The sequence below is a fragment of the Hoplias malabaricus genome, chromosome 11, assembly GCF_029633855.1.
Source record: "Hoplias malabaricus isolate fHopMal1 chromosome 11, fHopMal1.hap1, whole genome shotgun sequence".
NCBI classification, from domain to species: domain Eukaryota; kingdom Metazoa; phylum Chordata; class Actinopteri; order Characiformes; family Erythrinidae; genus Hoplias; species Hoplias malabaricus.
In genome coordinates, this window is record NC_089810.1 from 22007353 (window position 1) to 22118997 (window position 111645).

General features: G+C 38.4%; 2 protein-coding genes and 1 long non-coding RNA gene across 3 annotated transcripts; 2 read left to right on the top strand and 1 right to left on the bottom strand.

Moving 5' to 3' along the window:
* Positions 1-16278: 16278 nt before the first annotated feature.
* lrriq1 (leucine-rich repeats and IQ motif containing 1) lies at positions 16279-51779 on the top strand. The gene is made up of 27 exons (XM_066685714.1): positions 16279-16349; positions 17874-18000; positions 18179-18281; positions 18362-18462; positions 18717-18810; positions 19293-19510; positions 20070-20144; positions 20246-21925; positions 22879-23031; positions 23132-23282; positions 24181-24374; positions 25013-25140; positions 25341-25414; positions 25849-25942; positions 28870-29040; positions 32345-32746; positions 33519-33687; positions 34268-34387; positions 35878-35967; positions 37747-37871; positions 37983-38051; positions 38405-38493; positions 39540-39641; positions 45868-45997; positions 46225-46285; positions 46426-46546; positions 51080-51779. The coding sequence occupies exons 1-27, from the start codon at positions 16306-16308 to the stop codon at positions 51211-51213; spliced, it is 5019 nt and encodes a 1672-aa protein (XP_066541811.1). The 5' UTR covers positions 16279-16305; the 3' UTR covers positions 51214-51779.
* LOC136710082 (uncharacterized) lies at positions 24053-76381 on the bottom strand. Its single transcript, XR_010804565.1, has 3 exons — positions 76257-76381; positions 73966-74157; positions 24053-24350 (listed from the first exon to the last, which is right to left on the bottom strand). It is a non-coding gene; the product is annotated as an uncharacterized lncRNA (long non-coding RNA).
* alx1 (ALX homeobox 1) lies at positions 56032-63355 on the top strand. Its single transcript, XM_066685750.1, has 4 exons — positions 56032-56257; positions 58416-58657; positions 60969-61097; positions 62653-63355. The coding sequence occupies exons 1-4, from the start codon at positions 56032-56034 to the stop codon at positions 62989-62991; spliced, it is 936 nt and encodes a 311-aa protein (XP_066541847.1). The 3' UTR covers positions 62992-63355.
* Positions 76382-111645: the final 35264 nt, after the last annotated feature.

Below are 111645 nucleotides of genomic sequence, written 5' to 3' on the forward strand. Positions count from 1 at the left end.
TCTGGTCTCCTGATCAGGCAATTTGTTCTCATTGCCTCTGAAGCTACAGTAAAACACACTGAAAATATATTAAAATTAAACAATAAAAAAATTAACAGTATTGTATTGTCTCACAGCTGTTCTTTGTCTAATCACAGATAGTGCCATCTGTTGGAGCATGATGAACTGTGTAAGTACAGGTGACACCCCTTTGACTATATACATTTTTTATGTCAACATAATATTACATATAAAATGACTTAGGATGGTGAAAAGAAGTGGTTGTCCTTTTGTTTGTTTGTTTGTCTGTAGTCATGAATGCAACTGTTCTCGTCCTCTCATAGTCTGATGGCCAGCATGGTATGTTAGAATTAGAGTATGAGGGAAAAGAAACTTATTGTCTTTGGAGTCCTTAAATGATTGTAACCGCATATGAATTGTGACGCACTTTGATAATACTACCTTGTTTTCCATTCTCAAACCTCTTTCTATGGACAATAGTTAAAGGATAGTTCTGAGGCATGATGACGAACGCTCGGTCGGTCACAGATGGCAGGTTGTGTTCCGAACCTGCTCAATGATTAATGCTTTCCTCTGAACCTGACTCTGGTAATCTGAAGCTCCTCTGCTGTCACAGGTTTTACTGACCAGCTTTTAAGCACTAGTAGCTGCTCATACGTGGTTTATTTCATAATGAAACAAAGGTATGATATTCCCCAAATAATGAGAAAAAGGACTAAGTATCCATATCACTGAAAGAGTTATGGATTTTCTAGAGAAATAATTATCTTTATACTCCAATCTAAATCTCTTTATACTCCACCTCATGAAAAAAATCATAAGCAGCAGAAATAAAGTTTTGCTTTATTCTATTTTGCCCATGAAGCAGGATTCTGCTAGTTGCATTCCGATGAACTCTCTGTACATCTGCATATGTACTTCGATGAATTGTTGTACTGGCTCTGGTATTGGTCCAACGTGAATCACCTCCTTCTATATATAATGCCAAAATAGACTTGTGATTGGTCATTTGTGTGTCAGTCATATTCCTTTTCCTGCAGAAGTAGGTAGTTCTTGGTCACATTAAGTGGTGAAAAACACCAAGACTTTCCCTAGAGAATCTGGCAATGCGAAACTAGGTAACCGAAGATTCATGTAGTGCTTCTCCAGAGCATACTATTGTGTAGTGCTTTCCTGTAAAGATTATACAAGCTGTGTGCATAGTTGAACATCAATGTCAGCAACTGGTGCATCTTAAAATACCAGAAATCCTTCAGGGTGTGTGCAAAGTTTGGAAAATTGATTTAATCTGCTCTGAGATCTGAAAAAATACATACTTTTTTAGTCCTCTCTCCCAATCTCTCTATTTCTCCTTGTTTCCTATTATACTATACGTAATGTCATCTTCTATGTTATGCCCAAGAAAATAATGAGGTTACTGTGAAGATTTGTGAGTGGACAGCAGTAGTTATTCAGAAATCTTTGATTTTGGAAATGTTTGTCAATGAAAGGCTAATTTGCAATATGATGTTAAAGTTTCTTTTTGCAGGAAAACTGAATTGTCACTTCAGTCATGGGACCTACAGAATCCAAAACATTGTCCTTAAAGGATTCTCTAGAAGTGAACAAAATGTAAGAGAATAGTTTTTCTAAAGTTGTGTTTCTTTTTAATATAATAAAGCAATAACCGTAACTTTACAATACCAGATATACAGAAAACATTTATGATTTATACAAGTGACCCTGCATGAAAAAGTAGAGGGAATTATGGAATAAAATAAATACAGTTATATCATAATCAATATTAATTGAAAATATATAAGTAGCAGAAAAAGCTAAATTAGACACAGCAACCTAACATTCAAGGTTAAGTAATGCATAGATAACAAACCAAAACACAGATCAACTAAAATTTCCTTTCCTTCATTACTTAATATATTTTAATTAATTTTCATTCCAGTAGAAAGCTCTACCCCAGTTAATCAAGAATATCTTAACATGATCTCAAGTAACAGTTTCTTTGGAAATATCGCAGTTCCTCCCAAAACATGAATTGACAATCAGTGTGATGAGGTTATTTTTCAGTGTTACTAAGTTCACTTAGTGTTATAAATATTCTCAAAATGTGTGCATTTTTAATTGTTTCAAATACATATTTTTCTTTTGACTGCTACAAAATTCAGAATATATCTGTCATATGCATATAACAAAATCGGGAAATTCTGAATAGTTAATGTTTCAGTAGGTCTCAGTAGGTGGATTCCAGACCGACAAGAAAGTCACAGGAATTATTGAATTCAGCACACTGTTGGTTTGTTAGGAAAGTAGGTTAAAATCATGTCCAGAAACTAAAATGGTGTCTTCAAGTTGACTCTGTTCACAGAAAAGTACAGTTGTTCATGGAAACTGCTTATTTAAGGATATGTTCAAATGTCTCCCTCATTTGACTCTGGACCTTCAGCTCTGTGGAACTTGAGGAAAGTGAACCTGTAAGATATTTTATTAGACATGTTTGATCATCCTGATGAAGTTATTGGAATTTGTAATGCCATATGTAGAAGTCTGGTGAGAAAGGCAATGCTGAGGTTAAAAGTCACACTCGCTGCCTGAGAATATTATCAATTTGATCGTCCCTCAAAAGAGCTTAGTAATGCTTTCCAACTCAAGCTGGAACTGTGTTTTGCAAGAAGCTGCTAGCTTAATCCTTCTTTAGAGTTCATCCAAACAGGGTTTTTAGAGACATTCCTTCATTCTGAATATTCATTCCAATTTTTTTTTTATTCCATTAAACACTAACCATGGGTTTCAGAGACTGGATGTCAGTCATTAAGTGACAAACAAAAGGAATTCATGTTACAAAAAAATGCCTTATTTTTTGTATTATTTTATTGTATTGTTCGACTTGAAAAACAGAATAAGTTTGAAACTGTTTACGGTATTTGTTGTGGTGTGTTAATTTTGTTGTACTGTGGTTTGTCAGCCCTCTACCTCAAGAGAGTGTTGTTTTAAGTGTTGAGTGATTATTTTTTATGCTCTATTTATCCATCCATCCATCCATTATCTATAACTACTTATCCAGTTCAGAGTCATGGTGGGTCCAGAGCCTACCTGGAATCATTGGGCGCAAAGTGGGAATACACTCTGCAGGGGATGCCAGTCCTTCACAGGGCAACACACACACACACAGTACGCTCTTTATTTATTTAAGAAAAAAGCAGAATTGCACTGAAAGGAAGAAGATTCTTTATTTTTTATTGTTTTTCCTAATACAAATCTATATGAAAAAAGTAAGAAAGAAAGAAAGAACTATTTCTTTATGCTTTATCTGCCAAGTATTTGTTGAAGGATATTTTAGCTGTATCAGTGTACATTATCCTGCATGGAGCCAGACCTAGCAGCATAGTGACCTGTATTTCAGCCTGGAAGTTGAATGAAAATGATCAGCCTGAAGAGTGGTGACCATATAATGGCTACAGACCAGTAACAGAAAACCCTTGGCAGTGCAAACACAGAGACACTATCCAAACTTGAGCTCCATTTTGAGCCAAGCTGCCTTTGACGAGCCTAATCTGCAGAATAAATCTGCAGCCTCTGCCTGTCTGGTCCTTGTCTGGGTTCTGTGCTCTCAGACAAAAAGCTCTGGACACCTTGCCCATTGACAAAGGGGTGGACTCTACTCTCCCCTAATCAGAGTGGACAAGGCTTGCTGATGGAGCCTTTTTGAGCAATTGAACTTGGTGAATGCTTCTTACAGATTTGATAAAACATGGACAGTTGGTTTGACTTCAACAACAGACCTTAGCACAGAGAGTGTGCAGTCAAACAGAATACACCTATGGAGCATTTTTAATGATTATGTCATTGTTTTTAAAGATAACTTTCTTGACATTTGGGAAAACATGGGCCAAGATACAGTCAAACTTGTATTGCAGGTTTCTTTGTGTTTCAAAGATTAAATATTCGCTTATCCTCCTCATTCCAAACGTCCAGTATGCTGGACATTTTTTTTCTGGCTTTTTTAACTCGACAACAAGTTTTTCAACGTCCCACCCACTTTTACGGGTTTCTGCCCAACTACGGCTTTCTATTGGTTGGTCAAGTACGTTTAGTTTTTTTTGATTGGTTGTCGAAAATAGTCCTGGAAATGGCAGCACCTGAGAAAGACGCACCACGCCTTCGTGACCGAACAAAACGTAAGTTTTTCTTCATTATTCCACATTGATAACTGAAAAGTCTTTGTACATATGTTATTTTAGACATATTTAAATTTCGAGCGAAACATATATGTCCAGCTATATGGACATTTGGAATTAGTCTATGGAATGTTGCTGACTTTAACATTCTATGTATAGCGAGTACGTGCATCTAATGATCGATATTACATTATTGTTCATAGATTTCCTGGTATGCTTATCTTCTCATGTCTGTTTAGGCCTAACAGTAGAAGATGTTCTTCAGTTACTAGATGATAGTGACTGTAGTGTTGAGAGTAGTGAGGATGAATATACACAGGACAGGGAAAGTAATAGGGACTCCAGTGATTCTGAGGACATGCCAGATGAAAAGGAAGAGGTAACTTAAATAAAACTTAGCTTAATGTTAAAATAAAAGGCATTGTAATTTTAAATATTGTCCAATTTTGTTAATTGTAAGCATATTATGTCGTAGGGGGTATCAGCTCCACATTACCAAGCCTGGTCTAAAATGTTTTTATTTAACCTAAGACTGCACTTAAATCACGAGAAACAAATTTGTATGTACACTGTATATTTGTAATTGTAAATATTGTTTTTAAATTAAGGTGGTCATTATGAACTATTTTACAGAAAGATGAACAGTCTGGACAATCAAGGCACTTATTCAAGCATGCAGCATTCAAACCTTTTGATGTTCCAGCATATGTGGATCCACAGTACACACCTGATGCAGACAGAGAACACTGGACACCTCAGAAATACTTTCAACAGTACTTTGATGATGAATTTTGGGGTCTAGTTAGTGACCAAACTAACATACAAGCTTTGCAAAATGGTACACGGCTCAAAACATCACAGTCTGAAATCAGACAACTGGTTGGGTCACACATTGTAATGGGATGCTTGCGTTTACCGCGCATTAGATTGTGTTACAAACCAGTAGTACAAATTCCAGCCGTTACTCAGATCCCAAGGGACAGGGTCTACAAATTGAGAAACAATTTGCATTTTGTCAACAATTTGGATGTCTGTGTTGATGAGCAAAAAAACAACAGATTGTGGAAAGTTGCACCAATTATAAAGAAATTTAGAGAAACCTGCCTGAAGTTACCAAGGCCAAAAAAAGTTGCAATAGATGAGCAAATGATTCCCTTCTCTGGGGCCACAGCTCTTCGCCAATATGTCCCAGGCAAGCCAAACCCAGTTGGCTTGAAGAATTATATTCTAGCTTCACCCAGAGGATGTGTACTTGATTTTTTTATCTATCAAGGTGCAACAACCTGGCCCGATGCTAACCCAGATAAAACCATTGGCATAGGTGGCTCAGTTGTCATGAAACTTGTGGAAACTCTACCTGTGGGTACAGAGTTGTACTTTGACAGGTACTTCACAAGCATCCCACTGCTTGACAAGTTAAGAGAAAAAGGGCTGTTAGCAACAGGCACCATCATGACAAACAGATTACCAATACGACAACACCTGCCCGCTGACAGTAAACTGAAAAAGGAAGGCCGTGGTTCCTACTGTGAACTGGTAAGGCACAATGAAACGTTGTGTGTTGTAAAATGGATGGACAACAGGTCTGTTGTAATGACATCCACAATCCATGGATCACAACCAAACATGACAATTAGGCGCTACTCAAAAAAAGACAAATCCTACATAGATGTTAAAAGGCCACACATTGTTGGTGCATACAACCAAAATATGGGTGGAGTAGACCTCTGCGATCGAATGATTTCATTATACAGGATTAGCACTCGAACCAAGAAGTGGCCAGTGCGTGTATTTTTTCATTTTGTGGATTTGGCTCTTGTGAATTCATGGGTTGAATATGTTCAGGATTGTGAATACTTTGGCATTGCCAAAAAAGACACCTTAGATTTGTTGGATTTCCGTCTTTATGTTGGGGAATGTCTGGTGTTCAGTAGGGGTCAAAAGAGGAGGAGCACTGATGTGCTCACAGCTACTCTTCTGCCTCCTGTCCCCATGCACAATGCACGTCAGCCTGTGCCAAACTGGGATGTTAGACAGAGTGGGGCAGAGCATTTGCCAATGGTGGGTAAGGAAAGCACTAGCTTTCAAAGGTGCAGGAACCCTGGTTGCAAGAAAAAAATCACGCATGAAATGCTCCGAATGCAATGTTTTTCTGTGTATTCAAGCTGACCGAAACTGCTTTTATGGGTTTCACAAAATGTCCCGTTAAAGAAAGTGACAGAAAACAAGTTACAAAAACAAGTGTTACATGCTGACTGTTCTACTTTTAAATAATAAGTTATACATAATGTGTGTTTGCAAAGGAAATTCATGTGAGTTTTATGTGGATAATTCATTAGCTGCATTGTCATGTTGAATGTCTTTGTAGTGTTCAATAATTCTAAAAGGCTTTGGTGGAAGAAATGTTTGTATTCTAAAACAAATTGTGTAAATAGAAAGGGAAAGGCAAATGTGAGCAAAACTGACATGCTGAATATTTTAACCAAAGTTTTTAGTAATTCTATTTTTTATTAACAAATTTGAATGAAATAAATTTAGTACATACTACATGGATTATAAATCCAGGTAGGCTCTGGACCCCCCACGACCCTGAATTGGATAAGCGGTTACAGATAATGAAATGAAAAAGATACATGGATTATATGAAAATAATTTTTTAGAGAAATTAAAGAAAAAAATAGAAGCAAGATGCTTAATGTGTTGACTTGAATAGTGATAAATGAGGAACATTAATAAGATAATTCAGTTGTTTTAAACTAAAGGAAATGTACTGCAAAATGTTTATATGTACTTCCATATTAGTATGCAATTTTTACTGTAAAAATGTATTAAATGATTCCCCTAACACTTAACATAGAAAATACACTTGCTTTGGATACTGTGTTAGTAGTAATAAATATTTGAAATTTTCAAACTCATGCGGAGTCTATGCCCTTAATTCCAAATGTCCAGTATACTGGACACTGAATATCTTAAAGTCTCCATGCAATTAAAAAAAAAAAAATTGTACTGTGACTTTTTAAATGGCTGTAGTAAACATATTTCTTAGCAAAACATCATTTGTTTTTGACGTGTCCTCTCTCGGGACTGAGGAGGATATAAACAAATGTTTCATTAAAGATTTTGTGGCAGAGGGTTATCACAGTTATCAACAAAATGAAAACCTCACTACTGTACTCTTGCTTTAGAAACTAAGGTCAGAAGATTAGGCTGATGTAAGTTCAAGAGCATTTTGTGTAATAAAGGGGTTCTTCCAAAAAAAGTGTCACTTTCTGTTCTTGTTCTGTAGTCACACATTGCACAGGAAGTCATGCAAATGCATTCTGATGAAACATCCATTGTTACTTACATAATGAAAATGTAATCAGATTAATGAAATTTATTTTTATGAATATTCAAGGCATTTCATAATCTATCCCCTGACTATCTTACATACCTCCTTAAGTTTTACACTCGTTCCCGCTCTTTGTGACATTCCTCAGCAGGCCTTCTGCTAGAACCAGCCATTAATCTTAGCACAATGAGTGCCAGGGCCTTCTCCTATGTTGCACCCGAACACGGCAATCCACTCATAGTCATACATTGCATTCTATTACAGAGTTCAAAACTGCTCTTAAAACTCATCTTTTTAAACTGTCTTATTCAATTTAATATATTTATATATTTTGTTCTATGCTGTGTGTTTTGATCATTGGTTTGTTGTAGCTGAAATAACTTAGTTGTATGTTTTAATTATTGTTTCAGTTAATGTAAGGTGACCTTGACTGACATGAAAGGCACCAACAAATAAAATATAATAATAATAATAATAATAATAATAAAAATAATAATAATTATTATTATTATATTGTGAGACTCCATAATAAATGACATTTAATCATAATAGTACTTTCCCTGTACCTGAACTTCTTAGAGTAGATTTAATTAATAGTACTTTGAGTTGTTATTTTTTGAGTTATGTTTTGATTAATTCATTTACTGTATAATTTTCACTGAAAAAAACTTTCAGGGTAAAATTAAATAAACATATTTGCTTGTAAAATAATGTGTAAAATTCAGTTCAGAAGCCAATGAAAGTAGAGGGTGAGAGAGAGAGAGATTGTTCTGGGTTTACTCCCCTCAGCTCACAATATTTTCAGAGTTTACTCCTTCATCCCACAACCACCTCATGGTTTGCTCCCCTCAGCTTATAGTCATCTCAAAATTTACTCTCCTCAGCTCAGTGGCCTCAGTGTTTACTCCCTCAAAGTCACAGTTGCCTCAGAATTTCCTCCTCAGCTCACAAAATCACCTCAACGTTCACTCCTACAGATCACAATCACCTCAGAGTTTACTCCCTCAGCTCACAATTTCATCAGAATCTACAACTTGGTTGTATTCACAGCCCATTCTACACAAAGAGGAGAGCAATACTGGTCAAATACATATGGTAAAAAAGATGTTGATAAAAACAAAAAAAAAAAGTTACATTGTGTGCCATGATGAGCTAGATTAACTTAATTAGAAAACACAGATTTATGTTCCCAGAGGCTTTGAGCAGAGATTCACTGCTGTTTTTAGCCATGCCCCTAAAGCTCGGTGTCATCATGGAACATTATTTAAATTAAACAGAGATTATTTGGAAAAGACTTCTGACACTTCTGACAGGAACAGACAGAAATGTACAGATCCTGTTTCTGTTACTTTTTTTTTCCGCGGGTGTTACACTTTAAATCCACCTCTGTGAAGTGATTCTGAAATTGTTTTCCATTTGAATGCTTTAAGGTTTTTGAAAACCTCTTTTGAAAAACTCTTTTGATTAACAGGTTTCCCACTGATACAGTTTTTCTCCAGTGTGAATGCGCTGGTGTGTGTGAAGATGACTGAGTTTGGTAAAATTTTGCCCACACTTTGAACAGGAATATGTTTTTGTATTGTGTAAATGCTCTAGTGTTTTTTGAGAGTATGAATCCTATTAAAACATTTGCATACCCTGAGCAGTGAGGTGGTTTCTCTCATGTGTGAATATGCTGATGTTTATGGAGATTTACAAGCAGAGTAAAACTCTTTCCACACTCTGAACAGTAATGCGGTTTCTCAACTATGTCAATGCCCTAGTGTATTTGTAGATTACATAGTGAGATAAAACTCTTCGCACATTCTGAACAGAAATATATTTTCTCACCTGTGTGAATGTGTTTGTGTTTTGTGAGTGAACTCCAAATCTCAAAGCTCTTCCCAAAATGTAAACAGGATTATGGTTTCTTTCCCATGTGAAATGCGGTGTGTTTGGAAATGATTTTGTCTAGTAAAACTATGCCCACACTCTGAACAGGAATATATTTTATCTTCATGATTATATGAATGTGCTGGTAGTTTGTCAAAGAATAGTGATAACTACAACTTTTCTCACAATTTGAGCAGTCATACTTTTTACTTTTGTCTATAGTTTTCTGTCAGATTTATCAGTGTTGGGTGTAGCCAAGTATGAACCTGAGCTTTTGCAAGCTATATCCCTACGTTTAATCTCTCCTGATATAAACATAGTGATATATTCCTCTTGTGATTTTACTTGATGCATTTGTCATTGTAACATAGAACTTTCTTGATCAGTATGAGCCGATGAAGTTTTGCCAGGGGGTGTTTTTCTTTTGTGGAGGAGAAAAAGAAAGACATCATTCAATATCCACTTCAACACAATGGAAGTAAAGGTGTTATATTTGGTTGCAGATATGAGTTTGACTCTACACTTGGTACAGTCCCAGAGGCAAGATAATACTTCTTCCAGTTTAGGTTCACTTCAAAGATGATTTCTGAAACGTATCATGCAGCAGTATGTATCTTACAAACCTGGCCTAATGAATTTGGATGGTATCCACTCTTTAAGGAAGGTGCTGCTCTGGTTTCTTGCTGGTCTATTCATAACACACCTAGCTAAAATCTAAGAACCACATGGCTACTGAATTTTAAATACCACTAGCCTGCAGCAGAAATATATATTTTTAAGAATCAAGAATTGTATTGTCTTATACACAAAGAAACAGAGTACACAATGTGTTCTTTATAGTACAAAGAAACATCTGGAAGAAAACCGAACAGAAATGTGGAGAACACATCAGAAACCAATCACAATCACTGACCAAAAGCTTGTGAAGTTGGAGGGCTTGGAGTAAGGGCCATTGGGTGTAAAGTTTTGTCCATGATGATGTTTTGGACAACTATGGCGATCCTGGCAGATATCCTCAAATGGTGATAGGGCCATTCCTGAGATGGTCTGACCACACTCTGCAGTCTCTTGCAGTCCAGGTCTGGGTTTTTTCTAAACCACATTGTGATGAAGTTGGCAAGAATGCACTAATTGATTCATCTGTAGTTCCTGCAGTCACTGTTGTGCTTTCTTGACAGCTTCTGTTTTACATATTAATAAGCCAGGTCAGATAAAAACTGTGGGGTATTTATAGGTGTTCTCTCTCCACCTTTTTCTCTGTGTTATTTCAACATCTAAGGATTGGTTGTTGACCTGCCACCATAACACTAGTTTTGTCAACTTATGTTTGGACTGTGGGAGGGAATTGAAGGACCTGGAGGAAACCCAGACAGACACTGAGAGAACACACTAAACTCCTCACCCGGAGCTGGGCTTGAACCCACAACCTCAGGTCCCTGAGCTGTGTGACAACAACACTACCTGATGCCATTGTTAGCAGAGACTCTGCTTGTTGTGAAGACTAGGTACTGAGGCTGCAAACTTTTGCTGTTGTTACTGGAATTTACAAAAGTATGAACATTTGACCCAGTGCTCTTCTTAAGAGTAGCTCTGCACTTTTGCAAATTTTAATTGTGAAGACATCGATAAACTTGAGGCCCCAAACGTTCTCTGTTCTCAGAAAACAGGAAGACGTCCTGTCTGCAGACATGCACACATACGCTAATGTCTGAAGCGTATTCATTCATTTCTGTAACCACTTCATCCTGTTCAGTTTCGCTTTGGGTCCACAACCCACCCAGAATCATTATGTGCAAGGCAGGAACACACCTGTAGAGGCCAGCAGTCCATCGCACCCAGTCACTCAACCTTATAGACACATTTCACTTCGACAAACCTGCTTAGGTTTGTGGGACGAAAACAGGGCACCTGGAAGAAACCAATACAGACACAGGGAAATCAAAATCTCTCCCAGGCTTATGATTAAAGCTTTAATAAAAGACTTAACTGAAGTAAAATATTTCTGTACATTTTTGCCTTTAGTTTTCTAAAACAAAATCCTTCCACATTCCTGAATGGCACATGCAGTGGAGCTGTTCTGAAATATCTGCATTTGAGTTTGACCACTGCACCATGTCACACCGGGTTGAGGTTGTCCCCTTGTCAGAATTTTTCCATTTGACCTAAAAGGATGTAGTTGTAATTCTGGCTCTCTGTACATTTTAAAAAAGAAAAGAAAATTGGAATGAGGGGCCAGCCTCTGCTTTGTATTTGTTGCATCATGTGATTGAACAACAGGAGATCAGACCTGATTAATATTTAACACTAAATGAAGCCACACCTGCATGCAATCTTCACAGGCTGAGATTATCAGGCAAAGAGGGTGGAATATGCATAATTTACCGGAACACTTTAGATATTAGTCAGAAACACTGTGACACCTTCTATTCCTTTGAAATGCTTTTCACTAACATAAATGATCCCATCACAAATAAGAACACAATCTCATTAATTAATATATACAAACTGTCAAAGTCCTATACAGATATATTTTTTTAATACAAGAGACCAGACATTCCTTTTAGAAAAATTAGAGAGCATGGCTGGAATCTCATGAATAGCCCTATCATGGTTTAAATCCTTCATAAATGTAAATGACGTATCTTCTAATTATACAAAAGTGAGATATGGAATCATGCAAGTCTTTGTTTTAGGACCATTAATATTCACATTTAAGTTGCCACTCTGCAAAGTTATAATCAAACATGGCGTTAACTTTAATGTAGATGATACACAGCATTACATATTAGCTAGACATAATAACAAACCTAGATTAAAGGAACTTGAACACTGTGTAAAAGAAGTGAAATTCTGGATGCCACACATCTTTCTTCTTCTAAATAGTGACAAATTTGACGTCCTCCAGGTCCAAAAACTGCAAGAAGTAATATGTCAAACTTCATTAAAATCTTGCTGTTTTCCTGTTCTACCTTTATTATTTGCCTGTATTATTTGATCAATAATCTTCATAATTTTTATATTTTAAGGGGTATATCTATATACCCCTTGAAACTGAGATTTTTCAGGGGTAACACATGAAAGGCTATGAATGCCTTGTGAAAAACCAGCACAAATGATTCCCAAAATTTAACCATCTTAAAGTCCAACCAAAGTCATACAGGAGAAACGATTCAAACACGTTTCATCTAGGCATAAAATTAATTTGCTAGATAAGGTCTGCCCAGCTTAATGAATACTTCTGACACATATAAGTGCTTCAGAGTTTTGGAAAGTTTCATTTTGCCACACTTAACTAAAATATTTTGCTCACAAATGCTGGAAAATGCAGGTTGTCTGCAACCGCCTTAATGCTGTACACTGAGCCAAAGTTCTGAGTGAAGAGACTGCTGAGACATGAGCTGAATAGTTATACAGTTCTTTACAATATAAAAAAATAAATTAATATTTTTTTCCCCCACATTATTTTTTCTGCTGTGATTATTCATACTTTCTAATAGCTCAGCGTATCAATTAGCAATTAACAGCTTTGCAACTTTGTGGTTTATTAATGTGGCCCATCTCCGGGTGACTGTCTGTGAGGACTTCGGTGTGTTCTCCCTGTGTGCGTGTGGGTTACCTCCAGGTGCTCCAGTTTCCTCCCACGGTCCAAAAACACATGGGCTGTTTCTCAATGCAAAGTACGTCAACTTTGAACTGCTGTACTCAGTGATGGGCCAGACAATTTTTTATTGGGTTGGCCAGACTGAGACCTTTACCCACACAGGGATGGCAAAGAAAATTATACCTTATTTTTTCTGTGTGAAGTTGCTGTTGATCTAATAGTGTTTCTTGATCATTCACACATTTACTGATAAAGGTATTGAGGACAGAGCCACCATATTTTTACTCTGAGAACTACTTGTTTGAGGTGCGCTGTTAAATTGCGTCCATACAGAAATGGTTTTGCAAGAAAGTTGCCGGCAAAGCGGTGGCCACCCCCTGGCTCCGCCCCTGGTCGTACTTGGTAGTACAAACTTGGTGAGTTTAATGCTGTGGTAGTTATGTATTTGGAACACTGGTGTACTTGATGAGTGCCCATCTCTGTGAGGGTTGGGGCCAAATGCCTTATGGGATATCTGACTCTCTCAAGTCTACAGAAGTCACGTCCCAGTTCCCAGTACATCCTTGTTATTATGGGCGGAGGAAGAACACATCTGGGTATTTGAACTGTATTCTGGACTTTTAAATGGAACAGTACTTGGGCTGAGACTGATGACGTTTCACAAGAACACGAGGACACAAGTACAGACAAGAACACGTATTGAGAAACAGCTATGTTGGTAGGTGGATTGGTGACTCAAAAGTGTCCCTAGGTGTGAATGTGTGAGTGAATATGTGAGTGTGTGTTCTAGAGAGTGTTGTGATTGAGTCCAACACGTGACTGATGTAGACTAGTGCTGATGTAATTATTTAGCAATTGCCTCAGGTTGTCCGACAAGAACAGGAAGATGCCACTTTCCAAACCGTTGGGTTATTAACACACTCTCATATACATGCCACTCATATATTAGCTTGACCGCTTTGTGATTAAATCTAAACCCGTGGGTTCTATGAACAGAAATAAACAGGATTTACACAAGTTTCAAATCATTGCAATAAACAAATATGTGGAAACAATATTGTGCACATCACATACTAATGTAGTTCTGAATTAGAATCTAATTATGCTGTGCAAGGCATGAAACAGTCTGACATTAACACCAAATAGATTTTTAAACACTCTCTACAATAGCTTAACTGCTAATAGCTTAATATAGATTATCTGTATTAGTAAATTATTGAAATTAGAAATACAGAAGTAACTATTACAATTACTAGAGTGCTAATTTAACATGGCAGAGGCCAAAACAGATACTGTCTATTTAAGACTACATGTGCCTCTGTGTCACATTAATCACACAGAGGCTACCTCCTCTCTAACGGCGCACAAAGCACCATCCTGCAGCGACAGATGCACCGAGTGTCTAACAGACACTAAGCCGACACTCTTTCTCTTTCCAGTAACTAAAGCAGTGATTATTAATGCTAAACTGAGTAAACAACGTTAACTTAACACTTACAGTCTCATGAACGCACGGTAGAAAGTTTGCTGTATCTAAGAGTGCTGTGCTGATATCCTTTACTCCGCTGCGCTATCCCCAACTCCGTGCAGCAGCAGGTCCAGGTGGCGCCGTCACTAGGCAACCGACAGAGTGTTCTGATTGGTTCTCTAGCTGAGCACCGTCGGACCAGCAGCTCAGCACGTGAACAGTGCACATTATCCACGACCCACACAAGGGCTACGCAGCTGGGCACAAGTTAGAGTGACGCATTCTGAACAGTGTGTATCACCCTGCAAAGGACTGGCGTCCTCACCCAGGTGTGTTCCCACCTTGTGCCCAGTGATTCTGGGTAGGCTCCGGACCCACCACGACCCTGAACTGGATAAACAGTTACAGACAATAAATAAATGAAAGAATGATGCATTCAAAGAGTGTCTTAAGTGTCATTTGGTTACATGTTAAAAATCCTTTTAAGCACTGACTTTTGGTCAGTAAGGCATTGAAGCTGCTACCTTATGTATTCCACACAACTACAATCAGCTCTGACTTCTTCCTCTGTACTGTGGCATGTAACTTATTTAGGCCAACACAGGAGAGCCATCCACAGAGAGCCACAGCCATAGAGTCCCCCTGTACCCTGATCACACGTATGGCATACCAACATGGTCAAAACTGTAGAAAACTATTAGGTCAAATAAATTACATGTGTAGTCAGCAAAAAGTCACACACTATTCACTTGTCTGCCTTCTCACTCCTATGAAGTTGTGTGACATCCCATTCTATATCCATAGGGTTTAACGTGATGTTGGCCCACCCTTTGCAGCTATAACAGCTTTAACTCTTCTGTGAAAGCTCTCCACAGGTTTTGGAGTGTTTTTTTGGGAATATTTGACCATTCTTCCAGAAGCGCATTTGTGAGGACAAATGTTGGACGAGAAGGCAAGTTGGAACGGGAATGGGCCATCCCCAAATTATTCCCACAAAGTTGGGAGCATGAAATTGTCCAAAATCTCTTGGAATTCTGGAGCATTAAGAAGTCTTTTCACTGGAACTTAGAGGCCAAGCCCAACTCCTGAAAAAACAACCCCACACCATAATCCCCCCCCCCCCTCCGTCAAAATTTACACTTGGCACAATGCAGTCAAATACCGTTCCCCTGGCAACCGCCAAATCCAGACTCGTCCATCGGATTGCCAGAAGCGTGATTCGCCACTCCACAGAATACCACTGCTATAGAGTCCAACGGGGGTGTGCTACACAACACTGCATCCAATGATTTGCATTGCGCTTGATGTTGTGAAGCTTGGCTGCAACTGCTGCACAATCCATGAAGCTCTCTACGCACCGTTCTCGAGCTAATCTGAAAGCCACAAGACGTTTGGAGGTCTGTAATGATTGACTCTGCAAAAAGTTGGCGACCTCTGTGCACTACGCACCTCAACATCCTCTGAACTCACTTTGTTATTTTATGTGGCCGGTTCCTGTCATTCCCAGCCCCTTCCACGTTGTTATAAGACCACTGACAGTTGACTGTGGAATATTTAGTAGCGAGGAAATTTCAATACCTTAATTTCATACAAGTTTTGTCCACTTACAGTCAGTCAGAAAATTCATCCTTGAATATATCTACATATCAATAAGGGTTTGTAACAAAGTTTAGCGTATGGATACTCTCCTGCGTTGTAAAAGTGTCTATGTTTTATGCCGAATACAAGCAACTCGTCTGTCCCTCGCGCCTCCCTGTACTGCTGGTTTCTATAGCAACACCACAGCACAGAGACGCGCAGGGCAGCCTGACTCTTCAGCTCGCTACGGTACAATAAACACGAATAAATGGGGGAATAAATGTCTTCACTACAATTTTTACTACAGGCTCCACCCAGTGAAAGGTATTTTGTCAGATACGTTTATTTTTATTGTTCTTGTTTAAGTTAAATTGAAGCACAGTTGAGTTTTTGACAGGTCGTCGTTGTGTTGTTAGTCTCTGACCTCCACTAAACCCGCTGGTGTTTGCTATAACGTTTATAGGCTGAAACTCAAATGACTCCATCTCACGGCACTGTGACGTTACTAATTTACACTTTATACACTTTATTCTCTGCAACAAATAGTGCACTATATTTCGGATGGAGATATTATATACAGTAGTGGTGAAGACATTGCTTGTTACCTATAAACATTATGCCAAACATCAGCCAAAAATTTTAAAATTATCTTCCTGTTTCTACAGTCACTGTCCATTTGATCAGCTCTACTTTCTCTACAGCGGCACTTTGTAGTTTTACAATAAGTCACTCTTCACACATTTTTAGTTCCCTTTCACCATGTTCTTCAGGGTGGATCTCCACTGGTTGTGGGTCGTTCTAAACACTGCATGATATGTATTATAACCTATCATTTTTGATATATAAAATGTGCTGGTACAAGTGGATGCTGCTGGTGATTTTAGTCCATCAATAAAAAAATATCCAGCTGTAAACGTCCTATTGGCAGCATTCAATGTCCACCGATAAAGGACTAGAAGATTAGCACAAAATGTTTAAAACAGTGTTTAAATTAAACTGAATCAAAACTAATTTGTTTGTATAGTGCTTTTTACATCTAATGTTGTCACAAAGCAGCTTCACAGAATTCCAGTTAAGACAAAGTTTTGACATGAAATTTAAAAATGTAAAGAATGTAAACATCCCCCAGGTGAGCAAGCCAAGGAAAAACTTTGGAGGAACCAAGGTTCACAAGGGCGGACCTATCCTCCTCTGGTCAATCTATTGTTAATAATAGTTAGGAGTCTATGAAAACGTCAGTGTAGGGCGGGCAGCTCCAAGGCAATTGGTTGTGGCTTGAGTGTGGGCAGCTGGTCTGAAGCTTGGAGCAGGAGCTCGACAGTCATCCATCAGTGTCCAGCCGAGCAGGTGGGTAGTCGTTTACTAGGAAAAAGATCTGCTTCCTTTATCTATGGGGAGCATTAAGTACCAAAAGCTAAACTAAACAAAAGAGTTTTTAGCCTAGATTTGAAGATTGCAATTGTGTCTTGAGTCCGGAACATTTTCTGGAAGATCATTATAGAGTTGGGAGGCTTTATAAGAAAAAGCTCTTCCCCCAGCTGACGCCTTTTGAATTCTGGGACCTATTAAAAGTCCTGTACTCTGTGATCTGAGTAATCATGGAGGATCATCATAGGAAATAGTATCTTGAAGGTATTTAAGAGCAAGCCCATGTAGCACGTTATATGTTAATAACAGAATTTTGTCGATATGGAATTTATAACAGGTAGCCAATTAAATGATTATAGAACTGGACTGATATGTTCAAATTTTCTAGTTTTAGTGAGGACCCTGGCTGCAGCATTTTGAACTATTTGAAGTGTACTTATAATTCTGCATCCTGAAAGTAGTGCATTATAATTTTTTAAGGATGGACCCTGACGCCATAGAACAAGCTATTGATGAGGAGCTGAAAAATCTGAACCTTAATTACTCAGATGTGGATTCAGATGGTGAAACAGAAGCCGAGGAGGATTTTAGTTCTTCTGATGAAATGGTGTGTATCATTTGTCCTTTGAAACATGCTAAATGTGTATAAAGTTGGTTTTTAATATGTTTTTTATTAATAGTGTATTGTTTTATGTGCCTTCTATAATCATTTTTGAAATAGGCAATAATATTAGTTGTCCAGTCATTGTAACTGACAATGTTTTTTGCACTTTTCAAAAATGCAGCTGGAAAAGGACTTTCCTCAGTCAGTGCTCACTTACATTGAAGCTTCACAAAACAGAGTGAATGCATTTGAAAAGCTGATTCTTGAAGATCTTGAGGAAAAGGGTGAGACAGGATGAAAATTGTCACTTGTAATCTTTCATCAGCTGTTTATACAAGGTGCATATTCTCATTTATGTTTGCAGATACAGCATGTACTGAGCTGTCTCACCAAAGTGATTTAGACAGCCTTCTAAATGAACTTACCCATGACCCTGAGGAGGATCTCATGAAGCTGAAGGAAAAGGTCAGTCTATCCTCTTGTTAATGTGATGAGTCCATGATCAGGAAAGGACCAGTACATTTATTTAATGTCCTTGATGTGCCATCATAGAATGATGCCCAAATGAATCAGAGATACTCCTGATAATATTGTTTATATTAAATGTATTGAGGTTACTTTTAATAATGATGGTCAATAATTCAAACATTGTTTTAAAAGTTTTTAATGAGATAATGAGATATTTAGAAGTAAAATGTGTATATGTATACATTTCTCAGATCATTAGTGAAATTGAGGAGCATGTCACACACCCAAATGAAGCTGGTGAAAGTTCCTTGGAAGATACTAAGCCTACATCACATGTAGAGAATGGTTTGTTTGCATCCTGGAAAGCCAGTCAAACTCCACACGCTTGTAGTCACACATTCATTTCATGATTAGTTTAAAACTAGACAGTAATCTACCTCTTTGACCCAAATGTTTTTAAAAGCTAAAATCTTATGTATTCAGGGTTATTATTTACAAATCATAGGAAGTGTAACTCATTAATAACTTCTTTTGCATTGCCCTATGTCATATAGATGGTATCTGTATAACTGAAATCTGATCTGTATTTTTACACTTCTTAGATAAATTTAAAGAAAAAAATAATTTAGAAATGTATTTAAATTTATTTAAATGTAGATATATACCATCATGTCATTTTACATTCTACCACTAGATGACACCCTTATGAAAGATACAGTTTCTCTTAATGACAGGGAACATTTACGTTTTTGCATACAGATTTCACATTGACTTTTTACTTGCAACCTTTTATCACTATGTATCATGAAGATTAGTTTTGATTTCAGATGGTGAATGTGATGGATACAGAGAGTATGAAAGGCAGCTCATTTTTGCATGGAAAGAGCTTGAGGAGAGACTGAAGAAAGAAGACGAGCAGAGATTGGTACAGCAGGAGGCTGAGAGGGAGAACCATCTCAGCGCAAAGAGAGAGGAAGAGAAGAAAAAAAGGTTTAGACTTGAGGAATTTGAGAAGCAGCTGAGGACGTTAGAGAACATATGTCCTGTAAGTTTATCTGTAGCATACAATACATTCAGACACTTCTTTTTTTTAGACACTCCCAAAATAAGAGTCTGTAGTTAACAGAAAATTACACATAAACTTAAGTAATCTGCACGACTACCTTTTGCATTTATTACAGCTTTGAGGAGACTTTCTTTAAACTTCCAAACAAATCTTCAATTTGCAAAATTCAGCCTTTAAGCTAGTTGTGTTTTCTCATTCTCATAGTCCAAGTACTCCCAAATACCGAGGTCAGTACAGTAGAGTGGTAGGTCTGTTGTTCTGAAAACCCAATACACTTATTTGTTTGATTTACTAATGTCCTTTTTTGTCTATTTCCGTTCCTCTGTAATAGTTATTTTATTTTACTTGACATTTTTGAAATCCATTATTTTCATTTGAGTTCCTTTCCTAATGCAAGTCTAATATCTTGAGAAATACTTACTGAAATGTTGAAGAATTGAAAGAGTGATTTCTGAATTTTCTCTAAGAAATTGTTAGAAGGTGTTGCTTGCTGTTTAGTGCTGTTGAAAAGAATATCGTGACTTTTTTTTATCCATAGTGTGAGCATCTTGACGATCTGGTAGGAGACAACCACACAGAAGAAAGCCTTCAGGTTGAAGAGGCCAAACATAAAGTGAGTTAAGAAGGGAAAATTACATAATTACGTTTAGAATTTTCAGGTAAACTACCCGGATAAGTGTGAATATTCCACTTTCTTTGTGTGTGATATCTCAGGAGGAGATCAAGATATTAGAAGAGCAGCTGGAAAAGGAGAGGCATTTATATGAGGAGATGAAGCAGGAAGAAAAGAGGAGAATTGAGGAGCGGCGCTGTGGGGCAGCCACAAAGCTTCAAGCAGCTTTCAGAGGAGCACTTGTTCGCTTTTGGAGCAAGAATGAACTGATCAAGAGAAGAGAAGAGGAGAGAAAGAGACAGGAAGAAGAGAAAGAGAGGGAAAGAAGGAGAGAGAGGGAGGAAAGAATGAAGAGGGAATTGGAGGAGAAGAGAAAGAGAAAAGAAGAAAAGGAGCAGCGTCAGAAAGAGGAATTAGCGAAAAGAAAAGCTGAGTATGAGAGAGCCAAGGAACGAGAGCGCCATCGCCTGGAGATGGAGCGCAAGATAGAAGAACAAAGAAGACAAGAGGAAGAAGCAAAAAGGGAGGATGAGAGGAAAAAAAAAGAGGATGAGGAAAGGAGGAGAAGCATTGAGGAAGTGCAAATGGAAGAGGAAAAGAGAAGAGTACAGGAAGAGGAGAGGAAAAGCAAGGAGGAGGAGAAGAAAGAGAAAGCTCTTGCAAGCAAGCAAATTCAAAAACATGAGAGAAGAAGGGAGGATGAGAAAGTGAATAAAAGAAGTGAGGAGCAAGAGGGACCAATAGTGGAGGAGATCAGAAGGAGGGAGGAAGAAAGAAGGAAAAGTATGCATGAGGAAAGAGTGGATGAGGAAATAAGGGGAGAAGAAGGGGCGGAGAACAAGACAAATGAACCTGAAAGCAAGCAAACACATAGAGAAAAAAAGCAACTAGAGGAAAATGGCGGTAAAGCTGAGAGAAAGATTATAAAGAAAAATGAGATGGAGGAGAGGAAAATGAGGGAGGATGAAAGTAAAGGAATGGAAGAGGAAAGAAATGTGGAGAAAGTAGAAGAGAAGAGAAGGAAAAGCATGGAAAAGAAGATAGAGGGAGAGAAACAAAAAGGAGAAAGCAAGCAAAAGCAGGAAGGGGAAAGTAAAGAAACGGTACAAAAGGAGAGCAAAGGGAAAAAACAAACGATGAAACGAAACGAGGAAATGGATAAGCAGGAAATAGAGGACAGAAGTGTATTAAAGGAAGTTAAGGAAGATGTAATAGGACTGGGTGATCAGAGATGTTCTTCAAAGGCTGGAGATGCCGTGAAGTGTAGTGAAAGGATGAGGAATGTAGAGGAAAATGCAGAGCCTGATCCTGGCCCTCAGCCATGTCTTTCTCAGTCAAAAAAATCCCAAAATGGTATTCTATCCAGCGCTCAATCCTCTAGCAATAGTCAATATGCCATGTGTTTAACAGTTCCCACTGAAAGCAAAAGTTCCATAGTGACACCGGGTGTAGACAAAGCATGTCCTGAGTTTGAAGTGCATGGCAAGAAATCTGCAAAAGACACTGGAGAACACTCGCGTGAAACAATCAACTCAACTCAGAACTGTGCTGAAGATTCAGAAACTGCAGATTCCAGCTCCTCATGCCTACCGGACAGCACAGAGCAGAAGCGGCTGGCCTGGATTATGAGCTGCACACCCTGGTCTAAACTGTCCATGTTGAACAAGAGGAAGGGACCCACAGCTCCACCCAAGAAGAGGGGCATCAGAAGAACAGCTAACCTGCCACCTATACCCATGGATACTCTTCTCAAGACTGGGCCTTGGAGTGCTCTTAGACAGGTAGAGCTAAAAATACCAGTGACACGTGATATACTCTGGTTAAAATATATTGTCAGTTTCACTTTTCTAGTAATACTAGTCAGACTTTTCTGTGTTCTGTATTTACCAGCATTTCCTAGGGTAATAATTATAGATACTCTTAATTCTGAATAGCTTTATTTAGTTTGTAAAATAATTGCTGAGTTGCCTGTTTATAATTTGAAAGGTATATATTTAAATATGCACTTTACTTTTTCTTTGAGAAAAAAATTCTGGCCCTTACAAATCAAACATTTTACAAATCAAATTTTATTTATATAGCACCTTTCAGACAAATCAGATTTGTTTGATTTGAAGTTTCCCAAAAAAGGGTTAAAGCTAAACCCCCTCCACAAATTTCCCAGTAAAAGGAATTTGTTTAATATATTAAAAAGTTATGTAACAAGTCTATGTAATTCAATCTCATATAGTGAGTGATTGAAATGAACTATATTAACTGAGTATAAATTATTTAAATTAATATTTTCATACGACTTCATGATATTTAAAAAAGTGACATTGCTGTATATATAACGTGACCCTGAAATGGATTAAGGGGAAAAGATGATGAAAATGATATATGCATATATGATATACATACATACATACATACAGTGTATACATATGTATATATTAAACACACACAGGGACATTAGGGAGTTAAATACACTGTTTCCACTCATACTATCATTGTATTTCTATAATATTATTCAAGAATCAAGAATGATTGTGATTGGTGGTTGGCTGTTCATGCCAATCTTTACTACAGAGTTATGTACTGAAAAAAAAGAAATATGTGTCTCATTCTGTCTCAATTCTGTGATTTGAAAATACATTTTTTTTGCAGTATTGCCCTCATCGAGTGTTTACTGTGTTGGCCATTTTTGCAGATACTAGCAAATTTTAATGTGTTTTTTTATGATTCTAAAAACCAGGTAACCACAGTAAATCTGGAAGACTTACCTGGCTGCAGTCTCTCCACTCTGTCTGAATGCAGCAGTCTGCAGTCTTTGACTCTCAGGCGCTGTGGACTTCAAGCCCTGGAAGGACTTCAGCAGTGTGGTGACCTTAGGCATATTGATGTACAGGTATGTACTTTTTGTTTAGAAATGGCACTTAAATTTCTGGCCAAAAGTCTCATAATAACACAAGCTTTCACTGTCAAATGTCTTTACTCCTATTATCAAGGAAAACAGCATCACAATCATTGACCTTGGGAGTTTGGACAGACTTGAGGTCCTTCTCTTGGGTAGGAACCAGCTGACGAGCATTCATGGTCTGGACGGTGCTGTTAACCTGACTGTGCTTCAGCTGTCCTACAACTTCATCTCCCACCTCAGTGAGTGCGTTAAGACTTTTTGCCGTATATGCCATACCACAGTCTTTTGATTTTCCAGTTATTACTGTACATCATTTAAGATTCCCTCCACTGTTCAGTACAATGAAGGTTTATTTTAAAACTTGGTGATATTTTAAAGATCAGATTTGCGTGTTTTTTTTCTAAATATACTGTACAGCAACACTGAACTCGATAAGTAGTTACAGACAATGAATGAATGAATGAATGAAATATATGAAATATACTTTCATTCCAAATTTGATACCTGTAACATATTTCAGATATATTGGGACTGAATTGAGTTCACCATTGAGTTACATCACGTTTCCAGACACAGATTGATTTTGTGGTGAAAGCTAAATCTTTAACAATTCTTCAATCATACAAGTCTTCATTTGCACAATTTATGACAACCATATATTGCCCATAATTTATTTCTATGTTTATGACCTGAATTAGATGCATTTATCTATTTTAAGGTGCAGACTGTGTTCGTCTGTGAGTGATAATACTGCATCAAACTATATCTGTAGCTACATGACTTAGTTCAAAATTGATTTCTTCTTCGTGTCCACTAGAGGGAAGCAGTGTCCCACCATGGTCTTTTCTCTGTACCTGCTCCATCCCTGACAAACAATATGTATTCAAATATGAACCATTTACCTCAAATTTATTTGTGTATTAAACAGTCATGAATATATATTTAATAAAGAAGAGGTTAAATGTCCTTAAAGGGTATTTACTTTCTGTGGTTGTTATGAAACCTGCCCTTAGCCCAGTCTTGAGATTAAGTTACTCTTTGGCTGCTATTCGATTTTCTCTTGCTATCCTCTTGTGGTCTGCACACGGTTTCAACTCATTTCTGCAGCTTCATGTGACTGATGTTTGTTTCTGTCAGGTGGTTTGGGATCTCTGAAAAGACTTCAGCGACTGTCAGTTGATCACAATCAGTTGATCAGCACCAGAGGCCTCTGTGATGCATTCACTCTGTTGTATCTGGACTGTTCATATAACCACCTCAGCCATGTGGAAGGCCTTGAGCATTGTGTTCTTCTCAACACACTGGACCTGAGAGGAAACAGTCTGACTGAGGTAAACCATAAACAATCCTTGCTGAGGTAAGCCATACCAAAACAATGACACTGAGGCATGGCATACCCAAACAATGCAACCACATCATCACAAAAACCACAGAAAAAATTAGGACATTGAGGTCATTCTGAAGAATTTGTAGTACAGAGTAATGTCTAGTGACTTCTCATAATCATAAATTGCCAAGTGACTTGCGTAGGTTTGGTTTCAATATACTGTTTTGTGTCATTTCAATATTTACGTAATAAAATGAACAACCACATCAGTGTGGTCTCTTTTTATAAGTTTCTTCACTCGGTTTAGGACTTAAGGAACTTGATAGCATTCAGAATGCTAACAGCGCTGGCCACGAAGAAGACAGCCATGATGATGACAGGCATTGTTTACATCGCCCTCACATTAAGACTTGCTCATCCATTAGAGTCCTTTTATTATCTGCCGTCACTGTAATTATATTCCCACTGCCAGTCAGCCTAAGTGCACAGACGTGTGCTATTGAAGTCTCATATTTAGGGTGAGGCTTGTGTTCCCCAGCTCATGGGACGTTTTTAATGGCTGACTTGGGCAGGTTTGTATTTTGGCAGGTTGGTCATACAGTTACTTAGGTTGTGTTTATTTCCTTTTTGTCTGGGGCCTAGTCCCCGGTACTGAAGAACCATGTATTGCTGAGGGAGCTGTATCTGGATGATAATAGCATATCCTCCCTGCAAGGCCTGGACTCCTGCTGGCTGCCGCTGCTGCGCTGTCTCTCTGTGGCTCAAAACAGGTATGTGTCCTAATACTTAGGGACTGTATCATTTGTTGTTTTGTCTTATTGTACTGATTTTGTGAAATTGTGTAGAATTATGGAATAATGAATACTGATTTTTTTGCTGTTCAGTGCAGGTTTAATAGATACAGAGATACATTTACAGATGCATAGATCCAACGGATGAACTGAATATGCTGCATTTTCTTTTTCCTCAGTATTACTCAGCTTCCTTTGTTAGTGGACTTGCTTTCACTGGGGACACTCAACGTCAGTAAAAACTGTCTGTCAGGTAGGAAAACAACTGTGCAACTTATGGCTTCTTTGCTGGAAAAGAGGAGGAACTAGCCTTCTGTATGTGGTTTTCCAATTTGCTTGGTACGTTTTGAGGCTTAGGCCTTGACAAGTGTTTTAGACAAAAATAATTTGGATGGAAAATACACTGGATTATGGCCTTATCCATCTTCACCGCTTAAAAATGTGTAGTTTTTATTTTCTTAGATTAACAGGCATTATGTTGCTTTTCTCACATAAATGTACAATGATAAAACTGTGCAAGGAAATTGTTAATGAAATCACATTATCTGAGAGCAGTGTGGCTTTATTTCTAAAAGATTAGCATCAACTGTCTATGGATTACTTTTGTATCCATAACAGGATTAACTAACACTGTCCGTGCCGTGAGGGAGAATACTAACACTTTCTGCTGCTCTACATTCCTTCTAGACCTGAGCAACCTTTGTCTGAGTCTTCAGGGATGCAGTCGTCTCTTGGAGCTTAGCTTAAACGACAACCCTCTTCAATTGGATAACAACTGGAGGTAAGGTAGGACTTGTTTGCAGTCATCCAACAACAAATTCAGACTACAAACTCTCCAAGTCCTTATAACATATTCATTGCCAGACTGAGGTCAACTATATATATATATACTGTTGCTAAGGAGCTAGATCAGAGGGCTCTGCCTCCTTAATAAATGAGGAGATGCAGTACCTCCTGTTTTGATGGAAAGATTTGTCTTGGACTGGGCAAACACAGCCATGTGTGCATTCCAGCAAAAGCCACCAGCGTTTCATGCTTGTCCCAGAGTGTGATTCTAATGTGAATGGAGACATTGCTTGAGATGGATCAGGAGCAGAACGTTGAGTAAACATTCCATTTCAACACAGAGTTTCCGGGCTGAATCACTGGGCCGGGCAGAGTATCAGCGTCCGCTATTGGATTACCCAGTGACATCTGTCTGCACATGGACCTAAGTGCTTGTAATTCTGAAAATATTTACACAGAAAAGAACGTTTTTAAAGAAAATGTATTTTGGTCGTACAATGGCAGACATGTGGAGGGACATTTATTTTTAATTTCAATGAAGTACCGTGGTTGATGAGACTGGAGCATAATGATGGACAGCTGGTGCACTGGTAAAATCATCATCTCTCATTGAAATTATTGCAGAATATAATAGTCATATTAAAGCCTATTAGCATAAGTCAGTGAAGTTGTCTTATTCTATAGGCATACTATTTTGTTGTTTCACGCATTATTTCTTGAAACAAACAAAAGTATCTGTATTTTTGTTGACGTATGACATAGTTTATCTTGCCTTACGTTTTGTAATAAGAAATAAAAAATGTAATAGATGAGATCTTTTCACTGAGTAAATGTTTAATAAGTAAACACTAGAAAAATGTTCAATAATTTTATAAAAATATAAATATATATATGAATATATATGTTTATTATATCTAAAATATTTTCACACTGTTGTTCATTGAGGGTCTGATCATTTATGAACAAAATACTAAAACCACATTTGCATAGTTGAACTTTTTATTATTATTGAAATAGCTTGAAGTGTTTAAATTGACTGAAGGTTGGAATATGCATTTACTTTGATAAAATGCTTGTCTGTATTGTTGTAAATACAAGCAGTTTTAACAAGACAAGCAGTCTGACTTCACACTGACGTTACACTTCAGCCTGACTCTCAGTAATTTAAAGTAGGAATGCATTTAACAGTTTTGAACATTGATTTTCAGTCGTCTCAATAACTCAAGGCCACTGAACCACGCACTCCTGCTGTTCCACTATACACTTTTGTTTATTTTGAATCCTGCATGCAAGCTGTGCACTATCAAGGCGCTCAGATAAGAATACGAAGTGAGAAGTCTGTTGCGTCTCTACATCTGTTTTATTTGGTGGAGAAGCGGCTTGTGTGCACTGCTCAGTGTTGGGGTGAACTTTGTGTAACCCTCAGTGCCAACAATGGAATTAGACCCTGTGTTTTGCTCACTTTCCTCAGGCTCTTTCATCCTCAGCCAATGATAACAGCAGCTAAATTAAAGAACCAAAGGATATCTCGAAGAATTACGCTGAGCGGGAGTGGCTTGAGCCGGGAGAGTAGAGGGACTTTAGCTTGATAAATCTCTCTGCTGCATGAGCCCGTGTTTGCAGGGAAGTTTTCACTAAGTGATATATTGAGAGCCGCTTTTACAGTAGTGGTGGGAGCTGTGCGCATAAGCGCATCGCAGGCCAAGAAGAACAGCCACTCATCACATGATCATGCCAGTGAATGGTCTTCAATCCTGCTGGATTTAGTTCAGGCATCAAGTATATTAAATTGTGCTGATGCATCAAAGCTACATAACAAAGCATACCACAGCACATTTTTTATTTGCAAATGCAATTACAGCTTCTGAAATGGGCCATTTCATTGTGTTAAACATAAAATGAGCTCTATATTATTTGTACATTCACTGTTCTAGTATAGATTATCAAAGTATATTTATTTGATGTGATGTTATCCCAGGGAAGAATTAAAAGGTAAAAATCACCTGAAGTGCCACTGCTGCAAAAAGAACATCACTGGAAAGATGCTTAGAGGAGTACATTAACGACCATATGCTGAACTTAGTTTGCTGAAGCTATGCTGAATGATAAAGTAGTGGGAGAGTAGCTAGGTGTGATCTTCTGGATTCTGGTTATGGATGGCTGTGACACTGATGGAAATTAACTGGCACTATCCTGATGACTGGGCCAGTGCTAGAATTTGTAAAGTCGTATATGTTTGTGTTAGTCTGTTTGGAAAGAACTGTTCTTTGAGGAACTTTTACTAATATGTGTACTAATATTTTATGAGTAAATACTTTGTACCTACACAACATAGAGCTTTGTCCTACACATACACACACATATTGTCACTTGCCAAACCACTTTAGCCTGAAGCTGTATCATGTTGGGAAAGAAAGGAAAACAAACTTCACTTGAGTGGCAGCCACATCGCTGGACTGAGGCCAAGAGAGCCTTTTTCGCTTCTAATCCAAGCTGAGTGTCATCACACACTTTCCCAGGAGAAGCAGACTTTGACTAAAGCTCTTTCTCCTGCATGCAGACGGCATGTTGACTCTCCTGGGTCTGAAATGTCAAACTCATTAAATGTTTCATCTGCATTTTCTAACTGACTTCATCTGCTCAGTTTAAATATTCTCCAAGGCAAGCCCATAGAGAGAGTGGGGCAGGGAAGGAGCAAGAGACAGGGAGAGCGTGAGGAAGTGCGAGAATATATTCTGATGCAATCGTACTAGCTGTTCAGTCTAGATGCTTTTTATTTTTTCTAAGCTGTTAAGAGTTTCTGTAAATGAGCACTCTTATTTTGTAATTGTTTTAAATGTAATGAAGCACCACTCTGAAGCTTTTGCAGGGCTATTTGTTTGGATCAAGTGAATTAATCTCTGATCTCTGATTTTCTCCCAGGTCCTCTGTTCTGGCAACAAGACCAAGCTTGATTAAACTAAATGGTGACCCAACTGGAGCCACTGTAGAGCTTTCTGCGGGATCAACACAGCCATGGAGCTTCCGGGCCCTGTGCCAGGCACATCAAGATCAGCTGGACTTAGTACTGCAGAGGCATAGCATGGGGATCAGGTAGGTGACTGGAATGACTGACAAAATAATATTGATAGATATTTTTATTTAGTGGCAGTAATTCAGCACATTTTAAATTTCTATTTAAGTAGGTGAAAAACACTTTTATTCATTCATTGGTCCGGAGCAAACCCTGGAGAAGGCGCCATTCCTTCGCAGGGTGACACACACTCACACATATGGACACTTTGAGTCACCAATCCACCTACCAACATGTGTTTTTTGGACTGTGGGAGGATACCGGAGGACCCGGAGGAAACCCACGCGAACACTGGGAGAACACACCAAACTTCTCACAGACAGTCACCCGGAGCGGGACTTGAACCCACAACCTCCAGGTCCCTTGGTCTGTCTGACAGTGACACTACCTAATTTAGGCTTCATTCATTCATTCATTCATTATCTGTAACCGCTTATCCAATTCAGGGTTGCGGTGGGTCCAGAGCCTACCTGGAATCATTGGGCGCAAGGCGGGAATACAACCTGGAGGGGGCGCCAGCCCTTCACAGGGCAACACAGACACACACACACATTCATTCACACACTCACACCTATGGACACTTTTGAGTCGCCAATACACCTAACAACATGTGTTTTTTGGACTGTGGGAGGAAACCAGAGCACCCGGAGGAAACCCACGCGGACACTGGGAACACACACCAAACTTCTCACAGACAGTCACCCGGAGCGGGACTTGAACCCACAACCTCCAGGTCCCTTGGTCTGTCTGACTGTGACACTACCTAATTTAGGCTTCATTCAGCTAGGCTTTATTCAGATTACAGTTGCCGTCTGAGAAAAAATGACTCTCAAACCTTTTATATTCATTATAAAACATTATTATCAAACTGAGCTGCTCCGTGACATTCGAGGACTGAAACTCAGACACAGTGCATAATATGAGACATCACACAACGATGACTAAATTTACTGCAAACAAAACAAACAAACCAGTACACAGACTTATTTGAATGCAGAAGTGAAGGAGAAAGATGAGCACATCTGTTCATCATTTATAAACAACATGTTGCTATTTAGGTAAAGACAAGAATTTGTTTGTGTTAGTGCGAGTGCAAATCAAGCATTCCCGTATTGTTTTGGATGTACATGCCTCGGCAAACATGGTTCTCTTTTTTCAACACTAATCCTTCTCATACTGCCCACATACAGATAGGTCAGTGGTCACTGGCCAGTGTATATGACAGGGGGCTGGTTCCCTGTGCAAAGATATTCCTTGAAGGGCAAGAGACAGGGGCCAGTGTCCGTTATGGATCAGGCAGAGGTCTCTTATAGCTGGGAGCAATAACGATAGCCCTCTAACCCTTCCGCTATGCACAGTGCACAAAGCTTCTTTTGGGCCCCCATAGGGACTACCACAGCCTGCCCTGACCTGGTGTCAATCCCCAGCTCTGACGAAGGTGAAGAGCTCTCTGGCTGCGTGACTTAGCTGCACTGGGTTGATTAGCAGACACAAAGTTACCAGCTGAACTCCACAGGGGTTGGTATCACCAATTGATTCATCTTTTAGTCACTATTATCACATTTGTAACTGGAATTAGCTCAGTTTAAGTTAATTTCTTTTGCAGCAGTACCTCAATAATAAATGGAGAGCGCCTTCTGACTTGGCTATAGATTTTAGGAAGTTTTTTCAAGTGGTGAGGTCAGTGGTAATTTTAATTTGTCTTGGAATATACTGCTTATAGCATTGTGTTATATTCTGCAGGTCCAACCCAGACTTCAGATCATATCAATCTGACTCTAATTTGTAAAATGAGGGAATCATATTAGTCATTTTCTTATTTATTCTAGCACTCCCAACATTTCCAGGAAATTTGTTCTTTAAGATTTTTTTCTCTATGACACTAGGGTGCTTGAAGGAGAGAGAAAGTGTGTGTGTGTGTGTGTGGTGTGTGTGTGTGTGTGTGAGTGTGAGTGTGTGCATGTGTGTCTTCAGAGGCTTCTGACCCCTGTCTAAGGATTGGAATAGCTAGTGTCCTGTTTGGCTTGAGCTGGTTACAGAGGGTTAGAGTAGTGAAGATCTCAGAGGGCAAGATTAGGAGGGAGAGAAGCAGCCGTTGCTAATAGAATAATTAGCGTGAGATTGAGATGCCTTTGTGTACACTTAATCCCCAACATAAAAAGCCTCATTATGTGACAGTGTGACATTGCAGGCCTGGTGCAACTTCTTGAATCATAAAGCCAAAATGATGCCATTCTGTGTTTTATGTTAATTGCATAAAACACAAATTACAGGCAAAACTACATCAGAAATGCAAAATTATCATAAACAAAAAAGCCTCACAAAATATGTAATATGTCTTAACATATTTTGCTTATATGCCGTAATTGACAAAACTGCTTTTATCTCATTGTATTCAGTTTTTATTTTAAACCTTGAGGTATAATGAAATTAGTTTATGGCATTTCCTATGCTTCTTTCACATAAAGTAGCAGGTTAATTTACAATTGTAAATACTCAGTTTTCATGTAAATGTAAATAAAGAAAGTTATTAAAAGCAGCTATGGAAGTTAGCACTTTTTTATATTAGCGCCTTTTTTTATATTTTGGACTGTTCTTTATTCAACACATTCATTCATTCATTATCTGTAACCGCTAATGCAGTTCAGGGTCATGGTGGGTCTGTAGCCCACCCGGAAACACTGGCCGCAAGGCAGGGACACACCCTGGGGGTGTGTGTGGGGGGGGGGGGGGGGGGGGCGCCAAACACACACACACACACACTTAAGTAGCCAATCCACCTACCAATGCGTGTTTTTGGACGGTGGCAGGAAACCAGAGCACCCGGAGGAAGCCCGTGCAGACAACACACCAAACTCCTCAAAGTCACCCAGAGCGGGAATTGAACCCACAACTTCCAGGTCCCTGGAGCTGTGTGACTGCGACACTGCCTGCTGCACCACCATGCTGCCCTTTATTCAACACAGATATACATAAATATTTTTAATGAAGATTATGACAGATATAATTACATCAAATTTACAGTGACTCTTTCAGTAAAGATGCTTAGTCCTCAGTCCAGCCCCTGACAGCCTATACAGTAGGGGAGATAACTTGAGTATACTTAAATAACATTGAGAAAAATTCCTTTAATAACATACTGAAGCTTAGATAAATGTTTAAATATTTAAAGCAGATGCAGTACTGTAGCACTTCATATCGTGTTGTAGTTGTGGGTTCAATTGCTACCTTAGCTCACTTCTTTAAGGAGTTTAGTGTGTTCTCCCTGTGTCTACATTGGGTTCCTCTTTCTATGTGAATATATGTGTTTTGTGTATTACACAGCTTGGCTCCCTCAGTGCTGGATGCTCAGCTGCTGGCCTGTAAACATGATGCAGAGCTTTTCCGACTGGCTGAAGAGCAGCGCTATGCTCATGAGTATGGTGACAGCAGTGCCTCTGAGACAACCATCCAAAAACTTGCTACCTCCAGCTGCCTTGAGGGTGTATTTGATGGGTACCTCAAAAAGGATCAGAGCAACCAGCAACATCCAGCAGAACAGGAGATGCAGAGCCAACCAGGAGCACTTCCACCAGAGAATGTTCACAGAAGTCAGCCTGAGCCTCCAGCTGCTGACTTCTCAACTGGTTGTGCAGGTGGCTGCTTAAATCCACCTCAGCAATTCAGTGAAGAACAATCAAAGCAGAGCAGACGAACCACTGATGCATCCAGGATGGACTTAAAAACGTACGGATAACAGTAATTGTTTTCTCTTTGCTGTGTAGTTTTTAGAGTACTAAGTTGAATAATGATATTTATTTAAATTAAGTTTAAATAAAAAAGGACCATAAAGAAGCCATATATATATATGTGCCATTGTTTTCTACTGAAATGTCCAAGACTGAGAAAACTATAATCAATCATCCACAATTTAGCAGACTGCTAAAATTGTTACCATCAGAAAAAGAATTTGAAAGGCTTCACGGTGAAAGCATGCTTTGGATATAGAAACCAACAGATTTGTGGCCGTTCTTTCACAGTGAGTAGACAGCTTAAGAAAATGTGTCTGAAAGAACATGTAGCTGTCAAGAAGCTGGCGTTGATTAAATAAATTTTTAAAAAATATAAAGCAATAAATTTGCAGATCAAATGAAGGATTAACTAATCATATGACCACCTTTGAGACATCAACAATATTAATTATTCAGAATTAAACATTGTTGAAAATCTTTTCAAGGTTCAATGAAATTTTATTGTCATTGGCATCGAACAAAATTGTGTATTCAATTTTATTGAAAAACAAAAAAATTACATTAGAACCTAAAAAGTGCACAGGATGGTTTCTGACTGAAGTTTTTCAGCTATAGAACAAATAATCTGTTATGGTTTACACTCATTACACAAATTAATTATTCCTTTATCCACTAAATCTACATTATTCTTATATGACCTTGAACTGTACTCACCCAACTTTTTTTTTTTAAAACACTGATGAATATGTTTCTTTGCTATCATTCAGCATGGCAGCCATGGTCATCCAGAACTGCTGGCGGAAGCACAGACTGCGGAGACAAACTAGTCCATCCGTACCAGCAAAGACCAAGAGATGGAGTCCTCAAAGGAGAGAGTTATCTAATGAAAATAGCTCTCAGCCTCCTAACAGGAACAAGGCAGCCACTGTTATTCAAGTACGATTTACTTTTTGAGAAAAATGCAACTTTTATTGGACCAAAAAGAGTTGCTTTGGTTCACAAATGCATCTGGTCACAGCAATAAACCTCTTTCAATATTTTTTCATTCCTCCTTTTATGAGGGCAATAAAAAAATTAAATCATCTTCATTGCACTATTACTGCCACAGGCTTGTTTTGAGTAGGCAGACAATACGTTTGAAAACAGGCCATTCTTTTTACATACAATGTTTGAGAGAGATTTTCTCTCCCATACTTGATGTTGATGAGTCCCCAAGGCTTTGACAGAGAGAGAGAAAAAAAATAAGATGAATTGAATTCCAATGTTTCACAGAAGTTGGAGCACTTGAATTCTGATCTGTACTGTTGTGAAGTCCCCCCAACCCCCCATGGGGAATATGGAGATTTAAGGGCATCCTGGCCTTCCATTTGTCTTATAGTGACAAAGTCACAGAAAGTTCAAACAGCAGACCGCGAGGCAATTAAACAGAGGTTAACATGTTTTATCTTCCTAATGGGATAACACACAATATTTACATTTGTAAGTGATTCATAGTTTCATGTGTTTGCCCCCACAGGCAGTATGGAGGGGCTACACGTTACGGAAAAGACTGGCTCGTGCTCTTGCGCTCGTCCAGGTCTCTGAGGGGGACGAGGCCTTTGAGGAGGTGGACATGAACGAATTCGTTTTTGATGAGGTAGGAGCAGACACGTGGTGCTTACTCTAGCCCTGTCATTGTTGTAATTGCTACACTTGAAGGCTACACTGCTGTGCTGACAGCTAGCACACTCGCAGAATTAGCAGGGGTGAGAAGTTGTCACAAGTGAATATCTATAGACACAGTATAGCAATCAACGTGTGGGAACAAACTCCACTGCCTCACAGAAAATCACATCTCTGAGACTTGTCATTCAGAGTTTTCTGCCTGAATGCTTTTTGTTTCCTTCCAATTGATCAAAGTCATAGAACAGAATATCGGATATGTGGAGCAACATAACAAGTGTATATGTGAGTGTGTGTATATTTTATTCCAAAAGGACCTGGAATAAAATCTTTTTACACTGAGTTACATTGACATTTATGAAGTTTTACTTTTCTTCACCTGTAAAGATACTATTCTTGGTGATTTCAACCACAGCATTAAAGTTATTAACAGATGAAGTGAATAACATTATTTATTACGAAATCATAAAGGTTATCCGCCATTTTGAGGGTCAAATATGGTCATAATGTTTTCTCCAAACAACAGGTCCTGTAGATTGTTCAAGGTATGCAGTGATGACTAGAACTGGCCACGTGGTGATTGTCACTCAAGGCTGAGTGATGCGTGTGGGGATCGAAAACTAGCCTGTCTAGTCCGATCCCACAAAAGAGCTACTGTAACACAAGCTGTGATGCACCATGTGTTTTGACAAGTTTCTGTCAGAGCCAACATTAACTGTTATCAGCAAGCTTTCTGGGATCAGCACAAATGGACTAGCTTTTACTCCCTGTGCACATCAATGAGCTTTGTGCGTCAGAGTCCTGTTGCTGTTTCACTGGTTTGCTTTTCTTGAGCCAATTTTGGTAGGTACTATCTATCCACTACATGGGACACCCCCTTAAGACCTGCTGTTTTGAAGATGTTCTGAACAAAATATTATGACGGTTAGGCTTTTGTGAATGTTGCTCAGATGCTTACACTTTTCCTGATTCCAACATCTGAACTAAAAGAACTGACTGTTCACTTGCTGCTTAGTATATACTATTGTTATCAATGCTGAGAATATCACTGTTATTCCCTTTATATATCAGTGGTTTTAGTCTTATGGCTGATCAGTGTATATGATTTTGAAGTTATTTTTGAGCTTTTCTGAGTGTCTAATTCTGATAAAACCGAGGATAAAATAACTCTGATGTTTCAATTTAGTAAATGCAAATATAAACATCGTCGACTCCTCATTTCCTGTTTTGAAGTGAGTATGTCATAAAGGGCTCGAATGATTGTGTGCACTCAGAGAACACATGGATGTCAGTTCATTGCTTTTAGGCTAATGTGATTTGCCACTTACTTTGAAGCAAATAACCACAACAACAGGATGCACTTCATCAGCGGTACAAATCTTGAGATGTTGGCTAATTTTCAGAGGGACAAGTTTTTTTATTTCAGTTCTCTCAAGATGTGCATCTCTTCTGGGGGTTGAACAGGAGGCGATGGAGAGTGACTGGATAACTATGCATTCCAATGCCTCATCGTCCGTACTGCAGCCATATTCAGAACAGCTTCTGCTGCCAAAGGTAACAGGCAGGAAAACCCTCCCTCTGTCTGTGGGCCGGCCCAATCTGAGCTTTTCTGAGTGATTAATCATCAAATTTATTACCTCCAAAAACACAATTACTTTCTAGGTCGCAAACTTCCTTCGAATCAGCAGATGTCATTTTTCAAAGCAGGGCTTTTTTTAGAGGAAGCCTTGAGATAGACTGTCTCCATCACAGTAGCTAGGCCTTGATGCAGTGCAGCTGCTGAAACAGAGATGTAGTATATGCAAAGGACCTGTAATGCACAGATCAAAGATGGAGACGAATAAAATAGGTACACGAAGAAGGACTTTAACTGGGTGTTACGGTCAGATTTTATTGTTCTTCTCATTTTGAATTTAAAATATAATGCTGGAACCATGAGATATATTGAGCATTTGTTTTTATAGTGTAAAATTTGGGATTATATATATATATATATATATATATATATATATATATATATATATATATATATATATATTACAGACTTATAAAAGGATATTATACACAGTTGTCTACACTTGTTCAAGATGTAATCAATTAGCAAATATTGTTTAGACTGGAGATATTCTAAACATTTTTTTAAAGTTTAGAACTGTGAGGCGAATGTTGCTAACACACAAAAACATAACTGTCATTTAAATACAAAATGTTCTTTCTTTAAAAAATGTTCTTCAAAACTTATGGTTGCATAAACTAATCAGTGTTTTTATGCAGCCATTTCAGATAACATGGCTGATATTCACAAAGCAGCTGTACATTAAAGTACTGCCCTAGGCTCAAATTCTTTATGATGGTCATTGTGACAAAAACATAGCACTCTATACCTTGAGTTGGTTTGGGAATTTACAGAATTTTTATTTATTTTATTTTTTTAATAGTTAATAGTTTTTTAATAGTTTATGTCTATGCAGCTTTAATTTAGCATGTGGATGTGGGTTGAGTCTTTAGGTTATTTATATTCAGTGAAGATATATGCTATATGCGATTCTTGAGCTTTTGCAGTGTTAGCATTTTTACATCCAGTTCTAATCTAAATAATCAAAATCTGGACTTTTTCTTTCCTTTAACTGTGTCAGAAGGGCTGGGCACAGCCTTAGTCACTAGGGTTGGCTAGTGTGAATTTACAGATGTTGATGGTGATGTAGACAGCTGAAGTAATGCACATGAAACCGAAGGTACTGAGCACACATTAACAGTGCCAGTCGGCCTTGGTACAGGCTTAAGCCCCACTTATGTAGACCAGGTAGACCAGTGTGGGTTAATGGTTATTGAGGGAACACAGGCGTGGTTTGTGTAAGGTTGGGGATGCCGAGAGTCCACATGGAACTGGCGGCACTGTGCATGCATTATTGGTACCAGTGGGGCTTAGTATATCTTTAGTCACCAGAAAAGCTGATGTGGATCTACATTTAAGAGCATGATATGTCTGTAAACCTAGCTAGAAGTTGGGGTGGGTCTGGGAAACTAGACCTTACTGTTGAGCATTCCAGTGATGTTGTGGGCTATACTATTTATTTATTTAAGGTGCATATGATGATTACTGAGGAGAGCTAGCAATATTTTTTTTGTTACTGGTAGGAAAAGAGTGGGCTGGGTGATATATGCCCTAAGGATATAAGCCCTACTGGATTGGCATAGGATATTTTTTTTACATTTTATCCTGTCTATAGTTACGATTTCCTTATCAGCTATGTATAGGAGTATAGATCATTTTATGAATGAGCTTTTTTTTTTAAGGATCTGCATAATGTTTTTCTTTGTTGGGCTTTTTAGCCTCCTCTTCCTGTCTCTGAACCAAATGAGAATACACATGTGTTGCCATGGAAACTAAAACAGGCCTGGATTGGCAGCGAGATGGTTGTGCCATCAGAACACCTATCACCTGACCCCAACTCTAAGTAAGAACTGTACTGATACTGAATAGGTAGTATGATAGATTACATGTCTTCTAAATGCTGGTAATATTGAGAAGATATTGATTAAGTGAAGTGTGTGTTGTATTTTTATAGGATTCAGTCTCCACCATCAACAACAGCACCAGCTTTATCGGAAAGATCAGAGAAAATTCTTGAAGAATGGTATGGTTTTGGGTCACTCAGTTTTATACAAATGCAAAAATGTTAGAAATTAAAAAAAGACATTTGATTATGACAAATGCTGAGGACCTGGGCTGTGAAAATGCAGACTAACAGACTAGTGTACACTGGGAGAGAATGCAGTAATGCCATATTTGTAAGAATACTGTAAAAAAAACAAATCCAGTGATGTTTACTAAAATTAATCTTGGGGTATTCTAAATCCATTTAACAAAACCTAATGTGATGTTGTCATAATAAAACATATAACTCGTCAGTGTTTTTAAGTATCCACCATCAGAAAGAAGGACTGTTTTGTCCATCCAGTTAATCAGATGTTATTGCTGCCTTTTCAGGGGCCTCAGCAGCAGCTCCACTGCTCTCCTCATGCTAAAAAGGGCCCAGAAGATGAAGCCCAAGAAGCAGCACCAGAGAAGATTACAGGGTAAACCCAATATTAGTAATGTTTATGTTTCGGTCTTTTGTTAACATGGTTTTTATTTATTCATTACATCACTATAATGGACTTAATATCTCTCCAAACTGTTGTTTATGGAATGGAAATATTGCACAGTACTTATTCCAGTTTTCCTTTTTGCCAAGAGTTTAGAGCACAGTCATATAACTTTATACAGCATTTTCAGCCTTGCTATATTTTCATCCTTATGGAAATCTGTATTTGTGTGAACATGGAACTACAGGTTAGAAAGTATTAGAAGCACTGTATATGCCCATATTTAGCTGGACCCCCGCCCATGACAGCTCCATTGGGAATGCCTTCAGGGATCAGCTGGAGTGAGGAGGAGGAGGAGCACTGGCCTATACTAGGAAAGAAAAAAAAAACACTTAATAGAAAAAAGACCACTTCCCAAAACAGTGTCTGTCTCTAAGAGTTTGTTATTGTTTTTCTTCTACACGTCTCTGGCTAGCAGTCGTGCCACGCTAGCATGGAGCCTTTCCTCTTAGTGCAGCTTAATGCAAAGTAACAGCAAGCAGCTCCCCTCTGCTCTGCCTGTTCCACGTCATGTTCGATTCGCCTGAACTTAAGAGCACTCGCAGGAAGGGGCTATTTCATAGAGTGCTGTGTCCCAAGCTCCCCTCTGAGTGCCCAGGCCAGTTTTTATTACCGGGAGCTGTTGGATCGTCTCTGGTCTTAAGGTTACTTCATGGGACTATAAGCGTGAGAGTAACAGCAAAGACAGTAGTCGAGTCCTAGATCTTGGGCCTTGAAGCCTGGCCTAAGGCTGGCTTTGATCAGGGTCAGAAGAGCGTGACTCTTAATGCCACAAATCCAATCATGGGCTCATGAAATGAGGACCTATATGAAGCACACAAAAGCCCCTGCTGCTTCTGAAGCTACACAATGTCTTAATGGAAAGTGAAGGTGCGGTTTGTGTCCATGTATGTCTGTGCGTGTCAGGGCACAGGGCCATGCTGCATTTCATGTAAACTCACTTTGGCTGTGTTCCTCTTTATGTTCTGGTGCTGCAGACCAAGCGGTGCGTCTGGCCCTTTTCAACAACAACAGCAAGCAGCCTGTGCCTATAAAGTCCCCAAAACGATGCCAGCCTGAATGCAGGGGTCATGTTAAAGGTAGGACTGGAGCCTCAATTCTCAAGTGACATTGCTACTCCAAGATCATTGTCATGGAAAGCAATATCTTGCCATCTTTCCTATCATATCATTGTAATACATTCTGACACTGTCCCATTTTAACTTACTGACCTCTGCAAAAAGGAAATGTTAAAATGCATGTCTACACTATCCAAAGATAAATCTACCTGCATATGAATCCAAGCTTTTTGTTGGACGTACAAGCATGCACACAAATTCAGACCAGAATTCACATTGCTATGGGCTTATTCTTGATTTGTATGGTTAAAGTTAAAAAGTCTGATGTGTACAATACAGTGCAAATGTCAAAGACTACTCCACTTCATTTACTTAATTAAAAGTCAGAACAGCCATTAAGCTGTCCATATACACAGGCATATATACTCTGCTACTATTAAATGGAAGCATGCCGGGAATATTAGCATCATGCAGATTGGACATACTGACTCCTTAATGACATTATTCTTAATCTATGTTTGGCCACATTAGCATTTTTGAGGAAAGTGTTTGGATCTGTTTGGATCATGTGGGTAGAGAAACACTGGGGAACGTGTGTAGATCCTACCTTGCGTGTAATACACAGAAACACACCCATCACTTGATCAAATTGAAGGCATATGACGTGGTTGTAAATAGCCAGCCATTAAGTTGTTTGGGATGATGGAAAATAAACAAGATGATTGTATTTCAAGAAGACTTTGTAGCAGACCTGAAGTGTGAAATTGAGTTAAGTGCAGAGGAGGTAGACCACTGAGGGGTTCCAGACCCCTCAGAGAGAGAGATCTGTCTGTAGCCTAGTGCCGCACCACTGGGGGGATGCCCCTTCAGCTGGGGGTGCTGGTGCATGGGGATGAGGGAGACTTTGAGGGAGGATTTGACAGGAGTGTCAGAAGATATAGGTGCTTAGAGGAAGGTTTTTTAGTGTATGATCTTGCTTCCTACTCTCTTTATCCTCCTAAATTTCTCTCTCTCTCTCTCTCTCTCTCTCCCTTGCCTTCTCTCCTTTTACAAGTTAAAGTCAATATGAGTAAAAGCGAAATATTTCCTATTTTCATGAGACGGCTTTCTTTCTTTCCTTCCTTCCTTTCTTCTTTTTTTTTTTTTGTTGTTGCGATTCCTCCACCGGTCCCCTGGCGTATGTAAGCTGATCCCCATTTTCAAGTGGGTTACTTCATGTCCAGCACATCCACAAAAGAGAGCCTGGATAAAATAAACACGCACGAGTCGAATATCTCGGAAAGAATCTGTCACGGCTTCGGGGGGCTAATCACCTCCAGAAGGGGGCTTGGAGCAGGGGGCTGAAATGCAAGCTCCTGCCGGGGGAGTGTAGGGGAGAGGCAGGCGGCCTGTGGCCCGAGGCACAAGGGCGTCCCTAGGGGGGTGGCACTGGTGCGTTCCACAGGTCAGCGCTGGAAGAAAGCTGGATACGTAAGCTGACCATGCACCCTAAAGTCCACCATATACTGAAAGAGCGCTTAAGCTGCCATACACCAGTGTAGTCCTCCTTCAGAAAGTATTAATATTATCTTGGAAAAAAGTACTAAAACGGCTGGTGATTTGTATTCATTGTTTTTTAAGTAGATCACATTTAACATATTACGACTGTAGAAATAGCTTTATATTGTTTAATCTTTTACAACTGTTTTTTAAAAAAACAAATAAATATAAATTTGCCTCAGATGTATCAGATAGGAGTTTAGTGCTCCAATCGTGTCTGGCTGGATGACATTCAATTAGTTTTCATTGTTTTAAAGTAGGCCTCATTTAACATATCTGCATTGTTAAAAATAATTATGAGAAATTGTTTTTTACTATTAATCCTCTCCACCTGATTTTCTTGGAAATGGGTTTCTTTTTAAATGAAAATGTATTGGATTGATGTATCAAACCTGCTGTGCTCTGGCTTGTATTTGTTTAGTACCGTGTTGATGTAGATCCCATATAACCTATCATATTTATTTATTTATTAAACATAAAGAAACATGAGAAATTTAAATCATACTTTTTATTTTCTCCAATCGAAAGATAAATTTCTGAGAATTGATCATTCTAAATGAATGAATTTGGCACATGTACAGAACAGAGATCAGCTCTTCACAGTTTAGACTATTATTCATTGTTACTGAAGATTTCACTAGACATTTGTTATAGCTAATATAAGCTATTTGACTGAAGTGTGCATTCCTGTATATATCTCTCCAGGGGCTTAGCACTGTTTTAACTCAGCCAGGGAACTGTCTTTAACACCACTCTTTCACTAGTATTTTGTTCACCCAAGTCCACAGGATTTGATTTACACACCAGTGAAATGCTGTCGTTTTGTGAGTGTGTGTTCAGGGGATACACATAAATCCTGTGCCCAATATTCTGACCTCCTGTGTCTTCATCAGAGTTGGTTAGTGAGGCCTAAAGCCATACTAAAATTTGTCTGATCACAAAAAATACAGGTTTTCTCTCCAAAGCAACAAGATGCAACCGATTAGAAATTAAATACCTTTCTTGAGAAATATGCTCGTGCTAAAATAAATATATTATCATCTGAAAAGACTCAGAAAAGTTAATGACATTTTTACTAGTAAACGTTACTAGTTAGTAGCCACATCTGGTTTTCATCTGCTCAACTCCACACTTTTGTTGTAGAAAGGAGCCTCCTAAAATAATGTAGCTCAAAGCACTCAGCAGAGAGATGATGAGGACTTGGGCTCTTTAGCTGAGGATAATTCATTGGCATTTTTTGGTTAATCTTAAATCCTTTGAACTGCACTAACACACCTTGTCTGCTGTAAGCAATAATTCTACACTTAGAAAAAGAAAAATTAAAATCATTTCAGTAAGGACAGTTGCTTTTTGTAACAAATGAAAGCAATTGTAACTAGGTTTTACAGTATGGCTTAAACAGATTGCTCCATGATCACTCCAAGGCAACATTTTAACACCCTTGACTATGTAAGGTAATGTGCACTGTGTTTTTAGAGTTTTATTTATTGTTTTTTAGTTGTTTAAAGTTTTGCAAGCCTTATTTGGCCACAGACACCTTGGATTTGTTTCCTGTGTTTCCTATTTGTACATAACATGATTTGTGTGATGTTCATGCCATTATAGATAAGCATGATAGCTATTCATTGAGATCATTTTTAGTACAAGGTAAGTCAAATAAATAACAAATCCTAAATATTCCGGTGATGAATCAGTATAGTGGGAATGAGCACACGTGTTTGTTATTATCACTTTTCACATTGTAACACATATAGTACCCTGCAAACGTCAGAGACCATGCTTCATTCTTATTTCCAGTCTAATAAATATGTGGAAAACATTCAAGAAATGAGTAAAACTCATTAAGAACATTTAATGACAACTTACAAATATAAAGACCTGGTAGACCACCATTTTGTCTCCACCAGACAAATAGATATATCTAGGTGAATATCAAGTCTCACTTGTTTCTATCAATTTTTCCACTCTGTGAAGAACTCAACTTTGGGGGTCTGAAAGGATGTGTAGATGTAAAGCCATTTTAGAGGAAAGAAAACTTACAAATAAAGGAATTTCAGCTAAAATGAAGCTACCAGGCCGAGAAGTTACTTGGCATGAGAAAAGCAGGAAATGCTACGAATGAACCTTGAAAAAGAATCACTTCTGATTTCTTGGAAAATCTGAAAGCAAGTCTCCTGAAAAGAATGGACGCTCTAATAAAAGAACAGAGTGGACTCAGTTAAATGCTGTAAAAATGTAGCTTGAAGCTTTTAAGTAATTTTCTATTGATGGGTATTCTTTTTATTTAATATTGAAAATTAATAATTAGTTATATCTACTGCCCAGTTTGTCAGGAAATTAAATGAAGGGTGGTCTTTAGCTTTTCTGCAGAATTTTTATTTTAAGTAAAAGTTAAACTTGCAAAATCTGTGTTAGCATTCATGATTTATTCTTGCCATTCTATAATGAAGATATTTAAACCATATGTAGATAAGGAGCATATAGTGTTCTTTTTTTAGTTGATCTGATGGTGGTCAGAGTTTTGTACACTTTTGGACTGAGTAGTATGCAGTGGTGTGTTTGTGCGCGCGTGTGTGCGTGTGGATGTTGACCGCTGGTTGACCGCCTGTGGTCTGCTCTCTGGAGGTGAAGGCTTGACCTAGGGCAAAAGAAAGTAGGAGACAGAACCTCACGATAAAAGACCTGACCTCCTCCTTTGAGTCTGCCAAGAGAACTCCCAAACACTTAAAGCCCCATGGGTATGTCAGACACAAACACACATGCACACACTTACTTGCACTCTCATATAGGCTCACATATGCAGATTCGTGCATACTTGTAGGACAAGAGACCATTTCTTATTTGCTGTGTTTGTGCGTGTGTGAGCATGACTTTTGCTGACCCATGGCTTCACTGTGCTCAACTTGATGTGGCATTGGAGGTCTGAATTCCAGTTTAATGAGTCAAGGCCTAAAAATGCCTTAAAACTTGACCACCATTTCACTTTCACTGTCTTATAATCCAGACCTTGCCTGTGAATTCTTACCATTCTTGCAGATCATAACCCAGCAAAGGCAACAGATCTGTTTATGAAGTTATTTTTCTTGCTATCATTTGGAACATAATAAGGCCCTGTTAGGATTTCTTGTTTGGCTGATTCGCCAAAAATAATTAAACACTTTTTGTGTTTAAGACACCAACCAGAATTGATTTACTTGTAAGTCTGACTAAACTATATTTGACCTTGTCTCATTGTTCTAGGGTAGACAGGGTTGTCTAAGATACCTGTCCATTGCTCTTTGAGGGGTTAGTGCGAGGAGGTTATGACCTGTCCCTGTCCCCCCCCCCCCCAAGCAGCCCAGGTTCAGTCTGGCAGCTCAGTGCCTGAAAGAGCTGATTCTCTGATATGGTGACATGTCTCTTACAACTGCTGCCATAGCCCCTTCCATATCACATAATGTGCTTATAGGCCCCCCTTAACAGGCGTGACTCCTGGGGCCTCCCTACGTCCTGAGGGAGGGGCGAACAGTGGCCACATGGGGACCAGAGAGCTCCAGGTCCTAGGCCTACAACATTCTGTCAACTCACAATACATTGACCCTTATGCAGTATCTGGAATATTTTTATATTTTTAAGTCACATTTGAAATACTTATGCCCAGTGATTCCGGGTAGGCTCTGGATTCACAACCCTGGACTGGATGAGTTGTTAGAGACGATGAATGAATGAATGAATCTTTTTTTAATTGTCTGGAGATTACAAACAGAAAATAAATACACATATATATATAATGTGTGTGTGTGTTATTATCTCTATTTTCATTGATGTTGAGTAATGAGGTCATTCTGGATATGTAACAGTGCATAATATTAAATTTAGATTATATAAGCTTTCTCTTTATGTTGTCTAATGTCATTGACAATAGACATTTTGCTACTTTTCAACACCTGTAAGTGCTACCTATTACTTCTGTTTGAACTGTATGTGAGGAGTGAATCACTTGACATTTTTAGTGCAGTTTCAATTAACCCATGACAACTGTAACCCATAAACATCATCTGTTCTTTACATCTTCGCAAAACCATGAGAATGACTTAAATAAATGGCTCATTAGTTCCAGCACTTGGCTGTCAGAAGTTGTTATCGATTCACACTCCTCCCAGGCTGCATTGCTCTCTGCTGAGTGCTCGTGTTTGCTTTGAATTATGGCTTTCTGGTGGCACGTCTCAACACTGGCTGTAAATCAAGTGCCCACTTTCTCTCTGGATGTTCAGTCTAAGTTCATATCACAGTGATGTAGATTTAAGAGGAGACCACAAAACCTACTGAAAGCAAACATCTTCATTTGCCTCAACGACCCGCTGCTGGAGCATTATAGTAATACCTCTCTAAGCTGTCCAAAACAAATGGCCTCCTAAGCTCAAATGTAAACGGCCCATGTAGTGTGCGCTGATCTCTCATGGCTTGGTTAACTCAACAGCTTTAACTGCCTGTCAAACATACAGCTTTTTCTGGTTTGGATGAAAATTTTATTTTCCACTTTGATATTTTGTTTTCTGCATTAGTCCTCTCAAAATCTATTATTGTATCCTTTGTCCTTAATCCTTTACATCCTTTATAAAGCTCATTGAAGAATTCTGTGGCTCCTTCATGGTAATTGTCTCAGTGTCCATGACAAAAACAAATAATCTCACTGGACATTTTGTTTGATTTTTGATGTCAAGCGTAGTTGGCCGAGCAGGAGTAAGTGCTGAGGACACTTTGAGTGAAGAGAAAAGCCGAATTCAGCAGCACAGAACCTACCAGTGGCTTAATACACAATCCATTCAGACGCAGAGTAGTCCTGCCAATCCTATAAGGTGAGTGTGTCAACCTTAAAGCTAACACCGGTAAATTTTGTTTTATGTATGTCACACCTCTGAAATGTTTTATTCAAAATAATTATACTATTAAATAATCAAAAAATCTGCAGACTAACTGCAGATGCCTCTTTAGAGCGTCTCACTCTCTTTTCATGACAGCAAAGATAGGTGCACTGAAAGTGTGTAATACGATTAGCCTTGTAATTTTACTTAAATGTTTCTAGGGAGCATTTTCTGCCAGAGATTGACCCTGATATTCTGAACGGTGGGAGGGTCCAACTTGTGGTAAGGACATTCATTCATTTTAACATTTAAGGGGCACTGCTGCAAAACAATATAAACTGTAGTGAGTCATAAAAACATATACTAAGCAGATTTTTCAAGATGGCAATGCTGTATGTGTGTGTTTATTGGTCTTTCCTCAGGCTGGAACAAAGTACAGAGAAAGTCCAGATTCAGCTGCAGGGTTGTGGTCTGATGCCACTGGCTTTTTTCCACCTCATAACCAGCAAACTCACATTCGCAGACACTCCACTGAATATGCAAGTAAGTCTCAAGACTTTTTAACTGTAACAACTGCTCAATAACCACCTCCTTCCAATCATATAATTAATAATACAAACTTTGATTTGGATAACAATGTGTGACAAGTGACATTTCCTATATATATAAAAAGTATTTCATATAGACATTAATTTAGAGCTCTAAAATGTTTAATAATGTTGACTAATTTTACATGTACACTGTGCCATTTGTGTATTTACGATAACTTTAGTGCTGTGTTTTTCTTCTTTTTTTTCTTTCTTCTTAATTTTTGTCCTTTTCGAACACCCACTCAAATGAAAATCATGGTTTCAAGATTAACATGTTCTTATGGTGTTGATTATATGCTAGAATATGTATCATGAGCAAAATTAGCCAATTAGGTTGTTTGGTTGTTAGTTTGGTGTTTTCTCCCGGTGTCCGTGTGGGTTTCCTCCGGGTGCTCCGCTTTCCTCCCACGGTCCAAAAACACATGTTGGTAGGTGAATTGCCGACTCAAAATTGTTCATAGGTATGAGTGAATGTATGAGTGTGTGTCACCCTGTGAAGGACTGGCACCCCCTCCAGGGTGTGTTCCTGCCTTGTGCCCAATGATTCCAGGTAGGTTCCGGACCCACCGCGACTCTGAACTGGATAAGCGCTTACAGACAATGAATGGACATCATCCATCATCCGTCAGTGGGCAGACCTAACTCCAATCCAGTCTGATTGATATGCTGCTGTTGGCTAACACTAGGATATTTTCCTACCTAGCTAGCATTAACTACAAGCTGTCTGTCAGGTGCTGGGGTGGAACCTGATGGAGTTGAAGATAATGGAGCAGCACGGGTGTTCTTAATGCCTCTTCAATTAAATTTGTAGCCTCCCTTAAGAATTCCCTTAAAAATTTTCATCCTGAACTTTTACTTTCAACATTTTGCCCTCTTAAAACTAGCATTAGTAGATAGAAATATGAATCTAATGCACGTGATCAATCTGTCTTGCCTTACTGCTCAATCTAGCCAATCAGTCTGACTGGACTGGATTTAATTATTTCATAGTGCAAGTCGCATTAAATAAATATATAAATTGTTATATAAAGAATCACATGATACACATAATACAGTTCTAAAATATTTAAAATGCACATTTAAATAACGATCAAATCACATACAATTATTTAAGCTTTTATTTCAAAGTTTAATTATGAAATGAAACGTTTAATCAATTAATTCTCCTTTTAATTCATTATTTCTTTATTCATTTAATTATATTATATTGTCAAAAAAAATCCCTCCGTATATATCTAAGCCACTATTCTGAAGCCACTATTCTACACTGAAGTTCTCACGGACTACTAACTATTATCACCAGTAGATTGACCAGAGGAGGATGGGTCACCCCTTGTGAGCCTTGGTTCCTCCCAAGGTTTCTTCCTCAGCTGGGGGAGTTTTTCCTTGCCTGGCTTGCTCACTTGAGGGTTTTACATTTGTTTTTACATTTCATGTCAAATCTTTGTCTTACTGGAATTCTGTGAAGCTGCTTTGTGACAACATCAGTTGTGAAAAGAGCTATATAAATAAATTTGATTTGATTTGATTTGATATTCAATTTTTATTGACCTGTGTATATGGATCTGCTGTCTCTGACAACTTTTGTACGTTAATTTAAAATTGTGTGTTTTATGGGATAAGTTGCATTGATGAACTACCGTTTTTTATTTTTTATTTTATTATAGAGTAAACTGATTATAAAGTAAACTCAACTGAAGTGAATCTGAACAGATTTTTGAACAGCTTTTGAATTTTGAATATGAACTGCATTTTTTTGTTTTACTAAACAAGTAATTCTACTCAATAAGTAATTCTAATGAATAGATTTTAGTTTTTCACATTTTAATCTAAACAGCAAATGTGTACAAATTTAGAATTTCTCATTAACAGAACAAAGAAATGCAACATTTAACAGAACTGTGCAAAATGTCCAAGAAAAAAAAAGTCCAACAATATTATCTCCTATTTTTTATTGTATTGCCCCATTGAAGAAAAATTAACATTAACGCAAACAATTAGCTGAACACATTATAGATGTGAATGTGAATCTAAACTGGTTAAAAGGTATATTTGATATAACAGAATACACTTACAGTAAGAATTGTAAAATGAAAAGTTTAAAAAATACAAAAATAAATTGTAACTTGCTGCAAAAAACAATCCTGCAGACAAAGGTAAATGCTGAAACACCAAGTAAATGTATTACCAGCTCTGGTTTTAATTTTGTAATTAATAATTTAATACTTGGCATGATTTCATTTAACTTGGAACTTAATTGCCATGTTAAGGAAAATAATGGGCTGATCTCTGACTTTGCATAGCACTGTGTTATTTATTATTATTTTTTTAATATTACATTTTCCTAATCATCTACATGAACTCAGCAACAGTTTCTACAGTTGCACATTCATACACTTGCCCGTTATTTTAAGCCTGTGGCTTTGTTGACTTAGCTATTTGCTAGGTGCAAATATGACTGAATAAGCAGGGTTTTTTTGGTTTGAAGGAAGATTATATATATATATATAATGTAAAAGTGGCATTTAAAAATACACAGAGATATCACTACTTGACTTACCTTGACTAGCTTCCCTGTTTTGACCATACAGTATTGGTTTGGGGGCTAAAGAAGTATTTGCACCTAACCTAGGTAGTATTCAGCATAGCACCCTGGTAATCAGTCCCAGTGTAAAATAAGAATTGCAGATTAAGTAGGAATATCCTTTTGTAGGAAAGATTATTTTGTCCAGGGTAGACTTCACACAATGTTGTGAGATTGAATCATGAGGGTCAAGTGCTAATATAAATACAGCATCAGTGAGGAAGCAAGTGGGTGTGTGTGTAACCATACACGGGGACAAAACTGATAGAGTACAGTAATCCTAGCAGATTATCATTGGATTACCTGACAGGCATTAGAAATAAGATTTATTATATTTCAGTATTGTGCATTTGCTGCTGAGTAGTAGGTCAGGATAATGAATTATTTGGGGGGATAATCTAGACAAGGAGATGTCAGGGTCAATGGGGCAAAAGTGAGATGTGTATGTGTGTGTATGTATGTATGTGTCTCACAGCAGGAAACAAGCCAGCAAAAAGTCTCACAGAGCCTGAATGAGTGGCTTCTCTGTCACACAGACTAAAGTTAAGGCCTCAGTCTGACAAAGATAGTACTCAGTGACACAAGCAGGGCTCAGCGCTTTTAACACACTTATCCACATCACTAAAGGCACAGCACTGTTCTTCCTAATGAGGCTAAATTAGATTCTGATGATGCTTCGAAAATGAAACCCACGAGGATGTAGATGGGCTGACGTGTGAGTGTCATACAGGTACATCCACTGTTTACATGGGAATGTTCAGCAAAGCAGAAAAAGTCTTGAATAGACCTCTCTCTACCTACATCAAAAGACACTTATAAAATTGGCAATAGAAAGTTGGAAAATGTATATCTAGGTATGAACATTTACATCAATTACCCGCGCACTTGTTCAGCAACATTAAAAAACTCATAACTCTACATTCAGTTACAGCGATGCACTATAAGCTTCATATAACATGATGCTCACTGCACTTTTCACAAACATCTTCATTGCTCGTATGGCGGAATTCTCTTCATATGTACCTGTCTCTATTTTGTCCCTTTCCACAGCTAATAGAAACAAAATGGCTGCAACCTATTTGTTTGTTCACAGTGGTTAGCTGAGTATGTGGCCTTTTCAATAAATGACTTCCTCAGTGTGGCAGGGCAGCAACACGTCTATTTTAAAGCAATTATTCACTCTTGGATTGTGCTTCAAGTGTGATTTAAAAGCTGAAAACAATCGGAATTAGATTAAATTACTGCAAATCAGACACATATCTAAAACTGTAATTAAATGTTATATTTGTTAAATGCAAGTTTTAAATTGGTAAAATTGATTGGATTTGCTGTGGCTTGGGGAAAAGCAAGATAGAAATGCCATAGTCTGTTGTCTGAGCTCCTTTACTAATTTATGGAGAAGTTATTACTACACTATCAGCTACTAAAATGGCTAAACTTGTGCTGACTGTGTGTGTGGAATTTTTGGAAGTGTTTTAAGGTGTGTGTGTGTGTGTGGTACCTGCAGTGTGTGTGTGGAAGGTCCTCACCCGCTGTGGTGTCTCACCATGTGCGGCTTCTCGCCCAGTGCGGCCATGGGCTGTACACGTGGAACATATCAGCCTCAGAAAAGAGCTTGCTTTGTTCCCTGTGTTTAAAAAGATCTACACTAAGAACACACTGGAATGGAAGCTGCTCAGAGGCATCTGATGCTCAGCTTTACAAAGAGAGGTGTATCAATACTGTGACACTGCAAGCATGCCCATCTTTAAACATGGAAAACGATGTTAAGAGTACATTAACACATTAGAACGTATGGAGCAAATTACTTCTTTTTTTTTCTTGCTACTTCATTGCAGATACAAACATATTTCAAGTTCCTGCAGGCCGTTTTGATTGGTAGTTCTATCTCTGTTTCCTCAGATAAAGGAGTACCATCTCCTAAAAGAGTCAATTCAGCTCCATCTCAAAAAGAGCGGATCTCTTTCCGAGACAACCCAGTGCGGCTGAGTGGAGGCTGGGGCGGAGGGAAGAAGAGAGCCAAAGTGAACAAGTAAAAAAAGAAACTTCCATGATCTTAACCACGAGATAATAATGTTTCATACAGCGCTGCTTTATATTTTATTTACACATGTGGGTGTGTGTATTTTCCGGAGGTAATGGGCTGTTTTTTTTTTTTTTTTTTACATAAGCCTTTAACAAGCCTTACAATGCACATTTGATCTCTGCTGAAATTCCCTGCAGCTGCTGTTTCACTGAAACACAGCTTCCTCCCTCACAAATGAATTAAAAGCAATGGATGAGGTATAGCCCAAATATCTGCAGGCAGTCCCAGGATGAATGTTATTCTCAAATATCATTCCATTTAATGTGACCATGGTGAGCCATGGGAGGAAACCACTTTCAAATGACATGGTTAATATGCAAACAATAGCCGGCAATGGAAACTAGCTCATTTCTTGTTGAAATTAATGTTTGGCATTGTTGAAATATTTGTACTTTCTGACTTTTTTATACTGAACCTACTCCCTTATTTTTCCATTAATAAACATATGATGACTGAAAATCTGTGGGATATATCACTCTCACTGTGGTGGTACCTTTCGCTGTCACTTGGGTGGTACCCTCAGGGGCCATTCTCAGTCCTGTTAATAAGGGAATGCGATTGAACCCCTCCAACAAAGAACCAAATATTTGATTTGATATCCTCTTTTTAAAAGAAAGCAGTCACTTAGGCATTTCTTCTGTTTATTAGGCTTTATTTTCCATTTAAATGCATGCTCACACTGAAAGCAGTTTACACACGCGAACAGTGCTATTAAACAATTGAAAGGGCTGACATATTTTTTCAATGCAAGGGCTCAGTGATTACATAATTGTAGATTTTTTACATCACATTCATTTTATACCAAGTGTTGAATTACAAATGTTCATCTTTCCTTCTAGAAAACAGAATGTAGTGTATCTTCAAGGTGCACTGCTGGACATTAATAACACTGCTTTGAAGGTATATTTACACATTTGCACGTTTAATGATATATATATATATATTCCCATCATTAAACACACACACATGCACACACACACCCTGTAGGGGGTGCCAGACCATGCGGGGCCACACACACACAAATATAAAAAAGAAAATACTTGTTCAAAAGTCAGGGTCATTACAATATATGCAAATTTTAAAAATGTCTCGTGAGATATACATGTGGCATAATGTCATTAAAAGAAATCTAGAGATAGATACTCTGAAATCCTTGACATTTTGCCAAATATCTCAAACCCAAAGATATAAAAGACTGCTCTGTAAACATTAGCACTGTGATTAGTCTGGTGTTTTGTCTTTTATTAGTTTCAGATCGAAGTGGTCATGTTTGTGTATTTAATGTTGGACATCAGAAAGCTGTCTGGCTGTAAATGCACTGGTTAGAGCAAGCACTGTCTGGACGACCACCGAGGGCTGATAAGATAATTAGAGTAAAAATAAACAGCTAGTAGTAGAGAAGAAGGGCACCCTATTAGCAAAAGGCATGTAGACTATTTATGTTCTCCCCTCGATATTCATAAGCTATGCTTATGTTTTGGCTTTAAAGTCAGTAACAGAATTTTACTCATGTGTCAGTTTCCTGCACCCGCAGTGATAAACACTAGCACCTGAAACATATTTGCAAGATCATCATACTTGCCAAACTTTCACCCAAAATTCACAAATGTGCACTTAACCAGTGGACACCTATTAAAAAAACGATGAGGATTTATTGCTTAAAATTATATGTATGTACATAAATAAAGAATTCAAGCTTGAGTTCATGCTCTAGTGAGATTATTTTAACTAACTCTCTCTTTCTAAAAGTTCATGTCAGTACAACTTTTGATTGAACAGACAGTTTCCGTGTACCCTTATAAAAAACACAGTATATCAGATTAAACTGACAGTCTGGGCTAACCTCTGTTATTGGGTGATGCCAGGGAGATAATTCATACCACTTGTTATCCAAAACCACTAAAGGGCCAAACCAAGAAAGATAATCTTTACAATTGCTGGAGTGAGCAAAACGGCACGGGGTTAAGTAAGATGCTTTAAAGCAATAAATTCCTCTGTAGGTTTGTTTGGATTTCTAATACTCTACATTTTATTTAATTATAAAAGAACACATTAAAGGGAAATAAATGCGTATCAGTTAAAGCTCTTTCTACCACCAATGGACATTTTGACAAGAGGCAGGGGTTTTGTGATACGTGCATTTTCAGCACTGGCTGCAGTGACACAGCTGGTCTATACAGCTAGAGGCACAGGCCTGGCCAGGTAGTTTATTATCATTTTCATTACTTAACTGACTAAAATGGTGTGTAAAAAAGGAAATGAAACACTCATTTTATCTAGATATTCTCCATGTGAGCAGATGCAGCCTTTAAATTATTGGTTATCTTAAACACATCAGAAACTGGTGTATTTTATTTTCCCTGTTGGTAAATCCTTGCCAAATTACATAAATATTTAAGGTGTATAAATAGGCTCTTACTTTATTATTTTCAATGATATGGGTCAATCTGGCAACTGTGTATTTCTTCTTCTTCTTCTTCTTATGCATCATTATCATTAAGGCTGCACTAAGGGCTCTGGAATTGCCAGTACAGCTATATTAATTTTAAAAAGTATCTTTCACATAAATTAACATATGTTTGTGGTTTTATTTGTAATCCTTTCGTTGTGTTCTCTAGACTTGAAGGTTTCCAGGACTTTTTTGGGCCTACAAGTTTATAATTAAGGTCACAGATGGTAAGCGCTGTCTTTCTGTGCGCAAAATGAATTTCTTTTCTATTTGTGGGTAATTAGATTATAATGTTGAGCCTCAATAATGTTCTAGATTTTTTAAATCTAAATTTCGCACCACAAATTTAAGCGAACCTCCCAGAACTTTGTCTCATTTTCTCCTCAGCGTGAGGCCTGTTGGCGGCCGGCGAGGCCCCGCCTCCCGCGGCTGTGTTTGTTTGGTTTGGGAGCGGAGCGGCGCTCTGTCGTAGAAATGCAGCGCTCCGAGGTGGAGATGGCGCCGGCAGGTGGTACACGGCTTCTCTGAGAAATGAGAAAGGGCTTCTCGATATGCGCTTACTTTTATAAAAGCTGCTCAGATGACACTCTTCGTGTTTGAAATCCTATCGTTCAGGTGGCCTTTGTGAAGCCTCTCTCAAGAATGAAAAACTGACAAAGCGTCATCCATTTTGTAGCCTACCGAGGGCCTTTTATATGCTCTAATAACTGTGTCGTGACCAATATGCTGCCAGCAGGCGTTTGTAGCTATATGAATATTGTCCAGTTGTGTATTGTCAGGCTGATGTTAATAATGTACAGACGTGTCCAAATGTATAGGCACCCGTATTTCTGAAGATTATTTAATTTTGAAAAATGTCATTGAGGTTTCGACTTTCATGTCGTGTAACGACTCACTCCATTAGAGTAAAATTTAATAACAAGTTTTGTCTAAATTGACGCAGAATATTAACTGATTTGTAATATGTCCGCACTCTAAATTCTCTACATATACTCGATGGATAGGGAGAATATCTGAGAAATGTATTCTGATTACTTTTACTAGCATGTGTGCAGCGTGTTAATAAATAATACAATTATTTATAAAGTCATCAAGGTGAAGTATTATTTGTGCTACTGTTTTAATTCCAACGACGAATATATGGAGACATAAAAAGTATCGCATGATCTGCTGGTATAGTAAGAATTTAATGTAATTATCAGAACGTGTTAAAACAGTCTGAACCGTCCAGAGGACTTTAAACGATATTTTTTTCGTATAACGTCATTTCATGCAGGGTTTGCTTATAACATGGTATATAAGTTGCTTATAAGTTGGTCTTAATTAGTTATGAATTATGAATCGCTCTTTGTTAAGGTGTAACATAACCGCATTATTTGTTATTACAATTTAAACCAAACTCTTGTTGGTATTCTCAGCACTAATATCACATGTATCAGAAAACAAAAAATAAGTAGCCAAAGTAAGTTGTGGACTAGATGATAATAATAATATTAATATTAATATTATTATTATTATTATTATTAATAACAAGATACATTTTTTATTATATTATTGGTGTTTTGCATAAAATTGCATATTGTTTAAACTTGCTGCAACCGTTTTACTGGTACTTTTTCAGAGATTGTTTCTAATTCACGACAATAAAAATGTTTTGAATGAACGTAGTTCAAAAGCATCCTCGTGAATAAAGTCAATAACTTAACAATTAGTTCTTACCAAAAGTGTGTAATATGAACGACTGTGATGGCGCTGATGAAATATAATTCAGAGGACAACTTGAATCCAGTGAATTCATACTGCGGAACGCTACTTTTACAAGTGACTTCACAAGGCGCGCATCCTCCTTTTAAAAAGCGCTTTAGTAAAGATGTCCCCGCAGGACCTGAGGGCTGAGAGACCTGATTATTTCTCTCTGGTGATAAATGGGAGTTTATTAGGAGTCTGAGTGCTTGTTGAGAAGTTGGGTGAGTTTGAGAGTTACATGAATTTGGGAGTTCACTGGCAGTTTGTTGGGAGTTTACTAAGAATTTACATGGAGTTGAGGTTATGAGGGTTTACTGGGAGATTACGAAGTTTGCTGTGATTTTTCTAACAGCTAACTGGTGTCTATGCTGAACGTTTGCTGTCTGAGGCCTGTGGGTGGAGTTACTGTTCTCCATATTACGCAGTGGGAAGGCTCATGGAAGCCCCCTGTTCCCCGACATATATAGAGAGAGACTCTTCAGGTCCCTTTAAGACGAGACTAATGAGCCGCGCGCGCAGATCCCAGTGAGAGTGTGGCGCGCGCTGAGAGAGACAGACAGGCCCGCGGCGAGGATGATGATGGAATACATGACGGACAAGTTCCCGCTGAAGAGTGAGACTCTGAAGGGCGGTGAATTCTACATGGCGGCCAGCAGCACGCTGGAGCAGGTGATGGAGAGTTTAGAGAGCGTGCAGTACTACGACAAGACTTCACCCAAATGTGTCCACTCTTACTCCCTCCAAAACAGTGAGCAGCCCAGCAGAGTGGACAGAGCCTCGCCATGTGACAACCACAGCAGTGAGTGGCCTTTTACTTCTAAACATGTTTGTGCTCTGAGTAATAGCCTCTAAATATAAACCATGCCGTTTTACTAACGGTTAAAACTTATCTTTCTAGTCTTTCTAGTTATAAAGCAGTCAGTAAGCTTCTGTAGTCTACACAGAAATGTAGTCAGTCAAGGGTTTTGTTAACAGTAATGTACATATTCTAGTCTATTATCTTGTGTGCTCTTATAGACATATAGTTTATGAGCTATAGTCATAATGTTATAAACATGTGGTCTTTGCTGCTCTGTCTGTTTTGAATACACAGCCTGTGATCTTAATATCATGTATTATAAACATGTAGTACATACTTGTATTAAAGTCCACATAAATATTACGACAGTCAACATATTATACAAATATAGTAAATGAAATACAAAATATAGGTAGTATATTTATCATTACTAGTCAAGACTATACATCATAAGAAGCCGGCAATCTTACGATAGAATGGGCATAAATATATAGTCTGTTTTAATAATACAATGCACATGATTATAAACATTTAGCATACATTTTTGTTGTTTACATAAGTATATGGAGTTTTAATTCTACTGTAGTCTACACTGATTAACATCTTTGTTATAAACACTGTAATTGGTGCCCAGATTTGTATCATTTTTAAGCAATGTTTATAACCTTGTTGAGGAAACGTAGCTTATGATTTTTATTTATTTATTTTTATTTTGTATAGGTTATAAACATGACATAGTTTATTATTAATATAGAAATAATTGGGTTATAAACATGCTAGAATAAAGTTATAAAAAATGTTGTTTATTGTTTATTTATGAATTACAAACCATTGTAAACCAATGTTTAATATAACTGGAGTTTACGTAAACTTTAAATTTAAGCGCAGCACGTTAGTCTCCATAAGATACAAATACAAAATATGTGATGTTACTACAGTTGTATTAGTCGAAATGTATTCTAAATGTAGTGTATAGGTTGTAAATATCTGATTTTCGTATGAAATATACATTTAATAGAATTTACTTTGTACTCAGTCTCAGTGCTGTTTGATTTGGCATTAATCATTTCTGTAATATATTTTGAATATTGCAGTCAATTCCGCAGGATTGAACAACAGTGTCAAAGGACACTCAAACTGTGTTTTCGCAGTCACATGAATTCTGAAAGTGTTCACTGCTGGAGAATAAAGGCCTCAGTGAGAGTCTGTACGCAGTTTATAAACCAGACCTAATCTCTAAAGAAACGTGAAAGAACGTCTCATGAGTCACGGACAGTGTAAATATATATAACTCGTTGTGCTCTAAAACACTGCTATATTTGTCAGTAGATACTGACAGCATATTTAGTTACAAAGCGTGCGTGAGCATTTCAAACTGCAGACGTTTTGACTTGGAGCATTTAGAGCCAGCAGACTAACGGAGCTGTGTTTACTTCAGTATTCCAACTATCAGTATAAACACTGCGCTCGTTTTATTGGCTAAATGATTCGACTTTTATGCCATTTCGGCTCTTGAGATTATTCCACGTGGTTTTGTTGTTGTTCAATTGAAAAAGTATCCTTTTTGATTATCGAGTGTTATTATCTGTGCAGTGGATGATAAACAGATGTCAGAAGCAGTGACACAGAGAAACGAGGTGCATTAACCCATCGGTCAGTATAGGTACGCTGTAAATTAAATTCAACAACCGAGTCTGAAAGGAATTTTTGTTTCAAAAGCATATTAAAAATGGAAGTTAAAAAGTATATCACAATTTTTTAGAAAAAAAACTCTAACGAATATAACTTAGTAATGTTAATTTTTGATTGTTAAGCTGCATTACCTTTAAAATGACCTTTACATTTCATTTATATTAACACTAACGTGTCGCTAGTTAATTACTAGTGAGAAGTTCCCGAACGTTTGAGAAACGTGTGTTGCAGCACACACCGTGAAATAATCAAATGTTCACGTCATTGATTTTTATTTGTTCAAGTGTAAAATAAAGTGCATTTATTTAAGAGGAAATGACAGATTTTTTTATTATATGTAGCCTAATATTCTTAACAAAAAAAATACATTCTGCACTAACATTAGCAGAATTTTCAGTTACAATACCAACACAAACGTTGATGTCAGTACGAGGCTCAGTGTTAAAGGGCGTGTGTCTGTGCGCAGATCCGGCGGAGGAGAACGCGCGCGCCCCCGAGAGTCGCGAGCGCAGTGACGTGCACGAGCTCACGGAGAGCGCGGACAGTAACAGTAACGTGTCCAGCAGTAAGAAGCGGCGACACCGGACAACGTTCACCAGCGCGCAGCTCGAGGAGCTCGAGAAGGTCTTCCAGAAAACACACTATCCAGATGTGTACGTCCGCGAACAGCTGGCCATGAGGACAGAGCTGACCGAGGCCAGAGTTCAGGTCAGAGACCTTACTCACTGCTTTAATAGGATGACGTCATTATCATAACTACAAATAATGCAGCTCAGGAATGTGTGTGTTTGTTAAAGTTATTATTATTAAAGGTCATATAACTTAGTTTAACTCTTGAATTAAAAACGTGATCACATCAGAGTTGTAGAGTACTTTAACACTACTGACTGAACTTTAAGACCACTTGTACTACTGAAGGTATATTTATACTGTACCTTTAGTGAATAAACAGTTATGTTCGCCTTCAATACCATTGAGACAGCATTCATTTATTTAGTTAATGGAATCAAAGGGGCACAACTGATAGTGCTGCTGTTACACAGTTTTATGATCCTGGGGTTGTGGTTTCACTTCAGGTCACTGTGAGGTGTTTGACGTGTTCTCCCTTTGTCTATATGGGTTTCCTCTTGCAATTTAAAAACACGCAATTATGTGGATTGACTATGTGAAATTGCCCATTGGTGTGAGTGTGTGTGATGCACTGTGGCACCCTGTCAAGGGTGTGTTCCTTCCTTCAGCCCAGTGACTATGGGTAGGCTCTGGAGCGTACATAAACACGTGAACAGGTAATGCCTGACTACAGTTGGAGGAGTCCATAAGAGAGAGATTGTTGGTGAGAGGAGGGCCACATGTCATTTTCTAATTTTCTTGAGCTGTTGTAGGTATTTGTAATTTTCTCAGACATTCTTGTGCAACTCGCTAACTTTTAGCAGTTTCTGGAGCCATGTGAAGTACTCCATGTGGCAGCTCGGTATGAGGTTGGTAGCTAGGCCATTCAATCATACTAACACACATTGGTAGATGCCATAGGTGTGAATGTATGAGTGTGTGTTGCCCTGCGAAGCACAGGCGCCCCAGTCCAGGGTGTGATTCCTGGTAGGCTCCGGACCCACAGCAACCCTGAACAGGATAAGTGGTTACAGACGGACATTTTCATTTAGTTACATAATGCACAACCACAAGTTTGGGCACTCCTGTTGAAATTGCGCAATAATCCACATAATCTACCACTGCATGCTGAGTTTCGATGAGCCCTTTTCTGCTAATTTTATACCCAATGTATACACAAATAATATGGTGTTGAAAATAAAATATAAAATAAAAAAAGATGCCATTTATTTTGGCGTCCCATTTTCTCAGCAGCTTAAAATGTATATTTAATAGTGCTATAGAGACAGGGGCATGTAGTGTTAAGAGCCAAAGGGACCTGCAAACTACAAAACAGTTTGTTTATTGAGGCAGTTAGTGAACCTACGCAGTAGTGTGACCAGCCGGAGTAAAGAACTAACTTCAGCAAGTACTCAACGACTGTGATAAACTGCAGAGTGCAGTGTGTTCGTTGTGGAGGATGTGTACATCTTTCATTTTTTATTGTTTCATATCACGGTATCTGGACATTGTTGACTCAGAATACAATGCAGTTTGTTTAATGTGGACATAGTTTCAGTTTGTAAGTCAAACAGCCTCCTTTCTTCTTTATATTATCATTAATTGTACAGCAGTTCCGAGTCACATTTTCCTGATGCTGAGATCGTTGGGTGTTAATAAATGAAGCTGAACTACTTTCTGACTGCCTGGCTTTGATTTATTTATCATGATAAATGGACATCACCTTTAGTAGGTCACAGAAATGACTAATTTAACTTACTAACACTTAATCCTTTTTCCTGTCCTCTCTCTTTACTCAGATATTAGATATTAGGGTGTAGAGTATTCCCAGCAATTCTTTTCCCTTTATTTCATTTCCATTTTTCTCTGACATGTACATAACCCATTTTGCTTTCTGCTACTCAATTTATAACGTCAATGGTCAAAGGGGAAGTCCACCAAATCTTCAAAATTTCTCATTGCTGAGATGCTGTCTAAATATGGTAATTTGAGTGGCCTGATGTAAGAGGTATTTTTAAATAAATTTAAATAAACTAATATTTAATGTTTACTATTGAAAATAGTAATAAAGGTAAAATATTGGTGAGTTGGTTTTTGGGATCTCTTTTGCCCTACAATCACTTCTCTGCCTTGAATTCATTTTTTTAATCTGTATTTTTAGATGAACATTTAAAATTAAAGTCTTTGGCTGTCTGGGTCCTGTCGCTGCCACTGAAACATTTGGACTAGTTACATTTGGGTAAAAAAGTAGTTCACATTGGAGCCCTCAGAATGTAACTGTTTAAAAAAAAATCATCATTCTGGATGAGTGTTGACAAATCAGTGGCATTTGAATTTACTGTTAGGGTGAGAGGAATAACTGGGAGCTTTTATTGATGAATAAATCTGAATGTTTGACTGTGATGTGTAGGTTTGGTTTCAGAACCGCAGAGCGAAGTGGAGGAAGCGAGAGCGCTATGGACACTTGCAGCAGCCCAAAGGCCCTTACAGCAACACGTACGAGCTCACAGCTTTACCGAGAACAGACACGTACTCACAGGTCAGAAACTGCTGTGGATCTTAAATTTAAAAAAACATACATCATTTTCTTTCATTTCAACAATCCATGTCAGGAGAAATATATCAGCATGATCCAGAATGTGTATTTGTTTTTAAAGCAAACATAACATTAATTTTTATATAGAAATATTACTTATACTACTCTTTGGAAATATGGGGGCTATTCATTTTGTAACTTTTTAAAAAGGCCATGTTTTCGTTGTTTATCTGAAGTGTCTTAACACAAGCAAACCACCTGTTTAAATATTGCGATTTTTCTTAAGAAACAACTGTCAAAACATATACAAATCCTTCATTTAATGACAATTTCTGTCATAAAAACAGAGTCAGCTCTTCAATACGTATTTTGAACATAATGCACCCACCAGGTATTAAACAAAACCTACTTCACACACTAAAGAATATAATGAAGATGCAAAATTTACCCAGAGTAAAAATTGTAACCTTTTTAAATAGCAATTTTTTGTAAAGAAAACTATGTCTCTTATGTAACTGAAACTGAAATGATAGATTTTTTTATAGAGAGACAGTGTATACTTTATTAACACTTAGTAACACTTTAAAGGAAGAAACACTATAAAACACCAAGTCTTGCTTTATCTACTAGGCTTGAAGCTATTTAGTTAATGATCAAAGGAGTGAAACATCTACAGGGTCTCTGCACCATAAAGAACATCTGGACTATCTTTAATGCTGGACTGTCATTATTTTCCTAAAAGCTGAGGTCATATCTGATATTCAGAGAATATTATGTACAGCCAATGTCAAACAACTGATAAGCCATAAAAGTCATGATCTCTATGCAATCGTAATTAATCAATCAGCTCAGACGTGTTGCTTTATGATGGTCTGGATAGATTTTCTCCTCTGTGGAGAGTTTTTTTCTCTTAATCTGTTGTCCACCTTAGCCTCAGCTCTGGACTATCATCTTTCATCCAAATTCATGAAGATATTTTTGGATCCTAACAATCTTTGTGCTGTTACATTGGGAAATAAAACAAAATATGTTCTATGGCTTGAAAATATAACAGAATTAATTTTGTTTTGCCATGTAAAACTGATTTAATAAGCCCATTCTCCATCATGTAGGTTATTCATACTACTACTAATAAATGGCCGTCATAACCTTATAGAGGACCATTAAGCTGTGACTTTTGCTAAAAAGGCTTTGTTTAACGGAAATTCCACAAACGGTGAAGCAACTCGCCAATTCAGATTTCTGTACAGTAGCCGTCATAGGAACCAGGGGTCAATTACTTTGAAAATATAGGTTTTAGAACAGTTTTCTTAAAACATGCAGTGCCTTACTGTAATGTCCCTTAGAGGCATTAAATACTTCATAAGAGTTTCTGTCACCCTCAATGTGAACAGCTCTGATTATGTTTTAAAACAGAACATTGCACATAAAACCAATGTGAATGGCTTTTACTTTTTGAAATTATTTTTGATTTTTGAAGAAATTCTGGAACATTTATGTTATTCCGCTTCTGGAAGCTCTGCGTTTTGACGAGTTCTTCCTTTCTCACACTACACAGATCCCAAACAACTTGTGGCCATCTCCGTCCCCCGGTGGTTCCGTGGTGTCTTCCTGCATGATCCCGAGAGGTTCTCCACCCTGTGTGTCCTCTCCGTACCCGCACTCTCCCCGAGCCCCTGAGCACAGCTACGTGGGCTTCCCCAACCACCAGCAGAACCAGTTCGGTGTCAATCATGTCTCCCTCAACAACTTCTTTGCTGATTCACTCTTGGCTCCGGCACCCAATGGCCACGCAGCGTTCGAGAGCAAGCCCGAGTTTGAGCGGCGCTCCTCCAGCATCGCTGTCCTCAGGATGAAAGCCAAAGAACACACAGCCAACATCTCCTGGGCCATGTGAGCCCCCTCTGTCAGACTCTGATATCTAGTAGTCTTAAAACATTAACTATAATGTATTGACAGAGACTCAGATATGGAAGGATTCCCTGCTCTTCACTGACTGAAAAGGATGATGCTGTTCAAGATCCTCAAAATTCCCATCAGCATGATCCTCCCTCACACTCTGAACTACTTGGAAATAGAAGTTAGCTGTAGTTGGAAATGAGTCGCTCCAGAAACACTTGAAACTTCACCAGTGTGCCTTATTATTTCCGATGCACTTACAGTGATGTAGAAACAGCGGCACACAGATCAAAAGAAGACTAGCAGCATTCTGTTCTCAGGACTTGGAGCAGAGGCCATGTCTCTGAAATACTAACATTTTGTTTGTGCGCTTTGAAGCAAAGCTGTGTACAGCTCAGATCTCTGCCACAATCAGAGGAGCACGTCGTCCTCTGTGGTACCATTATTGCAATAAAATTTATTTCATTAAATTAGTGATTGATACTTTGACATTTACTATGATTGTTCTTTTAATTCCACCTTTGTTGAAAATATTTTTTTTCTGGTTCAAATGTGTTTTATAGCATTTTGAAACAATATGATTAAAATACGCAAAATAACAAATGGTTAAAATCTTGTTTAAATATGTCTGTAATTACTAGGACTTCCATTAATGTATTAATATATATATATATCACCAGAAAACAAAGCCCCCCTTATCTGCCTGTTGGAATAATTTGCAGTTCAAACTTTTATCACATAATTATATAAAGTAAAGACAACACGGTCTGTTTGAAGTACTATGTGAATGATAGTAGGGCTGGGCAATTATTCAAAAAGTAATTGAAATTGACATTCAGAATTTCTAATCGAGATAATCTTGTCTATACCGATTATATGAATTTTTTAAAACAGTTTTTTAAAATTCTGTCCCCACTGTCTGCCACATGGAAGCAACCTAAACGCTGAGGCTGACCAAGCAACTCGAGCAACTTGTGCCAAAGAGAAACACAGCGTCTGTGGTTTGTATGTGCTGTGTTTTGACTATATTTAAAATGACACTGAACAAAAGAAGTCAAACGTAAACGCTGAGAAAAACACAGTTTCAGCGACCAAAGCCCAATCACACACCAAATATAAACAGTGCTCAAAAAACAAGAGAGGAACAAGCTCCTAGCAACATTAGGAAAAAAATGTCCCAGCTTTAACACTGGAGCATATTTACAGTACAAGCCTCATCACTGAAGTATGAGGGTCAAAAATACAATAACAAAATAATCCTTCATTAATCGTTATTGTGGTAAAATGTACATTTAATCGTGGTATTGATCTGCGCCCAGCACTAAGCCTTTGTATGTTTTACACTTTAAATTTGAAAATATTTTACAAAACACAAATTAAACAAAAAAAAAAAAAGGAAATCCAAGCGTTTACATCTTCAGGCCTCATTCTGGGAGGTGTTTACACTAGAACGTTATCAGAATGAGATTATGGTATTTGGCCTGAATTATGCTACTGTTTTTTACTTTAACTGCTCAGGCTGTTTGTGTGGGTATGTATCTGTTGTTTGTTTATAAATGTCCTTATCTTTTGCCTCATGGGCACCGTTTGCTTCTGCCAAGCTCAAGCTACTGATCCACTGCCTCCCAACAAACACTTACACACACACACACACAGACACACACACACACAGTGTTTCTGAAGTAGGAGAGTTTGAGTTTGTTCCTCAGCTATAAGACGGATGAAGAGGCACATGTGAGGAGTGGGAGCCCACTGTGGACCACTGCAGACGAGATCTATCAGCGAGGCAGAATGGGTTTGACCCTGTGGGGTGAGCCTGAGTCATTAATACAGCAGCTCTCACACATGCGGGGGAGACAGGACACACACACACACACACACACACACACACACATCTCAAACAGCCTGTCTCAGAATGAGCTGCTTAAAGATGTAGTTTCTATTTTTTTCTGTGTTGTTTTTAGGTAAAACTCAGGACTCTGCAGATTATGGAAAGTTTTCCTGTGCCAGTTTCTCTGTCTGAACTATCAGTGTTTGGATTCGTCTTTACAGTGGAAGCAGTCCCAGAAGAGTCTCTTTTTTTCCAGTCTCTGCCTTGTTTCTGCTCCTCAGATAAGCCTCTTGGCATCATTGTGAACAGATCATTTATACTGGAGGTTTATTTGGTCTTGTAGATGGTCATTAAATAAATAGCTCTACATGATTTGACATGATTCCTCCACTGAAAGATGGTGCTGAAGGCGCCTGTTCCAGATGGTCTTCAAAGCACTGTAAATGTATTACCATGAATCACATTTTCAGCCAGAAAGTACATAATGCATTTTCACACTGAAGTCTCCACGATAACATAAGAAACCAGATCCGAACCTACGTTGGGCTAACACCAAAACGTCTCAGGTCTCAGAAAGCTCTAAGCAATATTACAAAAGAACCACATCTAGTTTCTTAAAGATTCATTTTAAAGAAAAGATTTGTGAGTCGTGTGTTCTTTAAGCATTGTTTACTAAACAAATGATCAGATAACCTGGGCAATATCCACCCTAGTCCCACCATCAGTAGTATATTGTAATTGTCCTAATATAACTTAAGAAAAGAAAAACAAAAAAAAACATTTAAAGGGCCTGTGTTTTGGGAAACCTCAGCTTTCTGAACAGGGGAAAAGATACAGTAACAAAAGAAATGCCTGTTTGATTTTGTGGGATAACGAGAGATTTAAATATAGTCATGTAAAAATGAATGATGACTGTTTCTTGGCACCCAAATCTACACAAATGCTACAAGTGGCCCTTAGGGAAAAATAAAATACAACGGGAATGTATCCAATAAACTTAATGTCACCAAATCTTATTTCAAGTCACTAATTTACATTTATAAACAATGTAAGTGATGAAGCCTAGGTGCAATTTATGTAAAAACAAATACTGGGTTTTAAGCCTGCAGTGACATGCACTCTGGTTATGTCAAGATAATTATTATTCTATGAGCCAAAAGCCTTTCACTAGGGTCCAGTTTCTAAACCACTGGTGAATGCTGCCAGAGAGCCCTGACATCAGTTCATTGGATTACAATAGCCGGAAGGCTCTCTCAAATTCAATTAGGAAGGGACAGTCTGCTCTGCTGCATTTCTGCGGCTATTCACACAAGTAATAGCCAAAAGGCTCAGCAGGTGTAGAGTTACTGTGGCCTTGCTGATGCTTAAGTGTTCACAGGCAGCACTGAGCGAGTTTTACTAGGTGTTCAACAGCACTGAGTGGTTGTAGATATTTACCCAAGAAATGGTAAAGCAGAATTTACCTCTGATAAAATGTTTATGATGAAAGGAGTCTACTTTCTACAACAGAATAGTGTCTACAAACAAAGACTCATGTTTCCAGAGCGGTAATTTTACAGAAGGATAACTCACACTTTGAATGTGAGTCAATGGGACAGTATTATATGAGAAATTTCACAGCATTTCTATTGGTCCCTTTATTGGGGTGTGGTGTTTGCAGAGCCTGGTGAGTGTTCAGATGCTTCAGACAATTTGGTGTGTTCAGTGAGAGCAGCGCTGCGAGCTACAGCCCTGAGCTTCATGATTTATGTAAGAATTCCCAAGTTTTATTCCAATAATAACTAAATGTTGGGATGGTTATAGGTCAATTTTACTCGTAAAATAGTTTTAGGTTTTTGCTGTTTAAGTTCAGTGTGTTTACGTACTGGAGTTCCAGCTGGTGTTCATGGTGTGGCTTGAGAAACCTGTTGATATGGATGTTGCCATGGCTCTGTCTTGTGTCTTATAGACTTTGTGATATACTTAGAGAGACAGAAGACACGGCCTCACAGTCAAATCAAAGCAAATCAAATTTATTTATATAGCACTTTTCACAACTGATGTTGTCACAAAGCAGCTTCACAGAATTCCAGTAAGAAAAAAGATTTGACATGAAATGTAAAAACAAATGTAAAACCCTCAAGTGAGCAAGCCAGGCAAGGAAAAATTCCCCCAGCTGAGGAAGAAACCTTGGGAGGAACCAAGGCTCACAAGGGGTGACCCATCCTCCTCTGGTCAATCTACTGGTGATGATAGTTAGTAGTCCATGAGAACTTCAGTGTAGGGACAGCTTCAAGGCACTTGGTGGTTGCTGGAGCGTGGGCAGCTGGTCTGAAGCGTGGAGGAGGGTCTCGACAGTCATCCATCAGTGTCCAGACCATCCATCAGTGTCCAGACAGTGTCTGTGTCAGTGTCACAGTGTCTTAGCAAAATCAGTATTTTGTTGCTGTACATTTTGACATTTTAAATGAACATAGGTCTCACTCTATGTCCACAATGCTGCCAAAACTGGGAGGCTGAAGTGTTGCACAAGCTTACTTCATCACATGACTCTAGTCACCTTGTCTTATCAAACTGCTGCTCATGTATCATTACTGGGCAGCTCAGTGAACCTGAAGAAAATACTAACTGGTCAATCTGTACACCAGCTAACAAGTCACCAAAGAGTGGACCAAAAATGGTTGTGGCATCGTGTGAGGTAGATACAAATTGTGAGATATTTACAATATTTTCAGGTCTAACTGTCCACTCTTAGAAACATTGTCTAACTGTCCGAGGCCAAATATACAGGACTCTTTGTGGGCATCTTGCCTGCCTTGTTTTCTTTCAATCTGGATGCCGTGTACACTCTGTGATGGACGTTTCAGCCGGGTCCCATCATTTAGGAAAACTCCCAGCATGCAGTGGGCTGTGGTGTTTTCAGAGCCTGGTGAGTGTGGGGCCGGTGATCGCTCTTTACTCTTCAGACAGTTTGGTGTGTTCAGTAGGAGCAGTGCTGCGAGCTGCAGCCCTGAGCGTCATGATTTATGAAAGAATTCCCAGAACCTTCTCCCATGCGATACAAGCCGAGTGAGTTATTGTGTGTGAAGTGATTTTTTTATTGGCTTCTCACACAGAGTCAGGCCACATATTGAGGGCGGTATGAAATCATATAGATCACACTGAGAAGCCATAACGCTTGTGTTGAAGATGTATGTGGACAGTGGTAACGAAAAATATCTGCAGCAAGAGCTGAACGTGTCAAAAACAAACTGAATGTGGTGAATTTTCTTGTTACACACTTGAAAACGTGTGTAACAATGTGATGTGTATGGAAACACTGGTTCCTCACACTTGCCCACAACTCATTCACAAAATTGGTTCAATGAAACTGAAAAGTATTTTCTGGAGCCAGAATGTAATGCTTGTGGTGGTCTTTCTTCAAAGGGTAAATAAATAAATAAATAAATAAATATTAAAATTTTTTATAGGGGGTAATATACATTACATAGTACAGTTGCTGCAGTTCTGAGCCCAGAACAGAAACAACAGGGGCTCTGTTTAAAGACAAAATTGAAGTAAATAATACTACAAAGTGTTCCTTTAAGCATTTTCACATATTGTCTTGGCTTTAATACTAGAAATGCCATTCTAGGTTTTTGAGATATGACCAGTTTGAAAAAGCAAATACAAAACATGCCCACTGTTCCATGACTTGAAATAAAATAGTGCATTACTATAAAACAGCATTACAAAAGAATCTTTTATTTTTTGCTACATCCCTGGGCCTATTAGCAGTCATTTTACTGTACGTAGCAGATTGTGTTTGGTCTCCACAAGCTTCCACTTTTTCCTGCTAACTCCAGCCCCTACGTTGTCTGTGGATTTTCATTATCCTTCTCGTCTCATCTAAGAATTTGCACGTTCAGAATCCATAGTTGTAATTTACACATTCTTTGGACTGTTTCTGTGTGGGTTCTGGTTTCCCTGGTTTAGTCAGAGGTCAGCTGAAGTTATTCAGTAATTTAATATAGTTATGTTACAAATATAAAAACTTTGAATACAAATATTGTCTCAGTAAATGGTTAGGTAAATGACCATCCGCATCCAATACTGTACTTTGGGAAGTCATGTTCTGCAGCGCAGTGTCCTTTTGAATGCACTTTTTGTTATGAATTATACTGTAACTGGCATCTCTAATCAGGGCATAATTACATTAGTTTTAACAGCTCTCACCTTTGTTGAAAGCATGTCTGAGCAGGTTTCACAATTCTGAAGCTCATAACTCTCCAAATGAGAAATAGAAAAGCACCTGCTTTTCCTGAAAATATAATCCTGCTTGATTTGATTTCAATTGACCTCTGGTCATGAATGAGATGAAAAAGTGTGTGTGTGTGCAGGGTAGGGGGGGATGGGTGCTGAGTTGTGTGTGTTACACAGGGGTCTATACACTACCCTCTAATGAGAACAGGACATTATACATGAGCTGTCAGCAGACAAGATGAGCTCATGACAGTATAGAGAACTAATTTTAAGAGGGATGAGTCCCAAGATTTCCATTACGGTGAAGTATGCACACACACACACTCTCTCTCACCCACAGAATGCAGTCAGCACCACCTTCTGCAGAGAGTGGTGAGTCAGACTGTGTGTGTGTGTGTGTGATAAGCAGTGTGCTCATGAATAGTTGAAGCAGCTCCCTGCTGAGATAACGATGTTTGCCGATGCCACGACAAACAGAAACAATAAACACACAATTAATTATGTGCAAAAAACAAACACATCGCGTGCCAGATTTTGCCGTGACGTTTATGCATGGGCCACTGTCTCACAGAATCCAGCAAAAACCACCAACTTTCATAAGCACTACTCCACACCTGATCATCACATCAGACGTGAATGTCACCTTGCCTTGATATGCCAGTGATTTCCAGCAATTTGCATTCAGGAATGCTTCTGACATAGGTGAGACACGTTACACAGAGCTTTGTTGGGCGCACTGCAGTGTCTGATCCACTCATACTAACCAGCACACCACACCGACACAATGCCAGTGTCAATGCATTGCTGAGAATTATCCACAATCCAGATCATACTTGCTCTGTGGTGGTCCAGTGGGGGGTCCTGATAATTGAATAACAGGATGAAATGGGGATAAGAAAGTATGCAGAGAAACAGGTGGACTATTCTGTAACTGTAGAACTACAAAGTGCTTGTATGTGGTCAGTGGAGCTGAGAGAATGTAGAGTGATTGAAGGTAGGTTTTCCTAATCCAGGGATGTTCAGTGTACGTACTCCATGCCCAAAGCAAGTGCTATTCATAGAGGGTTATAAAAACACTTTAGAGTAGCATGCATTGACCACACATGAATAGAATATTATTAGCTTAATAATCTATTTCATTATAGGAGTTCAAACTATGTAATTTGAGAATTAACTACAGCTAGAAACCATATTTCACTTGGATGATGTTTGGGTCACATCTGGCTTTTGAATGTGCAATGGAAGAATGTTCTGAGATACAAACAGTAATACATGGTAGAAGCAGTAGTAGCCATTGTAGTATATTTGCAGGGTTCAGTGGCTACATTTCCGCAAACTGTTTGACTAGATAACGATCACTGATAGAGTACAAATGAATATCAGTAATTAAAATGACTTTCACTGTGCACTAAACCCCTGTTTAAGATCAGTTTACTCAACTGTTGGAGAGATCACCCAATATTTTCTCTACATTAAAATCCCATATCAGATGACAGATGAGTGACCCCCTCCCCTGTAATCAGGCTCCAGCAGAGTTCTCAGCAGGACCTCTCTCTTCTGAAGCTCAGCTTTAAAGCCTCCAATCCCCATCATCTGCACCAGCTCATCTGCTTTACTGCCACAACTGGCCATGTTGTTCTCTACTTAACATGTGCATAAACATATAGCACAAAGAACAAGGGGCATGCACAGTGAGATATAGACTGTATAGGAGAAACTTTGAAGACACCTATTATAACCAGTGAGTTCAGCTACCTTAAAGGGGACATCTACGATTGTGGCAAAACACTGTTCTCTCTGGTTTGTTAACGTTCAGAGGCTCTGCATCTTTTAGGGTGGAGTGGTATGTTTGAGGAAACAAATATGACTGTTTTTATGTGGCTGTAGTTGAACTTGTCTGTAAGTTTTTATCCACTGTTTGAATTGCCACAGAAACTCATTTGTAACTCGAGTGGTTTGGTTTTGTAGTAAGTTTTAGTAATGTAGTTAGCTGTCTATTGAATTTGGAGAGTCAATATGTTAATATTATCCACCTATGGAGCAGAAATAGAGCAATATTTTCACCTTGGTTTGTACTTTTGAAACTCTGAATCTGCTGTGAGCAGAGAGAAAAGAAGCCTAACATATCTGGCTGAGACAATTTGTTTTTTCAGTCATTTACTGACACCAGGGCTTCATGAATGTATTAGACCAGTTTTGAGCATGTAGACAGAACTGAGAGCTATCAAATGGTGAGGAAACATCCTCAGAATAATAAAAAAAAGTGTTTTTTGATTACAATATTGAACGTCAAGGAGCACCCATCTTTTTTAGAAAACAGATACTTAACTGCACATACACAGGTTTTAAGTAAAAATAAAAATAAATAAAACCCCAGAAAATGACATTGGACACACTGGAACTGCTGCACACAAGTCTGAAATCACCATAAATAATGTGAAGGGCTAGAGGGATAGAAAACCCTTATTACTGGGCTGTGAAAAAGTGGAACTGCATCCTCTGGAATAATAAAGCACCGTCCAGTACATTTGAGATAAGCATGAGTGGCTTTTGTGACCCAGAACTAATTATCCAACATGAGTACCTTACCTCACTAATGTTCCTATGGCTGAATGCCATCAAATTCTTACAGGAGTGCTCCAACACTTAGTGTTGAAACCCTTCCCAGAAGAGCAGAAATAGTTACCGCAGCCAAGTGGATACACCATCTATTAGTACTCTTCATTTCAGAAGAAATGTTTGCTAGCCAGGTTTGCAACTGGCCTTACAATGCATGCACTGCCATTCTTTTCGATTCTAATTTATTTACATAATGACATATAGTAAATAAATGTAGTGAGCAGGAACATTACATATCTTGAAATAGTTTTTTTCAGTAAACAACCCAACATTACAAATGAAAGTATTTAAAGAATAATTAACCATAATCTTTTTCTTTGGCATTTGTTTAAATAAATGTACAATAGGTGCTAAAACACCTTTCAATTAGTTTATATTGCAAGTCAGCAACTTTTCTTTACATTTCTAAGTACAGGGACATCATTATCTGAGGTAATCATTCATATGCTACAGATAAAGATTAGGCTGAAAGTGCTGTAAATCCTGCTGTGCAGCAACAAGCAATGTACACAGTCACATTTCGGTGGTGTAACACATAGTTGTGACTGAGTGATGAACGCTGTGTGTTGATGGAGAATGCGACCCGTCCTTTGATGTGCATTTGGAGCCTCCCATTTCAAGTAATCTCTGGACGTCGGACAGTGACATATCACCCAGTCACAATCTCATGAACTAATGGGAGTCTTGTTCATTTCTTATCACGTATATTGATGTGATTGGCTGACCCTGTGGGCATTTGAGGCCGATCTACTTTGTCAAGTTGCGTCTTCAACCAAAAGGCTTTGAAGTTCATTTCCCTTTCCCATAGGAGAGAATGAACAACAAAGGGATCTTTGCATTGCCGTAGTTTCTCCTAGACAACTACATGATCAGATGGAGAGGCAAAGAAGACTTTATCTCAAGTCTCCTGCTGCTCAGATATTTGTCCTGAGAAAACGGTCCCAGGAATCTTACGTGTCTCCTCTTGAGTTTTAGTAGAGATCTCAGTAAAGTCAAACACTCTGCTTGGATTATGTGATGAGATCATAATACATACGTTTAGCTGCAATCCAATTTAAAAAAGGAGATTGAGCATTTCTCATTTATGACTAAGAACCTTTTCAGTGTTGATAACACTGTTTTTATCTGGGTCAGAAATATGTAATTGTTCATTTTTGTCTAATGCTTTTTCTCCAAAGGAACTTCAAGTGGATCACTAGTAAGTCTCCCGAGCCATCGTTGAGCAACATTTGAGCAATAATATTTTACTGAGATCTTGTGGAAACTTCTTGAGAGCAAAGAACACAATAACTGTCATGGATTTATGATGCAAAGCTCTGACTGATTACTTTTGTGTGAATTTAGCTAGGTAGTGTTATCAATTCATTAAGATTTCATGAGCCAAGCAACAATTTTTCTTTTATACCGTCCTCCCACAATTCTTCTGGGCATTTTTAGATTCTAAAGTTGAATATGATTAATGAACCAAATGATGGCATTAAGTTGATATAGCACTACATCTACTTTTCTGACATAACCTTTGTTTAGCCTTGGGATAGTAAAATATAAGGCATGTTCACAAGTATGTTGCCTTATGTTCACTGTTACTCTTATGTATATAAACCTCTCTGACTCTGTACTATCACAGAGGTGTTCCGTGACCAGTAGGACACCTAGTGAAAGCTGGGATACAGCAGTGATTAAAGACTAGAGTGAACTCATCTGCACATTGTCTGCAATCTGGACCCTAATCTCCTCATTAATCTTCACTGGAGTGAAGAAAGACTGAAGGAAACACTCAGAGACTAGATTAGCCACATGATTCACACAAAATCAAAATGAACAGTTCAGGCTAGTCACAATAGATAGGGAGATATCAACAGCTTGTTCTTCTGTTCACCAGACACAAGCCCATGTCTTGATACACATTTTGAGTTTGATTTTGCAATTGATTCATCAAGATGTTATCACAGTTACTGAAAATATAACTAGAGGTAACATAATAACTCATTATGACATTGTTCAGCCTTTTCATATGGGATTGTCTAACTCTAAGCAGAGCATTTTGGTTCTCTTGTGAACTGGTCTATGGTGAGCTGCAGGGATTAGTACATATTTAAAATGAAAAGGGGATGAAATAGAAGAAACTTTGGTTTTCTAACATATTTTCAGTGAATAGTTCATTAAAACAAAAGCTTGTAAACCCTCTTGAATGGTCAGGATATCTGTATGCTAACTTTTAATACTCACTTCTATTTATTAGATGTCTTCAGCGACAAAACAATAAAAATGATTTATCCCACTGTGTGCTCATCAACTCACCTCATAGCATGCACAGCACTAGGTGGCACAGTTGTCTGGGTAGTCACACACTGGGTAGCTGGCATTCTCCTCCAGCATGTTGAACTGTCTTTTATATTCACAGCAGTTCAAAAAGAAGTAGTGGTTGGAGTCACATGTTGTGGAGGAACCAAATGCATGCCCACACCGCCCCAGGTTGTGGCACTGTGAAACCTGTGGGGGTGAAACCTGTGAGAACTTTTGATTGGGAAGAAATCCTGCAAATACTTAAAATTATATAATCTAGTAAAAATAGATATAATCTAGTAAAACATGGGCTTAAATGAAGGAATTAAAGCTTTTTTTCTAGAACTGTGCAAGGAAAGGATAACTTCTTTATTTTTAAGACTATATGGGACCACATTTCAATTGCTCAGTCTCATGCATGTAATATTTTCTTACCTTTATTTTGTGTTAGAAAACAATAACAAATTTACAAAAGCCAGAGCTGAAAATTAATTACTGAATAATCGTACAACAGCTTTGGGTTAAAATATCAGGTTTTATCATTTTACGTATCATTTTCACTTAATTTTGTTCATGCTTCATGTGTGCTGTTTGTATACACGTCTTTATACTTTTTATATTTTCACTGGAAGTGATGGGGTTAGGCATTAGTAGTGTTAGACTTTTGTTTTAGGCCGAAGAAAGGGATAAGAATATTCTGTGTGCCCTGGTCTGCTAATCAGGGCTGTAATCAGCTGTTGACTGATGGTGTTTGGACCTCACTTGGGTGACACTGTTGCTTTAACAGATCTTACTGTAAAAGGGTTTGTGTCACTGAGCCTAGCATCGGGGACCATAGCAAACACTAGACTGCAGGAGGCAGCTCTAGCCCACCACTGGGTGCCTCTAATCAGGCCTGGAGTTGGAGGGAATCCTCTTCACTATAAGCCACCATCTCTGATAATTAGACAAGCCTGAGGATTCAGGCTTAACCTGAGGGAATCTCCCTTGGAAGCATGGGAGCATGATTCAACCAGTGAAGGAGTTTTTCTAACACTGATTATTCTCTGGGAATCTACTGGAACAGGAGTTACATGATTTTCCTTTTTTTAATATAATGAACTAAGACAATAACATCCATCCATCCATCCATCCATTATCTGTAACCGCTTATCCAATTTAGGGTCGTGGGGGGTCCAGAGCCTACCTGGAATCATCGGGCGCAAGGCGGGAATACACCCTGGAGGGGACGCCAGTCCTTCACAGGGCCAGGCAATAACAGTACATTTTTAAAGTAATTTCAAGGTATTTGTTTACTTATATTTCAATAAAATGTTGGGTAAGATAATATTTTCCTTAGCATTTGTTTGCAAGCAGTTTTTACACTATATAGATTTGGTGAAACCGGAATTGATTGCTGTGAAAAAAAAAAAAAAAAAAAAAAATATATATATATATATATATATATATATATATATATATATATATATATATATATATATATATATATATATATATATATGCATTTAATCATTATATACTCATCATGTATTATATACATTTAATCATTTTTATTTTATTTTTTTATATATTCTGTTTTAATTCTATTTTAATATTCTTTAATTGTTTTAAATGGGTGCAGCAGGTAGTGTCACAGTCACACAGCTCCAGGGACCTGGAGTTTGTAGGTTCATCCCGCTCCGGGTGACTGTCTGTGAGGAGTTTGGTGTGTTCTCCCCGTGTCCGCGTGGGTTTACTCCGGGAGCTCCAGTTTCCACCCACGTTCCAAAAACACACGTTGGTAGGTGGATTGGTGACTCAAAAGTGTCCGGAGGTGTGTGTGTGTGTGTTGCCCTGCGAAGGACTGGCGCCCCCTCCAGGGTGTATTCCCACCTTGCGCCCAATGATTCCAGGTAGGCTCTGGACCCACCGTGACCCTGAACTGGATAAGCGGTTACAGATAATGAATGAATGAATGAATGTAATTTTTCTGTATCGCTCTGTAAATCACTTTGAATTGCCATTGTGTCCCAAATTTGGCTTGCCTTCCATGTTTGTAACTGTTGTTCACTTACATTTTTGTTTGTTGTATTTAAACTCAAAAAGAGATTTTAGAAACAAAACGGTCAAAGAGTAATCAGAAACCTTTTTCTCTGTGGTATCTGTAGATGATGCCACACTTTCCCAATGTTTAGGATTTCTGGCAATAAGCAGAAAGTCTAACCTGACAGATGAACCAAGCTTTGGTTTGTGGAGTAGTGAATCTATAAACTGGAGTATGAGTATGATGAGATGAATTTGTAATAAACAACAAATCATTAACATACCTGATTTAGTCTAATTAATGGATGAATGCCTTCAAATCCTCAGAGAAGAACACTGAAATGAAAGCTCTATCCTCTTAGTGCAGAAACTGCTCACATGAAGTAAACTCTGTGTGCAGCAGTGCGCCCTCTGCAGGTGAAGGGTGCTCCCGGACCAAAGCGCAATTTGATTGAATTTGCTCGGACTCAGAACTACTTTCACGCTGTCTGTGCAATGTTACTGCAAGCTTCCCATTACCATTCATTTGGCCTGCTGAGCGGTTCGCTTAAGAACGGAAACCTTCATCAGACTGAGGAGCAGAGCTGCCATCGCCAATCTACAATGTCAAGAATGTGCCACATCAAGATGGAGAATAAACTGCACAACTGGACAGGTTAGAGTCGAATAATACCACTACATACCAATAAAAAAAGGGGTTGAACTGAATCACTGGTAGCCTAGAGAAAAAACGGTCATAAAGTGTGTGTGTGTTTAAACTACTTGCATACCGACTTCAAAATAAAGCTGGCCCCCATCCAATCAGAGACTTCACCGGCAAGGGTCTAACGTCTTTTCCAGTTTCTTTAGGTCTTCATTTCCTCTTTTTATACAGCAACACCAACCTAGACATCTATCTTCTCAGTGACATAACGATATAAACCTTCAATCAATACCTTTATTAAAAAACAAAAACAAAACAAAACAATATGTTTTTGCCTTCTACAAATAGCCAGGCCTTCACACCAGCCACTCCTGGATAACTTAAACATATTTCAGCTCCTTCCTGAATCATATTTTTATTTTATACGTTTCAATAGCTTGTGTACAATAGGCCATTTTATTAGAAACTCCAGCCTCGAGCGCCACCTTGTGCACAAAATAGGATCACATTCACTCGTTACACATTTCAAAATAAAGGCTCCAAAATAATTGTTTGCTTATAGACATAGATCTATGGATACATTTTATTACAAGCCCAAAGAGATCAATTTTAATATATATCGAAAAATGTTATTGTTTAAACTTAAATATATGAAGCTAACATTGTGATTATACTATTTTATAAATGTGTTTAAGGTTATTTAATTGTTCAAATTGCACCTGACCAACTGAGTTTGACTGAGGACATTCATGATAAAAGTTTGAATGAATAAGAAATACACACGCTTTGATAAATGCCACATTTGTGATGTCATGCTGGGCTTTCTCTCTTTCCCTCTCTGCTCAGTAAAATAGCATTTTGGAGATTTTAGGGCAACAAAGACATGAACCAAGATAAAGATATTATTCCTGCTCCATATGTGGGTAATATATTTTTGTTGTAGGTAGACCTGACCCTAAGGCCATGTCCACACAAAAACAGCATTTTAAATAATTGAAAATGTGTTTTCAAAAAATCTCTAAGGGGGAGGTTTTTGAAAAACCCATTGTGAGTGTTCTAGTGTGGACGAGGAAAAGGGATATTTTCAGAAATGCTGGCTTCACACAGCTGATGTCACTCTCTCTTGCTGAAATGCAAATAGTTCCTCACTCCCTGTATACTGAACTACATACGTCATAAACCTACAATGTACACATGCAGCTAGCACTAGATTTCATATTCCTGTATATGAATAAATATAAATGATGTATTTAGGTATTAGAATACAAAATATAAATTATGCGGTATTACACTTGCGTAGTGTAATTCATAGAACATACTGAGTGCTTTGGGATTAAACCTCTGTGTTTCTGTAATATTTAAAAAAATACAGACAGAGTGCTAACTGCATGAAAATAAAAACAGAGCGAAAGTACTACAAATCAAACAACTTGAATTACAAAGTGTTTCTGTGACAATTTAAACATTGAAAACAAAAACATACAAAAAAGTTTAACTTTAGCCATGTACAAACACCATTTCCCCCTCTCAAACATACCTTTACACCTTAAAAGAACTGGAACTTCTGAACATTAACAAACCAGACAACAGAGTTTCCACACAATTGTTTGTGAACCAGCAATGTTTCAATAATTTAACTGTTGCGTTTGCAGGAAAAGAAAAGAAAGAAAAGAAAAATTGTTTTATAAATCATAGAGTTTTTCTCTTAATACCATTCATAATGGTCCACCACACAACTATTCTGACCAACAGTTGTGCTTTTGTCAGAAATTGACAAACTGAAGTGATTTGCGCACTTTGTATGGCATCAGATGAGTTACAGGCTGTAGTTGTACATTTATTGTATAGGATTCTTGAGCATATCTGTTTTCAGTTTAAATAATACCTCAAATTGTCCCTATATTGGTTTTAAAAAAAAACAGATGAAATGATGTGCAATCTGCAATCGTTGCAGGTTCTGAAAATTAAAGTCCAACATGTTCATAAGTGGGTGGCACGGTGGCGCAGCAGGTTGTGTCGCAGTCACACAGCTCCAGGGGCCTGCAGGTTGTGCGTTTGATTCCCGCTCTGGGTGACTGTCTGTGAGGAGTTGGTGTCCGCATGGGTTTTCTCCAGGTGCTCCGGTTTCCTCCCACAGTCCAAAAACACATGTTGGTAGGTGGATTGGCGACTCAAAAGTGTGTGTGTGTGTGTGTTGCCCTGTGAAGGACTGGCACCCCCTCCAGGGTGTATTCCTGCCTTGCACCCAGTGATTCCAGGTAGGCTCTGGACCCACCCCGACCCTGAACTGGATAAGTGGTTACAGATAATGAATGAATGAATGTTCATAAGCAATGAAGCAGGGCACCTGTAACAAAAAAAATATATATATATTCTAGTAAATGTATTGATGTTTCCATCAGTAATGTCTCTATATAGGTTTGTGTTGGGAATGAGCTGTATGCAGTTCTATATATAAGCAACTGAATTAGATAAAATGTGTTGAACTTGGATTGTTAAACTGAAGGGAAATGGTTATCATCATGTTTATAATTTTATACGATTTGAATTCTCTCTTTCTTTCTCTCTCTTTGTGTGACTGTGTGTGTGTAGGTGGTATCTCTGTAATTTTGCAGTACATACATTTAGGTTGTTGACTGTGATTCATCATTATCATTATTTTTCCATGAATGAGCAGGCATCTGATTCAAAAGCTGCCAGAAATAAGTGTGTGTGTGTGTGTGAGAGAGAGAGAGAGAAAGAAATGTTCCTGTGTACTGAGGCACTGCTAATGAGGAGCAAGAGACAGCTGAAGCACTTTAACTTGAGACAAACTGGAGCACTTTAGCTTCACTAAGTCACCTCATCTACAGCTCTTGTTTTCTTTCTATTTATTCCTCTGTGGAGTCGTACTGAAGCAGAAGTAAAAGTGCTTTTCTAAGAAATTACTCAGACAGAAAAGAAGTTCATTTTTAAACAGCTCAGTAATGGAACAATCTGAGCTGAAGAAGGTTAGTCACCAGAGTCATGACAATAAGACAGGTCTACAGATCATTCAGTAAAGTGGGATCAGGTTTATCAGTTTTCAGCTAAAGTAATGGTCTGGGTCAGGAGATAACAAGATATTCTTAGTTTGTATTATATCCAAAATTACACAGAGTGCATGCAGATGTGGGCCACTTCTGTGAAGCAGCTTTAATGAATTGGAATTATGGTAAACAATAAGTGGCCTACATGGAAAAAAATGTCTATATATATATATATACACATATATATATATATATATATATATATATATTTATAGACATTAAAAAGACATTAATATAGTCTATATGTCACTAATTGGACGTTTGTAGGGCCAGTTTTTTATTTTTGGACAATTTGTTCTAAAACAAAATGACAAAGCAAATTAAATATGCACTAATATTGACTACAATATGTTTATTTTATTATTATTTTTTTTGTTAGTATTTTGTTTGAAAACTGCCTAAGAAAGTACAAATCCCTCAGCATTTTATATAAATACCTTAGTAATTATTAATTATTTACTGCAATTAATTAATACCCACCTGTGTTTACAAGTGGTGTTGGTGTACAGTGGTAAGAAATTAAATTATTATTAAAATAAACTAACTTCAGTCATGCGATTACATTTTAACCCAGGTAAATGTTTTACATTAGTAATTGTATAAATCAGACAAAGTCTAGCGTTTTATGTTAAAAACATCAATCATCAAAATATGTAATGGTTGCAAAAAATAAAGCTACCAGAAGGTGGCAGTGTTACAGTGACTCCAAAGACTAGCGACTGAACCTCTGCCTTGAATCATCTGACTTGGTTAAAGTATAGTTAGGCATATACGGAGTTTCCTGCCTTTTAGAAATCAGTAACTTTTTAAAAATGGCTATAAATTCAGATACAATGAGAGCACTTTATAAACATCAATCACACCAATGCTTTATGCCGCTCTGTTGCACACATTGTATAGAATCAGACAGATTTTTCACAGTCTTTGACTTTCTGCCATCTAGTCTTGGAATATTATGTTCATATTATATTTTTTCCCATCAGACTACTACTGTTGATGTTGCATATGTTAAGAGATCTCTGAAACAAACAAATGCCCCACTAAAACACCCTTTTGACTGTAAAGTTTTTCATGCAGAACTTCTTATCAGGATCACGTGTTGATTCCAGAACCTACCCAGAATCATTGGGAACACACCCTGGACAGAGCAATAGTCTATTGCAGGGCATTAAAAGGCACATATCCACACAATCATTTAATATGCAGTAAAAATGGTCAAAAGCAGTACAGTATGTTCATAAGCAATGATTTTTTCCCCCCGTGAGCATTTATTAGACAGGTTCAGGCCATACACATGCAACATAAAGCATAATGAAAAATTATAGTAAACAATAAGGAAATAATTAAAGCATAACATGTACTAAAAAGTAACAGTGACTGCTTTTGCTCTATTCATTTTGACTGTGACCCTTTAAAAGGAAACATCTAAGAGGAAGCGTAAGAAGAGGCAGTAGGTTCAGTACAAAATAGCAATGATGTATGAATGCCCTCATCTTGTTCAGCTCTTATAGATTTAACACTCAGATGAAACTGAAGATAAGCGTGAGTGTTCAGTTCAAAAGTAGTGTGTGTCAACACTGGCAGGGACTGTGGGAGTGTGTAAGGTGATATGTAGAACCACATACAGCCCCTCATTATAACATACACCATCCATTTGAGATCTCACCCACCTCACATCATACTAAAGAAAAGGTGAGAAACAAAGAAAGAACAGTACATCACTCTGACCCCAAACCTTTACTCCACCAGTAAAATGTCACCCTATAAGTCAATACACACACCAAAAAAAAAAAAAAAAAAAATACTGCATCCTCTCTGCATTTGTGTAACACCCTGTACAGCTCTGGGCTACTATTGTTGCTCGTGAGTGAGTGAGAGTCTTACATTAGTTTAGATTAGTTATACATTTTTTGTATTTTATGTTTCTTATGCCACTTCTGGAAAGTTATCTTATGACCTTCAGTAGGTTTTAAACATAAAAAAACACTATTACCCAGATATATTTTATCCCTTTATACCTGAGTCTTTAAGACTTCATCATGAATGGACAGGACAAGAATGCTGTGGGCTGAATATATGGACACGTGTAAACAAGCTGGCGAGGAGACGAAAAGAATCATTATGACACACGTCCTGATTTTTTTTTTTCACTTCACTAGCTAATGTCCACCTTTGAGTCAATGCACATCAACATTCTCTATCCTCCCTGCTATTGTGTGACACTGTGTATAGCACTGCTTTCCCAGCTGCTTACTCAGGATTACTTTTGTACTCTTGGAGTGGGAATTTATCTCCTCAGGTCTTCAGGGAGGAGTCAATGCGTACCACACAGCTTATGTTCCATTAAAGAAATATACCACCAATTTCCTGCCTAATCTCTATCTGCTGCATCGGTAGCATATGGTTAATTATAACAGGCAATAATTTCAGTCTGCTTCCCTTTCCTATTTAGAAAAGGACAAAAAGCACATTGACTTCTAAAATAATTCTAGTAGAAGCCAATGGGCAGTTGAACATTTAGGTCACAGTCATACATTGACCTTCATAATGTTTGGGACAAAGGCATCTCATCTATTTGCCTCTAATCACTGGACTATTAAATTTTTTGATTAAAATGTTTAAAATGTGCATTGTTAGATTTGAATAACAGAAGGACCAGGGCTGTGCCACTGAAAGAAATGGAAACCATGAACAGCTAAAAGTGTTATTTGCCCAACTTCCGGCTTACAAAATTAAATGTTTGGAGTATAATTAAGAAAAAAAGCACTGGTCTGCTTAATAACCTTAAGGGAATGGCAAACCAAAGAAGACTTCTATAGCTTATGACACAAGAATTCTGACCATAATTATGAAAAATCCCTATACATTGGTCCAACAGATCATAAACAATTCTGGAGAAAGGTGTGGATGGAGGCAGAGTCTGGAAAATGGATTTGTAGTCAGATGATAGCAAGATTAACTTGTATCAGAGCGATGGCAACAGCACAGTATGGAGGTAGCACAAGATTCAAAGCATACCACTTTATCTGTGAAGCATGGTGGTGGGAGTGTTACGGCCTGAACATGTATGGCTACCACTGGTACATGGCTCATTTATTTTTTTAAAGTTTTTGGGTGGAGGTTTCAGGTCTTTTGTATATCATCAGATGGTCAACCCAGAGTCATGCAGTCACATCCTCATCTCTGGTCCTAGGTCAAATAGACCAGCTTCTGAGGGTGGGCTGTATAGGGCGCAGCCGGTAATTATGTGCTCAACAGTCTGATCTGTTTACCGCACTTGCATGCTGCAGTGTCTGACAGGCCCCACTTTTTAAGAGATGACTTGAAGCGGCCGACCCCACCTCCTCCTGGTTTCCTGATGTATTGTTGGATACGGGAGGGCCCAGCTGTCTACCACGTCTGTTTCCAGGATGTTGCCTGCCAGGTGTCCCTGGACAAGTCCTCAGGGATAGACCACAGTGGCTCTTGTGCTGCCTTATTATAGAGATGGTGAGGCTTGAGCCTGCCTGGTGGAGCCGGTGTTGTTGTGACTTTGTGCAGGATGTGCCAATCACACCTCTGGGCTTATCTTGCCAGGGTGAGTGTAGCTGCATCCCGCCTGAGACTGGCCAGGGTGATTCCAGACGGTGCGGTTGAAGGCAGTATCTACCTTGTTAATATGTGGACTTCTACTCCAAGCAGGGGCACAGTATTAGGCTATGGGTAGGACAAGAGCTTGCGTGGATATGTGAAGGGTCTGCTGGAAAGCTCCCCAAGCCGAACCCACCAGGTCAGCGGATGAGCGAAACCCTTCTGTTACCTTGGCCTTCACTTTAACCAGGTGTTGCTTATAGGACAGTGTCCTGGCAGACTACACTTCTGGTCGTAGTCTGCCAGGATGCTCATGTCTCAGTTTAGACTATCTTCCACCACCTTCCATGTTGAGTGTTGAGGCATGATGGCCAGATGATTGCATAGCCATACTTGGTATATGTTGTAGCTGGCAGGTTGTGAATATAAATGTTGAACAGCATTGGTGAGAGGTGGTCTGGCCATCATATGTTCTGTACGATGAAGCTAGGTTTCAATAGTATCTCCATAATCATCTTCACCATATGCCTGTCCTGGATTATCCTAAATAGTTTCAGATGTAGTCCATGATACCACATGGTGTCATAAGCGGCTGTCAGGTCTAGGAATACTACTCCAGTTTTCCCATTATCCTGAAAGTGCTTTGATGTTCTAAGTCAGTAGGATTACCTGATCCACCGTTGACTTGCCTTGGTGAAAGCCGTCTTGTTCCAGTGTTAGTTGATAGATTCCACTACTTCAGCCTACATGGTCCTTCGCATGTCATCCAGCAGTAAGACTGTTGCTGTTGCATCCATTTCTTCTGTGGAGCTCATCCTCATCCCAACCCGGGATATAGTTCTTGTTGTAGCCACAGGGGATATTGTGCTTTGCTGCACTTAGGAGGACCTCACAGTAGGCTGTGAATGCAGCGTCCACATCAGCTACTTCTGGGTCCATCAGTTCTTAATAATAATAATAATAATACATTATATTTATATAGCGCTTTTTAAAAACTCAAAGACACTTACAATAGTCATACATTAAACAGTACAAAACATTAACAAACTGTACAGAACCAGCATGAATAGATTAAGTTCGAGAAGTATTATAAGCAAGGGAGAAAAGCTATTTTTTTGAGGTTTGATTTGAATATAGAGAGAGTCAGAGAATGTTGAACCAGAGTGGGGAAAGAGTTCCAGAGTCACGGAGCAGATCTAGAGAAGGCAAGATCACCATAGCTGTAGCTGACAATGAGCAGCCCGGCTGAGGAAGACCTGAGAGTGTGAATGGGTTTGTAGGGATGGAGAAGAGCAGAGAGCTATTAGGGAGCAAGTTTATTTAGTGCTTTGTAAGTGAGAAGAATTATTCTGAACTGAATCCTGTACTTAATGGGAAGCCAGTGAAGATGTTGGAGAGGTGAGTAGGCGATCAAAAACAATCTGAAGTCTGTGAACAGAGGAAGAGCTGATGCCAAAGAGAAGAGTTTTGCAGTAGTCCAAACCGGTGGAGATGAAGGCATGAAGAAGGATTTCAGTAGCAGACTGAGAGAGAGATGGCTTGATTTTGGCAATATTACGCAGATGGAAATATGTTTTGATTATAGAACTAATGTGAGCACTAAATGAACGAGTTGAGTCCAGAACGACACCCAGATTACAAACCAGGGAAGTTATCAACGGAGAGAGTTATTCCTTCCATTTCTGCTATAAAGAACTGCTATTTTGCCTTCCTGAAATTCTACCTCCTGACTGGTTTGCCAACTACCTGCTGTACCAGCGATGGTACTTCGAAGATGGACGGTCAGTGATGTGAACAAGGGAACCTGTCCAAGCCACATCTATCTGGTTTCAAGTTGTTACTACAGCATATGGTGAAGGTCTGAGTTGGTTTAAGAGTTTCAGCATGCAGAAAAGAAGCTTGGGGTCTCTTTTGGAGCGAAGAGCAACAGTGCATCAACGTTAGAAGCCCACTCACTCAGCGATTCACTGTCATGTGATGTGTGTTTGTATCCCCAATCTGTATGTTGGCAGTTGAAGTCTCCTGCATAGATGGTTGGAGCAGGAACATTCACAACAGATGTTTCTTGGATTTTGGTGACCAGCCATTCCATGTTGCAGCCCGTTGGATAGTGGCTGGTTACTGACCAGCTTAGTCCTTTCCAGACAAAGGTTGCTATTCCATATATCTTGGTGTGGATAGATCCAGCGAGAAGGAACCCAGCCAGCTTGAGGTTGTTGTCAGACACCCAGTGTGTCTCTTGGAGGAGAACAGCTGCCACTTTATTGGAATCAGCAAGATGTCTGATGACTCTGAGTTTGGCAATAGTAAGGCCCTAAACGTTGAGTTGGAGCATTGACAGACCTTTCGTTTTCGACGGTGGGGCGCCAGTCTTGAGGAAGACGTTCTCAGGTTATACTGTCAAACATATCAAATGTTTATTCACAGAATTCATTAACAGCTCAGACTTTTCATTATTATTTTAAGCAAAGTGAGTTAAAGTTTGTTAATATTAGTTTTGAGTCAATGCATTTCAGTTTTTTATGAATATAGAAATGTGTTGAACTGATTGATATAGCAGATGGCAAAAAGTTTGAAAAACACTGGAATATTCCTGTAAACGTGTCTAATTAGGTCAGATGAGGAGATGTGTTCCGAGGGACTTGCCAAAGTATATCTGAGAATTGCGTAAAGAGGGGGTCCCGCAGGGGCTGCTCCGTATGGGCACACCTTTCCAGATATCAGCTTATCAGTATTCAACATGGTCACCACTACTTTGGACTCATCAGTGGCTCGTATGCTCCTCTGTTTTTAAGCCTTCATCTATGATGCAAAGCCACATGCTCTTTGGGCAGCAAAATCAATGAATGGCAATATTTGCCTTCAGGAACTGCTGGGGCTTGGTGGAAGAGTCACGGTGTGTAGGATTTGATGGTTTTGTAGCATTTGCGTAATGAGTACATGGTCGGGTTTACGATCATTTTCACAAATAAAAACAGCTGCAAAACTGAATTTTCTGAACTTGTTGCTATTCCAAAACTAGTTTTTAACTGGGATCTGGCATGTCAGTTTCTGGACATGTAAATACATTACAAAGTTAAATGTGAGTACCAAAATAACAAACAAAGAGTAAGTTAGTTTTCATGATTTCATTCTAAATTTTATTATCATGTTTGGCTGATGCCTTGCACCCAATGATTCTGGGTAGGCTCCGGACCCACCATAACCCTGAGCTGGATAAGTTACAGAGAATGAATAAATGAATGAATGTTTGGCTGATAGCGACAACAGCACAAATGTTCACATCAAAACACAACAACCTTGGTCTTTTCAGGTAGCTTTAAGCAGTGATATTTTCCCATCTTCCATCTGTATCATCACTGACAGAACACTATTGTGTTTATTTCTTTTACATCATTAGAAAACGGCAGTTACAGAACCTCAACATTTCAAAACCAATGTGCAAACATAAAAAGTTCAAAATACTTAAAATGATTCTAATCCTAACCCTAACCCTAGCTCATCTCCCTGAATGTAACTTCTGCAACATTTCAGGTGGAACAAAAAAATCTATTAGTTGCCAGAATATAACGTTTTCTGTTGCACAATTTAATGAGGATGCAATATCTTAAGTGTCATAACTGCAGCACCATTTAAGGTGGAAATAATATTCTGTTATGAAGCTTAGTGACAAGAATGCAACTGCTTCACCATAAAGTGAAACAGGGCCAAACTAACAGAACAAGCTTAGTCACCAGAATGTAACTGCCTATTTAAGGTGGATAAAAAATAATGGAAAGCTTGATGAAAACCAGAATTTATTTTACATATTTAATTATTGTGAGTACTTCATTCATCCATTCATTCATTCATTCATTATCTGTAACTGCTTATCCAGTTCAGGGTCGCGGTGGGTCCAGAGCCTACCTGGAATCATTGGGCGCAAGGCAGGAATACACCCTGGAGGGACTTGTGAGCACTTTCCATTATTTATTTATTTATTTATTTATTTATTTAAATCTCTATTCATCACACACCTCTCAAAAAATATCCAGTTTCACACAAAATATTGAGCTAGGTTTTTGAGATCTGGGTTGGAATTCACATTCCGTCTTGACTGACGCATTGGGTTTTTATGACTCACCTGCTTCCCAAAGCAGAATTTAATGTATTTATGCAGGAAGCTGTAACTGATTTAAGGTGGACTTTTCTGTGACTCACTCAGGTTTGTCCTCTGCACTTCACTGATTTTTCAGCATTGGAAACTTGAACATTCTTCACATTCCTGAGTGGTTGTCAGGCCAGTGGTGTTTAGTCAAGAATGAGTAGGTTGCTCTCTTTGTTAATGATTGTTCAGTTGGTTGCTGATATTTTGGGCTGGTGCTCTGAGCTGTAATTACAGACTTGACTACTCGCCTGTGATTGTTAACCTCTGCAGCTAATGGACCTAGAGTTCCATTCCTCTCCCAACGCTAACGTTAGTGTCTAAAATGTTTAAATGGATCATAATAAAGTCTAACCTTAATAGGCAGGATGAAGAGGTAAATATAAATTCATGCTGAGATATTGTAGCACAGAAAAAAACAGATTGTAGAAGGATATTTATCGCACATATGTACTTGTATTCTGTACACATGTAGACTCCACAGTATCATTAATAAAGCGCAGTGTTAGGAAAGATCTGTCAATGTTTCTTGGTCAAACATTTTTTAAACAAAGCAATTAATGTTTGTAAGGGTCAAACAAATTAGCCACTTTGCTTCCCTATATATACATGGCTGAAAAAGAGATTTGTGTTTGTGATAACATCCACATCATGTAATTTAATGCAGCAGCTAATGTATGTTTCATCCTTGAACCTTTATTTCATATGGAGTTTTTCACACTCATACACTTTTCTTCTTCTTCTTCTTCTTCTTCTTCTTCTTCTTATTTTGTGCCAAAAGTCTTACAATTACACAACTAATGTCACCAGCAAAATATTAAGAGTCAAAGCTTACTTTAGAATATTAAATCCAATATATATTCTCAAAAGATTGTTATATACTTTTTTTCTGCAAGTGATCTAATGCTCGTTTGCATTTTGTCAGAAACATTTTAACAGAGCTAATGCAGAAAGCTTTTAAACTTTAAAGGTGATGCATTATACCCCTTTTCCAGAAGTTAATGAAACGTATGTAACATGCTTTGGTCAATATACCACAAGGATCAAGCACCACAGCAACATTTTATTCCTGTCTGCATTGTTTTTTTCTGAATAGCCAGTTTAAGAAATTGTTCCATTAAATAAAGCCCAGCTCACCACAGCCTTCAGTGTGAAGTGGCAATACGTGTGAGAGCACATGCTCTATTATTTCACCCTTTGGCTAGGTTCTCTTATTCCTCCACTCTTGTGTCTGTTTATGCATTTTAACCTTGCCTTTGTGCTCTCAAATAAATACACTGTGATTAGATTTATAAATGAGGGGGTGGTAAAATTCTCACCTTATTACATCTGAAGTGGAGCAAATCAGAATGGTTTGTTGAAACCCACGTTTAACCCATGTAGGCAGCCTACAAGAAATTGAGTCATTTTATTTTACAGTTTATGTGTAGGAAATCAACCCAGGTGCCTAAATTATTGTGCATGTGCACTGAGGAAATGTTGAGGTGAGACTTAAGACTTTAGGTTGGTTTGCTTTTCTGAGACCCAATGTTATAAGAAGAAGAAGAAAAGGAGAGCAGCAACAGCAAAACACACACATAAACACGCATAACTGACAAAATGCAAATGAAAATCAGTAGCAGAAAACAGTAGTAGTAGTTTGTTTGTTTTTTTTGGTGGGGGGTGGGGGTGGGGGGGTGTTGGTTGTTTCTTTAACATTTTTTACACCAAATTAACTTCATAAGCTCCTGTCTGTCTAGGTAACCTGGGTCTAGATGATTCACAAACACACAGAGAGAGAGAGAGAGAAGAGAGAGAGAGAGAGAGAGAGAGAGAGAGAGAGAGAGAGAGAGAGAGAGAGAGAGAGAGAGAGCGAGAGCGAGCAGACCTGGCCAGGCATAATATACTGCACATTGCTTTTCCGTCAGTAATGAATAGAATCAACTTAGGCTGTCTCTGGAGAATCAGAGACTGAGAGCACACTGCTCATAATCTCTGTGGTGACATCACAGATCAGTATGTTGTACTATGTGGATGTGACTCAAAGACATGTTGACAGGGCCAAACTAACAGAACAATCACACTACATTTCCCAAGAGCACTGCTCTTTTAATCAATCGCAGTATGAGCAGAACACGAAGATGCAAATCAGTACTGAACGACTTTAAAACAGCAGTGAACACATAACCTCTTTAGCTTCAAATTGCATATAATATATAAATATATTAATACCATAGAATAGCTTTAAAGTGTACCACTGCATAGATGTAAATAAGATAAATATAGGCTTTTCCCTATGGTTTAATGAAAACATTTGTTTAATCATAAGCTTAAATTACCAAGCGGAATGCCACATCTGGGCCAATGGGACTCCAGTATTTTGTTGTGGAGCAGTGGAACTGTGTTTTCTGAAGTGGGGATGTTTAAAGCTGAAGTAAGGAACAATCCAATTGCTGTGGGAAGAGTGACCCAGGACATCAGCACAAAAGCTCACTGAATGCTATCAAACCCTCACAGCAATGTTCTGAAGCCTAGTATAAAGCCTTCCCAGAAATCCAAAACCAGTTCCTCCATCAAAGTAGTGGACAAACCTGTGAATACCTTTTGAGAGGAAATGTTGAAGTTTGGATTTAGGCTACTCTTCTCTCCTCTGCATTTAACGCAGCCTCAAGTCTACATAGAACCTATAGCTTATTTTTGACATTGGGATGCTCAGTCTTTGCAAACACACACACACCTAATATGCGCTGCTTCTTTCTTTTCCCCTGTTTTAGAATAAAGATGCACTGGCCTGGGGTCTGAGTGCCCACCCTTCGATTGAACAGTGAGCAATCTGTATAAAATATCAAAAGCATCCCGGAATGTGATTGACCTTTCTGGGAGATTCATGACAGGGGCTTGCTCTGAGCTCCTGCCTCAGCATTAACCTTATCTGCTGAGCGGATAATGGACTCCTCACTGCTGCAGTAGTCACGGCACCAGCGCCTCGGTCTCTTCTCTGTTTGCTGCCTGCTGATACCATCCATCCTCCACTTCTCAGGCCTCCCAGACAGCGTGGATGATTGGCAGAGGCTCCGCAGTATTCCCCGGCTGTTCAGCTACAACAGAGCCAGGAGGGGGCGTTTGGAGGGGGTGTTTTCCATGAGAGTAGTTTGAATGAGTCTTTTTCTGGGCCTGTTTGGACTCACCCTGTTGTGCTGAGCTTAAGGGTAACTTTCAGCATTTGTGTGTCTTCAGTATCTCATACAGTGTGAGAAGCCAAGGATTCAGACATGTAGAAATGGGATTCAGGGAAGTATCGTCACCACAATCTTTATTTTGTCTGTATATTTGTGATTGTTGTCTTGCTGAAACTACATTTTCAATATTGTGCCCACTCAATGGTCAATATTTTACACACATCTACATAGTTTCTAGACATTTTGATAGGTTGGTGGACTGTTGGTCACTAAGGTCACTGCTGTGTCTGATCCACTCCTATCAGTGTAACACTAACACCGCCACATTAGTGTAACTGCAGTGTTGAGAATGATCAACCACCTAATAACCGCTCTGTTGTTATTGTGTATGGGTCCTGACCTTTAAGGGAGTGAAGGAGTTGGGATGAATTGTGGGTACACAACCTTACAAATGTTCATGTGGCTGAATGAAATCTAATCCTCACAGAAATGTTCAAATGCTTAGTGAAAAATATTTCCCGAAGTGTAGAGGTTTCTACTGCAGCAAAGTGGGAAAAATGCCCTATCAATACTTTTCATTTCAGAGCACATTTTCAATGGGTCCACAAATGTTTTGGCCATTTAATGTTATAATGTAAAATATACTTATTTTTTCTTAGTTAGCACTAATTTATCATTAGAAATATTACATGTTAACCTCATATAAAAAGTAAGTTCTTTTGTCTGAGTAGTAGAACTATGGCTGTGTTTGAATTGTAGCCCTTGTGACCCTTGTGATCACCACCAGTGTAAACAAAAATGTTTTTCTACAATTCATATCACCAGATCACTCTGAATGTTTTTAGATCTCAATCGGTTATGCTTCAGTGTTGAATTTTGCTTGAATTGCACAACTATATACACTCGCTATTAAATTTTATGTTTTGTTTTCATTGACATTGCACACTGTCCTATATTTTGTGAAGTAGGGTTGTGGAGTGCAACTGTTTTTTTTTTTTTGTGCATATGAAAAAAAACAAACTTTGGAATCATGTAAGTCATATGAATTAAGGGTTCCCATTTAGAGAACCACAGTGAGTTAATTAGAGGGATTTTAGGAAAGCAGTAGTAGTTTGAAGTGCGTGTATGGGCGTTCTGTCTCTTCAGCTGGCTCTTATTTAAGTCTGTGCTCCACATGTAGATAAGCTATCAGTCAGTGTGAGGCATCAAACACAGTGGAGCTGCTGGGAGTGGTTTGAATCAGTGTGTTATAAAGAGAAGCTCCAGGTTGGTCTTTCTCTTTTTTGTGTGTCAAGGCAAGTCATTCAGCCAGAGATGGAAGATCAGAGTGAAGGAGAAGCTGCATTCACATACAGATTTATAAAGTGCTTTTTTTTGTGAGCTCCTTGGAAATCACTCCACTCTTATTGAGCATGATAATGGAAGCAAATCTAAAAACAGTCAGGCCCTGTTTCCTGGCACCCATCTGGGTTATTTTTTTTTTTTTTTTTTTACTGAGGCATTGTGAGAAACCTTGCTAACTTATTCTCAAAGGAACAAAGGCAAAGCCCAAGCTTTGTGAAGGGCATTTGGCCTGTATTGTGCATACTGAATAGTATGGATTCAGTATATTTTTGACCAAATAAAATAGATGCAGTTTAAGCTGGGGACATGTCCTCACCACTTTTTGAAATGACAGATTTTGACCACACCATTTTTTAATGTTAAAAATATTTAATATAACAACTAACTGCAATACCTGTCCAAAATGTCTGTTAAAAGGCAGTAGTAGATCTTACAGGGCGGTACGTATAGTCAGCCCATACATTTAATTTTGATTGATATGACCAGGTATTTTATTCATGAGAACACTCTTTGCTGATCTATTTGCTGGAGAAATAGATTGGAATTTCTCATATAGGTTTTAGATAGGTTTCTTATATAAGCTGTCTGCTTCATTTATTCACTGAAATTTACAGTAATATTACACTGGTTTAAGTCACAAAAACAAAAGGTATTTTGAAATTACATTAATTAATAACAAATTACAAATATGAAAACAGTTCATTCATTCATTCATTCATTCATTCATTCATTCATTATCTGTAACCGCTTATCCAGTTCAGGGTCGCGGTGAGTCCAGAGCCTACCTGAAATCATTGGGCGCAAGGCGGTAACACACCCTGGAGGGGGTGCCAATCCTTCAAAGAGGAACACAGACGCACACTCACACATTCACTCACACACTCACACCTACGGACACTTTTGAGTCGCCAATCCACCTACCAACGTGTGTTTTTGGACTGTGGAGGAAACCGGAGCACCCGGAGGAAACCCACGCGGACATGGGGAGAACACACCAAACTCCTCACAGTCACCCGGAGCGAGAATCGAACTCACAACCATTTTTTGTTACATTTTAGTTATTCACATTTAGAATTTGGGGTTTATTGTCAATGTTGCTTTGATGGCAGCATCTTTACTGCTCTGTGATTGGCCACATATATGACTTGACATTTAACATGGCATTTTAGAACAATACAGAGTTTACAAGAGAGAAATGGAGCTATTCAAACATCAGTTCCTATTCGGACAGATGTGAAGTTCCACTGCAGAGCACATATGAATTTACTTTAAAACATTTATCAAGTATTTACATGCAAATGCAACTCATAATGATTTACAAGGTTAGAACATTGTTTTAGGATGTTGGACCACTCGTCCATGATCCAGTTCCTTGATATTATCAGGTCTTGGCTTGTGTACTACCCTCTTCAATAAATTCCAGGTTTTCAATGGGGTTAAATCGGCAGACTAAGAAGTCCATGGAAATGGTCATAAACAATGGAGATCTGGGAGATTTTGAGCAATACAAAATAATGTATGAAAGATTTTTACTAAACAAGCTGGATTGACCAAAATAACAAATATGAGCAGCTGGCAAATCACTGTATTTTCATTTAGAGAATTTTATTATACAAAAAAATCAAAAAGTGATTACAATCTTCTCTTACTTGGGCCACTATTCTTTATGTAACCATAATAAAATAAATGCAAATGTTACCTAAACCTATAGGTAAGACCGATAACAGTGATTTATCCGATTTATGGCTAACAGTTGTTTTCCTCAAGGAGAGTTTTTAACGGACAAGAATGAAGACCCAGTGCTTGCTTCTCTCACAGATTAGCAAGTCAATGTCTTTGTCTTCCTCACACAATTGGAAAATTACAGTAATCATGCTGTGTGCCTCACTCCACTCCCTTTAGGATGCTGCCAGTATTACCATAAATTGCTTGTAACATCTCTCATAACTCACAGCTGTGCCATTTAATGAATCTAATCTCCTCAGTCGCACACTACTTAACTGCTATTAAAATCCAGACACGTGGCCCTGTGTAAAGTGGACAGGGGATTGCAAATCACAACATTACACAAGGATTGGCAGCAAGTAGGACACAGGTGTTTAAAATCAACTGCTCCATATATTTGGACTATTTGGTGTAGAAGTAATAGCATATAAATAAATGCTTTTGTTAGTTCTTTATTTAGAGCAGTCTTTGGCTACGGTGAGTCATACAGAGGCAGATTTTGTTCTGATGTGTTCAGTTCTAGATTGCTGATTCCTGATTGGGCCTTTGGCGCTGATAGGAGTTTATTTGCATAACTTGGAATTATGATGTTAATTGCAGCTTTCAGCTGACAAATTGTAAAAAAATACAACTTTGATACAAGAAGTCAACAACATATGATTATACTTACAGAGATAAAAGCCTCAAACTTGATCACTGGTGAAAGGGGTAATTTCTTCTCAAAATCAAGGGCAATGTGGACCAATGTGGGTTTATAACATAAACAGAAGCACATGATGGAAAACAAGCAACAGGGGCAGTACATAGGAACAAGACACAGGGCGCCCACTCCGAAAAATGTAACTGAACCACATTAATTCATTCATCGTCTGTAACTGCTTTTCCAGTTCAGGGTCACGGTGGGTCCGGAGCCTACCTGGAATCACTGGGCGCAAGGCAGGAACATACCCTGGAGGGGGCGACAGTCCTTCACAGGGCAACACATACTCACACATTCACCCACAAACTTACCTAGAGACACTTTTCTTAGTCGCTAATCCACCTACAAATGTGTGATTTTGGACCTTGGGAGGAAACCGGAGGAAATACACGCAGACACAGAGAGAACACACCAAACTCCTCAAAGACAGTCACCCCTAGCAGGACTTGAACCCACGACCTACAGGTCCCTGGAGCTGTGTGACTGCAATGCTACCTGCTGCACCACTGAGCTTCCCAGCACGTTACATAATTGTGTTAATTTATTGATGTGAAAATTCCATTTTGTTCATTCTTGCAGTATGTCGCCTGTGCCTAAATCTTCCCTGTGTATAAACTACCTATTAATACATCTCCTGTGAAGAGAAATGTGGAAAAAGCAGGTCCCCAGACTTTTAGCCACATGGTGTATTTTTCTCAGTTACAATATTGTATATTTGTTCTTTGTACCTGACCCTTTGTTTTTTTTTTTCAAAGACGTCCCATCACTAGAGCTAAACTTTTTATTGTGGTCCTAACCACATTTATTTATATTTAATTGTGAGACCAGTCCCGTCTAACCTTTGTGATTCACCAGATGCCTCAGTTTTCCTATGGCCTGTGTGGCTGTGATTTTCCTAAATAAAAGGAGTGACATCCCTCAGGAAGGAGAATTGATTCCACACCAGTGGCTTTGTTGGTCTAGATGATGTTATATTGTCATTGAGGATTGAACATTGGGCATCCACAACCTTTTAGTACGTCTAGATGCTTATTAAGGTTGTGGAAATATGATTTATTAACTATAATGTCAATTTGCTAAAATGAAATGGCTTGAAATGTCTGCGCCCTTTCTAAAATTCAAAAACATGTGTTCATCGGTTGCATTATATTAGTGAGTACAGCATTATGCTCTGCCGCAAGGGTTATTAGCCCCTGGATAATAGATGTGAAGGGACCAGCAGCACCACGATTAAAGGGAAAATGCTCTAATGGTGTATCATCGTTTGGTCTGGATCATCAACATGTCTGGAGGACAAAAACCCAGACCTTGCTTCAGATGTAATTGTCCCATTATTGGATATTGCTTGGTGGTTCATATGCTTGTGAGTTAAACATAATAATTAGTAAAAGCAGCAGTAAATGGCATTTCCGTGACATCATGACTGAATCATTAAAGCACCACGAAGCAAAGTCCATATCAAGTGGATGGAAAAGGCTGAGAGGTCGCTCCTTATTGGTAATGACACAAAACCTGTCAAACATTCATTTTCAAGAAGATAGTGATCCAAGCACAAAACACCAGGCTTCATAATGTGTTATGGATTTCCCAGCACACTCCTGAGGAAAACATGCAGGCACATTAACTGCTATGAAGATTTTAAACAGCACACAGCCTATAGATGTCTTGTATTTTATTCTCTCCCAGAGACCACTTTTAAAATTTTGTCTGGGTTTATGCAACAATAACATCCACTTTATTCATTTTTACATGACTTTAACATTTTTTTTTTATAACATGCTTTATACATTTGAAGCAAACAAACTGTTTCAGTCACTGTATTACTAAGATTTTTACACTGACGGTCACTGGTCAATTAGGTCCACTGGGCTCTGGCACCTTGGCCTGGTGGTTAGGGAACTGGGCTTGTAACAGGAAGGTTTCCGGTTCGATCCCCAGAGCTGGCAGGTCATTACTGAAGTGCTCTTGAGCAAGGCACTTAACCCCCAACTGCTCTGTGGCTAGGTGTGTGCTCACTGCCCCTAGTGTTCTGTGTAAATATGTGTTTCACTGCACGGAATGGGTTAAATGCATAGAACAAATTCCTCTGTGTGCAAGTGCATTGGCCAATTAAAGTGATTCTAATTATAATGCAGGAGCACTTTGTAATTCTACACTTACAAAGTATAGTCCACCTAGAACTACAGTTGGCTGTAGAATTCAGTATTAATCAAAATGTCCATCATACTTGCACTCCTGTTGGTTTTAGTAAAAAATGTAACCCTAAGACAGAGCTCACCTGAGGCGAGCTGTGTTAGTTAACTTCCTGCTGTGGCCACAAGACTACGCTTTCATTCAGAGACTTGCAAAAGGGCTTGTCATTACCTCAGAAATCCCAATGCTAAATATTAGCTTTATAGTTACCAAATTCAAATAATTAAAATACACAGGTTTTTTTTTATCAAGTACAAACTTATCTAGAATTGTGTATACTACTATTTTTATATTATTACTTATTTTACAGTAAGCAACAATTATTAACAGATGTTTTATACTCAAACAAATTTAATCTCATTAACTATTACTAAAACAGTACACATACTGTTAACCTACCTTTTAGAAATAAAACTCATATCACTGTACCACAAGAAAGACAAACTGGACATCTGTATATTATTAAACCGATATGTACTGTGGGATATAATGCTGAATCTGAGTGCTCATCGGAAGGTAGTATATCCGGGTGGTTAAGTAGTAAATATGACTTCACTGCGTTCAGGAGCTTGGCTAAAGATCCACCCACTGTACACAGCATGTCCCCAAAAGAAATTACAGAAAACATGCATAATAGAACTATTCAAATGCATATTTACCATTTTCTCCTGGGGTAAAATGTCGCGATATACATCACATCTCATAAACCCGTGTATCATTTAGAATCCCGAGTTTACCAGTGGTAAATACGACTTGGTTGCAGTTTACAAGTCAGAAAATTGGTATTTGCCAGTTTCAGACATCACTCGAATGCAACATTAGTCTATAAGTAGTGTACATCGGTTGTTCACTGGATTTACGGTGCATTGTGAGTAATGATCTAGTGTACTATATATGGAGTCAGATTGCTCACTAAGAATTCGGACAACACTACAAAATGGCCGACACACTAAACAGTACACTAATCAGTGAATATGGTGCGATTTCAGACACAGCTGTGGATCCTCCTTGAAAAATGGCTGCCATGCTACCCCTTTCTGTTCCCGAGCAAGTGTTATAGAAAATAGGAAGAGGCCTCAACCCTTATCTGATTATCCCACTGAAAAGTCATAAAGGAATTTAGAGGCTTTAATTTCTGTTGGGTAACCTAAATAACACTACCTGAAGTACTTGTTAGTATCTATCATTAAAAAATAGGCATTCCACAGGCCCCCCTATGTGGTGGTGTCACATACTTTCCTGGAAAATATTTACCGTATGTTTTGGAAGATTTCTGTGAGGTCAATTATGTTGGATAACTAGTTTTGGTTCTAAGATGCCACACCAGCCAATAGTTACCTTTAAAAAAATCAAAGAACAGCAGTTTTCCAGATTTGTTGAGGTTGCCTTTAAATTCCCTAGAGCGCAGAGTTGTGGAAAAGTGAAACTGGGCTTGTTTCATTTGTTTATTGCTCTGTGTCTTTGGTTTAGTGGCTTTTTGGTCGGTGGGGGAGGGGGGTTTAGTAGGGTGACCATATTGGGTTTTCAAAAAAGAGGACACACAGGAGTAGACAGGCAGCACAAATGTTTCCATAACCATGTAACTATGCTGCTGAAATTTAATACATAAACAGATACTCTTTAACAAGATAAATAACAAATGCCTTTTTGGATAGATTCCTAATAAACTAATATTTTTGTAATTTCTTGACAGTTTATTATCATTGAAACCCGTTATTTTCTAACCCGTATATTTCAAAACTGAAGTCCTGTATTAAAGTGACTTATTTACACCAGAAAACTCATGATCATGATCTTTTGCTCACCTACAACAACATCATCACACGTCATTAAAGTGCAAACTTCAAGGAAGGGATAAGGGCTTATTGTAGGAATTGGGACAGGGGGAAGTCTGTGGACAGCAAAATCCCAGACATTTTTGGCAATTTAGAAATCCCGGCCAGACACATTTTTTTAGGTCCCGAAAAGTGGACATGTCCGGCAAAAAGAGGACGCCTGGTCACCCTAGGATATAGTCTTTCTAAATTTGTGTTGCTTAAGTTGTGAATGAAACAGTCTAGCCACTGGAATGCATCGCATTGTAGTGCCGGTCCCAAGCCCAGATAAATAGGGTGGGTTGTACCAGGAAGGGCATCCGGCATAAAAACTATGCACAATCAATAATGCAGATCACAAACAAGAGTTTCTAGGATGATCTGCTGTGGCGACCCCTTAAGGGAACAGCCGAAAGAAAAAGAAGTCCTGAATGAAACACAGTGGATCAACAAAAGCTAAAGGTGGTCTTAATTGGTTTCAGAGCATTTGAGTTACACCAAGAAAAAAAAATCCACAACCAACATGTTAGGTGGACTTGCTGAGTGAAGACCTTTGAATCCATGCTTGGCTAAACAAGCTCATTAGATTCATCATGAGTGTATTCATTTATGAACGTTTGTCAACAGCTGTAGTCCCCAAACAGAAGAAGGGAATTGACCCTTCTCTTGGCTATGAATTATTCACTAGCCAAATGGCCTTTTCTTCTCAAAGAGCTGGCATCTTCTATTGATTGACTGCAACATGGAGGCTATTGTTGGTGTTCATTCATGTTTAGTGCTCATTATTTCATGCAGGAACAGGCACTGCTCAGATAAACCCACTGTGGTAATGGCATTGTCTCACCAAAACAACAAATCATAAATCAAACTAATGTCCAATGTATTGTATAGAGGTGATCTACATGGAGGATGGAATGAAATCAGCAGCTGACAAGAGCAAGCACATGCTTCTGAAAATAGAGTTGTCTCAGGAAAGATGATCTACTAACCAGATTATCATTTCATATTATTAGCATTTCATCAAGTCTAAAAGTCTGAGGAAGAAATGTGGTCCTCTTTTTCCATTTGAACTGATGAAAGACATTCGAAATGTTCAAACACATAACCAGCAAATACACCTCTCATGGCTGTACAATACAGACAAATCCTTCTTAATCTTGCCCTTACCACTTGTTTTCAAGTGTTATTTTGCCCCTTGTATCTGAGTTACAAGGTGTAGTATTTAAATTATTTCCTTCTGAAATGGGATGACCCTTTAAGGGCCTGCTACCGCCAAATAAAAAAAAATGAATAAAAAAAAAGAAATAAAAATACACACACACTTTAGAACACAACATCTGAAGTGATATATGAGAAGTATTGCTGGACTTTCATATAGTAAAATTCAGGGCATCATATGCATTCAAAAGCCTTCTACAATCCTATATTATCACCCTCTCCTAAATCTCCTTGAAATGAAGCTGAATTCAGCTCCTTTTTCTGCAGCTTTTATTTTGAACCTTACAGTTGCTCTTGACATGTTGCAGTGGCCACAGGCATTAGAATGTATTTGCTTCACCATTTAAGGTGGAACTGAGATTTACTACTGAGGCATACCGTTAGCGATGTTTTATGCTTGTTATGAAGTAAAGGGACATTGACATACATTGACAAACAACATTAAACTACAGTAATACAGTGGTTATCAAGCAGAAAATATGAACATTTATCTGTTTCTTGGGTCACTTGTGCACCCATTTTGTCAGTGAATCACAAGGCATTATACCTGCATTTGAATTGCACCACTGAAAACATCTCAGTTTCAAGGGCTACAGCCTACAATGGAGTTATAGGGGCCACAGCATTGTTAAAAAAAATAAATAAATCCAAGGCGGTACAGTGGCACAGCAGGTAGTGTTACAGTCACACAGCTCCAGGGACCTGGAGGTTATGGGCTCTCAAGGGGACTGTCTGAGATGTTTAGTGTGTTCTCCCCATGTCTGCATGGGTTTCCTTCAGGTGCTCCAGTTTCCTTCCACAGTCCAAAAACACACATTAGTAGGTGAATTTGCAACTAAAAGAAGTGTCCATAGGTGCGAGTGTGTGAGTGAATGTGTGAGTGTGTGTTGCCTTGTGAAGGACTGGCACCCCCTCCAGGATGTGTTCCTGCCTTGTGCCAGATGATTCTGGGTACAGACAATGAATGAATGAATGTATTATTTATTATAATATGTAGACAGACAGAGTCACAGTCTGTGAGCCATTTTTGTTGTGAAAGAAGCAGTAAACAAAGTGAACAGAAGTATTTATTAAACGTTTCCACACGATAACTAACCCCGTCAGAGCAGTCAATGCATATGGCTGCAGTTTATTGTACGAGTCCATAAGCTGTAATGTGATGGAGAACACCGGAGCACACCAGTTCCACTATCTCTGGATCAATTATTTTCATGATCATTAATTGTATCTTGTGAAACTACATGCCCTCTTCTGAATAAACTTGTTCTTGCACAACCAATTCAGCATTTAAATACTAATCACAATCTGATCCTGATGTGCCAGAAGACTAAGTATTTATTTCTGAAATCCATAGCTACCATAGTATGACTTCAGCAATACATTGCATTCCTTAATTACACTGTGGTTGTGTCTGCCCCATTATACGTACAGCGAATTTTTCAGAATTTATTCTCAGAATTCTGACTTATTCTCAGAATCGTATTATTTTTTTTTCAATGTCATGGCCCTAAAACTCCATTGTAATAGCTCTACATGAATTGAGACACTTTCCCAAATATGAATGAGACCCTGAATGGGTAAGGGCTAAAGGGTCAAATGGGATTCACCTTATATATTTATTGTTTTTTGTGGACGCTCCATGCAATGAGCTTTTATTCATCTAACGCTTGTTTAAAAAATGCATGTAGAGAAGTGGGATGCTCTGGAGCATGCTCAGTGTCATGAGCTGGTTAGAGAGGTAATCAGTCCTCAAGCACTGTGCTGTGGAGCAATGTAATTGTTCTTCGGAGCTCCATCCAATACATTTGGGATAAGTTGGACAGTTTGTAATCGAGAACCTATCATCTGAACATCAGTACCTTGCTGCTGGTCTTGCAGCTGATTTAAAATATGTGGTCTGAAGTATTTTTAGTACAAGAGAGGCTTTTATTACGACAAAATGTGGACAATATATTAATATCCTTGATTTCCAGAGAAATCAACTTTATTCATGGTGTCTCAAGATGGAGTGTGAGTGTTTTGTTGTTTTGTCTCTAAGCATAGGCAGCACTCTGTAATTGTTTGCTGTGATCCTTCCGCTTAAGGCCAATTTATCCATTCAGGGAACCATAGCTTTCTTGGGTTCCTAATAAGCTGTAAGTAATAAGCCCCTGGAAACCATTTGTGAGTGGCAGTCGTGCGTTAAAACAATGCTTCACATCAGCTCTGCAGAGATTTACAGTTGTAGATGCTGTAGCTGGAAGCTAATGTTTTTTTTTTTTGCCTGAGGTGTAAAACATTTAGAAAGGCTGAAGCACACATCCTGTGGGTTAAAAATAAATAAGAGAAACACCCAGCCCACCCTCTGCTTCACGTATGATGAGACTTCAGCATGCTTCAGTGCATCTTTGGAGGGAATCTCAGGGGAAGCTGAAAAAACTCTGTGCAGTTATGAAGCGTGAATTATACAAGTCTCTGAAACCTGCACTGAGCGGGTCTTAATACTATGTTGATGAGTAAGAGAGGATTTTAAAATGTAGATATCTTGTTTAGAATCTTATTTGCAAAACCAGAGAATCGCCCTTAGTCAGGAATCATGAACTGTTAATCAGAAGATGTTGGCCATTATTAACCCCACTCTACAGACATATATTCTTGACACGATTGCAATCCTTTTCTTCTTCTTTCCATCCCTTTCACTTACCCAGGAGGACATGAAAAGCAATCCAGGCTATGAGTCAGACTCTAAGCATAAAGTTTGTCATTGGAAACACAATCCAAATGATACACAAATATATATCAGGGCAGATGATGATTTAAAGTAGCTATGAGATCTCAACTGATGTACTTTCTTTTTAATATTTATTAATGTCAAAACCTAAAATAAACTGCCTCTGACTGAAAGCATTAGCTGTTCAATCTTTTGGAAATATATGATGCATTTTGGGAAATGTAGTGTCTGTAGTGAATTTGCATGGCATGTCCTGTAGTTCTGCTCAGAATACCTGGATAAAAAGGACATTTTACTTATGTGATTTTAGTGGGGCACAGCAATATTTTACCAATAAATTTGAGTTAATGATGCCCCAGTTTCATATATTTTTAATGTTGTCTTATGCACAACTGAGTACCTGTGTCAGTGATGGGTGCACAAATAGCTGAAATCACTAATTAGAGGGGGTTTCTAGAAAGGTTAGTACCTGTGAGGGATCATTTACTTTTCCAGTATATATACGTGTGTGTGTGTGTGTGTAATAGGAGGCTACACTTGGGCTCTGAAAAAAGAGAGATAAGTAAGAACAAAGTCATCCTTCCCAGAATGTCAAAACAAAGGCTTCCCTTCTGAGCCTGGGGCTGAAGTGCCTTGAACTCCACACGAGAAAGACTCCTGCATTTAGAAAAAGCAGGGTTGCTGCAGCCCACTAGACAAAACTATCCTATAACTGCTGCCTTCTTCTCTTTTCTGTGGCTGCTGTGTTGTGGGCTTTTTCTGTTAATGTACTCTCTTTCCTGATAGGTATCAGCATGGCTGAAGGTGGGTGAGGCATTATCAAATATGAGTGAGTCTCTAGCAGTATACACCTTTTGTCTTGACCGATGCTCAAGTGTGAAATCTAGCTTTAACAACAAATAACAGTAAAATCACATATTGCATAAAGATACTGATAATCTGTACCTTAATGAAATTTAATAAGGACTTTAGGCTTCTTTACGGTTGTATAGACTACATGTGAAAGCATGAAATGGACTTGGGCGCTCTCGAAAACAAGACCACAATTGTCATTGCCAAGTGTCAGCTGGAGAAATGTAAAAAAAGAAACAGGAAATGTGGCTTCTCTGGAGGGAGGAACACAGTCCTCTATATTTGGGATGAGTTGGTGTGTTATTTGTGATCCAGAACTAATCATACAACATCAGTGCCTGACCTTACTTATGTTCTCATTGTAGAATGCAATCAAATATGAAGAAAATATTCCCACCATAAAGTGTACAGGGTTCCTTGAAGTAAGTGTTACTGCTGCAAAAGTGGAACAATCTTTGTACTAACACCGTTAAATTCAGAGGATCATTCCTTTTTGGAGTGAACTAGATAGACATTTCACTTTGAATATATTTGATGTTTGATGTTTTGTTATTGGCTAACACTAATATCAGCAGCAACACCTCATCACTTATCAGTGAGGAGCACAGTTCGAAGAAATTAGAGAAATCCTTTCAAGGAAGATAGTGTCAATGCAGAGCTGTAGATCTGCATTAACCTTACCAAAGTGTGCGCAGATATGGAGCAAATAGCAAAGCCAAAATCAGAAAAAGACTTGATATTTGATCATTTCAGCTCCAGTTGTTTTGTGTCACTATTTATAACAATACTCTTACTTTCTTCTACTCTGTTTTACCCTCCTACCCTCTTCTGCCACCTGGTCCAGACACAATAAGATCTCCAGCTCAGATAGAATTATCTTCTCCCTATGATCTTTCAGGCTTCATCCTTAAGTGTGAACAAATCCCTCTGAGGGTTGATCTCATATGGGTGAACTGTTGATGGGAAACAAAGGTAAAGCTGAGTGATGAATAACTGAAAATTAGGAGAAATCCCCTGATAAAACCATTTAGAAATATATGGCCAATTTAAAGGATGAAAGTTTAATGAATGCCACAAAGGTGAGAGAAGGTCTTTTTCTGATTAGGGCAGACAGATATTATCAGTTAAGGTTTTCTGTGAGCCAAGGTGAAAATACTAATAGAAGCCCTTTGATAGACTAGCGCCCCATCCAGGTTGTGTTCATGCCTTGTGTTTCCAGGTAGGCTCTGGACACACCATGACCCTGAACAGGATGAAGTGGTTACAGAATATGAATGAATGAATAAATGAATGAATGGCTACAGTAATATAACTTTCAGCAAATGATGACCTCTTCCAAAATGTAGATGGTTTGTTGGGAACACCTAACTATTATAGAGTAAACAAGTGTTAGATCTGCATAGAATTCATAGTATATATATTATTTCTCTGCAATAATGGCTAGAGCTTGATTTGAAGTAACAAAAAACAAGAATTTCACAAAAATGTTAAACCTTCTGCATGTAATTAATGCTCAGATATAGAAAAACAGGCATTTAATCCATGTAAGATCTCCCTCGCTGATAAAGTTTGGTTTGTAGTGGGCTCAGTGAATAAAGAGAGGACTGACAGGGCTCCTTTTAGCCAACACAACAGCTCTCGTGTCAGCTCCACTCACTTTCTGACTGAGTTTTCTTGAGCAAAGAAACAAGCACCTATGTAACACAAGTGTCCACTCACAGGACCTTCGCCCCTCCAAGGGCTCATTTAACACACTTAAGATGGCAAAGTGGGCAGGGGCAAATTAAAGTCAGAATTGAAATGCAGGGTCAGTCTCCTAAGTCATGTTTGAAAGCTGTGTATCACAGGAGCACTCCATAGCCTCTACCCCTTAAAGCACCAGGAACATAGAGATTACTCTGTGATTAGACAACTTTTCACAATGTTAGATTTTCAGATTTACCAAAATTTTACTAAAATCAAAATTGCATTTAAATATCTGTAGAGTTGTCACTTCATTGGTAATACTGTATAGAAAAAATTCTATTAATCTATTCATGATTCCTCATGAAGCATGAAGGTTCCTAGCTTTGTGAATAAGTTGAACAGTTAATGCTGTTTTTTATTTCATGTGATCATGATTGTATAATGTCACCACTGTATAATACGGAAATAATTTAATAGGAACCACTGTGTGAAATCTTAACATACACAGCATTTGCATTTTTGAATAGACATTTTTAGTAGCTAAGACTTCCAAAGTGTGGTAAGTGTGTGTTGGGAGTTCTTGGAAGCATGGGGTGGTCATCTGAGACTTGCAGTTGGTTTTTACTGACACTATCACCGCCCAGAGCTGCCCAGCAGGAACAATAGAGGGAGTTTCCTGTTGAAATGAAAGCTGTCAGCCTGGAGTATAGGCTTCACTGATTACAAGCAGGAGGAGTGGAGGCTTCAGGATGGCCGGCAGGTCCACAAAGAGCAGGAAGAACACTGCATCTCTCTCAGGATAAGTCCAAAAACCAAAGCCACACACACACACACACACTTTCAGATGCGCTGTCAGAAGTGCAGGTCTTGACCTCCTCTTCCCTGTCCAGCAGCCCTGTGCGTAAATCCAGCAGGTGTTCCCAATAACCTCACTGACATCATCCTCCAACACAAAGGCACATCAAACTCTACACCAGCCAAAGAAAGCAAAAAAGCAGGAGTCGTGGACAGAAAGAAAAACCAAGAGACGAAAATATATTTTCTGCTTATACTCTTTCAACATATTCCCCTTTGGACTGACAAGCGCACCGAGCACACAATAATCATTTCCACTCATGCATGGACAGGAAGCAGCTTGGAGCTTCCACACAGCAAATATTTTGTGCAATTGCTAGGCTTTATTCTTCATATGTCATGAGGCAAGCATTTCACTTAGCAGTAAAAAGCATAACGTAAGCCTACTTCAAACCAAACAAAAGGCAGGAGAGTGCTGGAACACAGCAGAAATCCTATTGTAATAGATCTGGTCTGAACTGGACCGCCAAGGTTCTAGTGGATATACTTGCCGTTCCTAACAGGATTCTGACAGTAGAAGTATGTATGAGATGAAAGCCTACACTGCTTTTGTAATAAAGCTTTTATTTTTTCTCATGGATGAGGGCAGAGGAGAGATGGGTCTATCTGCTGCTCAGGCAGGTTTGACTCGTTCTTGTTAGAGCTATACCCTTGAACTCGAGTGCAAGTAAATTTTTTCAGTCGTTCCTAGGTGCATAATTATTGTCATTACTGTGAAAGAATTAAGTTGTCAAACGGCTAATTTTGAACCAGAATTATATGGTATTGACTATACATTTCTCAAAGAATTCACTCTGACTATGCCCTTGACTAACAACTAAAGTATTGGCTCATATTTCCTTAAAACATGAGAGTTAGAGTATCTGTCAGTGCTTCCATATTAGGGTAGAGTTCAGACCTAATTACTTAATGTTGATTAAATATAACCCTGGGATGTTATGGTCAAGTGGCTGGTAGTGTCGTTGTCTGAACCCTGTCTCAGTCACTGTCATAGAGGAGTTTGATGTAGTCGCCTTGTATCTGCGAGATGTTTCCTCTGGATGCTCCGGTTTCTTCCAGAGTTCTTCCAGATGCATTTTTGAAGCAAAACCATGTTGCAATTGATGTTAAGTATTTAAAATTTTTGGGTTTGTCTGTAAAAAGGGGATGACACTGAAGCTAATAACTTTTTGTTGAAGTCCAAATGACTTATTATTACTTATGCAAATTACAGTAAAACCTCTTGTTTGAGAGTATAACTTAAAAGCTGGTCAGAACTGGTTTAAACTGGTATTAAATTAAAATGTTTGTTAATATTAAGGCTTCTCAAGTGCTTCTGTAGGAGACATGCTTTGTAGGACATCCACGTGGAGTGCTTTGGAGCAGCAATAACCTCCACATAGAAAAGTGAACTTGAGGGTAGATGAGTTATGGGGATATTTGTTTAAAGGTAAAGATAATTACGTCAGTGTTTACATCCCCCTCCCCAGTCTCTGTGAATAGAGCTAATGCCAGCTTGTGATATATTTCAGTGTAATGCATTGCAATCATTGGATTTTTTATGCTAGATCTTTGTTTATATATTTAAATATTTGACTACTAGCAGGGCACCCTTATGTTAAATTGTCTCTGTAGATGAAACTGAACACATGCACAGTTCAGTACGGTGCTGAGGGAACTTAAAGACTCCTTCATCATGTTCAGGGTCACAATGTTCTGATTAACATTGAGCCTACCTGGAATCACTGGGACAATAAATAGCACACGCTGGACAGTGTGTCCATCACAGGATATCACACACTCACACTTGTTGACACTTTATTAGAACCAATCCACTTACCAGCATGTGTTTCTGGATTGTGGGAGGAAAGTGGAACACCCAGAGGAAACCTACATGGGGAGGACATACCAAACTCCTTACAGATAGTGACCTGCAGTGGGAACTGAACCCACAACACTTTGATCCTGGAGCTGAGTAGAACTGACACTACATGCAGAGCTGCCATGCGGCTAATAAATAATACAATAGATACATTTATTCATTCATTGTCTGTAACCGCTTATACAGTTCACCACAATATACAAACCCCTGGATTTGAATCTTCTTTCTGTCATTCATGTAGATGTTCAAAGTAGGAGTTATTATGTGTTTTTCACTGATTGACTGAAATTTTAATGTCATTTGATGCATTTTCATTAGGGTTTAGAACATGCTGCTTCTACCACCATGCTTCACAGTTGGGCTGGTGTTGTTTTGGCAATGAGTTGTGTAGGATTTTGTCCAAATGTAATTTTTGGCATACATCTGACCACCAATCCCTCCACAGGTTTGTAGAAATACTTCAGGTGTTTCTGTGGAAACTTCAAATGTGACATCAAATTAAAATTTTGGAGAATTGTCTTTCTTCTTGCCATTCCTCTATATACAATCCAAACATATGCAATATTTTTGATCTACTTCCCTTCAGGTGCTGTACTTGATGCTGCCGCATGCATGCATCTTAGAACTCTAATGTACTCTGAGACAGCCGTACATTAAGTTTGTACACAAATGCTACTGATTTCTCTGGGTCCCAAGATCATCTCAGATGGTCCAAAGGACAGTGAAAATATTGGCTGTGGTCTGATGAATTCATGATTCTTCTTGAAAGATGATCAATGGGTGTCTACTTGTCTGTGCAAAGAAGAAAGGGATGATTTGGTTATTATTGTCAGGTGCAAAAACTTACATCTCTCATAATCTGTGGATGTATCATTCTCCACAGCATGTTTGACTTATTTTCTGTGTGATTTGCAGTGGTATAATTGGTTTTGACAGAGACATATGTTGCCATCAAGACATCATCTTTTCCTGGAAAACCAATGTTTATTTCAACTAGACAATGCCAGACTCCGTTCTGTATGTGATACAACAGTGCAGTTTCACAGACAGAGAATGAATGTTTTTGATTGGCCTGTCTGCAGTCCAGATCCCTCTTCTATGGCACATCATGAAGAGGATAATCAAACAAAGGGGACCACGCACTTTTGAGCAGCTGAGGTTTTGTATCATGCAAGAATGGACATGTTCCCTTTGTCAAACTGCAAAAAAATTTAACTTTTATTACTCAAACAAATAAGCAGTGCAATTAAAAGATAATAAAATGTAATATGGCAGTCAACATTCCTCTCTCCCAGCTTTTTTGGAGTGTGTTGCAGGCATCAAATTCGAAATATGTATATATTTACAAAATAATATCAACTTGCTCATCCTAAATATTGGAAATATTTTCTGTTATTATTAAAAAATGATGTTCCAGGAAATTATGAAAAACAAATGACAAATTATTGCCTCATTGCATTTTACTACATAGTCCAACATGTTGAAAACAGGGTTTATGTTTTTGTGGATACCCAGGTTTTGGCAGAATATGGGGGATGCCATGTGATTTTAAATTTTTGTGGTAGACTTAAAGGTGCACTGTGGTATCTCCTGGAAATCTTCCCTTCATCTGATGTGCACTGTTCCAAAATTCTGTGCCAAAGTTGTTTTGGGAGGTTTTGGAGCCCATGCTGATATCTCTGTTCTCTATCTGTGCTTGCAGACAGGATGTCCATACTAAAGAGAATTTTTCAGTCTAGCAATGTAACTGCTGTAATTCCACACTGGTGCAGGAAAAATAAATAACCATGAGACACTGAAGATAATTTTTCATTTATTCATTGTTAAATATTGTGTATAGATTGGCAAGAAATCAACACAGATTCCATTTCAAATCCAGCTCATAGGCCTTTGATCATTTTCAGCATAATTCCCATGGATTCTGTGAATGTATATGCAAATTAAATTTAACTAAATTATTGTAGCATTTTTAAGTTCACCTTAATAAAGTTTGTCACATTTAATCTCTGTAAACTTTCTAGTTGTTCATTTGTTTTCAATACCCAACAGAAAATTAACCAATCAAAAAAAATTGTTCTCTCTTGATTCCAGGAACGTAATGTGAATTTAAGTTAACGCTCATGTTCTGTAGGACCTCAGGATCTGAACAGAAGGCCTTACACATCAAATTAATCACTGCTTAATTTAAAAAGGGACAGTGGAATTACCCAGTCATGTTTTTGGCTTGTAATGAGTAGGACCAATTTGGGAAAAACCCCCATCTAAACCTCCTGGATGTCATCATATCAATGACTGGGGAAGTAACGGGAGCAAATATGTATTTGTTGCAAGGTAAATTACATTTATGTCAGTTAGTGTTTTCAAATGTCGGTGTTATGCAGAATGACCAAAAATGTACATGTGAATTGCATTTAGCTTCGTGCTAACATAGTCCTGTAAACCCACAGGAATGCCTAAATCCATTCATTTTGTCACACTGATGTTTTCGTCTTTGTTCCAAGTTTTGTAATGCATGGTCTGAATGATCTTATGACCATGATTCGCTGCCTGGCTTAGATCATATCTTGTTGTTCTGAGAAATATTTAAAACAAGATGTGCAAAGGCTGGAAAACAAGCACCAGCCAGCCTTGAGGGGTACGTGGCAGAAACAAATACAGAATAGGAGAGCTGGAATGTGAAGTGCTTCTATATTTCATTGGTACACAACATCAGGCTTTAGTGCCGTGCACGTTTCAGACCCCATTACACACCATGCTTCACTTCCACTGAGTTGTGTGTTGCATGCATTAAAAAAATCTCAGCATTTCTAACTGCTCAAACTTTGGCTGAACCTGCTACTTGCAACTGGATCCACCTTGGCTCAGAGCAGGAATATGAACAGAGGTGTAAGTCTGTTCTCCACTGATGTAATGGATTATCCAAGTGTGACTAAAAGGATTGTGTACCACCTGCAATAACCACACTCTGTGAATTTAACCTTGAATTTAAACTGAAAATTAAATACATTGCATTTCAACATTGAAAGCATTAGAATGCAAAAACCTGCTCATTCAAAATTTTTTTTCTGAAATCAAAGGTATTTATAGGTAGTTTGTCTCCCTTTCGCTGTAGTGACAATCTCTGTTTTTTTGGAAAATGTTTGCACATAGGAACATTGGTGTTAGGATTTGTTTGCATTCACACATCCGTATCAGAAAAGTATTACTGATGTCAGGGTTTGATGATTACAATCTGATGATTGATTAGTTCTAGATCATAAACACTCCGAAGGCATTATACCCCACTAGATGATTTTCGGCATGTCAACTTCAATTAAAAATCACTGATTTATGACCTTGCTTTGTGAAGGACTGGTGCCTCCTCCAGGGTGTGTTCCCACCTTGTGCAACAGTGATTCTGGGTAGGCTCTGGATCCACCACGACCCTGGACTTGATAAGTGGTTACAGACAATGAATGAATGAATGAATGAATGAATGAATGACTTGCATAAACCATTACTTTATTTTGTTATTTATTTCTGGTGTAGGTTGAATACCCTTAAAATGATGCTGGGTCTTCCACTGTCCCTTCCCGTTGCTTGGGTTTTAAAGGGGTGGACTACACAGAGTAATTCCCAAGAGGCCTCCTTACCCTAGCAGGCGACAAAGCGACAAGCATCCAGTCATTTACTGTGGAACAATCCGATTTGTACCCACGATTCAGCGACAAGCAACAAATTAAGAGATTTTCTCAACTTTATGCAAATTAGTTACGACGTGGTGAAGCGGCAATCTAGCAGATTGACTTCAACGCAGCAACAACACAAGTGACCTCAACATATCCAAAAGAGACAAACTTACGTAACCAACTTGTCTTAACATTATTATTTATTTACTATTGTTAATACATTTTTAGTAGTATGTCTAGTTATTTTACTGTAATGGTTTGCATGCATGAATGGCACTTTAAGTCTATTTGGGTAATCTACCATCCCCACATTTTCCTGAAATGTAGTTTAAGCCCTGTGTATCTGTGATAGGGTAACTGTATGTAGGTGTCTGCAGAGTCTGTACAAAAGGAACTTGAGTCATGCGTATCGATGTCACCAAACCCTCACGAAGTCTTAAATTTGGTCCACAGTTAATATGTAT

Bases quoted from the DNA above. Each gene is read 5' to 3' on its own strand.
- lrriq1 (XM_066685714.1), top strand. From the start codon at position 16,306: ATGTCTTCACTACAATTTTTACTACAGGCTCCACCCAGTGAAAG. The intron at 23,283-24,180 runs GTGAGTGCGTTA...TGTTTCTGTCAG, and splicing joins CAACTTCATCTCCCACCTCA to GTGGTTTGGGATCTCTGAAA. The intron at 25,415-25,848 runs GTAGGAAAACAA...CATTCCTTCTAG, and splicing joins CAGTAAAAACTGTCTGTCAG to ACCTGAGCAACCTTTGTCTG.
- alx1 (XM_066685750.1), top strand. From the start codon at position 56,032: ATGATGATGGAATACATGACGGACAAGTTCCCGCTGAAGAGTGAGACT. The intron at 58,658-60,968 runs GTCAGAGACCTT...TGTGATGTGTAG, and splicing joins TGACCGAGGCCAGAGTTCAG to GTTTGGTTTCAGAACCGCAG. The intron at 61,098-62,652 runs GTCAGAAACTGC...CACACTACACAG, and splicing joins GAACAGACACGTACTCACAG to ATCCCAAACAACTTGTGGCC.